This window comes from Macaca nemestrina, chromosome 6 (assembly GCF_043159975.1).
Source record: "Macaca nemestrina isolate mMacNem1 chromosome 6, mMacNem.hap1, whole genome shotgun sequence".
In the NCBI taxonomy this organism is placed as follows: domain Eukaryota; kingdom Metazoa; phylum Chordata; class Mammalia; order Primates; family Cercopithecidae; genus Macaca; species Macaca nemestrina.
In genome coordinates this window covers 60,592,685-60,708,587 of record NC_092130.1, presented here as the reverse complement: position 1 = coordinate 60,708,587, position 115,903 = coordinate 60,592,685, and the positions used below count along the sequence as shown (strand labels likewise).

Below are 115,903 nucleotides of genomic sequence, written 5' to 3'. Positions count from 1 at the left end.
ACATACAGTTCTTTCAAAAATGAAAGAAATGCCACTGAAGATGTTGGACTTGGGGTGACGGGGCACAAAGGGCGGGAAGTCAGTTAGGATAATAGCCCATTTCACACGTAGGATAACTTTCCTGTACTTTCTTCTTTTCTCCTCTTCATTTTCCTTCTTGTTGTGTTTTTCTTTCTTCTCACAGGAACAGATGAGTAGTCTGACAGTGTTATTAGCCAATGAAAAAAAAAGAGAACATTACCTTATTTATAGACTTTGGGCGTTAATATCCAGAGGTTTAAATGTGAAAGCTAAGGTGGGGCTTCATGAGTTTTACTTAATTTCCTCAGGAATAACAAAGTGGGAGCTACAATACGTCTTTGTTTAGCTGCTATGGTTTTCATTAAATTTAATTAAGTCTCTCAGAAGCTTTAAATTTAGGCAACTTCAAAATGCAGGTGGCTTCTGTTAAATGTAATTATATTCACTTTATAGCTGCCATGGTTTGGGAAAGCTGAGCTGTCAGACTTCAAATCTTTAATGAGTTCACCAGTGCTTTGGTTTCAGAATCCATTGCCAAGCAAAGCTCTGATTTCCCTCCCTCCCTCCCTTCCCTTCTTCTTCCTCTTCCTTCCTCCTCCCTCCTTTTCTTTCTTCCCCCTTTCCTCCCTCCCTTCCTTCTTTTCTCCCTCCTTCCTTCCTTTCCCTTTTGCAGAAGGCTGAGGCTAATATGAATGTAGCAAAACCTTACAACCTCACTAATGAATTGAGGTCAACACTTCAGAGGTTAGTTTTCCCAGAGGTATTCTAAGCCAGTCTGGTTGACCAGCAGGGCAGGTGTATGAGGCAGGCAGGGGTCCTTGAGTTCAGTAGATTATCTGTCCAAAAAACCAAGGGGCCACAAGTCTGGCAGGGATGAGAACAAATGTCTGGCACTACCTTAACGGCAACCACCACTGCCAGAGTGGACGGGGACTTACATGCACGGAGCTCCCCCTCACCTTCTGTTTAATCCCTTTTCCTTTGATCCAAGTACATCCTTTTTATTTTTAGATTGAGAAAGGAGTTAGTGCTAGTTTCTTGTGAAGTTAGTACAATAACATTGCAGAAAGCCTCTGATCAGTGTTTCCCAAATGACAAATTGAGTCACAAAAAGTAACTTGCTCAAGGTCACACAAAATAGAATCTCAGTTTTCTGAACCCCCATCGATGTGCAGTCCTGCAAACTGAGGTGGGCTTAGGGAGTAGGAGTAGGAGGAGGAGGAGTTATTAAAGAGCTAGAGTGTTCAAAACTTTTTTCAGGATCCAACATTTTCATATGACAACAGTTCCTCCTCAGAGATCCCAGAACAATTGTATTTTCTGTAATTGTGCTGGTTTCATCTCAGCATTTCTCTCACTTACCTAAGAGCATATTATATCATTATAAAGGCAATGAGAGAAGGTTGTCATAAGCTTGATGAAGTTCAAATATTTTTGTATTCTTGATATCAACTACATTTCCCTGTGTCTGAATGTAGATTATCTAAGTCAATGCAATTTATTTGCAGGTAAACAATTTTCTTTTAAAGTTGTAAGCAGATTTCTGTACTACTTTTGTACACTTTATTTAATTCCAACTATAATCTGGCACACATTTAATGACATGCATAATTGTTATTGTGAATTGCGGTCATTGGGGAAAAATGGCAAGGAGTTGAATAAACTGTTTAAATTGGTGGTATTTCTATACAGCTAAGCAAATCAAATGTTTGAGTTTTGTTTCTCTTTGATATTTGTTCAGTATCTATAATCAGCATTACTATAATTGATTTTTTCAATATTATCAATTTTTCTTTTATTCATACAAAATAAAAACATTTCTGTCCAATTCAGGATTGCATATGGACTAGGTATTGATGGTATCAAGGAATTTTATTAAGTATAGTAATACAATTCTATTTTATTTTGGTGTTCTAATTATGTAAAAAAATCCTTATATAAATGCACACTGAATTATATAGCATCGAAGTGATATGATAGTTGTTTATACTACTCTCTCTACTTTTGTGCATATTTGAACACTTTCATAATAAAAAGTTAGCCCCTCATATATGTGCATGCTGTAATGCAGAGCATGGATCGAATCCACGCATATATGAAGGTCCATTCATGGCCCCTGTATTCAAGATAGCAGGCAGTGCTGGCTCTCCCATAGCCCCTTCTTAGGGCTGTTCTGCTCAGGTTCTTTTTTTGTTTTTTTTTCTTTTATGCAGAATAATTCTTAGGTTCCCATCACCCAGGCTCTTGATATCTACAATTTAACACTCAGTTATCTTCCATAACACCGTGACTTCCAGGACATAGCATAGTTAGGTAAAAGGCCCTACTGTGGCCTTAGACCAAAGCTATGTTTTCCAATTCTGTTTACCAGAGCCCCTGATTTAGTGAAATCACTTGGGATTTGTGTCACCTAGCAAAGGCCATTGACAGAGTGACCTAGGGAAGCCTGAGAAATGCCAGTGCTACTTCCCAGTTTTTGTGACAACCAGAATGACCCCCAGATGTCCAAATTGGCCCAGGCCCCAGGCATGTGGGTAGCTAGTTCTGGGGTGGGTAGGGCCGAGAGGATGGGAAAGAAGGAGCAGTCTCTGCACTCAGACTGAGCCTCTGTGAAAGCTGGGATCCTCATGCTGGGGAAGGAAGGGTTCCAGTCCCTCAAGCTGTGTGTATGGCATGCCATTTTCCCCTGGCTCATGCCTTCCACCCACCGTTTCCCCCTCCATCTCCAGAAAATCATTAAGTGCTCCCTGCACATTTTCCCTTCATCTACTTGCTGGTGGGTAAAATGCCTGTAAGGAGAGAACACATTTTAATCTGCAATCATTGATGAACTATATAAAAGCAAACACTAGTTGAAACGAAGCATCGGAATTCCTTTGCCCTGAAGGCTAATCAGTCCTCAAGTATTTAGTGGTGATATCAGAGCTTCTCCTAAAGATAGGGAAAGAAGGTGGTGGGGATGGTTTGTGGATTTTCTTCTAGAAAGCAGAAGAGGCTGCTCTGACTCGCTCTCCTCTGTGGACTCAAAAAGATGGTTCTCACTTCTCTGGCCCTTTTTGCCTAAGGCAAGGAAGACCTGAGGGGAAGCCCGAGGTGTGCTTTTGAAGCACAGAGGATCCTTGCTATATTTGGCCTATGGAAATAAATGTTATTGCTTTGGAGTGTGATGTTTTCCTTTCTCCAAATGCGACTGGGGAGTGGGTCTCAGAGCTTCGGAGAAGGCAAGTGTAAATTAGGAAGGCCGGCACATGTTCTCTTTGTACTTAGGTGCTAGGATTGTCACCTCATTTTGATATTGTAACAATTGAGTTTTTCTCTCTGGTTGTGTTGTATAGAGACTGAGGTTGCATACATAAAACAGCTGAGCCATGATTCCTAATACGGGTGCTTGTGTTTTTAAATCCTTGCTCTTTGCCATAAATTAACTGTAATTGTTAATGTGCTTTGATATTGTCTTAAGCTGTGCTTGTTGTGAGAAGATAATTCAGAAAGAATTTTTAAAATTTTAAAATTTCGATAGCTTTGGGGATACAAGTGGTTTTTGGTTACATGGATGAATTCTATAGTGGTGAATTCTGAGATTTTAGTGCACCCATCACCCAAGCAATGTATGCTGTATCCAATATGTAGTCTTTTATCCCTCAGCGCCCTCCCCACATCCCCATGCTGAGTCCCCAAAGTCCATTATATTACTCTGTATGTCTTTGCTTCCTCACAGCTTAGCTCCCACTTAGAAGTGAGAACATAAGGTATTTGATTTTCCATTCCTGAGTTACTTCACTTAGACTAATGGCCTCCAACTCCATCCAAGTTGCTGCAAAAGACATTAATTCATTCCTTTTCATGGCTGAATAGTATTCCATGGTGTTATATACCACATTTTCTTTATCCACACGTTGGCTGCTGGACACTTAAGTTGTTTTCATATCTTTGCAATTGCAAATTGTGCTGCTATAAACATGAGTGTGAATGTGTCTTTTTATGTAATGACTTCTTTTCCTTTGGGTAGATACCCCCAGTAGTGGGATTGCTGGGTTGAATGGTAGATCTACTTTTAGTTCCAGAAAGGATTTTTTTTTTTTTTTTAATTAAGATTACCCATGACTACTAACTGAGTTATCTTACATACGGTATTAGACACAAGGTAATCAGCACATAATTTTCCTTCATGACCAAAATAATAGTGCCTTGTACAAAATATCCTTTGTGCCAAGGACTGTAACAGAGCCTAAGCTATATTTTAAGTGTACTTGTAAATGGCTTGAAATGAGAAGGGATAAATTAAGTTGGCTATAAAGGGGACATGAGTCTCAGCCACATTATGCTTACTCCTGTCCTTCTGCAGTCCCCATTTCAGACATGAATTCATTGAGGACATGTTGTACCCCTCTGAATTGTTCACAAGCTATTAAAGTATTTGCAGTGGTGAAAGGTAATATCAGACACTTCCCCTCCCTATGATTTTGGAGATGTTTTAAGATGTGCAGGGACTTACTGAATTGCTAATTAGTGTTGAACTCTTAAAAGGCTTGTGCTACAGAGGAATCATGACCCGGTGAGCAGTTTTATCTGCCTTTAGAAAGCATGATGATATTTTTCTTCACTAGGCTTTCATCTGAGTCAGAAATCATGCAACAATAATATTGTGATACTGAGACAAGGGCAGCAATAGTCCAGTAGGGAAGCAGGGGGAATCTGGAAAATTCTGCAAATCCAGGCAAGGGAGCAGGATCTGGAATCCAGAAGGCCAGGGAATCAGCAGCAGTGACTTTAACAAGTGATCATGAAATCTATGACCTCTAGATTTGGCACAGACTGCAAATGGGTTCTTGAAGGTTTTAGCTATTTAGAAGGACTTTGTGGACACAGAACCAGCAGCATCATTATCTAGGCACTAGTTATAAATGCAAGTTCCTTTGCCAAGATCAGAACTACTGAATTAGCAGTCTGTTTTATGTGTCCAGGTGATTCTGATGCTTGCCCACGTTTAGGAGATGCTAGTGTACATTCCTTCAGTGGATCCCAGCAAAAGGAATCTAGCCCTGGGATTTCCAGAACTCTTGGTGAGTGGTGAAGATTAGAGCTTGGTTTCTAAGCCCTAGGTAGTGAATGAGTGAATAGAAGGTTGAGTTTTGGTGGCTGAAGTTGGCCACAAATCCAACAACAAAATTTCTTTTTGTAAAAATCTGGGAGATATTTTTCCTCTTCAGTATGAAATATTCCTGAACCTAAGAAAGAAAGTACTGGCTTAAGAAGGAAAGGGGAAAGAGAGATTCTGGGAAACACCAAGACACAGACCTGACTAATGGTTATCAAGTTGACAATATGAAAAGGGAATTTATTCGATGAGAGTAAATACAATTTTGTATCAAAATGAAGCACATAAAATTAAATATGGATGGAAATTCAACAATCAAATTGTTGAATTTCAGTAGAGGTAGTTTCCATTAGTAGAAATCACATTTTTATCTCCATACCAGCTCATAGACAACATTAATGGTAGAAAAGAGTAATGGGATTTTTAGTCATTTACCCTTGAATCAGTTATATTACAGGTCCATGGCTGGGAATCTGATGGCACAAGGATTAAATATGAAACCCCTCTTGCATACCATTATACACGTAATGTTGTTCTTCACATTCAGGCTGATTCATTTGGTAATGTAAGGAATTCCAACTGGAGTATGGACTTTTACGAATGTTTTCCTTAATTGGTGAAACCAGCATTTATTAAGTGGCTGTGATGTGGGTAATGGGTAAGAATGTTCTCTCCCTTTCTCCAAGGAAAAATTCATGTGAACAATAGTAAGCTATTTGACTACAGGTTTATATAGGAATAAAAAGGATGCAAAAGTAAAGGCAAACAAACAAGAAAACCTGACCTCAAGACAAACTCTAAGCTTTTGAAAATGAGAGCTTTTTTTGTATGAAGGAGAAACCATATCTAAAACTAAAAATACCACTTTGTAGATGCTTTGCCTTTGGGATATGGGGCACTTAATTTTCTAAAATGACTTTTTTCCTTCTATGTATATTAAATGCTGGACTAATTATTCCTTCTGGAGCATGCTTTTAGGCTGAATTGATTCCCTATCATGACTGCTCTGAAATAGTGAACACACAAATTGCTTTTTAGAAGGCTGGATATAATATCAGACACGGACTAAGAAAGGATTCCTCAATTCTTCATATGTCCACTTTATGACTTATTCTTCTCATCATGTGCTTTAGAAATTAAACATAAATCAGATTTTCATGTCATTTTTATAAACAATAGTCTTTGAATCTTTTAAAATAAAATACATGCTTTCTGCTACTGGATATCTAGAAAAAAAATGGAGTAATGTTTCTTCCTTGGAGCTCTAGTAAAGATTCTTTTATGTTAATGTTCTTTTTAACAAATGAAGCTTCAGGGTAAAAGTCCATTCAGCAACACCAATAGGAAATAAATGACAAGCAACAAACCGTAATTAGAAATGTAGTCAGAAAACAAGGCTAGATCTTAACTGAGATCTGCTTTTTAACCTTGTAGAACATAAACACACACATATATATTTACCATGTGTAGTTATATCTATATCTATCCATCCATATCCATATTCCTCTCTCTACATATATATATACACACACATACATATATAGTTATATATACATACACACACACACACGCATACATATATAGTTATCCAACTAGGTAAAGTTACCTTTACCTTTTCCCATAGCAGGCCAAAATATTTGCGCTTTACAGTATGGGATCAAAACCTTCATTATATTTAAGCAATGAGAATATAAAAGATTTAGACACTGGAAGGCAGGAAGTGGGATAAAAATTAAAATGAAGGGAAGAGGGTCTAATATTTCAACAATAAACCAAGTGTTTCTATATATTATATGATCTTCAAGGCAATGCTTTAGGGATAATATCTTCATTTTATAGATGAAGTATAGAGGGATCAAGAATATCCTCAAGATCATAGACTAAAAATGGGGATTTATTGAAGAAATCTGTAGCAAAGGCAAGTCTTTGGCATTGGGACAACAAAATCCAGGGAATGCCAGAGCACTAACGGGGTGAATAGTTGATAAAAATATTTCAGCGCTGACCTGTGCCTTTGGTCATGTATTGCTCTGATTTCTGACCCTCCAGACTCGCAGGGCTGATGAATACGATCTCAGGAGATTGCCTCCTCCTGATGTGCTGTGCTTCTCTAAGAGTTTTCACATAACAATCTTGTCTGGAGGAGTTGTTCAGCTGTGCTTCTATGGGGCCTGGGATTCTTCTCTGGACCTCATCAAATTCCCTCTCTTTAAATTCATTGTTATCCAAATACAAAAGTGTGATAAAGGCATTTTCAGGCATACAAGTCCTCAGATGGTTTGCCATTGTGAACGTGTACATTGAAAACATTTGGGGAGGAAATATTCAAGTGAGAAGAAAAACACATTCAGCATATGGTGCAAGAGATCAAGAGGAAAGTAATAAAATAGCTTGGTGAAATGTATATGTCTTACAAAAGATATGGGAGGAAAAGAAAGAGAAAAAGTATATTTGTAACAATCCAGATTAAAATTCTAGGCAATAACAACATAATAAATGGTGGGCATTGGAAAACAAAAGGAGACGAGTACTTGTCTTGTGAAGGGAATGGTGTAGCTTTTGATAACTTTAATAAATTGGTAGGTTTAAATAATGTGTAAATGATGAATCTTAGGTTAAGTGCATTCACTATAAGAATAAAGGTAGGGCCAGGAGTGGTGGCTCATGCCTGTAATCCCAGCACTTTGGGAGGCCGAGGTGGGCGGATCGCCTGAGGTCAAGAGTTTGAGAACAGCCTGGCCAACGTGGCAAAACCCCATCTCTACTAAAAGTACAAAAATTAGCTGGCATGGTGGTGGGCACCTGTAATTCCAGCTACTCGGGAGGCTGAGGCCAGGAGAATTGCTTGAACCTGAGAGGCGGAGGTTGCAGTGAGCTGATATGGCACCACTGCACTCCAACCTGGGCAACAGTATGAGACTCCGGCTCAAAAAAAACAAAAAACTAAAGGTAGATGTTTAATTTTATGTCAGCAGAAAAAGCTTAATGCTTAAAAGACAGAAGGAAAAGAGAAATAAAGGAAGGTATGATAAAGAGTAACTGTTAGATTAGATGAAAGAAACATCATAATGTATAAATAATCAGAGTAAATGTAAATGGTTGAAGCCAACCATCTAAAAGACAATAGACTCAAATTTGATTAAAAAAAACTGTCACTTAAAAAAATACAAAGTTTGAAAATAAAAGAATGGAAAAAGATGTACAATGAAAGAGAGTCACAATGTTCATATTTGACAAAACAAGAACTAAAGGCATAGGGGGTTGTTATATTCTGGCAAACCAACGATGAGAAAAGACGCTGTAATGACCACAAACATATACACTCAATAACATAGCTATAAAAGCAAAAATGGACAGAATTTCAGGCAGAAATAATGAATCAGGACTTGTAGCTGTAGATTTTGACACACCTCTCTGGCAACAGGTTCTTTGATTTCATTTCAGCTATTTGTGCTAATAAGGATACAAGATCAGTATACAGAAGTTAATTGTATCTATACAGTAGGAATGAGCAAACCAAAAATGAAATTAAGAAAACAATCATTGCATATTATGTACGGATATCAAAATATATATGTCCTCAAAATACATCCCACTATTATATATCAGTTAAAAAATCAATAAAAATTCATTAAAAACCTGCCAACAAAAGAATAAAATACTTAGGAGTAAATTTAACCAAACAATTTCTAGCCTTGTACAGTGCAAACTAGTAAACATCATTCAAGTAAATTAAAGTGGACCTAAGTAAATGAAAAGACATTCTATGTTCATAGACTGAAAGATAATATTATTAAGACAGCAATATTTCTCAAACTGGTCTACAGATTCAATGCAACTCCTATCAAAATCTCAGCCACTGCTTTTGCAGAAATGGAGAACTGCTCCTTAAATTCATATGGAAATGCAAGAGAGCCAGAATAACCAAAACAAAAAAAGAATAAAGTTGTAGGGCTCATGCTTCCTGATTTCACAATTTACTACAAAACTACAAAATTCAAAACTGTGTGGCACTAGCATAAGGATTATATATATAGATCAATGGAATAGAATTGAGAGTCTAGAAATAAACCCATACATCTATAACTGATTTTACATAAACAGTTTTTATTTTTAGGTTTTGTGGAAACCAGTTGATTTTTGGCAAGGGTACTAAGTACAATCAATGGGGAAAGAATATACTCTTTCACAGATGATGCTGGGACAACTGTTTATCCATGTGTGAAAGAATGAAGTTGCACCCCTACTTCACACCATACACAAAAATTAAAAACAAGATGGATTAAAGACCTAAATGTAAGAGCTGAAACTATAAATCACTTAAAAGAAAACATAGGTGCCGGGTGCGGTGGCTCACCCCTGTAATCCCAGCACTTCGGGAGGCCGAAGCAGGTGGATCATGAGGTCAGGAGATCGAGACCATCCTGGCTAACATGGTGAAACCCCGTCTCTACTAAAAATACAAAAAATTAGCCGGGCATGCTGGCACGTGTCTGTAGTCCAGCTACTTCGGAGGCGGAGAAGGAGAATCGCTTGAACCTGAGAGGCAGAGGTTGCAGTGAGCCGAGATCCCAGCACTGCACTCCAGATTTTGTCTCCAAAAAAAAAAAAGAAAAGAAAAAGAAAGAAAACATAGGCATAAATCATTATATCCTGGGATAAGGCAATGATTTTTTAGATATGATACCTAAACACAGGCAGCAAAATAAAAAAATAGATAAATTGAACTTCATAATATTTTTAAAATTTTAAAAATTGTGCTTCAAAAGAAACTATTAAAAAAATAAAAAAAACTGAGAAAATGGGAGAAAATATTTGCAAATCCCATATTTGATAGAAGTCTGGTGTTCAGAATATATGAATAACTCTTATAACTCAACAATAAAAACACAAATGGACACAAGTTGGAATAGACATTTCTCCAGAGAAGATATACAAATGCCAATAAGCATGTACAAAGCTGCTCAACATCCTTAGTTATTAGAGAAATGCAAATCAAAGTCATAATGAGATGCCACTTCATATCCACTAGAATGTGGAAAAATTGGAACCCTTATTCATTTTACTGGTGGAAATGTAAAATGATGCAGTCACTGTGGAAAAGATTGATAGTTAAAAAACATAGATTTACCATATGATTCAGCCATTTGACTCCTAGGTATATATTTAAGAGAATTAAGAACATATTTCCACGTAAAATCTTGAACATGCATGATCAAAGAATACTATTCATAATAGCCACAAAGGGGAAACAACCCAAATGTTCATTGACAATAAATAGGTAAACAAAATATGGTGTATCCATGCAATGAAATATTTCTTTCTTTCTTTCTTTTTTTTTTTTTTTTTGGCGTGTTGTTAATTATTTATTTAAAGGTGATCTTATATAATAGAAAAGGTATTATTTGTAGTCTCCTAGAGAATGTTACTATGCAAATGCTGGCCAAAAGGCAGACAAGTATGTCAACAATAATTATCAAATAAACAATATGTCTACAAATACTTTTTTTTTTTTTTTTTTTGAGACGGAGTCTCGCTCTGTTGCCCAGGCTGGAGTTCAGTGGCCCGCTCTCGGCTCACTGCAAGCTCCGCCTCCCGGGTTCACGCCATTCTCCTGCCTCAGCCTCCCGAGTAGCTGGGACTACAGGCGCCCACCACCTCGCCCGGCTAGTTTTTTGTATTTTTTAGTAGAGACAGGGTTTCACCGTGTTAGCCAGGATGGTCTCGATCTCCTTGACCTCGTGATCCGCCCATCTCGGCCTCCCAAAGTGCTGGGATTACAGGCTTGAGCCACCGCGCCCGGCCTACAAACACTTTTAAACACTAACAATCAGCCAGATGATCTAGAACCTTAAGTAATTATGCAATTTGAAAGCTATGTTCAAAGAAAAATACAGAGTTTAAGAAAGTCTAGTTCATTATCAGAAATAACCTACTGAGGAGACAAGAGTAGTTTTAAACATTTCTGTTTCAGGTTTTGAGATAATCAATCATTAATATAGGGACTTCTCAGAGAGTTTTTGCTCCATGTGAGATTCCTATTTCTTTTTTCTTTTTTTTTCTTTTTTTAAAATTATACTTTAAGTTCTGGGGTACATGTGCACAACGTGCAGGTTTGTTACATATGTATACTTGTGCCATGTTGGTGTGCTGCACCCATCAACTCATCAGCACCCATCAACTCGTCATTTACATTAGGCATAACTCCCAATGCAATCCCTCCCCCCTCCCCCCTCCCCATAATAGGCCCCGGTGTGTGATATTCCCCTTCCCGAGTCCAAGTGATCTGCAATAAAAGATTTCATACCATAAAAAGGAAGAAGCACTGAAATAGCTACAATATGGATAAACCTTGAAAGCATTATGTGAGCAAAAGAAGCCAGACATAAAAGGCCACTTTTTGTATGACTCCATCTATGTGAACTATCCAGAAGAGGAAAATCCATAGAGCCAGAAAGTAGATTAGTGGTTGTCAGGGGCTGGTGGAAAGAAGGGAATGGGAATTGATGACCAATGCATATAGGATCTCTTTTTGGGGTGATGAAAATATTCTGGAATTGGACAGGGGTAATAGTTACACAATCTTGTGAATATACTAAAACCCACTGAATTGCACAGTTGAAATAGTGAGTTTTATGGTCTGTGAGGCTAGTTCTAAACATTTCACAATTACACATGACTGATTTTCTAGAACAAATATAGAGAACTAATAAAACCGTAAATATTAATACATTAAAATGGTATTTCAATTTATTTAAACAAATTGAACCCCAGTGGGGTTCCCCTCCTTGTAACCCCAGCATCGGATTGTTCTACAGTAAGTTCTACCAAATATTCAAGGAACAGTTCATTTCTAACTCAGATATGCCAAAAAATGAAAGATAATAAAAACTACCTAGCTCATTTTAGGGATCTAGAGTAATAAATATGATTCTCAATGTGTGTGGGTGTGCCCCTCTGCCAAGATGTGTGGCTCCGTCAGCGCCAGCTGGACCTTGGAGCCTTCATGATGCTGATGCTCACTGTGCCCAGAGATGGGTCACAAGGTGCCAGGTCCTTTCCTTCTCCCCTGTCACTCGCCATTGCCCAGCAGATGAGAGCTCTATATGTTCAGAATTGGAGATTTAAGTTTCTGGGATAGCATCTATGTCATACATGTATCTGAGTGTGGTTGAGTGTGGTGGATGGGGACTGAATATCACACTGGAGCCTCCTGATTAGAAGAAACTGAGGCACATAGAAGAGGAGTGCACCTTTGCATGTGAGGCTGGGAGATGAAAAGAGACACATAGAGCCTGGTTATTTACCAAATGTCTGAGTTGGAAGTGACTGCAGAGATCACCATGTCGGTTTCTGGGCCACTGCAGGTGTCACTTCTCTCTGACCAGACTGAGTGAATGTCCTCTTCCCTGGGGTGAGGTCACAACTACTTGGGAGCTACTCCCTCCCAAGATAGCTGGGTCAGAAAGTCCTTCCTTGGACTGAGTAAATCTACTTCCCTGGGGGTGTTCCCTGAGAACATGAACAGATTGAGCTACTATGGGAAGGGGAACATCAACTGGTTGGGAAGAAATAAGGACTTCAGAATTTAAGGGCGTAGGTTACCCACCAAGTGCCAAGAAGGTGCTGGCTGCTACACAACAGGTACTTGAAACAGATGGAGGACAACCAAGACAGTAAGGGGTCTTGACTGGAGGGGTCAAAGGGCAGCTGGGCTAGCTTTTTTCAGATACAGCTGCTGTTGCTGGGTAGCACATGATATTAATGTGCTGGGGAAAAAATCCACACAAACCAGAGGCTTGTCTGTTATACTGATGTCATTTCTATATCAGCCCATGTATGGGAAGTCCTCCAAGACAGATTTAATCTAGGAATTAATTTATCCAAGAATATACATGCTCTCTGTGAAGAAAAGTTTAAAATATAAATAAAGGACATAGTAGATAATCTGAATAAATAGACATTTCATGCTCTTGGATAAGATGATTTATGCAATAAGGGTTATTCTTCTATAATCTTTAATTCAACCCCAATAAAAATTCCAGTTGGACTTTTTTTGATGATCTTGATGGCATTTATCATAAAAATTTTACAGAATAATGAAAGTAAAAAATTAGTAAACCAATCTTTTTTTCTATTGTGGTGAACACGAGATCTACCTTCTTATCAAAATTGTAAGTGTCCAGTAGAATATTGCTAGCCTAAGTACAATGTTGTACAGAAGATCTCTAGAGTTATTTCATAGTAAGCCAGTTTTGAAAAAAGAAAAGTAAATAGGGTAACTTTCCCTTGAACATATTAAGACAGACTACAAAGCAGCCATAGTACACAATAAAAAGTGTGACATTGGTGCAAGGACAGCCAAATAGATCACTGAAACTGAATAGAGAGCTCAACAATGAATTCATATGGATTGGAAATTTATATAATAGGAAGGTGGCACCAAAGTGAACAGGGAGAGGAAGGATTTTGTAGTAAATGTTAGTAGAAAAACGGGCCCATTAAATGGAGTAAAAAAGATTGATCTTATCGTAACACCACATTATAAAAGTAGATTCTAGACGAATTAAAGATCTAAATGTAAAACTTAAAACTGTACAGTTAATTAAAGAAAAATGTAGGATAATATCTTTGTGACTTTAAGATGGGGAAAGATTTAGTAAATAAAAATTCAAATGTAAAATCCGTAAGAAAGAAAAGTTGATTTTGATTATATCTGGGCAATGTTATTACAAAGATTAGAATGTCAATAGTCTGTAAGTAAAGTTTCTAATGCCAGCGAGGGACTAATAACTAGAACACACAGATAACTAAAATAACAAGAAAAAGGTACAAATCCTGGTGGAAAATGGCAAAGTATATGAAAAGAAAATTTACATATTGCATACAAAATTTCTACAAGAACATATGCAAATAAAAGAATGCTAGGGTTTGGTTTGTTTGACCCCTCTAAATCTCATGTTGAAATCTGTTATCCAGTGTTGGAAGTGGGGCCTAGTGGGAGGTGTCTGGGTTATGAGGGCAGATCCTTCATAAATAGATTAATGCCCTCCAGGGGGCAGGGTGAGTGAGTTCTTACTGTTCTCCTGAGAGCTGGTTGTTAAAAAGAGCATGGCATCTCTTCTTGTTTACCATGTGATTTCTGCATGCACCAGCTCTCCTTTTCCACCACTAGTGGGAGCAGCCTGAAGCCCTCACCAAAAGCAGAAGCTGGCACCATGCTTCGTGTGTAGCCTGCAGAACTGTGAGCCAAATAAACCTCTTTTTAAAAAATAAGTTATCCAGTCTCATGTATTCCTCTATAGCAACACAGACTAATACAAATAATATACATTGTTATCCTTAAAGAGGAAAGAATATGCTAGTGGGGCATAGATATTTAACAAATATGCATGTGAAAAAACAAAGGAAGTAATGAATAAATAAGAAAGGGGTTCTGTGTGAACCAAAGAACTGAGTCCTATTAACTGAGGAGTATAATTGCCTTACCCTTCTCCAATGGAGACACAAAAAGAAGAAAAGAGATGAAGTTGTAGATGTCTCTTTTAAGCTTCAGGCCCACCCACCTCTTCCTAGTTTTATCTCTTTAGGCCATTTAAACATCTCCTTTTCGATAATTAGGTAACCCCAGAGGCTGTTCTTATGATTACCTAAATTAATGTATAAAAGACACCTGTCACTGAGTATATACTCAATACTGGCTTCCTCTTCCTCATTTTAATATTTTCTTTTTCATCTGCCTTTCATCTAATAGTTCTTTATTTGAAATCTTTCAAAACCCTTCACCACTGTGTTCATTCTCCTGTTTTTTATCCTTCTCTTTTGAAGTATGGTCACCTTAGTACCCTACTGAAGGTTTGTTTCTGGTGCATCCCTCTTCTGGAGATGGCGCATCTGTGAATGCAGGCTGGGAAAACATGGGCAGTTTCAGCAGCCACATCACCACCCACCCAGCCTCCATCCCTACCCTTGAACTCTATCATGTAACTCATGCTGCTAAAGTCCTTTCTCTCCCATCCTCTCTTGGTGCGGTTGTTTCTTAGTCCTAAGTAAAAGATAGGATGTAGGTATCTGTTAGATTTTCATTAAATTTGACCTCAGATTTGCCCTCAGACTGTTCATTGTGTTATCAAAAAATTTCCTCCAGGTTTGTATCATTTCCAGATTTGATCAATATATCATGTAGATTTCTTGGGCAGAGCTAGGAAAAAAATTGGCGAAAGTTACAGAAAAGCAGGTTTAGCCACAACGTAAGGAAAGCCTTAATAATGAGAATGATTTTAGAATGGTCTTTAACAGGAACTAATTTTTACAAAGGTAGTCAATTCCTTGTCACCAGAAGTGCCCCTGATGTAGCTGCTGGATCAAGTCAGGCATTGGAGTCCAGTGGATCTTATCCCTCCCTCCCCTATATTGCTAGTTTTTAAAAAACTTCCCAGGACTTGCCCCTTAACCTCAGATATTTTTATTTCATTGATCTGGCATGGAACCAGACATCAGATTTCTTTTTTAAAGCTCCCAGGTGAACACAATATGGCTCCATAGATGAGAACATCTATTGTAAAAAAAACCATTGACGCCCAGGTTGGGAAAGTTGGGTCTGACAACCTGAAGTTTTTCCTTTTGCCTATGAGATTATGTATTTTAACTTCCTGTCTGGTACAAAGACAGGTGCTTAGTGCCTTTTTATGCTGAACTTTCCTCCCTGTATTTTCCCCTATGTCCACACCGGAGTTGTCTTTGTGAAAGGTGGTGTATGCTTTTACTTTGGGGTACTGAAATATTGTACTCCCTTTGAGATCAATGGCCTTAAAGTATTCTCTTACCCCCTCAAACTGGAAATCGCAGCACTTTCTTCAAAGGGACAATTTTCTGTAGAAGAAGCTATTTAAATTAGCAGCACAAGATTGAAGACAACACATTTAACTGTGACAAGGCCATCCACAGTAGTCTTAAGTATAAGGTTTTATTTTATTTTATTTTATTTTATTTTATTTTATTTTATTTTATTTTTTGGTCCATATGTTGAACTGGTTTAGAAAACCCCAGATTCTTGTTAACTTTGACAATTGGAAAAGCCATTAAGGGATGATTACAAGAGCTTCTGTCTATAGGCGCTTGTTAATTATCTGCATCCTGCAGGGAAGAGAATGAGGTTGCGAGGAAAAGGGGAGCAAGAACAGAGAGAAATCAGCTGCAGAACTCCAGCCTGAAGTCCTCTCATCAGCGCTGGCTTCTTGTTTTTCTGAAGAGTGAACTTTTCATGAAATTTGAGTCCTCAGGTGCCTCTTTGTCCTTTCAGACTCACTATCTGCTCTTTCTGCCTTTTTAACTTCCCCGAGGGTAGATGGGCAGGCTGCTCTCCTGTGACACGGTGCCATTTTTTAGAGTTAATTCTTATGTCTTTTGCTTCCTTTCAGGAAAATGTTCAGTGCTTGACATTATAACAGGCTCCTTAAATACCTGTGAGAGGGTAAAGTTCACTAAAACAGAATCCATTCCTTCTGGTTGAATAGCAATAATTCTTGATCCAGAATCTTAACCTTCCAACTATTAAAATGTTAAATGTAAACAGACTCTTATGTTGCCTTAAATAAATGCCTTCCTTAAAAAAAAAAACAAGAACAAAAACAACTCTTTCTCAAATTAATTTTCCCAGATAGTTTCATGGATTTCTCTCCTTAACCTGCCAATTGGCCAAACAGTATTTACTCCTAAATACTGTTTCTAAATTCTTGTTTCAGTGCAATGGGATGCATGAGGGTATATTTTTTAAGGCACAAAGACAATTTATTTGCCTATGATCTCACAAATGGGTGTTTATTTATTACCCCCCTGGAGCCACAGTTGCTGTGTCATCCCAAGGCTGGAATTCTGGATGAAGAGGAGGAGCCTTTTTGGGGTAGAACCTGAAGGATGGGGACAGGGCATTCATTTATTCATAAAATTATATGCTTTCCTTGGACACATAGAAAAAAAAATCAAAAGTTCATGTTTATGCAGATAATTTTTAATTCATATGCTTTTTTGGGAACATAAAAAATGATGCATATATAAAACAAAAGAAGTACCATGCCTCAACTGCATGCTTTCAGAATGTTGACTGATGTGTAGTGTCAAGCAGGCTTCTCGAGAAAAAAACCACAACGATGAACAGAATCGGTGAGGAATTTTAGTTTTGGCTTAGCTCATCTTGACACCCAAAGATTTCACTTTAGAAGTCTGGCCCCCAAAAGGGATAGGTAAGTGCTTACTGCTCCAGGAAGTTCTTCTAACTCTTCCGTGACCCTTTTGAGTCGTTTGCATGATTGTAGGAACCAGGCTTAAAGAATTTCCCAACCAAGAATCAGTGCTCTGTGGCCTGGTGGAGGTTGACAATGTTGACATGACCAGGTCTGACCACCTTCCTTGAATTTCCTGGAAGCCTTCCCTTAGTGTATGGTCCAGGCACCATTACTTAGCCTGGAGGAATGGAGACCATTGCAACTAGAAGGAATCTTGGTGTCTTGGCCAGTAAGAGGCTGTCACACCAGCACAGCCACCTGATCTTTGGGTCCTGGCACCTGAAAATTTTGGTTCAATTAAAAAATGACCAAACAAGAGCGTGCATGTAAACTAGCTCCTGTTGTATAGCTGGCTGCTGCCAGGATTCATGTTACAGATGGGATGGAAATGAGTTTTGTTAATTACATAATTTTGAACTATTTAATTCAGCTAAAATTATTCTAGACCCATTTGATGAATAGATTGTGAATATGAATAAGCTTTGGTATGCATTTGCCTTATATTTGAGTAAAATTCCATATTTATATGCCAATCATCGATCTTCTCTAATTATGATTATCATCAGTTCGAGCAGCCCTCCTACTTGTGTTTATATTTTCATATGACCTGCTACTTACAAAAATGTCAATGCCTCTGATCTAGACTGTGGTTGTCTAGGTCTTGCTTGTCCTCAGATACTTTTCTTGTTTTCTCCCTGCTGTGTTTTTTCACAAAGGGGCTGAGCCATGAAGGCTGTTGTTTATCAAATTCCTGTGTTAGCTGGCTTCTCACTTAGTGTAGCCAGAAGGAGGCACTGGTTAAAGATTGGAGGGAGGTTGGCATACAGCAGAGGGGAGAAGCCAGGGTATTTCTCCTTCTTCCTTTCTGCCTTGGGCTGATTCCCTGGCAGCAGGCACATTAATCCCATGGCTCCAACTCCCATTGTACTGGCCCAGCATGAGTCGACCCTTCGTTGGATGATTGAATCACCTGAACTCCAGCAATACCACCTTCCCTCTTTGTTCTCCAGCCTAGTGGTTGTATTGGCTTCCTTTTATTGGTAATGTCTGAGTTACTGCATCATCCCATTCGGCTCTCAGCTTTTCTGTAACCTGTGTAACTCATTCAGTGCATTAAATTCCCTGTTATAAATACTTTTAGTGGTACATAATCCAACCTCCTCATTTTATAAAGAAAAAATATGAAGTCCAGAGTGATTAAAGTATGCCTCCTAAAACTATCTGGAAGTCAAATTTCCAGCATTTCAATCACTGGCAACACATTTAAACACCCAGGAGTAAGAAAACTGTCATGTCTTTAATGGGAGTAGCTATCAAAAATTCTTGCACTAATAATAATAATTCATCAACCTCTCTAAGCCGACCTTCATTCGGCCTGTTATTTCTGTTTTTGCAAGCAATTATTTAAGTTGCTGTCATAACTACGTTCTCCTGGGAAACTGATGTTTGTATTTGCCTTGTTGCAGCATTACTCCCATGCTATTATTCACTGAATAGAGCCTTCATAGCCCGGAATGATGGATGCATCTCCCCAGACACCTAATTTACCATTAACTAGAGACTCAGTGGAAAGAATCTGGGTCAATAATTCGTAGAAGCACAGAGAACTGAAACCCCAATACCTAGAACTAAACAAATTAGGGGTTTATTTTTTCTTGCACAATAGGAAGCCAGAGATGGGGGTTGCTGGCAGTAATTTCAGCTCAAGGATGGAAATCAGCTCTGGGCTGAGACCTTCATTGTGGTGGTAGCCCTGGCCACGGAGGTGTGCTGCTTGGATCTTCCTTCGAGGAAGAATTTGTCATCTTGAGACCCCCCAAATTCAGTGCCTTCAGAATCTGCCTCAGCTTTTGATCCAAGGTCACACTTTTTTTCAGGTAGTTCCCAAGCAATGACAGAGCATGCAGGGGACACTTGGGCATGGCCATGGCCATTTCTGCCCAATGCAGACCTCCTCTAATGGGAAGCCTTTGCTCTGGAGGTTCCTATTGGGCTTGCTGAAATTTTGTTAGATGTGCATCATAGTTCAAGTCTCCTCCTGCCTAATATTGCCTCCTTCTGCTTTTCATAAATGTGTATGGCAGATGAACCGGACAGCAATAACTGAAGTGTATCCTCAGAATGACACTGTATGGCAGATGAACCTGGCAGCAATAACTTAAGCATACCCTGAGAATGACCATATGGTCTAAGAAGAATGCACGTTCAGAGTTGGGAGCTACAGAATCTGGGTGTGGCCAACCTAGAGATTCATTCCTTGTCTATGAGGGACATCTGAGCCTTCAGCCCATCCTGTGGAATGCAGGCCATAGAGGAGATCGAGGCCCATTGTTTTAGATTCAATGAAGATTTCCAAGCATGTATAAATTGCATGCTTTTAATAAGTGGTTGCAGTTCTCCTCTCCAGCCCATTGCCACTGGATCACCCTGTATATAAGTTCCCTCAACAAACCCTATGTTTTCTTCACTGGCTCTAGGTCTCTTCTTGGGCCTCTTAAACATGGTGCCATTTCTGCTGAATTCACAGGGGTCCAGCATGTCAAAGTGTCAAATCAGCATTGTAATCTAAAGACTTTTCTTGCCCAATCCTATTCCACATCCCTACTCCCACCTTGCTTTTTGCCTCTACCCTCACAATGAAGCTCTCCCAGTCTTACCTCTGACTTAGTGTTTGCTTCCTGGGGGTTCCCACTGGCAGTTCTTCTCTTGGCCCTTTCTTACTCATCTACTTGAGGTTGCAAATGGCTGTCCCACCTCTAGCATCTCAGCATTGTACCCATGTTTCCAGCAAAAAAAGTGGTACTATCAGCTAATTCTGCTCTTCTTGTAGGGATTCTTCCTGCTTTCATTTCTTAGGCCAGAGCTGTGTTGCCTAACTCCATCATCCACAAGTGGGACTGGAAAATATTTTTTGTTGGGTTGTTTTAGCTGAACATATTGTGGTCCCTATGCCATGGAATTCTGTTACTAAGAGAGAAGAAAAGAATAAGTAGTCAGTGGGCAATTGACAGTTTCTGCCTGCTTTATTTTCATTTATGGAAAATCTTGAGTTTATGTGCTTGTTGATAATACAGACAGTAACCAGGTGTGAAGAGACAGCTGACTATCTGCCTTTTGTTATAATTTGGGGAGGGATTTCTGCCTCTGGAAAGGGGAAGAGAGAAAAAAAAAGATGAGGCATATCATTAAGCACATCCGTATGGTTGGAATCTCTAGTCCAAGTTAGTATTTGCATTTAACAGATAAGGAAACTATTATCAAATAACAGATAAGGGAGAGTAAGCATTCTTTTACAAGTACACCTACAAAGTATACATTCTAAATGCTTGGGATTAATAGTAAACACAACAGTTAACAATTTCCAACCCAAGGGGCTTACGGCCTCACCCACAGAGGCAGGACTGAAATGAAACCAGGTGTCTTAAATGCCATTGCTATATTGTTGGGGTCAAAAGGACTGTAACTTTAAGGTTACTTGGAATTCAAATAAGGTAAACATTATGATTGAAAGACATTAATGTTTTGTCTGCTTTCGGAGGTATTGGGAGATTCTGAAACAATCTTCGTCTTAAGAATCTGGCCAACCTCTACATCAAATGACAGTTCGATAATACCTCCTGGTTACCTCCCTTTTCCCCAACCTTATCTTCTCTTCAACAATTCTTGGGTTTTTCTTTCTTTTTTTTTAAATTTTACTTTTAGTTCTGGGATACATGTTCAGAATGTGCAGGTTTGTTACATAGGTATACATGTGCCATGGAGGTTTGCTGCACCTATCAACCGTCATGTAGGTTTTAAGCCCTGCTTGCATTAGGTATTTGTCTTAATGCTCTCCCTCCCCTTCCCCGCCACCCCTCCGACAGGCCCTGGTGTGTGATGTTCCCCTCCCTGTGTCCATGTGTTCTCATTGTTCAACTCCCACTTATGAGTGAGAACATATGGTTTTTGGTTTTCTGTTCCTGTATTAGTTTTCAGCTAGAATGATGGCTTCTAGCTTCATCCATGTCCCTGCAAAGGACATGAACTCATTCTTTTTATGGCTGCATAATATTCCATGGCGTATAGGGTTTTTCTTTGCTGTGTAAATAGAAGAGAGTCAGAGAAGACAGAGTAAGTCCTCATCTCTCCTCCCAAATAATACTGGCATAGAAAATAATCCATTTGGATGAAAATAGGTAGGTAGCCAGTTGTTTAGAAGAATGCCTTAAATTGCCATTGACAGGTTACTGGCATTGACAAGTTATTTTTGAACAAAATGCAAAAAAATAATAATAATAATAATGAGAACGGTTTTGAACAACCAGATTTAAATGTTCATAACAAAAAAGTTTTATCGTTCACATTCATTTTGGAAAAAGATGTATCTTTTCTTATGATGCTGCCATTAATTAAAACACTTTGGAATTCCTTCTTTCCTACTGATTTCAAAGCGGTTTATAAGACACATATGAAATTTGGTGCCTTTACTTTATAGGGAAACCACAGTTGATCAAAATACCATTTCTTGGAAAGATCGTTTACCTTATTTGCCAGATCTGGCTCTGAATGTCTTTGTCTATTTTCCAAATAAAATCAAACTATTAATGATGAAAATTTCTCACCACTTAGAAGATTGAAAAGTCTATGTCAGAAACTAAAGGTGATTTTTTTAAAAGGTGTTCAAAATATTTTGAGTAATGTCAGGATTGTTAGAGTAAGGTCACAGATTGATCTTTTGGCATATATTGATCTGCTTATTCCATGAATAGTTGAAATACATATTCAGGCATCTTTCTTTATCCAAATCTAAGCAAATACTTTGGATATAAAATTTTTGAATAGTGGGAGCCTATATCTCATTATTTTAAATGGGGAAAATTATAAAGTATTTCTAACTCACCCAAAACCACATAAACAGTGACTAAATCATTCTGTGTACATATAAAACACACCAACACTTTCTGGAACCAACCACAATTGCAAATATCTTTTAAAATGTTTCATACTTACAAAAAATCATAGATTTTGCAGATGAAAACAAATGTATGCCAAGCATATGTCTTTTACACGTTTATGTTCCATGTGCCTCATTATTCACCTCTTCTTATATATGGGTTTTTCCACATCTCTTAGACTTACCTGCTTTATTCAAAGACTTTTATACTTTTCTATTCTTTCAACAAACTTTTTCTTTTAGTGATGTAGGGGAGGTGACAGTGATAATGCACAAAACTTTTAATCAAAAAATGCGTATGTCCCAAACCTGTCTGGAGAACAGTTGAGACTAAGGCTTTTCACTTTTCACTAAGGTTTTTTCGAGACACTAAAATGTTTTTTCTGGCATGCATATGCAGATTCATTGAAGTAATTTTTCACTTGGATAGTAAATTTGGAGTGAACACTTTTTTAAGTTGTTACAGTAGATATTCCAATGGTAAGTGTTCAACAAATGAAGAAACCTATATAAAGTGGCTGTCTTTCTTTGAAACTAATGAGTAAATATTCTTTTTTGGCATCTTGAAAGAATTACCTATAGTGATGTTTGCTACATGATCCATACAATCCTTTTTTAAAATTGCTATTTGTTTGTTTTTTGGCTAAGTATGCTCTTGTTGGATGAAGGAAAAATTTCCATGGAGCTCAGTTAAACTCCTAAAGCTGACTTGTGGAACTATCTTTAAGCTGGAGTAATTCATTAGCTAAGTGTTTCTCAGAATGGTATTTCCTGAAACAACATTCTGGGTATTAATAGGTGTAGCTAAGAAATGTTTCATTGTAAAATAAGTATGGAGACATATGTCCTTTCTCTGGAGAGTCACAACTTATGAGAACACATTAAAGAACATATAAACTTATGAGAAGTCTTGTAGATAAAATGAAAACTTGTTTATTAACTTTGGTCAATTTACATTTCCCATTTCTTAATGAAACACCTATTAATATCCTGCAAATGCCAGTTTGGGAGACATTCTATTAAACCAATTCTTTATTTCTGTCACAGATTGAAGAGATTGCTCTAGAGTTTGAGGAAGTCAAGAAATATAATACAGTTAAACATTTTCATTTTCCAGCTCTTAAAAATATTCTGAGGAAGTTAATTCTAACGCTAGACATCAGAATTTGGCAAGGATGAAATAACAAAGAAGTTGGCAAGATGTAATGCTATAAATATTAAATGAGTTTTTTCAATATACAAGTGGAAAAAATAATTTTCCCTTCCATCCTTCTTAATTCTTGACTGGGACCCCTGTAACAAAAAGACAGATTAACCAGTGTTAAATCAAACTAAAATTTGGCCTTAGAAAGCCTCCATACTCTTATATGAGTTCTGCTGAAATTCTATCTTAGGAGAATGCTTCTGTAACAGCAGTTGAGTCTCAGCCAATCACAGCAGCCATACCTTAATTACTCAAAGGTGGCCAACTGTTCAAACTGTTTCAAATAAGGCAACCATCAAACTGTAACCAAAGCTGTTTTTGTACCTCACTCTTGTTTTAAGTATGTCACTTTTCTTTTTCTGTCCATAAATCTTATCACACCATGTTGCAGCCCGAGTCTCTTTGAATCTCTTCTGATTCTGAGGGCTACCCAGTTTGCAAATCATTTTGTCTTTTTTCTTGCTCAATTAAACTCTGTTAAATTTAATTTGTTTAAAGCCCTTCTTTTAACGGATTTGATGTCAGAAGTGAGGATGTGAAGTAAAACACCAGTGACCCCTAGGAACACTAGGCAACCAGGCAAAATATCCATGAAGCCAGCTGTGTTCACTATTCTCTTGTTTGTAACTGGAGATCATGAGTGAATTTTCTTTTGAATTCTGAGCTCCACTAATTTGTGCTTTGAGCTCTCTGAATTTATTTGAACAATATTTAGCCTGGACCGGGTGCATGATTGACTTAAATTAAATCTTTAACAAGATTGGATTCAGTGAGAGGCCTAAGAGTTTGGGTAGATACCTTTTGGATAATGAATTTATCTCAATCCAAGGAGTGTAAGACTCTGCCTTCTGGGACCGCGGCTAATTTTTTCTATAAAACTTATGGGCCCAGAATGTGTGCATTTTCAGAAAAATGAGTTAATTTTACAAGAGACAACTTAGAATTATGATGACACCAGTAACATTTCAAGTTGGATAAAATCGTTTATTGTGAGGCATATTAGAAAGAAGATCAAAAACCCACAGAAAACAATGGGATGCAGAAGCATCTAAGAGGCTAAACAAATCAAAAATAGCTTCCTTCAAAGATTCTTTGCAAAAGCAAATGAAAAGCTTAAGCAACAGCCTAAGGACATGATAAAAGAGGACTGTTGTCTTACTGAACTAACTTTAACTGTTCCTTCCCATTTTCCATCTCTACCTCAATACTCTGAATCCGCTAACCTTTTTGCTACATTATCCTTTCATCCTGAAGGTGATGAAAAAAGAGGAGTTAGTAAAACCTTCTGATCAGCCAGATTTTCCTGCTGTAACCATTTTTACTTCATGGTCTAAAACTCATCTTAGAGACATTGTAAAGGACTTCCCTAACCCAAGGGAAAAATCCTCAATCATTTACTGAAGAATTTAGAATCCTCACAGGAGTCTATAATCCATGACTCCCTTACCTTTACTAATATATTCATGTAATATTGATGTTTGGTGAAGCTTAAAAATGAATGGCAGGAGTGGGATGAGACAAATCTGAGAAGTGTATTAGACTTCTCCAAAACTTCCTCACAAGAAACGACAAATGGAGCTAGAAACATTGTTGAAAACCATTTATATTTAATTCCTAAGATTTTCCCACCAAAGGTTGATTGGTTCATCATACAGTCTTGCAGACAAAAAAAGGATGAATCATTTTTTGATTACAGAACTTACTTAGAAATACTGTTTGTAAAATATTCTGGACTCAAAATACAGCAAGAAGTATTTCCTGCAGGGACTGAAATGATATTAACTCTTCTATTTATAAATGGACTTCATCCTGAATGTACCTGTTTAATTAAGAAACAAACCTGGATGGAGAGTTACAGATATGAACTGGTAGCTTCAGCTGAACATTTTGAGAGGACTCTGGAGCAAAAAAAAAATATCCAAAATGCTAACAATTATGACTCTTCAATTACAACAGTTACAGGGGCTGAGGCTAAAGGGACCTTCTCATTTTTATTTTAAATCACAACCAAGAGGTCCTAGAACAAGAAATTCTTTATCCTGAGATGTTTGCCTTCACTGCAAACAACAAGGACATGTGAAAAGAGATTTCTTCATTTTATATCAGTCTACAGTAAGCCTCCTTTCTTTAGTCTAGATCGTTTTACCCCTAGAATGAGCCCAAGAGATTTTAACATTAATAATGATAATCAACATTTATTAGGCTCCAAGGATTCTCTGTTAAATTGCCCCTGACATAATACGCTTACATAAACATGGAGAAACAAGTTAAAATAAATAAGGAATCTTGTATATCCTGGTGGATACTGTAGCCACCAGGATAAACTCCACTTTATTAAGCCATCAGATCCCTTGAAGCAAAAAAGTCATTTCTGTGGTGGGGGTTTCAAATCAAATTCATGAGATTTTCATGTATCAACTCATTCAACCTACTTTGGGGGCCATTTTCAGAAAATTATACCTTTTCACCATATGATACTACTCCAATAAACTTGCTAGGGTGAGATTCACTTTCATAACTAAAAGAGCATATATGATTGTACTCAGAGGGATACATAGTTTCCAGACTTTCCTGAACCAGGAGAGTTACGCTCTTTACAGGCAGAAATTGATAAGATTGAAACTCAGGTCTATTACATACCTAACCTTTCTAAAACACCTGAATGTCATGAGCTCCTTCCTCAACTGATACAGGATGGATTAAAAGTATAGAACCTATACAAATTCAGGCAGATCATTCTAAACCTTTGCCTACATTATTGTAATAACCACTAAAACTTGAAGCAATCCAGGGGCCCTCACCAACTGTAAAAGATTTACTTTTAAAAAGGCATAATTCTGTGTACCAGTTCTTGTAATGCTCCAATTCTACCAGTTAAAAAGCCAAATGAGGCCAGGTGCAGTGGCTTACGCCTGTAATCCCAGCACTCTGGGAGGCTGAGGCGGGTGGATCACCTGAGGCCAGGAGTTCAAGACCAGCCTGGCCATAGTGAAACCCCATCTCTACTAAAAATACAAAAAAACTAGCCAGGTGTGGTGGTGTGAGCCTGTAATCCCAGTTACTCAGGAGGCTGAGGCAGGAGAATTGCTTGAACCTGGGAGGTGGAGGTTGCAGTGGGCCAAGATTGTGCCATTGCTCCAGCCTGGGCAACATGAGTGAAACTCTGTCAAAAAAAAAAAAAAAAAAAAAAAAAAAAGAAGCCAAATGAATGAGGCTGAAGATTTGTTCAAGATTTATGGTTAATTAATACAATTGTAATACCAAGGTTTGCTGTAATTGCAAATTCCAATACTTTATTGCTTAATGTTCCTGCTTATTTGAAGCAGTTCACTGTAGTAGACCTCTACTCAGGAAGAGTGATGTCACAAAAGTAATGGAGTAGAAGCATTCTGGCACCACTCTTCCCATCAAAGAACTAAATATCCAGCATCCAGATTATCACCAGCAATATCCCAGAACTCAACTCTGAGGCTGAGATGATCCCCAGGGCCACAAAGAAGTACAAAACTCCGAGCAGAGAGTAAGAGAAAGTGACGTCTGTATCCATGACGTCCCTCTCCCAATCTGCCAGGGATTACACGTGGAAAATTCTTCTCAGACTTATGGTTTCTACTCTGGAAAAATGAGATTGAGGCAGACAGCCAGCTTCCCCACCATCTTGGGTACCCTTACAAGAAAACTGTTCCTGCCTCAACCCACAGGAAGCATTGCAAGTACCTATAGGTAGAAAAATCCCAAAGAGCAGCTAGAGACAAAGTAGGGAGGTGAGTCTAGCAATCTCAGCCTGTGAATTCTGCTCTTTATCTCAGCCAAAGGAGATTTCAACTCAGAGTAACTGTTCTGCAGCACCATGCTGTAGGAGGCACACTCCATAGGTCTCATGGGCACAAACCTCCAGTCAACCTTCTTACATAGAACAGGTGTATCACATTTGGGATCCTCTTACCATATGGGACAGGCAGTGCTCTGAACGTTTGGGAGAGCTGAGGCAAACATAGGCTTAAGGTGCCATGTAGTCCCATAAAGGAAGCAGTGGTCTAGGATTAAGGAGACTCAATAAGAAACTGCAAAGAACCTCTAAGTAAACATACTCTAGTAAACATTCCCTAAGTAAACATACCCTCTAAGAGAGAAACAAACTGTACAGTGAAAACTGGAAAAAATAACTAATCCTGCAATGTGCCGCTATAGCTATATGTCCACAAGAAACAACAGCAAACAGGGAGGGAACAATGACCTCCCAAACAGACAAAGCAAGGAGCCAGTGACTGTTCCTAATGAGATGGTGATGTGTGAGCTATCAGATCAATAATTCAAAATAGCAATTCTAAGGGAACTCAGGGAACTTCAAGAAAACACAGAAAAGCAATTCAGAAATTTATCAAAGAAATTTAAGAAAGAGATCAAAATAGTAATAAAAAATCAAACAGAAATCCTGGAACCAAGAAATACATTTGTTGAACTGCAAAATACATTAGAGATTCTCAAAAACAGAACGAATCAAGCAGAATGAAGAATCAGTAACCTCAAAGACAGGCTATTTGAAAATACACAGAGGAGAAAAAACAAAAATAATGAAAAGTAATTAAGAATACCTACAAGATATAGAGAATAACCTCAAACAAAACAAAACAAAAACCAATCTAAGTGTCATTGGAATTCAATACAGTTGTGAAAAAGGAAGAAATAGAAAGCTTATTCAAAAAAATAATAATAGAAACCTTTTAAGGCCTAGCGGAACATATAAATATTCAGGTACAGGAATGTCAGAGACCTCTGCTCAGTCTTCCTTAGCACTTCAATCCATAAATAGTCAATACGTGTTTGCTTTTACTTACAAAAACCAGCAGTACATCTGGACTGTAGTGTCACAAGGGTTTACTGAGGGCCCTTTGTATTTTTCCCCAGTATTGCATCAGGACTTAATAACCCTACAGTTTCTTCAAAATTCTGCTGTTACTTAGTATATAGATGATCTGTTTTTAGGCTCTCCCATTAAGAGTGCTATAAAATGGACTAAATTTACCTTTTACAGCAACTCACACATAAGGGTCACAAGGATTCGATGAAAAAAACTTCAGTTTTCAAAAGAGCAAGTCCATTATGACTTGACTGCTAAAGGGATTTCCCTCTTGCCTGAAGGAATAAAACTATTCAAAGTTTTCCTCAGCGTGTAACCAGAAGACAATTAAGAAGTTTTCTTGGCCTTGCAGGATATTGCCAATTCTGAGTCTTGCATTTTTTCTGAATGGCCTCACCATTGTAAGAGCTCACTAGAAACACAGTACCAGAGCCTTTACCTTGGGAAGACAGTCATGAGCAGGCTTTTAACCAAATGAATTTTGCCTTACAACAGCCTCCAGCTTTGGAACTTCCAAATCACACTAAACCTTTTACCTTGTTTGTCCATGAATGTAACCATCAGGCATTAGGAGTTCTTATCCAAGAACACAGAGGAAAACATAGGCCCATTGCATATTATAGCCCTCAGTTAGACCTAGTAGTGAAGGTACATGCTAATTGTTTAAAAGCATTGGCAGCCAAGTTGACAGAAGCTTCATCTGAGCTGATTTTAGGGAATAACTTAATTTGCAACTCCCACATACTGTGGGAAGTCCTTTACATGCTAACCAAACGCAGTATTTTTCAGAAAGTAGACCACCATCTTGTTAAATTAATCTCCTTCTAATCTCCATTTAAAATTCTGCAACATACTTAACTCTGCTATTCTATTACTCCTGTCTGATGATGGTGAAGACTATAATTTTGTAGCATAGTATCAGAAATAGTTGTCTCTTGTGTTGATTTATGAGATACACCATTGGATAATCCTGAGTATTTGTTGATGAGCCCTGTGCCAAGAATTCAGAAGGAAAATATTGGTCAGGGTATGCCATTGCCACCCAAAATAAGTTGAGAGAGAAGGGAGCTCTTCCTCAATTTAAGTCAGCTCAGGCCATGGAGCTTTTTGCTGCCACCTGAGCTTGTCATATAGCTTAGGGCAAGTCAGTAAATATTTATGCAGATAGCTGATATACCTTTGGCACAGCACATAATTTTGGTATGTTATGGAAACACCAAAGGTTTCTCATTTCTAGTGGGACCTCCATCAAAAATAGACTCCACGTGGATGAACTCCTTTCTACTATCCTGTTACCATCACAGATTGTCATTATTAAGGTTGATGCTCATGCATATAAAAACTGAACCTGAACATAAAGAGAATTCTCTAGTAGGTTTTTATGCTCAGTCGTTTAGTGCTGGAACAGTTAGGATATGCTTTCTGAATCAATCTCCTAAGATCGATCCAAGTCAACTTCCTTATGATGACCTATTTAGAAAACAGTATAATGCACTTGATTTGGAAAAACAAAAGTGATATCTAAAAGGACACAAATTCATTGTTTAAAAAGGATACAAATTCATTGTTAAGCATGGACTCACAGAGGGCCCAGATGGCCACCTGGTCCTTCCAGAGTCTTTGAAGCTTCCGTTGTTAAAAGCTATGCACTCCACAACTCATCATGGAACAGACAAAATGATCCAAGTTATGGAAAAATATTGTTGGGGTTACTGTGCTAACATTTCTAAAATGGTTCATAATCGCTATTTTGGTTTGTCAAACTCATAATTCTGGGAAAACAATCAAAACTTCAGATAGCATATTTCTACCATAAGATGGGCCATTTGAATATTTAAAGATACATTTTATTCAGTTGCCACTCTCAGTGGGGTACTAGTATGTTCTTGTAATAGTCTGTGTGTTTCCTGGTTGGTAGAGGCTTTCCTGTGTAGGAAAGCTGGTGCTGTAACAGTAGCTAAGAAATTATTGGAAAATGTTTCCTTAAGGGGCATTCCTAGAGAAATCTCTAGCAATAGGGGAACTCATTTTACTGGGCAATTTATAAAGCAATTAAAGAATGTATTGTGAACACAATGGCATTATCATTGTTTCTATCATCCTCAGCCTTCTGGAAAGGTTGAAAGAACAAATGGCATATTAGAACTGAAATTGTCAATGCTAACTGAGTCAACTGCGTTGTCTTGGCCTAAGACACTGCTATTGGCTTTAATGGCAATCAGATCCACTCTGACTAGAAATCGTAAGTTGAGCCCTTAGGAAATAGTCACTGGAAAACCTATATCCCTAATAATAAAAGCTCACACATTCCTTGCTCTCTTAAACTCTGATATGATTAAATGCTGCAAGGCTTTAAGGATTATGCCAAAGTGTATTTTCACTGGGTAAAAAAAAACTTTACATGACCCACCATCTGAGGACAATCAAATACTTCGTGGTCTAGAACTTGGAGATTGGGTGTTTTGGAAATAAGATCAGAGTAAGACTGCCCCTGACCCCTGTTGGAAGGGACCATATCAAGTTTTTCTCACCACCCACACTGTAATGAAGGCCTTGAATCCTAGGTCCACATGTTACAATTCAAAAGAGCCCTTTCAGATTCTTGGAGCAGTACTCCTGTTGGAGACTTTAAGGTAAAGCTGACCATGGAAATTTCTCCCTAGAAGTAGATGGCATCTTCAATGTTAACAGCTTTCTCAAGTTCACAGATCAAGACTTCTGTACCATCATGAAAATGTTATGTTTTTGTCTTTTTCCCTCATTTACTGCTGTCCCAGTGCTTTTTTTTTCCCTACAGGAAAATTCATGAGGCCATAATCAGTGGATGGCTTTATCTCAAGCTTATGTTCTAGCATAAAACTAGAGCAATTGTTGGGTTTGTGGGATAATGCCAAAAAATCAGGAAACAGTCCCGCTGATGCCAATGCCTCTCTGCATTCTCAATGACAATCACTGTGAGATGCCAAAAGAAGACTGGAAAGCTATCTTTGGTGTTCTAAATATCACTGCTACTTGCTTTCCAGTACTTACTAGAAACAACATTCTATCTTTTATAGTTGATAACCTAATCATTACCAAATATAGAAAACCTATCCAAGTAATGTCTGCAAAATGTATTTTGTGCTACCTGGCATCACACACTCAAGACCTGGGTATTATCCATGTGGGTACAAGTGCTCACAGAAGGCCACTAGATTAAATCCAGTAGGTCTCCCTGCCCCATCCCCCTGTTTTTTTTTTTTTAACTAAATGTGGTTATACATCTTTACAACATTTTAAGAAAGGGCCACAAAAAAGTAAATTTTCCACTGGACTTTGTTCAGGAGATAGGCAGAACAAGGGTGAAAAATTAAGCCCTGCTCAAATACAACTAGATGGCCCTCTTTTCCAACCCCTTAAGTACTATATTTGGTCTGCACAGAATTTTGTTCTGTCTCCTTCCTGGTTTGGATCTTGCTATTTGGTCTGGCTCACTCCTGCCTTTTAAGTAGCTTCCCCTGAGAGTTCCTGTAATAGCTCCTATGATCAGAAACCAAAGCAGTCAAAAACTGAAATTAGCACCACTCTTGAAATAGATGAAAGATAAATTAGGTTCCATTGAAGACAGATTCCATCGTGGTTCCTGGGGACTCACTCTTGGTGGTAGTGGGGTACTAGTTGTATGGAATTTAAAGCTAATTCATAAACTGAGAGAAATCTTGAAGTTTATAGCCAGTCAGACCTCCCACAGTTTGAGATGGGTAGGAGCCACTCTCTGAAAGGTAAATGATAACATATGTGTTCAACAAAAACACATCATGCAGCTTTATATTTCCTTTCAGCTCAACTTGGGGCCTTATGTTTGGTTTTGAAACAAAACTGAATGTTGGACCTATCTTCCTCTGATTTTATTACTACAGAAGCCTTAATTAAAAATATGGTAGATACTATTCTTTCCTTATCCACTGCCACCAAATTAAGGACATCTTTAAAGAGAAAGGAACATAAAATGTGTTTATGGGAACAACTAACAGTTGGTTTGCAGATATCCTAAATGGTGGATAGCAAGCTTGGGTTTTCCAAAGTTTTCTTATCTTTATATTTCTCCTGGTAGGTCTCCAGGTTATTATAACTTGTGTGACCAGTATAACAACAAAAATGGATACCTCTTTAAATCAGAACATTTTACAGTGAATGATGGTCCTTAATTACCATGACACCCTGAGCAAAGACTATGACCAATTAGACTCAAATATTGTTGAACTGCCTGTATTGCTGAACTTTGACTTGTTTGATTTGACTTGGTTCATTTCATAAGAAATCTTGTTAAGAAGTACACTTTGGTTTTTTGATATTAAACTCTTGATAGTAATTTTAATAGTCCCCCTGGTAACACTGTATCCTCTCAAGTCTTAAATGTTTTGTATTTAGCCATTGAGCATTGAATGATCTTATGATTTTACTTTGACTAGATCAGCAAGAACATAAAGAATTATTCAACTGGTATGACACTGTGACGTGTGAATTCCATACTGAGACCAAAGAAGATGTGTGAATTTCATACCGAGACCAAATAAGTTATTTATGATGGTGACAGAGAGTGGCAACAATGCCTGAAGTTTTGGTTGATATCTCAAAGTTGAGAGGCTGACCAAAAGGAGGGAAATTGTTCAATCAAACCAAAGTCTGCCTTGAGAAAGCCTCCATATTTGCATATTTGAGTTCTTATGTATGAATCACAACCTAACCTAGCACATATACAAACTGAAAACCTCACTTAGGAGAATGTGTCTGTAATAGAGGCTGACTTTCAGCCAATCACAGCAGTCATACTTCAACCACTCACAGTCAGTCAATGATTTAAACGGTGTTCAAATAAGGCAAACACCAAGCTGTAACCAATCCAGCTGTTTCTGAACCTCACTTCTGTTTTCAGGATGTCACTTTCCTTTTTCTCTTCATAAATCTTATCCCACCATGTGGCAGCCCCGCTGCCGCCTGATTCACAAGTCATTTTTGTATTTTTTCTTGCTCACTTAAACTCTGTTAAATTTAATTTGTCTAAAGTTTTTCTTTTAACACAAGAGAAAAACAAACAGAGGTTTACTAACATGTATATTTCATATATATCTGAGAGAAAACTCAGGGAAAGACTAACTCTCAAAGAGGTAGCTTAGAATGGTGGCTTATGTGGTGTCTTCAACAAAGAACAAAACATTTTTAGAGAACTGGCAACATAAAGCGGAAGGACCATGAGTCTCTAGGGGCAGAAAATTGTGAGATGGCAAATCTGTGGGAAACTTATGGTAGATAGAGGCTAGTCCGTAATTTTTTGTTTGTTTGTTTTTTGAGTTGGAGTTTTGCTCTTGTTGCCCAGGCTAGAGTGCAGTGGCGCAATCTTGGCTCACTGCAACCTCCACCTCTTGGGTTCAAGCGATTCTCCTGCCTTAGCCTCCAGAGTAGCTGAGATTACAGGCACCCGCCACCACGACGGACTAATTTTGTATTTTTAATGGAGATGGAGTTTCTCCATGTTGGTCAGGCTGGTCTCGAACATCCTCCCACTTTGGCCTCCCAAAGTGCTGGGATTACAGACGTGAGCCACCATGACTGGCCCCTCATCAGTAAATTTTTTAATGTGGATTCCTTTGGTGTCATCTCCAGGCTGATAAGGATCATCTCTGGTGATCAAACTTTGTTATTCCTGGTAGAAATGGGGAGGAAGGGACACTTTTGTTTACTTAATGCCCTGCTTTCAGGCAATTAGGAAGAGGGCAGATATTTTGTTTTCGTATCTGCTTCTTCTCAATTGCTCTCCACTCAAAATGATTCTTACATCAAAGTGGTGTATTTTGGGGAGGCAGACTCTGTTGTCATTTACCAAGTTAGGCACAGATCATTTTTGGAAAAGGCCAAGAAGTATATGTTCTGAATTCTAATAAAAATGGAAGAAAATACAATTATTAAAAATCACCTAGAATGTATTTCACATTTTTAATACTTTCTCAGGGATATTATAAAAATGCAGTTGTTCCATTTTTGAAAAATAATATTTGTTGCTATTGCTAAAAGGGAGCGATATTGGCAATAATCATATCAGTGTTATTTTTCATGAAATGTGAGTACTCTCAGACTAGTTATTAGCAAAGTCAAGCTGATATTCCAGGAACAGATGAAGTAGATACTTCTGGAAATTCAGACTAAAGATAGCTGGAGGAGTTCATCTTCTGCCTTTCTGGAATACCCAGTCCTCTAACCCTACCATACTGCCCTCCCTAACTGTGTGGCTTGCAATATTGCTCAAAGCTTAACTTTTATTACAGATACCTCCTCCTCCATGATGCCTTTTCTGATCTTCGCCAGCTGGCTGTTACTTCTCTGTCTCTAGATTCATAGCACTAGAGAGTTATCTATTTGTCTTATGGCATTTACATTCTGCCTTGGTTATGGTATTTGTGTTCTTGTCAAGACTCCCTCTTGCGACCTACATCCCACCCTGAAATCCTTATTTGTCCTGTTGTACTTAGCTGACACGCAGTTGGCATCTAATATTTGTGGTATTGAATTGAATAGGGGGAAAAACCCCAAACCCAATTGGTTTCTTTAAATACTGTCACATAGAGGACAATTTGTAAAAACAAAATGGGCATCCGAGGACAGTCCCCTGAGTGTTTTGTGTTGTGCTGGTGTTAGCATTAATGGGCTCTCCAGGACGCCACTTTATACCCAAGGAAGAATTTAAAGTATGTCATTTCATCACTGTGTTTTTACGAGGCAATGCTAATTTAACTAGCAAAATACTTTGCACTATTTTGATTGCATGAACTGCTTTTTTAGTGTGTTATTTTGGGGTGTGTAAATTTTTGGCAACTGGATTAAACAAACAAAAACGAAGAACGCGATGAAATAAGACCACTTATAAGGCTCATTACCTTTTGACTTTGAGCAACTATCTAATTACCTTAAGTTCAAAGCTAATTATGGAATTCCATGTAATAATGCTTTACATTTGTCTACCCTTCAGAGGTTTACAAAGTGCATTCATCTGCAGAATTCGTTAAACCAATCAACTAGTCAATTAGCAAATGAATCCTTTGACCGAAATTCCTTTAAAACCATTACTAACAAACATGACAAGCTTGATTTGGGGATTCCTAAAATAAATAAGGGAAAGGTCTTATTCTCCAAAGTCTTTCAGTTGAGTGAGGGGAGACAGAAATATAAACAAGTAAGTGGACTAAAATGTTGTGATTGACATCTGTACACACCACAGTGGGGTCACAAGGCAGGCAGTAGGGGCTGTTCTTACTAGAAATGTCTAGAGTGAAGTCCTATTCGATTCTTACTAGTGTTACTGTTGTCCGCAGTTGGCAGTTGAGGGATCCAACTCAGAGAAGTAAAGCATTTTTTTCTGAGGTGACCCTACTCTTAAGATTGCTAAAGTGAATTGTCCCACCCTGGAGCATTTCTTGTCTACTCACACAGTTGCTAGGATATAAATCCTCATGTTCTAGCTGATATGAGAAAGAGAAGAAGGTAATACCAGTGAGCCTGAAATGGGGTATTATGTTTATTCAGAAAGAGCCTGGTTCCCAGAGTAACAAGAAAACAACTTGATTGAAAATGTTACTCATCCAGAAAAGAAGAGAGAAAGGCAGACCCAAAGGCAGGGTTTTGAGCTGGAAACAGTGGCTTTGCTAAGATTTACAGGCCTGTGGGATTTCACAGTTGCATAAAGTATTAAGGAAAGTTATTTGAAAATATTCAAATTACTTTGACATCATTTCCCCCCTAGGTAATATGGAAACTCATATTTTGGAGATTGGGCTTCTATTAACACGAACTTTTGAAAGGAATGGGGTTTATAAGCATGACCCACTTCTCCTGGTATCACCACCCCCAGACTCCAATTTAATTTTGTTTTTATTCTGCCCACTAAAAGCCATTCGTTTTTTCATGGGAAAGATGCTTCTTTTTAGTCATACATTTACTGTGTGCTGCCACATTTCACTAGGTTGGTGGCATATTGATTTGCAAAATGCCTTAAGAAGACATCCATGTGCATCTAGGATAACAATGGCAAAAGCAACTTAGTATTGGTACGTATTTTCTTTGTTCTCCAAAAGAACGCCTAGTATTGGGTGTTAGAATGCAGCATTGCTCAAAGATGTATAATATGAACTAAAATTGCCCAGCAACTGTGATGGGAGGGGATTGGTCTTCATTTTTTTTTCCTTCTGAATTTCATGTAATTACATGAGAATTGTGAGCTGGAGTGCTAAATTTTATAAATTACTAAATTTTAATACCAACAGTTAGGGAAGCAGGTATCTTAACTCACCTGAAAACAAGTTTCTATTTCTCCAATGGACTAAGCAGCTCCTTAGTTTTCATAACCCCTTATAGGTTAAAAAGCTTTCAGATGATCTCCTCTGACTCTCAAGAACTCCTAGGGGAAGCATAGGAGATATTATCTGCAAAAAAATGTGTTTACACTCATGAAGAAACTGAAGCCCAGGCTAAGGCTCTAGATAACAATAAGAATTAGATTTTTTGTTATCCTTTGAACGAGTGCTGCTTAATTCTCCATATTATATTGCTTCTTTATAGAGAAATGCTCTCATGGTCATAGATGGTCCCTAACCCTGACCTACTCTTTTTCAAACACATGTGATTAGTTTCAAGGGAACCTGAATGAGAAAATGGATAATTCAGTACCAGCCCATCGTGCTTACAAGTAACAGAAATCATGTACCCCAGTGGTACAATAGTTTGAATTACTTTAATATATAAAGAGCAGCACCTAATTAAATTCTAAGCATCAAAAATCATATTTCTTTGACAGGGAACACCTGCATCAGAAGAGTTCCTTTGTATGAGCACAGCTCAGTAGGCATCCTCATTATAACGCTGTATGCAGTTTAAATTGTAGGAAAAGGAAAGGAAGTGCTATTACTAATATAAGCTCATTTTCTCAAGCTGCATGAACTTGGAGTTTTAAAAGGGGTCATATAAATGGCAATAACCCATATTTTTTGGCTTTTGATCCTTCTGGCTATTATAAACTTCCATGTCCTTTCTACCCACCCTGAGTGGAGTCCCCAGGGGTGGTCTGTCTGTGCTGGCTAGTTCTATCAACCACCTGTGAATTTCTGATGTTATTTCCCCCCTGCCCTGCTTCTGCCCTCATGTTGATAGGCTGGCTGCCTTCGGAGGGGTGATAGCCTTTGCTCTCAGTCAGTAGCCTCTCCTGGTACCATTTTTGCCTATGCCTCTGATTTCTTTCTTGGAGTTCTTGATGTAAGCTGGGTGGAAGTGGGATAATGCCTTCTTCTCCCTTTGGGGATACACGAGGATCTCAAAGCAAGGTTTTTAGCACATATATATTTTTATTTTTAGATGTACAGCCTTCTCTCTTTTTGGTACTGAGATCTGAGGCCATGAAGGCAGGTATGGTATGGACAAAGCTGGAAAAAAGCTTAAATGCTGTATTAAGACCATCACCTCATCCTCTGTTTGGCTCCTGATGAAAACAGATTTTAGCCTTACTCATTCCATTAGTTAGCCAGAGCGGCGCAGAATCTCAGCACTAAATAGAACCTAGACTCAAGCTTGGGCAACCAAAAATGTCATTTTTTTGTGCTCAACCCAGGGCTGACTTTTCCCCCTTCTCTTTTCTGTTCTCTTTCTTGTATTCTTGACTTCTGATTCTTTGATTAATTGAATTTCTTTTATCCTTGGTTCACGAAGTGAAAGCTGCTTTGAAAGCCAAAACTCCTTAGGTCAGATCCATCTCACTGACAGAAGGGAAGGAATGAAGGAAAACCTCCTGAAGCAGTTATCTATTTCCAATTAGAAGAGGGACATTCTACTTCCTTCTAGTGGTGAGTGACATCAAATCAGCTAAAAAAGGATCTCATTACCTACGGATAAGAAATAAGAACTCTGAAACTCAATGATGTTGTACATATACAACAAAACAAATCTAAACTTGGATTAAAAAGCAGTGTTTAAAATTAACCCAGGGAGGCAGAGCTTGCTGAATTTGCATTTGTGGGTGGCAAGTATCTAGAAGCCCTGTTCTTGTTTTACTGTCTGGAGAGAGGTGAATGTCCCCTTTCTGAATTGGAACTCCTAAGAAAATTGCTGAGGAGCCACCCTCTCCCTTTATATTCCGAGCATCTCTTCAAACTACCTCAAGCTCACGAAAATTGCAGAGGATCAGATGCCATCTGACAGTTTGCAAATTATTTGTTGGAAGGTGTTTCTCAACCAAATAATACTTTTATTTTTACTTTTGTTTTGTTTTCAGGTCAGACAGGTAATGTGCCAATGTCGTAACAAGGTTCAAGGGTGGCACATCTCCCACACGTGCTTGAACACCCAGTCATCATGCTCATGAGCTACAAAAGGATCACTCAACCAAGTAACACTTTTAGAAGGCAGAATAATGCAGTAATCTGGGTGCAGGAGACCTGGAATTTCTCTTTTTTATTGACTATGCCACCATCCTTTCAGCGTTAATTCCCTTCTCTACCTCCCTTGGTCTTTTCTTTTGTAAACAGGCTTCATCTACATGATCCCTCGTTCTCTAAAATGCACAGTCTACAATTGTGGAATAGGCCTTCCTACCCAGTGAGTTTCTTCAGACCCCAGTGGAAAGTTTCTAGTTGTGATGGGAGATGTTTTCTCTTACATTTATAGAGCACCTCCTAGGTATCAGGTATTGTGCAAGGCACACTTTACATGTGTCACTTAGTAGTGATGGCGATGATGATGATGATGACAAAAACATTGCCCAGATTCTGTGCTAGACACTGTTCTAATCAGTTTACATATATTCACTTGTCTAAATCCTCATCACAAACTCTATGGAGTTGGCACTATTATGATCTTCATTTTGCAAATGAAGAAATAAACAGATAAACAAAAGAGAGCCCAAGGTCCTAGAACTGTCCTCCATATTCACAAACAACAGAACAGTTGTCCTGTGTTTATAGATGAGGAAGTTGGGGTTCTAACTAACTGTAGAAAACTGCCTGTGGTCACAGAGCAAGTAAGTAGCACACCTGGAAATCAAACTCACATCAAAATCATTTCAGATCCCAACCTCTTTCCACTTTGCTGCTTTGTCTTCCCAGAGGCATTTTTGCTTTGTTTTAAACCACACAGCATGGCACTTTTAATGAAATAAAAGTTTGCCAAATGAAAAGCAGATTAATGAGATATTTGGGATGTTTTGCAGTAAATAAATCTCTTTCAGAATTCTCATCTTCTCCCACTCAAACTGCTAAAGTCATAACAGTAACAATTACCTCAGCCTAGTTAAGGCAGTGTGGGAGTGAACCTCTTAATTTTATTGCTCAGGGTAGACACTGGAGACCAACAACATTTTCCTTTAGCTTGCTGAGGCACAGGTCAGAAATGGGATATATCAAATGTTGGCTTTCCCCATCAACCACTTCTTGTTCCTCCTGCTTTAGCCATGTCTTGGAACACCATTAATTTAGGAGAGAAGTTGAGCTTAAAATTGGCTCAACATTAAAAATATAATAAATGTCAATGCCAACCTGTTTGTCAAATAGATTGAACCTAGAGCATCACTTCAACACGACTGCCTGGGACTTGAGGAGGGCAATTTTCTTTTCTTTTATAAAGTTGATCTTAGATAATCCCTGAAAATCTTCAAACATCCCCTGTGAAAATGAGAGACCAGAACAGAAATGTGATTATTTCTAGATGATATACAACTGAACTTGAAGCCAGATGCTCACATTTATATTCAAGAAGAAAGTGGGTGTCTACTTATGCTAGGTGTCGGGAATATGAGGGATATAAAGAAAAGCAAGTCTCAGTCCCTTCTCTATGAGAGAGTAATCTATTTAAGGGACATGAGATGTAAGCTGTAATAATCTGTGCTGTGAGGGAAGCATGCCATTTACTGCCTATTTACAAGTATTATGTCAAGCACTTTATACAGGAACATGGCAAGGTAAAGGGTATTATCCCCATTTCCAGGGAGGAGGGAAACTGAGGCTCAGAATGCGTTGTCCTGGGCTGATGGCTTGTTTATTAGTGCAGCTGAAATTCAAACCCAGGTGGTTCTAATGCCAGACTTGTGCTCTTTCTCCTACATTTTACTATTAACCAAACAGAATATCATTTGGCAATTAATGGTTTAACTTATTAGGCATGCCTTCACGGGAGTTAAAGGTTTATGTAGATAGCTCACCAAGTTGCATGACATTTTGAGACAATTATTTTTGACCTGAGGCGATCTGGAAGAATCTTGAGCGAATCAAATCATATAGAAATCAAAGCAAATATGTAATAAACATTTAACAAATATTAGGTATTATTGTTGTTGTCAATGTTGCATTAAGATTAAGCTGGCATAAAACATTAGAATCTGTTCAGTGCATGGAGCAATTACATTAAACACAAGGGTATACTCTATCACCTACCCAACAGTAGGGTAAAGAAATAACCATGAAACCAGGTGGTAAGAGTTTCTACAGCACTGATTGCAAATATTTATCTCTGTGGCCCCAGTAATTTTGAGAGCTGTACATAGTGGGTCCTCAATAAATGTTGAATAAATGAATGTTTTATTTTGCTGATTTTTAAAAGATTTTTCTACTTATGAAAAATAAAAGGAAAGTACACAACAAAACCTTTCACCCATTGCTTGTGCTTTTATGTTTCTGGGGTAAGGCTTATGGATGGTCTTCAGGTGGGGGATAGAAGAGGCCTAGTTATCATTTGGCTAGATTACTTGGGAATAAATAATGGTTTTGAATTTTGACTTGGCTACTTCAAAATACCTGGATCAGGTCAGCAAGAGTTAATGTTGTGATGTGGATACCAAAGAACTAGTGTTAGATGAAGTATTTATGATGGAGAAAGTAAGAACACAACTCTATTTTGTTTTGGTCAGGGCTTAGTTGGAATATTGTATACAGTTGTGGGAAATGTGCATTAAGACAAATATAAAGCAACTAGGACACATTTAGGGGAAACTTGGATGGCAACAGGGAAATAAACTCTGAATGTGTGGAGGATGGGACTGTGCAGCTTATGAAAAGACTGAAAGGGCTGAGATAATAGTCTTGAGATATTAGCAGGGCTGTCTAATGGAAGCGGAATGTAGACTTGTTCTCTGTGGCCCCAAAGGAAGCAACTAGAAACAACAGACTCTGGGAAGTAGATTTGGCCTTACAAGGAAGAGTTTTCTATTATACTTGCCCAGAGATATAGTTTTCTTTAGAAAGTGGAGAATTACCGCCCCTGAACGTGTGTGAATATTTTCCAGGTAACTACTTGGTGGAGCCATTGTAGAGGAAATTCAAGGGTAGCATGGGGAACGGATTTCACAAACATCAGAGTCCTTCCCAGTCCTGAGCATCTCAGCAACTGCTGGATTATCTTTCCAGGCTTTGCCTCCACCTCAAGGAGGTGGGACTGGTCACCAGAATTGGGATATACTTTTGGGGGTGGAATGATGGATGGCAGGAGATGGAAAGAATCCACAGTGACAGAGCAGTTGCTTCGTCCATTCTAATTCTGGTCTGCCATTTTTTTATTTTGACTTTTCTATACACTGCACACACCTGCTTTAGACTGTGGGAACTAGGAGGCCCAGAGACTACAACAATGTAATTTGTGATCTTCAAGTTAGAACTTCAATATCTCATGCAATTGGGTTCTTAGAAATGTTATTTGACAATCATGTTATCAGCTATTAAATATTGTCAGGCTCCAATGGTATGACAGTCTAACTTGACTACTCTAATTTTAGGTTTATAAAACTTGTGGCTGCTTCCTTTCTCTGGAGGAAGACAGAACTTGAGTTGTTTCCAAAATTGCAATGAGATAGAAATTTTGGGACACCTGAAAGACAGAGAACCAATGAAAAGATTCCACACATCCAAGTAGTCTTAAAAATTACCCACATGGTAGATGCACGGCTCCCAGCTCTGTGTCAGGTTGGAATCTTCAACCGTTCAGATGCTCTTAAGCCTCTCTGACCCCTTTCTACCCACTAAAGAACTGAACGTGAATGACAGAAGGTTTTTGCTTATAGGTTACAGCTAAACTCCTTTGGTGACAAACAGCAAGTATTCCAGCAAAAGGAGTAGGAGGTTGACCACTTTATTGTTTTTCTCGGGGCAGATATTGTGAGCTCATGCAGCATGTAATCTTCAGTGACCTCAGTTGTTACATCTAGGAACAAGTTTCTCTCTAACCCTTTATAGAAGTATAAACAGCAGGAAGGCATGATTTATAGACCAAGAGGCATTGTAAGCATGGGAGCTGCTAGCTATTCATAGTCCCCCTCTCATTGTGGATACGCTGCCCATCTCTTGGAAGGGACACTGAAACCTTGGCCAGAGCCTGTTAATCCCACTTACTTTCATGGATTGATGTCAAGGGTATCAGGTCCATAGAGATTTCAAAATTCTACAAAACGGGTTCAGTGGAAGATGTTGCTCAGTTCAGAGTAATCCTTTTGGACCAGGAGTTTTCCTAGGCACCAGCAATCATCTGAGCTCACTTTGTAAGGATTGCTTCTCTTGCTTCTCATTTATATACTGCAACAAAGTGTCTGATGGTAAGGTTTCTTTCACAATTGTGGGTTTTATCTAAATCTCTGGGCTCTTCTATAATTAAATTTTGATTGCTGTGTAGTTATTTGAACTTCTGTGAATCTCTGTTCTACTCAGCAGTAATAAGGTCTGTTAACATTATTAATTTGGCTATGGGTGTATATATATATATATATATAGTGTTTTTTATGTTCTTAATACATTGTTTCATACAGGCACACCATCTCAGGAAGATCTAGTCTGTTGCAAATTTATGCAGAAGTTGAATATTTTTGTTGTTTTCTCACCACCACCCTCATCTACCTGCTAACCAGATACTATTCCTTCTCTTTGCTGTGTCCATATCTTTTATTCCTTTAAGACATGACTTAATTCCTGACTTGTTTTCCTCTAATCATTGCTAAAACATTGGTTGATAATGCTTTAAATTAAGGTATCACTTCTCACAAAAGTACTTATATTTTAATTAGAAACTTTGAAAGTTAAATATTCAAAGTGCTGACTCTCCATGGTTAAATTTTAGGCAGTGGAAAAAATAGTTTTTGGTAAAGATAAAGGGAGTTGGGTTTATTACACAAGACAAGCAGCATTCTCACTTTGCTTCAGATACGTGGGTATGGTGACAGGCCTGACAAATCCCTCCTTTTACAGATAAATGCAGAGATTGCACTTCTGGGCTTGTGTGAAGAAAAGTAAGAGAGAAACCGGTTGGGACATTGTTTGGGCCAGGGAGAAACAAGATCCAGTACTTTGGCAATTTTTTAGGCTTTTGTTTTTATTTTGAGGGGCAGGTGGCGGGGTAGGGGAGCTTAAACCAAGTTCAAGGAGTTGTGGAGAATCCAGAGATGAGAAATTATAGCCTCTACTTTCCAAGGATTTATATCCTGTGTCATGAGGAAATCAGGTATGTTCATTAATAGACCGACCTGAAGGCAGGATATGAAAAGGGCTATCATAGAAGAACAACTAACATGCTATAGAAATGTGTAGTCCAGGCTGGGCGTGGTGGCTCACACCTGTAATCACAGAACTTTGGGAGGCTAAGGCGGGCCTGAGGTCAGGAGTTCAGGACCAACCTGGCCAACATGGTGAAACTTTGTCTCTACTAAAAATACAAAAATTAGCTGGGTGTGGTGGCTGGTGCCTGTAATCCCAGCTACTCGGGAGGCTGAGGCAGGAGAATTGCTTGAACCTGGGAGGTGGGAGTTGCAGTGAGCTGAGATTGTGCCACTGTACTCTAGTCTGGGTGACAGAGCAAGACTCCGTCTCAAAACAAAACAAAACAAAACAAAAACAAACAAAAAACCCCAGAAATGTGTAGTCCATTCCCAATGGGATATCTGAAAAGGCTTCTTATAGAAAGTGGAACTTTAAAACAAATTGTACTTTGAACATTTGTTCTATTGAAAGAAATAACTTGAGCAAGGACCTGCACTCTATTTCAAGAGGGAAACTTGGCTTACTTGAATAGAAGCTAAAGGGGAGTGTTGTGCTGTAGGCTAGAAAATTCCATAAGGATTCCACCCCTGCAGGGCTTTGAATGTTTGGTTGGGTATTTTAGACTTAATTCTCCTCATATTAGGAAGGCATTTAAGATTTGAGCAGGAGAGTAATATTCTTTAAAAAAGTGTCTCCAGCCAGGGTGGATTAAAGGGATGGAATGATATACTCATTTGTCCACCATTTGGGGAAGGTTGGAAGACCACCTCTAATTCATAAGATGTGCATGGATCTATAGAAGCAAAATAAGCAGCATATCTTAATGCATAATCTTTATCCCATATATGTGCTCTTTTCTCATCTTGGAGCAAATATTTGGCAGCCAAGTCTTTAAAGTAATAAGAGCAAAAGATATTTGGAATAATTCTTTCAGAACCATTTGTTATTTTGCACAGACCTGTGAGCAAATAGGATCGAGCCAAGGCATTTATTATATTGTGTGGTTCTGCAGAGGCTGCCATGCTATTATATATACTTTTATCTCGGGTAAAACTCTGTGGCTGCTGCTACCACAATTACTCAAATACCCGAAGTGTCAAAAAATAATAATAATAATAATTGAAATAGCAAAGTCAGAGTCAAGAGTTTTTCCATTGTTTCTTGAAGTCTTAGAAAGATTGTTTCCTTTGTATTCCCTGTATTCAGAATATAAAAGAGTCTCAGAAATCCAATCTTTACTAGGTTAAACATTTCAAAAGGGAGTAAAATTATTTTGCAGTTGCTTTTCAGTTTAAGGCATGTGCTTTAGGAACTTCCAAACCTTCCTCTTGAAGCTATTTATGAATAAGAAAAACAAAACAAAAAACTAAGTAAATACCATTTAATCCCAGCTACATTGTCCTCATGTAAACATCCTAATGCAGCATGATGGAAAAAGTTCCAAATTGTGACCTCTGAGATCTGAGTTCCAGCCCTAGTTTTGTGAAAATATAGCTTGATGGGTTTGTCGAGTTTTGTATTTAATGATAAGGAATCAGGATTTTTTATACAGTCTCTGTGCTATTCAGTAGTACTGTCCACAAGCATTAAAAAAAAAAAAAAATAGAGACAGGGTCTTGCTCTGTTGCCCAGGTTTCTGTACAGTGGTGCAATCATAGCTTAGCTCACTGCAGCCTTGAACTCTGGGGTTCAACTGATTTTCCTGCTGCCTTTCAACTAAAGGATTCAACAGGTGTGCACCACCACATCTGGCTAATTTTTTATTTTATTTTTTGTAGAGACAGGGTCTTGCTATGTTGCCCAGGCTGATCTTGAACTCCTGGTTTCAAGTGACTTCCCACCTCTGCCTCCAAAGTGCTGGGATTCTAGTCATGAGCTTCTGTGCCTGTTCACAAGTATTTTTGACTCAGGACTCTAGAATATGGGGTGGCCCATGATAAGATTGTATTTCCTGGTCAACGATTTTGAGTGAAAGTGATCTGTGTGACTTCTAGGTCAGAACATTTAATGCCCAAGTGACACTTCCCAGAATTCTCTTTCCTTCTGTAATACCTGAAAATTTTCCAGAAAGTGGTGGTTTTATAAGCCTGGGTGCAAGAATGAGGACAATGAGGAGCAAACTCCCAGCTGACCCACAGAGAGTATGCACTAGGATCAGGAAACCTTGGTTGTTTTAAGCCACTGAGATTTTTGTGGGTTATTTGTTAACAATAGAATAAGCAAGCTTATTCTTGATTGACATAGTCTCTAAAGAGTGTAATGGTGATGAATGAGGGAAAGTTTCATACTTACAAAAGGTCTTCTTTTTTCTTAAATTAAAAATTTACAGAGCTTTCTATAGATAGATGTTTAAACTGCTTTTAGGGGAAGCAAGTTTCCTATCACTGGCAATAGTGAAATGTGGACTGGGCAACCTCTTGATGGAGGTTGCTATAGAAATTGAAGAATAAAAGGTGGTTAGAGAATTTCAAAGTTCATTCTAGTTTAAAGGTATTCAGATTTGCAATTCCTGAGGGTAACTCTTGCACCTTACATTTTTGCAGCAGGTATGGTTTATAAAGTGCTTTCTCCAGTGTCAACTTATTTGCTGTCCTGTGAATAGCAAGAAATTTAATCTACTGTGCCTTCCATGGAGACTTGCACAGGCATTAAGAAAAATGTATTTTGTAGGAGAAGCAAGATAATTACTAACCTGAATCCCACAGCGACCAACCTCGATCTTTAAAATTTTTTTTTAAAAAATTTTTGTAGGTATATAGTAGGTGTGTATATTTATGGAGTATATAGGTGTATATATTTAATATATTTTATATATTAAAACCTGAGATGTTTTGATACAGGCATACAACGTGGAATAATCACATCATGGAAAATGAAATATCCATCCCCTCAAGCATTATCCCTGTGTTACAAACAATCCAATTACACTCTGTTAGTTATTTTAAAATGTGCAAATAAATTATTATTGACTATAGTCAACCTGTTGTGCTATCAAGTACTAGGTCTTATTCGTTCTTCCTAGCAATTTTTTTTTTTGTACACGTTAACTATCTCCACCTCCCCCTCAACCCCCCACAACCCCTCCCAGCCTCTGGTAATTATCCTCCTACTCTCTCTTTCTGTGAGTTCAATTGTTTTGATTTTAAGATCCCCCAAATAAGTGAGAATATGTGATATTTGTCTTTCCCTGCCTGGCTTATTTCAATTAGCATAATTACCTCTAGTTCCATCATGTTGTTGCAAATAACAGGATCATTCTTTTTTAATGGCCAAATAGTACTCCATTGTGTATATGTGCCACATTTTGTTTATCTATTCATCTGTTGATGGACACTGAGGTTGCCTCCAAATTATGGCTATTGTGAGCAGTGCTGCAACAAACATGGGAGTGCAGATATCTCTTCGATGTACTGATTTCCTTTCTTTTGGGTATATATGCAGTAGTGGGATTGCTGGATCATGTGGTAGCTTTATTTTTAGTTTTTTGAGGAACGGCCAAACTGTTCTCTATAGTGGTTGTACTAATTTACCTTCCTACCAACAGTGTACAAAGGTCCCCTTTGCTTTACATCCTCACTAGCATTTGTTATTGTCCATCTTTCAGATTTAAGCCATTATAACTAGGGAGAGATAATATCTCATTATAGTTTTGATTTGTATTTCTCTGATGATCAACGATGTGATGTTGACCACCTTTTCCTATGCCTGTTCGTCATTTGTATGTTTCTTTTCATAAATGTCTATTCAAATATTTGGCCCGTTGTAAAATCAGATTATTAGATTTTTTTACCCATAGAGTTTTTGAGTTCCCTATATATTCTGGTTATTAATCCCTTGTCAGATTGGTAGTTTGCAAATATTTTCCCACATTCTGTGGGTTGCCTCTTTACTTTGTTGATTGTCTCCTTTGCTGTACAGAAGCTTTTTAACTTGATGTAATCCCATTTGTCCATTTTTGCTTTGATTGACTGTGCTTGCCTCAAGAAATTTTTGTCCAGACTAATGGCCTCAAGAGTTTCCCCTATCTTTTCTTCTAGTAGTTTTATAGTTTGAGGTCTTAAATTTAAGCCTTAAATCAATTTTGATTTGATTTTTGTATATGGTGAGAGACAGGAGTCTAGTTTCATTCTTCTGAATTTGGATATCCAGTTTCTCCAGCACTACTTACTGAGGGATCATCTTTTCCCCAGTGTAAGCTCTTAGCACTGTTGTCAAAAATGAGCTCACTGTGGTTGTGTGGATTTGTTTCTGGGTTCTTTATTCTGTTTCATTGGTCAATGTGCCTGTTTTTATGTTAGTACCATGCTGTTTTGGTTACTGAATCTCCATAGTATAATTTGAAATCAGGTTATGTGATTCCTCTAGTTTTGTTCTTTTTGCTCAGGAAAGCTTTGGCTATTCTGTGTCTTTTGTGGTTCCATATAAATTTTAGGATTGTTTTTTCTATTTCTTTGAAGAATGTCATTAGTAGAATAGCACTGAATCAATAGACTGCTCTGTGTAGTATTGACATTTTAATAATACTGATTTTACAATCCATTAGCATGGAATACCTTTCCATTTTTTTGTATCCTCTTCAAATTCTTTTTTTTTTAAATTTTTTAAATTTTTATTTTTTAAATTATACTTTAAGTTCTAGGGTACACGTGCACAACGTGAAGGTTTGTTACATATGTATACATGTGCCATGTTGGTGTGCTCCACCCATTAACTCGTCATTTACATTAGGTGTATCCCCTAATGCTATCCCTCCCCCTCCCCCCCAACCACACTACAGGCCCCCGTGTGATGTTCCCCTTCCTGTGTCCAAGTGATCTCATTGTTCAATTCCCACCTGTGAGTGAGAACATGTGGTGTTTGGTTTTCTGTTCTTGTGATAGTTTGCTGAGAATGATGGTTTCCAGCTTCATCCATGTCCCTACAAAGGACATGAACTCATCCTTTTTTATGGCTGCATAGTATTCTGTGGTGTATATGTGCCACATTTTCTTAATCCAGTCTATCATTGATGGACATTTGGGTTGGTTCCAAGTCTTTGCTATTGCGAATAGTGCTGCAGTAAACATACGTGTGCATGTGTCTTTATAGCAGCATGATTTATAATCCTTTGGGTATATACCCAGTCATGGGATGGCTGGGTCAAATGGTATTTCTAGTTCTAGATCCTTGAGGAATCGCCATACTCTCTTCCACAATGGTTGAACTAGTTTACAGTCCCACCAACAGTGTAAAAGTGTTCCTATTTCTCCACATCCTCTCCAGCACCTGTTGTTTCCTGACTTTTTAATGAACGCCATTCTAACTGGTGTGAGATGGTATCTCATTGTGGTTTTGATTTGCATTTCTCTGATGGCGAGTTATGATGAGCATTTTTTCATGTGTCTGTTGGCTGCATAAATGTCTGCTTTTGAGAAGTGTCTGTCTGTTCATATCCTTTGCCCACTTTTTGATGGGGTTGTTTTTTTCTTGTAAATTTGTTCTAGTCCTTTGTAGGTTCTGGATATTAGCCCTTTGTCAGATTAGTAGATTGCAAAATTTTTCTCCCATTCTGTAGGTTGCCTGTTCACTCTGATGGTAGTTTCTTTTGCTGTGCAGAAACTCTTTAGTTTAATTATATCCCATTTGTCAATTTTGACTTTCGTTGCCATTGCTTTTGGTGTTTTAGACATGAAGTCCTTGCCCATACTTATGTCCTGAATGGTATTGCCTAGGTTTTCTTCTAGGGTTTTTATGGTTTTAGGTCTAACATTTAAGTCTCTAATCCATCTTGAATTAATTTTTGTATAAGGTGTAAGGGAGGGATCCAATTTCAGTTTTCTATATATGGCTAGCTAGTTTTCCCAGCACCATTTATTAAATAGGAAATCCTTTCCCCATTTCTTGTTTTTGTCAGGTTTGTCAAAGATCAGATGGCTGTAGATGTGTGGCATTATATCTGAGGGCTCTGTTCTGTTCCATTGGTTTATATCTCTGTTTTGGTACCAGTACCATGCTATTTTGGTTACTGTAGCCTTGTTGTATAGTTTGAAGTCAGGTAGCATGATGCCTCCAGTTTTGTTCTTTTGGCTTAGGATTGTCTTGGCAATGCAGGCTCCTTTTTGGTTCCATATGAACTTTAAAGTAGTTTTTTCCAACTCTGTGAAGAAAGTCATTGGTAGCTTGATGGGGATGGCATTGAATCTATAAATTACCTTGGGTAGTATGGCCATTTTTGCAATATTGATTCTTCCTATCCATGAGAATGGAATGTTCTTCCATTTGTTTGTGTCCTCTTTTATTTCATTGAGCAGTGGTTTGTAGTTCTCCTTTGAAGAGGTCCTTCACATTCCTTGTAAGTTGGATTCCTAGTTATTTTATTCTCTTTGAAGCAATTGTGAATGGGAGTTCACTCATGATTTGGCTCTCTGTTTGTCTGTTATTGGTATATAAGAATGCTTGTGATTTTTGCACATTGATTTTGTATCCTGAGACTTCGCTGAAGTTGCTTATCAGCTTAAGGAGATTTTGGACTGAGACGATGGGGTTTTCTAAATATACAATCATGTTACCTACAAATAGGGACAATTTGACTTCCTCTTTTCCTAATTGAATACCCTTTATTTCTTTCTCTTGCCTGATTGCCCTGGCCAGAACTCCCAACACTATGTTGAATAGGAGTGATGAGAGAGGGCATCACTGTCTTGTGCCAGTTTTCAAAGGCAATGCTTCCAGTTTTTGCCCATTCAGTATGATATTGGCTGTGGGTTTGTCATTAATAGCTCTTATTATTTTGAGATACGTTCCATCAATACTGAATTTATTGAGAGTTATTAGCATGAACAGCCGTTGAATTTTGTCAGAGGCCTTTTTTGCATCTATTGAGATAATCATGTGGTTTTTGTCTTTGGTTCTGTTTATATGCTGGATTCCGTTTGTTGATTTGTGTATGTTGAACCAGTCTTGCATCCCAGGGATGAAGCCCACTTGATCATGGTGGATAAGCTTTTTGATGTGCTGCTGGATTCGGTTTGCCAGTATTGTATTGAGGATTTTGCAGGATATTATCCAGGAGAACTTCCCCAACCTACCAAGGCAGGCCAACATTCAAATTCAGGAAATAGAGAGAATGCCACAAAGATACTCCTTGAGAAGAGCAACTCTAAGACACATAATTGTCAGATTCACCAAAGTTGAAATGAAGGAAAAAATGAGGACATTCATCAGGGATATTGGTTAAATTTCTCTTTTTCTGTTGTGTCCCTGCCAAGCTTTGGTATCAGGATGATTTTGGCCTCATAAAATGAGTTAGGGAGGATTCCCTCTTTTTCTATTGATTGGAATAGTTTCAGAAGGAATGGTACCAGCTCCTTCTTGTACCTCTAGTAGAATTCGACTGTGAATCCGTCTGGTCCTGGACATTTTTTGGTTGGTACACTATTAATTATTGCCTCAATTTCAGAGCCTGCTATTGGTCTATTCAGGGATTCAACTTCTTCCTAGTTTAGTCTTGGGAGAGTGTAAGTGTCCAGGAACTTATCCATTTCTTCTAGGTTTTCTAGTTTATTTGCATAGAGGTGTTTATAGTATTCTCTGATGGTAGTTTGTATTTCTGTGGGATCGGTGGTGATATCCCCTTTATCATTTTTTATTGCGTCTATTTGATTCTTCTCTCTTTTCTTCTTTATTAGTCTTGCTAGTGGTCTATCAATTTTGTTGATCTTTTCAAAAACCAGCTCCTGGATTCATTGATTTTTTGAAGGGTTTTTTGTGTCTCTATCTCCTTCAGTTCTGCTCTGATCTTAGTTATTTCTTGCCTTCTACTAGCTTTTGAATGTGCTTGCTCTTGCTTCTCTAGTTCTTTTAATTGTAATGTTAGGGTGTCAATTTTAGATCTTTCCTGCTTTCTGTTGTGGGCGTTTAGTGCTATAAATTTCCCTCTATACATTGCTTTAAATGTGTTCCAGAGATTCTGGTATGTTGTATCTTTGTTCTCATTGGTTTCAAAGAACATCTTGATTTCTGCCTTCATGTCATTATGTACCCAGTAGCCATTCAGGAACAGGTTGTTCAGTTTCCATGTAGTTGAGCAGTTTTGAGTAAATTTCTTAATCCTGAGTTCTACTTTGATTGCACTGTGATCTGAGAGACAGTTTGTTATAATTTCTGTTCTTTTACATTTGCTGAGGAGTGCTTTACTTCCAACTATGTGGTCAATTTTGGAATAAGTGTGATGTAGTGCTGAGAAGAATGTATATTCTGTTGATTTGGGGTGGAGATTTTTGTAGATATCTATTAGGTCTGCTTGGTGCAGAGCTGAGTTCAATTCCTGGATATCCTTGTTAACTTTCTGTCTCGTTGATCTGTCTAATGTTAACAGTGGAGTGTTAAAGTCTTATATTATTATTGTGTGGGAGTCTAAGTCTCTTTGTAAGTCTCTGAGGACTTGCTTTATGAATCTGGGTGCTCCTGTATTGGGTGCATATATATTTAGGATAGTTAACTCTTCTTGTTGAATTGATCCCTTTACCATTATGTAATGGCCTTCTTTGTCTCTTTTGATCTTTGTCGGTTTAAAGTCTGTTTTATCAGAGACTAGGATTGCAACCCCTGCCTTTTTTGTCTTCCATTTGCTTGGTAGATCTTCCTCCATCCCTTTATTTTGAGCCTATGTGTGTCTCTGCATGTGAGATGGGTCTCCTGAATACAGCACACTGATGGGTCTTGACTCTTTACCCAATTTGCCAGTCTGTGTCTTTTAATTAGAGCATTTAGCCTATTTACATTTAAGGTTAATATTGTTTTGTGTGAATTTTATCCTGTCATTTTGATGTTAGCTGGTTATTTTGCTTGTTATTTGATGCAGTTTCTTCCTAGTATCAATGGTCTTTACATTTTGGCATATTTTTTCAATGACTGGTACTAGTTCTTCCTTTCCATGTTTAGTGCTTCCTTCAGGAGCTCTCATAGAGCAGGCCTGGTAGTGACAAAATCTCTAAGCATTTGCTTGTCTGTAAAGGATTTTATTTCTCCTTCATTTATGAAACTTAGTTTGGCTGGATATGAGATTCTGGGTTGAGAATTCTTTTCTTTAAGAATGTTGAATATTGGTCCTCACTCTTTTCTGGCTTGGAGAGTTTCTGCTGAAAGATCCGCTGTTAGTCTGATGGGCTTCCCTTTCTGGGTAACCCGACCTTTCTCTCAGGCTGCCCTTAACATTTTTTCCTTTATTTCAACTTTGGTGAATCTGACAGTTATGTGTCTTGGAGTTGCTCTTCTCGAGGAGTCTTTGTGGCATTCTCTGTATTTCCTGAATTTGAATGTTGGCCTGCCTTGGTAGGTTGGGAAGTTCTCCTGGATAATATCCTGCAGAGTGTTTTCCAACTTGGTTCCATTCTCCCTGTCGCTTTCAGGTACACCAATTAGACATAGATTTGGTCTTTTCACATAGTGCCATATTTCTTGGAGGCTTTGTTCGTTTCTTTTTACTCTTTTTTTCTCTAAACGTCTCTTCTCACTTCATTTCATTCATTTGATCTTCAATCACTGATACCCTTTCTTCCAGTTAATCAAATCAGTTACTGAAGCTTGTGCGTTTGTCACGTAGTTCTCATGCCATAGTTTTGAGCTCTATCAGGCCATTTAAGGACTTCTCTACATTGGTTATTCTAGTTAGCCATTCGTCTAATCTTTTTTCAAGGTTTTTAGCTTCTTTGCGATGGGTTTGAACTTCCTTCTTTAGCTCGGAGAAGTTTGATCATCTGAAGCCTTCTTCTCTCAACTCGTCAAAGTCATTCTCCATACAGCTTTGTTCCCTTGCTGGCGAGGAGCTGTGTTCCTTTGGAGGGGGGAGAGGCACTCTGATTTTTAGAATTTTTAGCTTTTCTGCTCTGTTTTTTCCCCATCTTTGTGGTTTTATCTACCTTTGGTCTTTGATGATGGTGACTTACAGATGGAGTTTTGGTGTCGATGTCCTTTCTGTTTGTTAGTTTTCCTTCTAAAAGTCAGGACGCTCAGCTGCAGGTCTGTTGGAGTTTGCTGGAGGTCCACTCCAGACCCTGTTTGCCTGGGTTTCAGCAGTGAAGCCTGTAGAAGAGTGAATATTGCTGAACAGCAAATGTTGCTGCTGATCATTCCTTTGGAAGCTTCGTCTTAGATGGGCACCCGGTTGTGTGAGGTTTCAGTCTGCCCCTACTGGGGGGTGCCTTCCAGTTAGGCTACTCGGGGGTCAGGGACCCACTTGAGGAGGCAGTCTGTCCATTCTCAGATCTCAAACTCCATGCTGGGAGAACCACTACTCTCTTCAAAGCTGTCAGACAGGGATATTTAAATCTGCAGAAGTTTCTGCTGCCTTTTGTTTGGCTATGCCCTGCCCCCAGAGGTGGAGTTTACAGAGGCAGGCAGGCCTCCTTGAGCTGCAGTGGGCTCCACCCAGTTTGAGCTTCCCAGCCACTTTGTTTACCTACTCAAGCCTCAGCAATGGTGGGTGCCCCTCCCCAAGCCTCACTGCTGCCTTGCAGTTTGATCTCAGACTGCTGTGCTAGCAATGAGGGAGGCCCTGTGTGCGTGGGACCCTCTGAACGAGGCGCAGGATATAATCTCCTGGTGTGCTGTTTGCTAAGACCCTTGGAAAAGCGCAGTATTAAGATTGGAGTGACCCAATTTTCCAGGTGCTGTGTGTCACGGTTTCCCTTGGCTAGGAAAGGGAATTCCCTTACCCCTTTCACCCCCTGGGTGAGGCCATGCCTTGCTGTGCTTTGGCTCTCACTCGGTGGGCTGCACCCACTGTCCTGCACCCACTGTCTGACATGCCCCAGTGAGATGAACCCAGTACCTCAGTTGGAAATGCAGAAATCACCCATCTTGTGTGTTGCTCATGCTGGGAGCTATAGCCTGGAGCTGTACCTATTGGGCCATCTTGGAACTGATACCCCTCTCCAAATTCTTTAATCCATGTTTTATAGTTTTCATTATAGAGATATTTCACTTCTTTGGTTAATTCCTAGGTATTTAATTTCATTTGTGGTTGTTGTAAATGAGATTACTTAATTTTTTTTTTTCAGATTGTTCACTATTGGTATATAGAAATGCTGCTGATTTTTGTATGTTGAGTTTGTATCCTGCAACTTTACTGAATTTGTTTATCAGTTGTAATAGTTTTTTGGTAGAGTTTTTAGGTTTCTTCCGAATATAAGAGCATATCCTCTGCAAATAAGGATAATTTGACTTCTTCCTCTCTGATTTGGATGCCCATTATTTTTTCTCTTGTCTCATTGCTCTAGCTAGTACTTCTTGTACTATGTTGAACCACAGTGTTGAAAGTGGGCATCCTTATATTCCAAATCTTAGAGGAAAGGCTTTCAGTTTTTCCCCATTCAGTATGATATGAGCAGTGGGTCTATTGCATATGGCTTTTATTATGTTGAGGTATGTTCCTTCTATACCTAGTTTTTCTAGGGTTTTTTTTCATGAAGGGATGTTGAAATTTATCAAATGCTTTCCTAATGTCAATTAAAATGATCATATGGTTTTTGTCCTTCATTCTGTTGATATGATGTATCGCATTGATTTATTTGCATATGTTGAACCATGCTTGCATCCCTGGGATAAATCCCACTTGGTCATGATGAATGATCTTTTTAACACATTATCGAATTTGGTTTGCTAGTATTTTGTTGAGGATTTTTGCATCAATATTCATCAGAGATATTGGCCTGCAGTTTTCTTTTTTAATGTGTCTTTGTCAGGTTTTGGTACCGGGGTAATACTGGCCTCATAGAATGAGTTTGAAAGTAGTCCCTTCTCTATTTTTTGGAATAGCTCGAGTAGGATTGGTATTAGTTTTTCTTTAAATGTTTGGTAGAATTCAGCAGTGAAGTCATTGAGTCCTGGCCTTTTCTTTACTGGGAGACATTTTATTATGGTTTCATCTTGTTTCTTGTTATTGGTCTGTTCAGGCTTTGGACTTCTTCATGGTTCAATCTTATAGGTTGTATGTATCTAGGGATTTGTCTATTTCTTCTAGGTTTTTCAGTTTATTGGCATATAGTTGTTCATACTAGCCACTGATGATCATCTGACTTTCTGTGGTATAAATTGTAATGTCTCCTTTTTCATCTCTGATTTATTTGGATCTTTTCTCTTATTTTCTTAGTCTGGCTAAAGGTTTGTCAATTTTGTTTAACTTTTCAAAAATCCAACTTTTTGTTTCATTGATATTTTGTATTGTCTTCTTTCAATTTCACTTAGTTCTGCTCTGATTTTTATTATTTATTTGATTAATTTTGCATTTGGTGTGGTCTTGCTTTTCTAGTTCTTTAAGGTGCATTGTTAGTTTGTTTGAAGTTTTTCTTCCTTTTTGATGTTGTAGGTACTTGTAGGTATAACATTTGCTCTCAGAGCTGCTTTTGCTGTGCCTCATAGGTTTTGGTATGTTGTGTTTCCATTATCATTTGCTTCAAAAATTTTTTCAGTTTCCTTCTTAATTTCTTCATTGACCCACTGGTCATTCAGGAGCATATGTTTAATTTCCATGTATTTGTATAGCTTCCAAAATTCCTCTTGTTATTGATTTCTAGTTTTATTTCATTGTGATAAGAGAAGATGCTTGACATGATTTCATCTTTTTGAATGTTTTTAGACATGCTTGGTGACTTAACATATGATCTGTCCTTGGGAATAACCCATATTCTGAGGAAAAAAATTTGTATTCTGTAGCTACTGGATGAAATGTTCTGTAAATATCTATTAGGTCAATTTGGTCTATAGTGCAGACTAAGTGTGATGTTTCTTTGTTTATTCATCTGCAAGATCTTTCCAATGCTGAATGTGGTGTGTCGAAGTCGTCAGCTATTATTACATTGATGTCTGTCTCTCTCTTCAGCTCTAATAATATTTCCTTTATCTATCTATGTGCTCCAGTGTTGGGTGCATATATAAGATTGTTATATCCTCTTGCTGGATTGACCCTTTTATTATCATATAGTGGTCTTCTTTGTCTCCTTGTATAGTTTTTGTCTTAAAATCTATTTTGTCTGATATAAGTATAGGTACTCCTGCTCCTTTTCAGTTTCTATTGGCATGGATTATCTTTTTTCCTCCCCTTTCTTTTATTTCTATGTGTGTCTTCATAGGTGAACTGTATTTCCTGTATGCAACAGATCACTAGGTCCTGTTTTTTTTTAAATCCATGCAGCCATTTCATGTCTTTTGATAGAATAATTTAGTCCATTTATATTCGTTGTTAATATTGATAAGTAAGGACTTACTCCTACCATTTTCTTATTTGTTTTCTGGTCTTCTCTCCCTTCTTTCTTCTCTTTCTGTTTTCCTTTTAGTGAAGGTACTTTTCTTTGGTGATATGATTTAGTTTCTTGCTTTTCGTTTTTTCTGTATTCATTATATGTTTTTTGGTTTGAGGTTACCATGTGGCTTGCAAATAGTATCTTATAACCCATTATTTTAAGTTGATAACAACTGTTTGCATAAACAAGCAAGCCAAAGGAAAGCTAATAAAGATGTTATGCCTTAATTTTGTCTCCTGATTTTTAACTTTTTGTTATTTCTATTTGTATGTTATTGTACTATCTATGTCTTGAAAAGTCATTGTAGTAATTATGTTTGATTGGTCCATCATTCAGTCTTTCTACTTAAGATGGTTTATACACTGCAGCTACAGGTTTTTAATATTCTGTGTACTTACTATTACCAGTGAGTTTTTTGTTTTTGTTTTTGTTTTTGTTTTTTTACCTTCAGATGATTTGTTATTGCTCATTAGCATCCTTTCTTTCTGACTGAAGCACTTCCTTTAGCATTTCTTGTAGGATAGGTGTGGTGTTGATTAAATCCCTCAGTTTTTGTTTGTCTGAAAAAGTCTTTGTTTTTCCTTCATGTTTGAAGGATATTTTCATGGATATATTACTTCTAGGGTAAACTTTTTTCCTTCAGCACTTTAAATATGTCATGCCACTCTCTCCTGGTTTGTAAGGTTTCCACTGAAAAGTCTGGTGCCAGATGTATTGGAGCTCCATTGTATGTTATTTGTGTTTTTTTTTTTTTTTTCTCTTGCTGCTTTTAGCATCCTCTTTTAATTCTTGACCTTTGGGAGTTTGACGACAAAATGCCTTGAGGTTGTGTTCTTTGGGTTAAATCTGCTTGGTGTTCTATAACATTCTTATACTTGGATATTGATATCTTTCTCTAGGTTTGGAAAGCTTTCTGTTATTATTAATTTGAATAAACTTTTTGCTCCTATCTCATTCTCCACCTCCTCTTTAAAGTCAACAACTCTTAGTTTTGCCCTTTTGAGACTATTTTCTAGATCCTGCAGATGTGCTTCATTGTTTTTTTTTTAAATCTTTTTTTCTTTTGTCTCCTCTGACTGTATATTTTCAAACAGCCTGTCTTTAAGCTCAATGAATTCTTTCTTCTTCTTGATCAGTTCTTCTATTAAAAGACTCTGGTGTATTCTTCAATATGTCAGTTGTGTTTTTCTGGTCCTCAATTTCTGCTTAATTTTTAAAAATTATTTCAATCTCTTTGTTAAATTTGACATATAGAACTCTGAGTTCCTTCTGTGCGTTATCTTGAATTTATTTGAATTTCCTCAAAACAGCTACTTTGAATTCCTTTTCTGAAAGATTTCATATTTCTATTTCTCCAGGATTGATTCGTAGTGCCTTATTTCATTCATTTGATGAGGTTATGTTTTCTTGGATGGTCTTGATACTGGTGGATGTTTGTCTGTGTGGGCATTGAAGAGATAGGTATTTACTGTTGTCTTCTCAGTCAGGACTTAGCACTTGTCCTTGAGAATACTTTTTTTGAAAGGACTTGGGTATTGTGATCTAAGCTGTATCTGCTTCAGGGTGCACCCCAAGCCCAGTAACACTGTGGTCCTTGCAGACTCCTAGAGGTACCACCTTGATGGTCTTGGACAAGATCTGGAAAAATTCTCTGTATTACCAGGCAGAGACTTTTGTTCTCTTCCCTTACTTTCTCCCAAACAAACACAGTCTCTCTGTTCTGAGCCACCCGGAGCTGGGGATGAAGTGATGCAAACTCCCATGAGGCCACCACCACTATGATTGTACTGGGTCAGACCTGAAGGCAGCACAGCACCAGGTCTCACTGAAAGCCTACTATAACCACTCCCTGGCTACCACTTATGTTCACTTCAGGCCCTGTGACTCTACTGTCAGCAGGTGGTAAAGCCAGAGAGGCTTGTGTCCTTCCCTTCAGAGTGGTGAGTTCCCTGAGGCCCTAGGCATTTTCAGAGGTGCCATCCAGAAGTCAGGGACTAGAGTCAAAAACCTTAGAAGTTTACCTGGTGTCCTATTGTACTGCAGCTGAGTTGGCACTCAAACCAGAAGATGCAGTCTTTCCCACTCTTCCCTCCCCTTTCCAAAGGAAGAGGAGCCACACCCCATGGTGTGAGTGGCAGTGGGATGCTCTTTTATAGCCACACTCTCTTTTCTCTCACTCTCACCCCCTCCTTCACCACTGGCAACCATTAATTGATTTTTCATTTTTATACTTTCCTTATTCCAGGAACGTTTTATAAGTGGAATTACACAGTATATAACATTTTGGCATTGACTTTTTTTTTCCCCTCTCTGCCTAATTCTCTGAAGATTCATCCAAGTTTGATCATTTTATTGCTAAGTAGTATTCAAAGTAAGAAAGTACCACAGTTTGTTTAATAACTTACCTATTGAAGGATATCTGAGTTGTTTCTTGTTTTTGGCTATTATGAATGAGCTGTTATGTAGGTTTTTGTATGTAGGTTTTTCATTTCTTTGGGATAAATGCCCAATAATATAATTGCGGGGTAATAAGGTAGTTATATGTTTCAGCTGCCATACTTTTGGCTATAACATTTTACATTTCTAGTAGCAGTGTATGAATGATTCAACATCCTCATCAATATTTGATGTTGTCACTATTTTTTATTGTAATCATTCTGATAGGTGTGTAGTGATACACTGTGGTTTTACTTTGCATTTTCCTAATGGCTAATGATATTGAATATCATTTCATGTGCTTAGGCTTCCGAGTAGCTAGGACCAGAGCCATATGCTACCACCCCCAGCTAATTTTTAAAAATTTCTTTTTGTAGAGATGGGTTCTTGCTATGTTGCGCAGGTTGGTCTGGAACTCCTGGGCTCAAGGGATTCTCTCACCTCCACCTCTCAAAGTTCTGGAATTACAGGCATGAGCCACTGTGCTTGGCCAGTGATATTGTTTTAATTTTGGTGTTCTTGTGTCTGTTGCTAATATATAGAAATACAATTGATGTAATTTTATCTTCTGCCCTGTAACTTTGCTGAATTCATTTATAGAAGTTTTCTCTTTCTTTTTTCCTTTTCTTCCTTCTTTACCTTTTTTCCTCCTCTTCCTCCTCCTCCTGCTTTTTCTCCTCCTCCTCTTCTTTCTGTAGATTTTCTGAGATTTTCTACACAATCATGTCACCTGGAAATAGGAAATTTTATTTCTTTCGTTCTCACTTGTGTGACTTTTGTTTCCCTTTTGTGCCCTTTGCACTGGCTTGAACATCTAGTTGTATGATAAGAGCATTATGATTAAGAACATTGAGAGTAGATGGCTTTGCCATGTTCCTGATCTAACACTCAGTTTTACCATCAATGTTAGCTGTAGGCTTTATGTAGATTCTCTCTACTGCATTGTGAAAGTTCCTCTCTATTCCTACTTTTATAAGAACAACTTTTTTAAAAAAACATATGGGGTCTTTCTATGTTGTCAGGATGGCCTCAAACTCCTGGGCTCAAGTAACCTTCTCACCTCAGCCTCCCCAGTAGCTGGGACTATAGGAGTACCACACCAACCCAACTAGAATGAATATTTTTAAATGCTTTAAAAATTTTCTCATCAGTTGATTTTCTTTTCTTCAGCCTATGTGATTTTTCTTTTTTAGCCTATAAATAGAGTGGATTATACCGATTGAATTTTGAATGTTGAATCAGTCTTGCATCCTTGGAATAGACCCCACTTGGTCATGGTGTGTAATTCTTTATACATATTGCTGAATTCTGTTTTCTAATATTTTGTTAATAATTTTTGCATCTATATTTATTAGGAATATTGGTATGTAGTTTTCTTTTTTGTACTATCTTTGTCTGATTTGGTATCAGGGTTTTACTAACTTCATAAAATGAATTGAGAAATCATCTCTCTTCCTCTTTTCCTGGAAGAGATTGTGTAGAATTAATGTTAATTCTTCTTTAAACATTTGACAGAATTGCCCAGTGAAACTATGTAGTCATGGAGATTTCTTTTTTGGGAGTTTAACAATTACAAATTCAATTTCCTTTATAGTTATAGGGCATGCAATGTACTTATTTAATATTGGGTGAGTTTTAGCAGTTTGTGTTTTTTGAGAAATTTGTCCATTTCATCTAAGTTGTCAAATTCATGTCCATAGCATTGTTTGTGGGGTTCCCTTGCTATTTTTTCGACGTCTGCAGGGTCTGTAATTATATCTTCTGCTTCATTCTCAATATTCTCAATTTTCTAGGAGTGGCAGGCTCCCTGGTTTGTTCTTAATATGTGTATATTTTTAGTTACACAAGTTATATGTTGGTACATTTTTGTTATAGAATTCTAACCATCCAGAGTATGAAATATAAGGAGTAGAGCTCTCTTTCATTATCTTCTGCACCTGTTCCTCTCATCCTCCTTCTTGACTCAGAGGTAAGGAAAGTGAACAGTTTGGGGTGTGTCTTCCGGGACTGTGACTCCTACCCCTAAGTAATATTTGGTCACCTGGTGGACATTTTTTCTCCGACTCTTCAAGGATCAGAAGGAGCTTTGATGATGAAACTGGTGGTGGGGAAAGTCAAGGAGGAAAAGAGGAAAGCCAGAGGGGGAGGTCAGAGGGAGCAACAAACAGCCATCTTTCTCTGCTATAAGAGGAGGCTCCTTCTATCTAGTGTCCCCCCATGTTCCCCACATGAAGGCTATGACTTCAGGGGCAGATGTAGAATCGGCTTGTTTGGTGGTGTACCAGATGAAGGAAAATATCTGATCTTTCAGCAAATTCTGTTGTCTCTTCCTTCAAAATACATCCAGAAGATGACCATTATCCATTATTTTCACAACTAACTTTGTGATCCAAACCAGTCTCATCTCTCTCCTGGATCATTGCAAAAGGCCCACTGTTCTCTCTGATTCTGCCTTTGCCTTCTAAAAGTCTATTCTCAACACAGTTACCAGAGTGATCTTTTCAAATGTAATTTCTCATGCAAAACTCTCCAAGCTTCCCATGTCACTGAATCTAAAACTAATCAATTAGCTAGACCTAACTACCTGTTTACAAGGCAATGCAGCTAATAGGGGAACATCTTAGATAACATCACAAGGACACAATCAACCATTTCCAAACTGTGGAAAATTCTGGAAGATAAATTAGTTTTTTCCAACAGGTAAATGCCTTTAAAAAGGAGGGGGAACTGTTGTAGATTAAAAGATGTGATGTTGACCAATCGCAATGTGTGGACTTTGTTTGGATCTTGATCTCAACAACACAGTTATACAAAGGTATTTTAGCATATTTGGAGGAAATTGAGTATGGCTTGGTTATTAAATTATATAAAATAATTATGGTTAAATTCATTTGGTGAGATGATGATATTTCTGTTATCCTTTTTAAAAGTTCATATCTTTGGAGGTACATACTGCTGCCTTCAAGGAGAAATGACATAATGTCTGGAATTTGCTTTAAAATACAGCAAATCCCCCACTCCTCTATCTCAAATACCTAAATAAAAAGAAATGAACAAAAGATTAAAAGTGTGTGTATGCAGTGGATGGAACAAGAATGGCAGAATACTGATAACTGTTGAAACTGGATTATGTGTACATGAAGCTGCATTCCTATTACACAATTCTCTCTACTTTAGTCTGAAAATTTTTACCACACAAAAAATGCTCCTTGGCCCCTCTTTTTTAGGGATTCTTTAAGAAACTGGAGATTTAATCTCATCAGCAATTTTTCACAAGGCTACATTTGCCCTATCTTCATTCTCCCTCTGCCTGGGGACAGTCTGCAGTGCCCTTTCAAATTTGGGCCTACCTTGGTCCTCTGGGTATTTCTACTGCTTTTTTAATGCAGTGACTTCTGGGAATCCCCCTCATGCTTGTCAACTAATAGTCCCACTGGATTGGGGTCACTGCCCCAAATGAGGTATCTCTAATTTTAGATTGGAATCAGGAAAATCCAGATGAGTTGCCACTTATAACTGGTATACATTTCAGCCTATGAGCAGAGATGTGCAGGAGATAGTATGCAATTTTCTTATATAACTCCATTTAATTTGTAATTTAAGCCTTGGTTCTGTTGATGTCCTGTTTGGATTTCCACCTCTCCCTATTTGGAAATCATACAGGGCTGAGGTTTTGAGGGTGGGGTGAGAGCATAGTCTCTGGTTATTGGAGCATACAGCTGAAGTTTAGATGCCCATCAGCTCAGTTGCCAGGGCATCTTTAGGTGGTGTGGCTCCTATGCCATGTGTGAGATAGGTTGCCATGATTCTGCTTGTATGCATAATACAGCCAGCCCTTCTTGAAGTTTTTGCCGCCTGTACCTCTTCAGCCACATTTCAGAGGGCTCCTCACCTCCATAGTTTGAAGATCTCTCTCTCTCCCTGACCTAATCAGTACCTCTCAACACTGTAGTAGAGTAAGAAGGGGGCATGCCTAATTAAAAAAATCCTGCTTCCATTCTGTTTCTGCTAACTTTCCTCTTTCCTATGGAGTTTCAGATTTTAGAAATAAAAGTCAGGTAGGGTGTGGTGGGTGTGGTGGCTCATGCCTGTAATCCTAGCACTTTGGGAGCTTGAGGCTAGGAGTTCAAGACCAATCTGGGCAACATACTGAGACCCTGTTTCTAAAAAAAAAAAAAAAAAAAAAAAAAAATTAGCGAGGTGTGGTGGTTCATGCCTGGTGCCAGTTGTTCCAGCTACTTGGGAGGCTGAAGTGTGAGGATCACTTGAGCCCAGGGGCTGAAGTGACCTATGATCACACCACTGCACTCCAGCCTGGGTGACAGAGGGAGACCCTGTCTCTCACAAAACAAAACAAAACAAAACAAAATAAAAACAACAACAGCAACAAATAAAAAACAAAGAAAGAAAAGTCAAGATGATTAACATGCTACTGCTGCTTTCAGCCCTGCCATACCCTTCCTCTGAGCAATGAACACAAAGCCTGCTACCTGCTTGAGTCCAGAAGGGAAAGGGTGAAAAAAAAGGAGAAAAGAAAAAAATTAAACAGAAACATGTTAACATCTCAAAATATTCTGCCACATTTGAAATACGGGAGAGTTGAATTCATTAGAGGACTTCTACTGGAAAAAAGGAATTGTTCTTGAAAAGGAGGCCTCTGCAGTTGCACAGACTGTGTTGGACCTAGGTCCGCAGAACGCTGTGATGTCATCATTGAGGTCAGAGAATCTGCTGTGGGCCTGGTGACCTTTGAACCTTAACAGCCCTGCAATGTAGTGAGCACTGGGCAGTGCTGCTGGTTCACTAAGCCGTCTTGAGTTCTTCAGCTATTTAGGAGATTCAACTACGTTTATTCATACTGAATCTTTTTAATGAATTTCCTGAGAGCCAAGAAGGGCCAATCTACAGAAAAAAGCGGGAGGTGGACCTTAAGCATCTTCTAGAAACTCTTCTAGCTGATACCATGAAACGACGACAAAAGAGGAAACATTTGGAAAATGAAGAGTCCCAGGAAACCGCTGAGAAGGGAGGAGGTATGTGCTGGGCAAACTCTCTGGGTCACAAGCTCACTGGCCAGCCTGAGCCTTTTTCTTTAATTTTATTTTTGAGACGGAGCCTCGCTCTGTCGCCCAGGCTGGAGTGCAGTGGTGCGATCTCGGCTCACTGCAAGCTCCGCCTCCCGGGTTCACGCCATTCTCCTGCCTCAGCCTCCCGAGTAGCTGGTACTACAGGCGCCCGCCACCTCGCCCGGCTAATTTTTTGTATTTTTAGTAGAGATGGGGTTTCACCGTGTTAGCCAGGATGGTCTCGATCTCCTGATCTCCTGATCCGCCTGCCTCGGCCTCCTTTTCTTTTTCTTTTTCTTTTGAAATGGAGTCTTGCTCTGTCGCCCAGGCTGGAGTGCAGTGGCGTGATTTCGGTTCACTGCAAGCTCCACCTCCTGGGTTCTCGCCATTCTCCTGCCTCAGCCTCCCGAGTAGCTGGGGCTACAGGCGCTCACCACAATGCCCAGCTAATTTTTTTTTTTTAATTTTTTTATTTTTAGTAGAGATGGGGTTTCATCGTGGTAGCCAGGATGGTTTCGATCTCCTGACCTCGTGATCCACCCGCCTCGGCCTCCCAAAGTGCTGGGATTAAAGGCGTGAGTCACCGCACCCGGCCAGCCTGAGCCTTCTTTAGGGAGGAGGAACTGAGGAGAATGTACTACCTATGCGGTAGTGAGGGGGAGATCTGGCTGTTGGCTGATGCCGGCACATCCATCTTGAGGGTACCCGGATGTGAGATGGACAGGAAGTCCAGATGCCACTGGCGCATGATACAGAAAGCCAGCCCTGCTGGGCTGAGAACTTTTGTTCTGGGGCTGCTGGTACCTGGAACTATGTCAGTCTCCAGGCAGGTCGGGGACCCACTTACAGAGACCCAGTGATGCAGCCTGAGTCTCGTCTTTCTCTCATTCTCTTTATTTGCTCTTTCCCTGGGGTGACTGAGGTGGAAGGTGTGAAGGGTGCTGGTAGAAATCTATGAGTTGCACTGCCCCTTTTAGCAGAAACGAAAGAGTAGCCCAGTGAATTAAAGGCCTTGTTGAAAAATATCTTGAGAAGCGAAATGCTTGTTAGAAAGTAGATTAAACACTTGTTTGGGGATGGCATCATACTGAAACCACGGAGGTTTGATTTTTCAGCAGGAAGAATTAACCAATTAATCCAACAGAATTTGTGAATCCACAGTGTGGGACATCCCAGAGGAAATGACACCAGGGTAAGGGTCTTCGATTGCTGTCAGTTTACTTCCCAGGCTGCATGATAATGGCAGGTATTAAATGTAAAGAAGCCGCTTATCCTGAAAGGGGGATGGTCACATGCAGGAGACAGGGCAGAAAGGAGCCTGCCCCAGAGATGGCCCTCGAGGCTTCTGCCCCAGTTAGAGCTCAGCAGCGCCTATGAGGCCCAAGGTCATAAAGACCTGTAGGTTGAGCCCTGGGAATGGAGGCATGGAGAATAGGCATGGAGAGCAGGGGGCTGGGACAGGAAGGGGAAGGCAATGGTTTTCCTCTCCTTCATCTACCCTTACATTTCAGAATTTGTCTGTCTGTGTGTGTGTGTGTGCGCGCGCACGTGTGTGTTGGGAGGGGGAGGACTGGAGATAATGGGAGCACAGTGGTGGGTTCTGCAGGGTGAGCTTTCTGTCACCATGCCTCGGCCTGGGCAACACTCAATACACATAACAGTGTGTACCGAATTTTTGTTAAGGGTATTCCAGGAGACAGTCACTCATATGCCCATATGTACTCTGATACAGAAAAAGAGTCACACACGTCCACACACAGTACATACAGTTAGATACACATACCGTTCCTCTATTACATACTCACACAACCCATGTGTGTGACAGTCTTTTCTTCCTACAGAGATTTCACGTGTGTGTGTGTGGGGGGTGTGTGTGTGTCTCCTCAACTCTCACACAAACACAGCTACCTTAAACTATCTCTAAATACCTCTTTAAGAGCCAGTCACACATCATACATGCCATATCTGTAACACATTGTGTAGCAGAGCCAGGCCTGCTTTGCATAGACCACGATGAAACAAAGATTCACCACCATCCCCTTATTAGGGTTGCCAGATAAAATACAGGATGTCCAGTTAAACTTGAATGTCAGATAAACCACCAATGATTTTTTAGTATGAGTGTGTCCCAAATATGGTATGGAACATACTGACACTAAAGATAAGTATGACAAATATTGCATGGGACATACTTACAGTAAAAAATTATTTGTAATTTATCTAAAATTCAAATTTAATTTGGCATCAGCTGTATTTTTGCTAGATCTGGTGACCCTTATATATTCATAATGAGCTAACCTATGATATACTTATATTTCTGCTTAGTGTCTGTCTTCCTTGTCTAGAATGGAAAGTGCACTTAGAAGAAGGACTGTTTTGTTCAGTATTCCTAGAGCCTGGAAGAGTGGACTGGTGTCTGATCATGGTAGCTGTTCATGAAATATTGCCAGATGAATGAATTAATGTACATTATAAATACAAGCCACACCATATAATCAGGGAAAGTTACATATTGCATAATTCCAGGGTTGTAAACACAAACTATGCACACAAACTCCATAGACACAGACACATGTTTCTATAATATACCCACACAAACCTACACATATCAAAGGCTATCTGATATGTATCACTCTTACACTTCAGACCTATTCATAGTCACCACACAGGCCTACGTTCCTAACGATACACTATCAAAATACCTGTTGACTGTAATTAAATATTGGAGTATCCACCAGAAGGCTGTCTCACAAACCAAGTGTGTTCACCACACCTGACATGTCAGCCACTCAGTAAATATTTGTTGGATGGGTAAATGATGCACAAACATTCCCCATCCACCATATCTCTGTGCCCTTCATACCTTTCTCAGGAATGTCAAAGTCCCAAGAGGATGCCCTGCAGCCTGGATCCACTAGAGTGGCCAAAGGCTGGAGCCAAGGGGTGGGAGAAGTTACTTCTACCTCCGAATACTTCTCCTGTGTTTCTTCTTCACGCAAGCTCATCCACGGTGGTAAGGGTGCAGGGCTCCTTGGGCATGTGGCTTCTTGGCTGTGGGGTTCATTGGGCATGAAAATCTTTGAGTGTGGGGCTGTTTGGGACTGGGACTGTTTGGGTACAGGGCTCTTTGAGCATGAGACTTTTTGGTTGCAGTGCTGCTTGAGTGTAAGGCTCTTTGGGAGTGGGACATTTTGGGTTTGGGGCTCCTTTGGTGTGACACTCTTTGGGTGTGGGGCTCCTTGGATGTGAGATTCTCTGAGTGTGAGGTTCCTTGAGCACGACACTCTGGATACAGGGCACTGTGGGTATGAGACTCTTTGGGTGCTGGGCTCCTTAGGTCTGGGACATTTTGGGTGCAGGGCTCCTTGGGTAGGGGACAGGAGGCCCATAGAGCCAAGGATGAGGCTAAGAGGAAACCCAGGGCAGTTGGATATGATCAGAGCTCTGCAGAGGTGTCTGGGCAAGATACAGAGCTGTTAGAGGAGTATGGATATGAGCTCAGTGTAGGAGAGCATGAGCCCTGGTGTGCAGTCAGGCAGTCAGGGTGCAGAGGCCAGGAAAGTCTGCTCTTGGGGTGTAGGGCCACAGGACCAGATTAAGCACCTTCAGCGGAACTACTTGGGCTCTGACTTTGCCTTCCAGAGAAAAACAGAGTTCCTCAGCCCAGGCCTCCAGCACTGCAGCAAGACTCTAGCTCAGGCCTACACACCTCACACATACAACCACACGCTCCACAGGTACACTCTTTGCACACATCCCAGACAAATGCGTGACCTGCAGTGCCATTCTCCCACACTACCTCCCACGTTCCACAAATAACACATCAGTGATGGCACCAACTCACATCCTCATAGCACACACATGCTGCCGACATTCCACATAAGCTGCAGTCCTCACCACCATACTCCACACCCCTGTATACAGACATCCCAGAAACATCCCTACACACAAATGACACTAGAATCACTATCCCACAATATGAACAACAAACACCAAGCTCACCACACAGCTGCATCACACCACAGTCTCCTGCACCACACATATTCAGCGTATGTTCCCCCAGTTCCTGGCATGGCCCATGCATCTGCTCATGTTTCTAATTTCCTTTTCCAGGAATCCAGAGACTACATCGAGACAGCCCCCAGCTTCAGTCACCCCTGGCCCAGGTTCAGGAACGAGGAGAGACTCCTCCCTGCTCACAACATGTCTCCTTGTCATCCCATTCGTCCTATAAGACTTGTGTGTCCTCTCTGTGTGTAAACAAAGAGGAAAGGGGCATGAAAATATACTACATGCAGGTACAAATGAAAAAAGGTGTGGCTGTCTCCTGGGAGACAGAGGAAACTTCGGAGTCCTTAGAAAAGCAGCCAAGGATGGAAGAAGTGACCCTTCCTGAGGTTGTGAGGGTAGGTACTCCCCCCTCTGATGTGTCCACCAGAAACCTCCTGTCTGACAGTGAGCCCGGCGGGGAGGAGAAAGAGCATGAGGAAAGGACAGAATCAGACAGCCTGCCAGGCTCACCCACTGTTGAGGAGACACCCAGGGCCAAGACTCCTGATTGGCTGGTGACCATGGAGAACGGCTTCAGGTGCATGGCCTGCTGCCGGGTTTTTGCCACCGTAGAAATCCTCCAGGAGCATGTGCAATATGGGATCAGAGAGGGCTTCAGCTGCCACGTCTTTCATCTCACCATGGCTCAGCTGACAGGCAACATGGAATCAGGGAGCACCCAAGAAGAGCAGGAGGAGGAAAATGGAAATGAGGAGGAGGAGGAAGAGAAACCAGCAGCAAAGAAGGAGGAGGAGGGGCAGCCCACAGGGGAAGACCTTGGCCTGAGGAGATCCTGGAGCCAATGTCCAGGCTGTGTGTTTCATTCTCCAAAGGACCTTCCAAAGGACAGGAAGTGAGCAAGGGCTGGGTCGTGGGACCGTTGAGGGAGCAATGGCTTCCCTGAGCCAGTACTCTCTCCCCAGTTCAGGCTCCCTCTGTAAGGGAGATTTGGGGGCTTTATTGGCTCAGGGAACAATGGAAGGGGACATAACTGGGATCCCTGCTTCTTGCCTAGGCATCTAATAAAGTCTTGATTGTAAGTCAGGACTTGTCTTGACCTTTCCAGCTCCTGCAGGAAATTCTGAGAATTTCTAAGGTTGCATTAACTAAGAAGTGTCTTTCTTTGGTTTTATTTTCACACAGCAGCTGAGACTTATGGGCCAGAAGATACTGGAAGATGGTGTGGCCTTCTCTTGCAAGAGGTAAGGAGTGAGATTTGCAGTTTTCTGAGGCTGTGTCATGAGGGCCCAGAGGAATCCAAGGGAAGGAGCTGCAGGGATGCACTGGGTCACCTGGCGGCTCTGCAGCTGCATCAACTTGTGGTGCACCTGGTGCTTCTGGGGGAATTGTCCTCCATTTGCTTAGACGATAAGGTGAAGAGCATTGACTGGGAACTTTCTCAATGTCTCCATGATTGTCCTCAATTCTAAGAGGAAGTACTGCAGCTCTTCAAGGCAGAGAAAACTCAGTTTAACCTCAAGGGCCAGGATTGGCCTGAAAGGACAGGCTGCCAGCAAGATCAGAGGTGTGGAGTCTGAGAGCCTTTGGCCTGAGCTGGGACCTCACCTCAGCCCATGAATATAGCCCTTGAGGAAAAGGGGAATTTGGAGAGGTAACATCATCCTCATGAGATACCAAGAGACCTGGAAATGTTTCAGAACCTTCATTTTGCTGCATTTGATCTGGAAACGAACTCACTGTGGGGGTGCATGACTCTGAGCTTTAAAACAAAGGTGAAGGGTAACTGACTAGTGATGCTTATATTGTTTCTTGCCTCTTCCTGTTCTGCCTCAATTGTTTTCTTCACTTTCAGGGAGAAGAAAGAGCCATGGAGATAGTAGCAGACAGACTGCCCAAGGTATGAAGGAGATGAGGGACCAGCACTCAGTCTAACATGTAAACATCATATGTAATAAAGGTTATGTTTCAAACCTTCCCTGGATATATTATTTAATTAACAAATTAATCTAACTATCTATTCATCATTTTCTTTTTTTTTTTTTTTCTTTTTCTTTTTCTTCTTCTTCTTCTTTTTTTTTTTTTTGAGATGGAGTTTCACTTTTGTTGCCCAGGCTGGAGTGCAATGGCATGATCTCGGCTCACTGCAACCTCTGCCTCCTGAGTTCAAGTGATTCTCCTGCCTCAGCATCCCAAGTAGCTGGGATTACAGGCACGTGCCAACACACACAGCTAATTTTGTATTTTTTTTAGTAGAGATGAAGTTTCACCATGTTGGTCAGACTCGTCTCGAACTCCTGGGCTCAAGCGATCCACCCGCCTGGGCCTCCCAAAGTGCTGGGATTGTAGGCGTGAGCCACGGCGCCCAGCCCTATTCATTATTTTCGTCTATCTATCTAGTGGTTTGTGAACGAAGTTTTACACCAGCACTAAAGATATCTACCAGCCTTTTCCAGAGGCAGCAATACCCAAACTCCTGGGATTGATTAGGCTTCTGTGTGACAGTTTTTTCAAGGCTGGATGCCACATTTCACATGAGACCATGACAAACTCCACTACACACCTATGTTTCCATCATCCTGCTTTATTAAGCTTAGCACTTTTCTACATTTACTTCAGATGGCTTTGAAGTAAAAATGATTACAAATACAGCCGTAGTCCCCTGTTCCATTGCCTTTCATATGGATTTGGAGTATTTTTTAATACTTCTGTGCATGTTTTATACTATTATATAAATATATAAAATGTTTTGAATATCTTGAAAGTTTCACATACCATTGTACTTCGTTATTACTTTGCAACTTGTTTTTATTAAAAAGCAGGTTTTTAAGATTATCCATTGTCATACACATATCTATAGTTAACTAATTTTTACTACTGTATTATAGTTCATTCTATCAATATGCCAACTTTTAATTTATTTTCTTTTTGATGAAATTTTAGTTGCATCCAAATTTCCTCTATTACCATAGAGTGTGAGTCTCTCTCTAGGATGTATACCCAGACATCCATTGCTGTGCTGAAGTATATAGATATTTCAGTTTAGTAGTAATTGTCATTGTGTATTTCTTCCTTTGTTCAAGTACTTTCTTTCTTTCTTTGTTCTTCAATAATGATTAATGCTCTTCTCCACAAATGTTATATACAATTTTTATTCGATGCGGTCCAAGGTATCTTTTCTTTTCAGTCTCCTTAGATGGCATATTTTTTCTATTATAGTTTAGAATTGGTTATTACTGATGCATATTTTAAATTTTCATTTCACATCTAGCCACCTTTTTGAAATTGTTTAGGTGTATTTCTGTATAGTATTCCGTATTTTTCTATATTCAATCATATTAAATACAAATAAAAAGAATTAGTTTTTTCCTTTTTATTTCTAGACAGCACTTTTATTTTTCTTCTGTTACTGAACAGGCTAGGACCTCTGATATAATATAAAAGAATAGTGACCATAAAAATAACCTAATTTTTTTAAAAAGGTGAGAATGATTGTTGAATTTTATGTGGGTTTGATGCATCTATTCAGATGATTTCGTTCCTTTAGTTGTTAATTTTGTGTAATGCATCATAGGGTTTTGGATGAGGAACGATCCTGGCCTCTCTGAAATAAACCTCATTTTACCATTATTGTTTGATTTTACTGAATTGTTGAATTCACTTTGCTATTAAGAAATTTAGGATTTTTATGACAAAAATAAAATCAGAGTATAATTTTTTTTCTTACATTATCCTCGTCCATTAAAAAAAAAAACACAAAATTAGCTATCTCCTATGCCATGATTTTTTTCCTCTCATCCCTGAAAGAGCTTCTGTGGAATGGGGGTTCACTTAATCCTTTTTTTTAAATTTAATTTTAAGTTCCAGGATACATGTGCAGGATGTGCAGATTTGTTACATAGGTAAACGTGTGCCATGGTGGTTTGCTGCACCTATCAACCTATCACCTAGGTATGAAGCCCTGCATGCATTATCCTAGTTCAACTGATTAGTGTTGCCAGAGATTTGTTATTTTAATAATTGAAAATGAAATCTTTTAGTAGTGTTGATATTTTGTATTATTTTCTTTTTTAGATTTTCTAATCATGCCTTTGTTATTTCTTTCCTTCTTTTATAGGTTTACTCAATGTTTTCTTTTTCCAGCATCTATTGAACAATTAACTTACTGATTTTTAATCATTCTTCTTTTTAAATAAATGCATATGAAGCTATGCAAATTTTCTGAAATACCATTTTAGTAGTATTCTGCAAGTTTTGTTTTATACTTTCATTGTTTATTTCTAAATGTTTTATAATTTCTATTCTGATATTGTCTTTAATCTGTGAATCACATAGGAATACATCTTAAAGTTGCTAAAGTTTTATTGTAACATGGTACATAATCGATTTAAAAAGTGTTTCATATGTACTTGAAAATAATGTGTATTCTCTATTGGATTCAAGTTCATATGCATATCTGTTAACCAGTCTCCTTTATTTTATTCAAATATTTTTTATCCTTTCTATTTTCAAGTCCGATCTTCCAGTGTCTGGTATAGCCTGAAATATTTTACAATGATTGTGAACTTGTCAATTTCTCCTTATATTTGTACAGAGTTAGCTCATATATTTTGAAACTATATTACAAGTCGCGTGAAAATTAATGTTTTGTACTTTTTTTGGTGGATTTTCTTATTGTCAAATATTTCCCCGCACTTTTTCTCTATTAATTCCTTTCTTGCTTTAAATTCCATTTAGTCTGCTTTAATATGCTTTTTGTCTAAGAACTGTTTTGCTGTATTTACAATATTCAATCTGCTTTTTAGTAAGTGAGTTTATTTCAAAGACTGAGAGGTTCGGAATGATTTCTACCTCTTCATTTGTGTTTTTCATTTACCATCTTTGGTAGATCATGTTCTAATATCACTCTTTGCTTCCTGCTAGCTGAACTCTGATTTTGTTCAGGTTTTGAGCTTTACTGGGCACAGCCCCAGGAGATGAATCTTGATTTATTGAAGCTGGTCATATTGGTTCATTCCACTTTTCTAGTGATTGATTTTTACCAAATAAGTAGTAAGGGGAAGTTTGCTGGGGACCATTTGGCAGAGGTTTTCCTCTTTGATAAAAAGGGAGTGACTCACGGTGAAAAACCCTGACCCCTTCCTTCTTGTCTTTGAAGGTAGATGTTGGAAGGTGTAATGCCTACAGGTATGACAACTGTCTTTCAAACATGAGGGGATAGCCAAAAGAATTACAGCAAGTCCTACTCAGGGACCTGTAGTCATCGAGTCAGCTACCTCTGAAATGTGAACTTTATGAAACGGTGATGTCATGATTGTTGAAGATGCTTTTAGTTGGGCACACCATACTGATGTGCCATCTGGGACTGTCGCACTGTGGTATGCCCATAAAATCTGTATTTGTTTTCCTCCTGAGCATTTACATAAAGTATATTTCCTATTCTCTTTTACAGTTAGGTGGGGCCATGCGGCAGAACTTTCTGATAGAATATGGTAGAAGAGATAAATGCCACACTTCCAGGCATGTCCCCTGCCACCCAAATCTTCCACATAATCTTCCAAGTCTTCTCTCTTCTCCTTTTTGCTGGAGTACAAGGAGCATTTCGGTTTCTGAAAGGTGGAGAGTTCACAGGGAGGATCTAATATAGTTCTTGCTTCTTCTGCAGGCATAAAATGCTTAATGGAATGGGTTCCAAACCAGCTGCAGGCAGAGTTCTCTAAGTTTCTCCAAGTGTCTGTGATTGGGAGTGGTGGCTGGAGTGCAGGTCAAGTGCAGGCTGGCTAGTCTGTAGATATTGATTGTCTTCCTGGACATATAGTCTTTAAAGTAGTTTTTCTTGTCCCTGGCCATGCTAACCTTTCTCCCTCAACACTTTTCTCCCTTTCTCTGACCTTCCAGTACAGGGAAATCTTTCTATAATTGAGGTGAGATTTATTGTTTGTTCACAGGAGTCTTTACTGTTCTCCTGTGGTTTCTGCTTTTGACATTCCATAGCCAATAATTTTCCTTTTTTTCTCCTTTGTTTCTGCTGGGTCTTTATCTTCCTAACGCAATGAACTTGAAGTGCTTAGCTGACTGAATGGGGAAAAATCCAGCAGCAAAGAGAAGTGATAAAAAACTTTTCAGTTAATTTTTCAAAGTATCATCCAGCTATATATTTTTAAATTTTAGGAGCAATATGGAAATATTATCATCATAAAATACAAATGATATTAAAGTAATCAATGTATAAAAATAAAATTAAAGTCCCCTTCAAATTATCCCTACTGTCTTCCCAAGCCTACTTCTTTTTGCAGAGATTTTGATTATTAGTTGTTTGGTTTCAAGATCTTAGGTCCATGTATTTACATATATAACCGTTTTATATGATATATGTAGCTTTACAAAGAGTTTTGATTCATAGATTCTATCATACTATGTGTAATCTAAATCAACATTTTTGTTGAAGATCTTTTAATGCCTTTAATGTAGACATTTAACATGAAATCTTTAATATAGACTCATCCCATTTTTTAAGCAAGTGTAATTTATTTACTTCCAGTGACAAATCATAATATAATTAACTATCCTGTCATTGATGGACATTTTGAGAAAGGTGTTCCTTTCTCCTGCAGTTGGCTCTCGACTTTGTTAACCAGATTGCATTTCTCCTAAGTATTCAATGGTTATCACTACTGTGTAACAAAATACTTTAAATGGTCTGCAGTTTCCCTATGGATTAGTAAAATTTTAAACTCTGCACTTCAATTCTCTCTCAGTATCTGGAATTTTGTTAGCTATTTCTTCACTTAAGGTTGAGTAATTACATAATTTATATAATTACCTTCTCCCTCCAAGGTAATAATTTTGACTGTTTCTTGTGAATTACTGGAAAATGCTAGTCTTGCAGTCAGGACATTGGGCCCTTGATCAAGGAACTTAACTTCTCTGGCCTTGGCTTTGTGTGTTATCAAAAGGTTTGGGCTAGCTTACATTTAGAATGCTGTGTGTCTTTGAATCCCCCTCGCTTAATTGTCTGCTATTTGAGAAAAGAGTGTTTTCTCATAAAGCCTGAGCATCATAATAGTTAACATTTATTGTTGTTTTTAACCTTGAATTGGGCAGAATTTAAACATACATAGTTTTTTAGTTATATGTTATGTTACATATATTTTTAGCTCTAAATACTTTATGTAGCCCTTGGTACTATTTTAAATAGCATTGTATTTTCCCTTACATTTTCTGATTTGCTATTTCTATTGTAGAGGGACTTGATTGGTTTTTAAATTTTTGATCTTGTAACCCTCTGCCTTGGTGAACTATATTATTAGTTTTTACTATTTTACCTGTGGATTATTTTGGATTTCCTAGATGAATGATGATATCAAATGTAAATAATGTATTCCATGAAGAACTTTAGTTCATTATAATGCATCTTATATACTTTTAAAACTCATAATAACTGTTTTTCATAAATTTTATGACTGCCCCCCCTGCACAGAGGTAACTAATATCAAAGATCTGCATATATCCAGTCCATGTTTTAATTATTTTCTTGCATGTATATATCCATAGCAATATTTATAATTCATGTGAATATTTATTTACATGATTGTTATAACATTATAAAATGTATTTTGTTTCAATCAACATGTTTTCAAGATTTATCTGGTTCCATCATATGGATCAAGATCCATTTAACAATTTGATACTATTCCATCAAATGCATGTAAACTAATTTATTTTCCATTCAAATATTACTGAACAATTGAATTGTTTCCATTACTTCTCTGGAACAAACAGGATTTAATAGAACATTGTGTAGACTTCTCCTGAGACTCAGAAAGCATCAGGCTGTTTGAAGGATTGCTGCTTGCCTTTAGCCCCCTTCCACAGGCCTCCTCCAGTAAGACACTTGAAGCATGGACAACATTTGTCAGGAATTTGAAGCACAGATGAAAGGAAAATTCTCTCACATTGGGAGATCTAAGCCACTGCCCAGAAGGTAACAGGTTAATTTTAGGCAACCTGTTGCACTCTAGGGAGAATCTGTGCTGGCCTGCACCTCCGTCCTTCTGCCTCTCCTCAAAACAAATGTGGAGAAAAGGAGAATCCAAATACCATGAGCAGACAAAGGGAGTGATCTTGGGGGCTGAAGCTGTTACTGAGATCTCTGAATGGAGTATGAGGGCAATGTGCAACCAGATGGCCCGGCCCTGCCTACTGAGAACTTCTTTCCAAGGAATGCTAGTGATTAAGGTGGTGCCTGACACATGCAGCTGACATGGCCCACATTGTCACAGAAATCTGCTGCTTTATGAGTATCTCTTCTTGTTCATACACTCTTGTTTCCCATTATTTGGTCACTGCCTTTTGTACTTCACTAATGTGAATCATGATAGCTAGAGGACCGGGCACATGAATGACCCTTCTTACTAGGCAGCATTAGTCCATAGCTTGACGGTGAGGGAGGAGGTCAAACTAAACTCAAGAAGGAAAGATGGTGTTGAAGAGATGATCTCAGAGCTGGGTATATTTTCTCAAAAGCTGATGAATGAATCGATAGCTCCTGGGCTGCAAGTGTTTCCTGGAGACCTTCTGGCCATGGGGCTGGGTTCACTCAGTGAAGGAACCAGGTACCCCCTTTATTTCATTCCTTGCTCCTGCTTGTCCTTCTGCCAGCTTCTCTGCTTTTGATACACACTCTGCAAGACTGAATTTCTCCTGAAACCACTTTCTACTTGTTATTCTAGTCTTATGAGCATTTATTGTCCCTTTCCAGTCTTCCCCTAAAATGCCACTGCAGGGAATTTATAATTTGATGATCATACTTCTTACCATATTCTCAGCAATTTCTGATAAATTTTATCTACTTTATGCCATAGTATTTGCACATCAAGAATACTTATACCAACTCTGCAGCTGTAGGTTAACCCATGAGGAATCTTGTCTTTTTCTCTCTTTTGACAAACCCTTTCCATCTTTCAAGGTCCTTTGCTTGACTGTCTCCTACCCTGACTCTTTTTTTTTAAAGTTTATTTTTTGCTATTTCAGTAAACTTTCAATCTCCTTCTCTAATTTCCTCACAAGCATGTAGAATTTATTTCTTGCAAATTAAAGGATGTTTGGTTGTTGAAAAGGGATAACCTCTCGGGTGTTCTTGCAAGTATGGAAGCTTCCCTGTCTGGCAATCCTTTGAAGCAGGCCCCATGGAGACTTGCAGTTGAGTTCCAAACCTTCTAAGAACAAAACTCACACCAAGAATATGTCTCAGAAAATTAGAGTCCCTGGACGACTTCCTAAGCTCAGCTTTGAATTTACATCCAATTAAGATAATTTAGGTAAAAATCATGGGGCTATATGTGTCCTGAAATCCGCTTAAATAGAATAAGAACAACAAAAATATCCCAAAATTGGAAGAAAATTGCACTTAAAATAAAATTAGGGAATAGTCCCATTTCACAAATTATGAAGAATATCTGCTATACATGATAAAGTTTCCCTATTTTTAATCTGGCCAAGGAGTGTGTGTGTGTGTGTGTGTGTGTGTGTGTGTGGTTGTGGTTGTGGTACAGTGAGGGTGGAGGTGAAGCTGAAAGGGCCCTTTGATCTCTAGTTACTTATCCAGATAGGTACAGGGGAGATCCCCATTGCCTACAAGGCTACATCAGACCTAAAGATTCCTGCTGTTCCCGGTAGGCTTTTTGGAGCAAGATGGAATGCAGAGGCCTGGGGTTCCCTTCCTGTCTCTCAGTTAACATGCCACTCTGGGATTTCCCGGCCTTATCATGGTGCTGCCAAGAATCTGATCTGAGTACCCTGCTGCTCTGGGTCCCCAGATCCTTCTCTTCTCATTCCTGGGGAATATTTATACAAGTCTCTTGGCCATGCCCTTCCTCTCCGAGGCATTCTACTTATTCTTCAAAACTGTAAAGCTTCCTATTTTTCAACAGTTGTTTTGATGGCTCATTAAACCTAGGGCTAAAATCACTGTCAATAGGTAAACTAGTTTATCCTTTTTTAGAGGTCATGGGAGTTTGTCTTCAAACCTCTCTAATAAGGAGGGACATATATAATAAAATTAGCTAGATATTACTGAGAACTGATTATGAACCAAGCGCTCTTCTAAGCATTTGTTTGACTCATGCAATCAGTCTGAAGAATGACTCTAGGAGGCAGATGCTATTTTCTCTTAGGATGAGCACCTTAGTGGTTTAAGGAAATGTGGGCACAACTCCTGGAACCATCTGAGAACTTTGTTCTTTTTCTGCAGCCTTGAATTCATCTGAGACCAGACCACACTAGTCTGAAGCATATGAAAGGGTGGATGAAGAATTTGTTCACGCCTGAAGTTACCGTACACTGTAGTCACATCAGCTACTAAGAAAAAATTCTAAGATCAGTGAAGTGCACCTGGTCCAGATAAGGCACATGATTTCAGACAGAAATTATGTGCAGAAAACCTCTGGCCTGGGGGAGTTCTGAGTTTGTTCTGTTTCTTGCCATGAAGTTTAGGTTCAGGGGATCCCCCTTCATACCATTATCACCCCATAGGTGTTGGAGCCATCCACAACTCAGGGCTCATAAGTGTCCTGGCATAGTGGATGCAGAATAAGTTGGATGGGACACCCCTGAGTGTCATTCTTGCTGGGGAGTCACGGGTGAAGTGCTGGCTGCTGGAGATGCATGCTTGCGTGGGGGCAAGCAGAGTGTCTCAGGATGCTGCTCTGCACTCATTTGTGTGTCCTTTTCTGCCCGGCTCCCTTGTTCAGCCACCTCTGACCTTCCTCCTCCATCCTCAGCCCAGGGAGTCCCTATCTTCACAAGAGTAGGATATTTGCCTCATCTTCCCTTATCATATCCTTTCTCCAAAATGTTGTCATTGTGAGTTTTTCCCATATCCTAGACTCCTTTCTCGCCATTCATTTTTGTTCTGTCATCTCTTTCCTGCAGCCTGCTAACTCAATGGGGTGTTTCTTTCTATCCAAAGATGAAAGAAATATCAGCCATTAAAAACAAACAACAACAACAAAAACAACGAAAAACCAAAAAACAAATAAACAAAAAACACAGACATACCAGGAAAATTTCAAAACATTTATCCTGTCACATTTTAAAAAATCACACAACCAATATATAGAGAGTCTCAGTGTAAAAACTCAAATGATTTAAAAATTGATTAAAGCTTAATTTTTTTCCATACTCCTTCCCCAATTTATTTTAGTCCTCTATGTTAACCTCATTAACCATTTACTATGCTAACTTTCAGACATTTTCCTATGCATACATATAATTTTCTTTCTTCACATAGAGTGTGAACTAGGTCACCTCCAAAATGCTGTGATTCTGTGATTTACTCTCTCTCACTGAGCCATCCACTGATAAAATAGTCCTTTTCATGAAGAAGTAATTCCAATAGCTAATAGTTAATATCTGCCAAGTGCTTGCTGTGTGTCAGGCACTCTTCTAGCTACTTTATATATACTGTATATATTATATATACTTTATATTTGATAATATTACATATTATCACATGTAATTTTCACAACATCCTTATAAAATAGGTATAATTATTGACCCCATGTAACAGATAAGTGCAGATAAGTACAGACAATACACAGAGGTCAAGTGACTCCTCCAAGACGTAAGAGCAAGTCAAAATCCATGACTTTAATTATTTTGCTCTATTGCCGCCATCTGGGAGATGATGGTTTTGCCACAAAAACTGTTAAAAATCATGTTAGATTTTTACATCTCTTAAGACAATCATGGTACTGTTATATGGAAGAGGTTAACTAAACTGACCCTTTATTTTATAAAACTCCATGTAGCTGGATGAAGGAAAACAGCTACAGATTCAGGGTTCCCACTACCCCCCTCCCCTTTTTATAGAAAATAGCTTCTTGTATGCAGTTCATATAATGTCAAGTCTAGGATGTAGTCCAAATACACAGGGAAAAATGGAGATACATAGAAAAGTACTTAAAGTTGGCAAGTACTAGGAGTATAGTATTATCGGGGCCCAGGTGGAAATGCACGGAAAAAGCTTGCCTGGTTCCATTTCAGGCCTTTGGATATGCTCCACCAACTGCCATGGTCCCTGGGTCAGCTACTTGGCCCATTTGTTGATACAGTAGTATCCACAATTTGATAGAATCATAAGGACACCTTAAATTTAGTTAGCGGTTCTACATTCTTGATGCAATAATAGTTTCAGGGTGTGGGAGGACATCAAACTGTGGAAATATCACTGCAGAGATTTGCTTATTAAGTTAGTTTTCTTCCGTCTTCCTGGTACTTTTTGTTTTTTTTTGCTAAACACCAGGGGTTTTGCCTTCATTTTTCAGATACATGTTTTTCCTTTGTCTAATGAACTTTTGAATACTTTTCGATAAGATATTAAGGTTGGAAAAAATAACCATGTCTTTCAAATAAGAAAGATAGTGATAATGATAAGTATATAAAGCCCTAAAACTGAAGATATTCATTATAGTCTGTTAACTGGAATGAAAAGCTCATGCTTACTAATTCAGAGTCTATAAATAAAAGCCAAGGATTATTTGGGGCATCTTTGGGGTCCTTATTCCTGATCCTGGTGAGCCTCCACCATTTCCAATGAGTAGGGTTGACACATAAAATACAGGCTGCTTAGTTAAATTTGAGTGCCAGAAAAATAATGAGTCCGTTTTTAGTCTAATTATGCCTAAGTATTATGTAGGATATACTTATATTAAAATAATTATCTGTTGCTTACCTGAAATTCAAATTTAACTGGGTGTCATATAAATCTGGCAGCCTACTGATGGACCACAGTAGAGGCAGCTAAGGGAAGGTACAAATAGTCACAAGTTGCTTGAGTTCTGGCAACAATGTGAAATCTTGGCTGCAAGTACTTCCTTGGGCTTCCCTGAGTTAAGGTGACCTTCCTGACCTTCCTCTTAAGAGCTTTCTAGTAAGTCTGGAAGCCCGTATCTAAGGGGGAGCCCCAAAGTGACTCTCACCCTCATGACTTTGTTTCCAGTTCAAAATGGAATCTTCCTAAATATAGCTGCATGTGGCCAAGAAAAGATGATGAGGTTTGTGAAACAGGGATGAACACAGCTTTGACACCTATGTGGTTTTTCCGTCTTAGGAGATTTAATGGGATTGATATGAAAGATTCTAGGTCCCTAGATAGACAGAAAAAGTCCTATTATACATCTAGATGCATGATCAGGCTCTAGTGGGTCAAAGCACACAGACGGATGCAAGCTTAGATGTTTGTAGGGAAAAGGTACAGACCTGAGTTTCAAGATGGGAACAGGTACAGACCTGAGTTTCAAGATCACCTTTTATGGCCTATGGAAACAACAATGAACTACACAGTTTCCAGAAGGGAAATCACAGAGGAGATCTTGGCTTCCTCACATGTAGACTCTTATATTTTGTTCTGTCTAGATGGTGTTTCAAAGACGGAGTTTGTTTACAACTTTGGAGGTCCAGGAAATTCTCTGATATACTCTTTGGATTCTCACTTTCTGAGAAAAAGCAGGGCTGAGGCTATAGAAAAGACATGAATTGTCTGGGCTGACAATGGCACTGCCCAGACCCTGAAAATGTTATGCTGCTCCTGGTACAATGCAAAGGGATTTTCATCTGTTTTGTTCCCTTTCATGGAACAAATATCTGATATTTATGTAACATTGGTATTACAGGAGCCAAGGACAGCAAATTATTAGGGATAATTTGGACCATAGTAGAGGCAGCTAAGGGAAGGTACAAACTGGTTTTTGAATAGTCACAAGTTGCTTGAGGAGTTCTGGGCACAATGTGAATAGGGATGTGTGGAATGGGAAGAATGTTGCTGGAAATTCACAAATGGCGCACGAAGAGGGATGGTACTGGGCTGTGATTTGGGTTGCAGGTTAGGGAGTGAGGAATAGCATTAGGGATTGGCCAGCTTGTCATTCATTCATCTGTTCCTAGGTATTTATTGAGTTACTGTCATGTGTTAGGTAGTATTCTGGGTTTTGAGATACAACAGTGAAGAAAACGAATTATCAGGCTTTAAGGAGCTTATAGTTCAGTCAGAGAGTCTGATAAATAAATAGGCAATGACGATGTAGGAGATAGAAGAGGTAAGTGCAAACTGTGGAGGCAAACAGGAGCATCAGCTAATTAAGTCTAGTTGTTGGGGTAGGGAATGGGGGACCCAGGAAAGACTCTCAGCAGAAGTGACATTGGAGTTCTGCAGGGTGACTAAGAATTTTCCAGGACTTTCCCAGGCAAAGATGGAGAAACGGAAAAGTTTTGGGCAGAAGGAAAGTCTGTACAGAATCTCTAAGATGAAGAGAATGTGCACTTTCTTCAGTATGGTTGGGCATAAAATTCAAGGGAGAGAGTGACTGGGAAGGGAGACAGAGCTCTGTTGACTGTGTTAACAAGTTTGGACTTGTTCTATGGGCTAATAAGCAGAAAAGTGACTTCATCAGATGTGTTTTAGAGAAATCACTAAAGTACCTGGGTATGGAGTGGATTTAACTGAGCATCAGCCAACATGGAGTAAGCTCAAATTCTTCTGTGTGTGGACCAATGTCCCATACGGGACTAGGTAGGTCACTGGGGCTAAGGTGGAGGGTAGGGGACAGTGAGTTTCGTTTTTTTGTTTTTCTGTTTCTTACATGAGGCTGCACCACCACATTGATTCCACTAAGAGTAACATGCTCAGTAAATTTCCTAATTCTGCAAGGCAGATGTTTCTTTGCATTATTCTAAATTACCTTAGGATCCAAAAGGGCGATCACTATAAAAAAAGGATCTGGTGGCTGGGCGCAGTGGCTCATGCCTGTAATCCCAGCATTTTGGGAGACCGAAGCAGGTGGATCAGGAGGTCAGGAGTTCAAGACCAGCCTGGCCAACATGGTGAAACCCTGTCTCTACTAAAAATACAAAAATTAGCCAGGTGTGGTGGCAGGCACCTGTAATTCCAGCTACTTGGGAGGCTGAGGCAGGAGAATCGCTTGAACCTGGGAGGCAGAGGTTGCAGTGAGCTGAGAGTGCAGTGCAGTGAGCACTCCAGCCTGGGTGACAGAGTGAGACTCCGTCTCAAAAAAAAAAAAGGAAAAAGAAAAAGGGTCTTGTACATGTAGTAGCCTGTTGGGGTGATCAGGTCCCAACACCAGGTCGTGGGGGTGACGAAGTCTGGCGGAGTCAAAGGAATGAGCAAAGAGAGTTTGAGAGAGAAAGTGGGTCCAGGCAGCCAACGCGAGTATGAAGGCTGTGAAGTCCCCGAGCTCTGGAAGCCCAGACTATTTATTGGTGATCAAACAAAGAAACAGGTGGTGAGAATGTGGTAGTCAAAAGGGCAAGCGCATGATCTACAGCTGTGATGGTTTAGCATTTCTTTTGAAGCACATGGAACATATTCTGCTACTGGAGATAATGGGGAGCATGTTCTTCTAGTTTAAGTTAGAAACAAGGAACCAGCAAGTCTGGACTCATTCCAGGTACCACGAGGGGTTTTATGCCCTGAGCCCTGGGCATTATGTCAGACATGCAAGACCTGCCTCAACTTTTTTCCCAACACTCAGCTTTTTCCCAACAGTAGCCAAGTGAAAATAACAACTGATGGAAAAAAATGAAATTTAAGGAATTCTGGGGCAGGGACCTAGAAGTTGTAGCAGTAAGGGCCAAGACACTTGCAGAATTTCTAGCTTTATGACTCCTGGTCCTCTTTACCTTCTTTCTATCCCCACATGCTTGTGCGGATGAAAGGGTAATGACCTTTGATCATATTCCTTTTTATGGGCCCTTCCTACACATTCAGTAGCTTCTTTCTTTGTCATGAGAAAAAGATTTAATTAATGATCGTGATGATAAAATGAGTTGCACCGGCTGAGGCAATGTATGCCACATGTTGTAAGCAGTGGCAAATGTGGAGTAGTTGTAAATTTCTTCAAAAAAATTTCTCTAGTCCAAATCTGCACCAGCTCAGCATGCAGTGCTGCTCCCCTAGAACAGAGCAGGACAGGCCTGGTGGGCTCACCTCAAAGGAGGCAATGGAGTTTTGATTGGACCTCGCCACAGGTAACCAGTTTTTGCTTCAGAAGAAGTTATCAAAAAGCCAGAAAGCATCTCTCCTCTTCAAACTAGTTGCTGAATACATCACTTATTTAACACCCTCTCTTCTCCACCAAAGGCTGTGTGTGTGTGTGTGTGTGAGAGATCCAGATCTAGTCAAACATTTCAGAAGTAATGTTAAAATAAGAAATGAATTCTCCATATGAATGAATTTCAATACATTTTCGTGTATAGACTGGTCTAAGTCTCTTGGCTTTCTAAAATATTTACCTTGTTTTTATTTTAAGAGAAGACTTAGGCCTACCTCGGGGGAGGGAGCCACTCCTGGAAGACTCTTTAGCTTCACTTTTGAGGAAGGTTAAATATTCCTGTGGAATGAATTCCAGGATGTGAAGGAAGCCTCCAGTCACATTGATAAAAGATCTTCAGTTCTGTCAAGCACAGACTTAGGAAAGGTTTCCTTTTCTCCATATGTGTGCGTGTGTGTGTGTGTACGTGTGTATGTGCCCACACACCTATGCATGCACACCTATGTCTACATTTAGATTAACGCTGCATTGTGTTTCACAACCAAGGTGCAAGAAGGAAGACTAATCACGGCAGACACCCCCACTACCTCCCTGCCACCCTGCGTGGTTTGAAAGTAACAAAATTCCCTTAAAGGTAATGTGCTACTTATCTTCCTGTCAGTCATCCAGTACCATTTATAAATTCTAGAGGGTTAGTGTTAGTAAAACCCTCTTGCTTTCTATTCCTGAGCATGTTTCATCATTATACATTCTGATCTTGGAAATGTAATCTTTAACAAGGTACCAATGTCTGTGAAATGTCACTCCAACAAAGGATATCAGTATTCTCCATGGCTTTTGTTGTATTAGGATTTGACCTTCATTGCTAATTGTTGGTCTGTCTTCCTCACTTACAGCTTATTTGAATGTACATTTCTTCTATCTGTTACCACTTCAAAGCTTTTGTCTAGAAATTAGACTGGTAAAATAGCACAGAAGGGTTTTCCCCTATGATATCCTTTTCCTTTGATACAAGTAATTGAAAATTGGGTATGATAGCATAAGAGGACTTAAAGTTTGAAAGTTTTAAGAAAGATTTGGAAATCAGGAGTAAGAGAGAACAAATGCACGTGAGTATAAAATATTATTTTGCCCAAAATGCTACTTAAAATGGATTTGAATTTAGGTTTATTATAGAAGATGGTTACACATTAGGTCTTTGAGGTTCTAACATCCAGATGTTCTTTAAAAATCTATTTTAAAGTTCTAACTGGAGATTTAGAATAAAATTGCCAGAATGTGAAGAGGTAAAAGAAAAGTCAGATTGGAAGGATGCTACAAAAAATAAACTTCCCCATCAATGACTAGGCAGTGTGAATGGAAGTCAGATGGGAAAGGAAACAGATGTAGAGATGGTCTTGTAATTAATGGAGCTTGCAGCTCTTTAAAAATGTTAAACTTGGCTGGGTGTGGTGGCTCACGCCTGTAATCCCAACACTTTGGGAGGCTGACGTGGGCAGATCACTTGAGGTTGGGAGTTCAAGACCAGCCTGGCCAACATGGTGAAACCCCATCTCTACTAACAATACAATAAAAATCAGCTGGGCGCAGTGGCACAAGCCTGTTATCCCAGCTACTTGGGAGGCTGAGGCAGGAGAATCACTTGAACTCGGGAGGTGGAGGTTGTAGTGAGCTGAGATCACACCAGTGCACTCCAGCCTGGGTGACAGAGTGAGACTCTATCTCAAAAAAAAAAAAAAAAAAAAAAAAAAAAAAAAAAAAAAAGAAGAAGAAGAAAAAGAAACAGAGAAAGAAAAGTGCTAACTTGAAAGAGGCAGGTACAGAGCATGAAATGAGAGCTTCTCATAAAAGGTTTTATGAGAAATTTGGCCCATTTGGCAGGGCCACCAGGTGGGAAATTTCTTCATTTTTGGTACACAGGCTGTCGTTTCAAAGATATGAAGACACAGGTCTTTCTCTGAAGGTTGTGGATGGTCATATTCTTTAGATACAATTTCTAGAGCTTAGTGTATACTCATTCTAAGGAAAAGATTTCTCTCAATCTAAGGACCTAAGAAAGCAATGGGAGGCAGAAAGAGAACTTACTCTGGTTTGTTACTTCAGGAAATTTCTTAATCCCTCTAACCCTAACTTCCCCATCTGTAAATTGGTGATGATCATAATAGGGTTGCTGTGAACTTTAAATGAGATCATGGATATTGGTTGCTCAAAGAAATACCTGGCACATAGGAGCTGCGTAATAAATGGTAACCAGCAATTATTATTAAAATCATAGAGAGTAATTCATCTTAGGCTTTTGTCAAAAGAGACTTACTATCTTTGCTCAATTGCTTAGATGACTTGTGAACCCCTCTGAATTTGCACTTGGCATTTGTCTTCTATTGGCAACTCTTTCAGTGCCCCTCCAGTATCTCTTAGATCTTACCTCTTTGGTGCACTCTGGCAGACTTCCACCTGGCACATGGTATCTGCCATCTTCCGGCCCAAGAGCTTCCATAAGCTATTGATGCCTGCTCTGTCTGTGTAGACAGCAGGGAGGGAGGGATGGGAGCTAAGAACTCTCCAGGAACAGCTCTTAACCAGGGACTGATGGGAGGGGTACACAAATGCCCTAGCTCCCTTCTCCTTCAAGTGGAATTTTCTGATTCCCAGAGTTTCTCTGTGGATTAACTCCAGTTGCCTATAATATTACCCAGTTAATAACAGACCCTTTAATGCTTTTTTTTCTCTTCTCTTTCTCACCATCTTACTCCCCTGTTGGATGTCCCCTACCCCATTTCTCACATTTAACTACTTGAACTAAGATGTTTATTACTGAGTTTGAGTCTGGGAGAAACCATATGAAGACATTTTCTTGAGGAAACAAAGTTGTCAAGTTGCTTTCTATTCATCTATTAATATCTATTAAATAATCTTTTAATAGATTGTTTTTTGTTTTTCTGTTTCTTATATGAGGCTAGACCATGCATTGATTTCACTAAGAGTAACATGCTTAGTGAGGTTTTTTTTTGACAGTTAAAATGGAATTATTACTTTTATTGATAATTTAGGGGCATAATGGACATTTTCACAGAACAAAAATGAGACAGTCCCAAGACAATGGAGTATAAAAGTAGAGCATACAGGTTAATACTCTTCACCCTCATCCTCTCCCTCAGCACTATCTGTTCCAACCTTCTCATAATCCTTTTCAAGGGCAGCCATGTCCTCACGGGCTTCAGAAAACTCTTCTTCCTCCATCCCCTCACCCACGTACCAGTGAACAAAGGCATGCTTTGCATACATCAGGTCAAACTTGTGGTCCAGGTGAGCCTAGGCCTCAGCGACAACTGTGGTGTTGTTCAAAATGCACACAACTTTCTGTACTTTGGCTAGGTCCCCACTAGGCACCACAGTGGGAGGCTGGTAGTTAATACCAACCCTGAAGCCAGTGGGGCAAAATTCCACAAACTGGATAGTACACTTGGTCTTGATGGTGGCAATGGCAGCAATGACGTCTTTGGGAACCATGTCACCATAGTACAACAGACAGCAAGCCATGTATTTACCATGGCAAAGGTCACATTTCATCAGCTGAATGGTTGGCTCAAAGCAAGCACTGGTGATCTTGCTAAAGTTATCTTTATGGTTAACTTACATTTCCCTATACACATTACTTACTTACAGTATTTTAAAAATAATTATACAGTGTAAAAGTGGTATAAAAAGCATAATGACTCTATTAATTTTATAATTAAATGCGTTCACTTTAAGCATGTAAGAGTAGGGATATGGTTTGGCTCTGTGTCCCCACCCAGATCTCATCTCAAAATTATAATCCTCACATGTCAAGGGAGAGATCTGGTGGGAAGTGATGGGATCCTAGGGATAGTTTCCCCCATGCTGTCCTATGATAGTGAGTTCTCATGAGATCTGATGGTTTTAAAAGTGGCCATTTCCCCTGCTCCTTCTGTGTCCTGCCACCGTGAGAAGATGTGCCTTGCTTCCCCTTTCCCCCACCAAGATGGTGTAAGTTTCCTGAGGCCTCCCCAGCCACATGGAACTGTGAGTCAATTAAACCTCCTTCCTTTATAAATTACCAGTCTTGGGCAGTTCTTTACAGCAGTGTGAAAACGGACTAACACAGTAGGTATCACTTATGTGAAATGGTAAGGGGTAAATAATCTAAGATAAACAGTTCCAATGTCATTTAATTCCAATGTCATGTACAGTCATGGAATCTTGCTGAATTCAATTGTCTGCAAACAGTAGTGATTGGTGACATATGAATACTAGATTAAATTGATAGCTATTAACCAAGTTGAGAAGAATGGATATGAGAGGGCAATTGGCTGTCAGTTCATATTCTTTTACTACTTTATTATTTAAAAGGCAAAGTAAAAAGTGCAACTCTCTACCTTTCTCACTTTGTTCTCTTATTTGAGGAATAAAAGGAGTGAAAATGGAAGCAACGTATAAGTTCTTTCTTAGTAAAAAGCAGATTATCTTCTCAATACAACTTTAATTAGAAGGCTATACCTGCATAACTTAATAGGAGTAGCTTGATTTTGAATTTGGAGCCCATCTCTAGAAAGCAAATGAATAGAGACCAATAGGAAGGGACTGAAGGGGACAGGAAGGTTAAGGGCTCACCTGGAAACCATATATAATCACAGCTTAATATCTTACAACTGCTTCTTTATCATAAATATAAAAGCAAGGTCAGAAGCACCCCACATTTATAGTAAATGTTGATAACATTTTATCATCATGACACCTATTTTTCATTCTTTCTGAGGTAGGCAAAGTCCAAATTTCATGTCTTCCCAGGTTTACTTTTCTAGTTTCATGCATTGACTGCACATTTGATTTTGGGGAACTGTTCCCTCTGTGTGTCAGGTTGGCAAGAGGTAAGAAGTCTCTCACTAGTGATGCCCACTCATAGGATGGTTCTGCCTTCCAAATACACCTGGGACCATACATTCAGTGTTTTGTGTTTGCCTATCAGGATGGTTTGCAAATGATATCAGTGGTTGTATCTTCAAAATAGCAGTTGTCAAACTCTTATTTTCCCAGCAATTGAATAATTTTTTCAGATATAATATTCTGTAGAATTCCAAAACATAATTATATATGAAAACACTGATTCAACAGACAGGTAGCTGAAAATGGTAACAGCCTGCGGTATACTCTCACTGCACTCATTATTTATCCAGAAACATGAAAGAGACGGTAAGAAATTTTCATTTCAAAATTTAATCACCAACAATATCTAACTGCTGCGTGTATTTCTCATAAACATCAAAGTCAGACAGGTAAGTACTAAAATTTATAATTCAACAAAATGAAGACATGACCTGCTAGAAATTAAATTCTTATTGGAAAATCGACTATTACATGATAAGACTATGTTCCAAGCAGATTAGTCTGAATCTTACCTGGCGTAAATGTGGGAGGGTCATGTTATTGCATGACTGGGTTACTGATATGGGAAAAATGAGTTATATAAATCTTATAGAAGATACAGTTTACTGTGATAAGCTCAAAGGATGTGCACTTAGCAAATTATACCAAGAGATATCAGGCTGAGGGATATTCAAGGATCATGGATTCTCTATTCTCCTTGGTTCTCCCTATACAAAATTCTATCTGGTTGCAAGAAACCCAGATTAAGTCCTCTTCTAACCCTTTATAATTCAAATTTGTCACCCTGAAACTCCAGGATGATTTCATAACATGATTGCAAAATCCCATTAACCAACCCTGTAGTAACTTAGTCGCAGTGTTTTTTTTTTCACTTCACCACTAGCATCCTCTTGCTACACTGCCACAGATTATGTAATAATGACCAGGTGTTGTGCATGCTCACTATGGGCTGGCTTAGCAGATAGGCCTCAATAAAGCCATCCACATATGGGGGGACTTGCTTATACATCTGAAGAATGAGAGTAAATCAGGCACTGACTTTAAAAAAGAAAAAGACCAGGGCTAATATATATTTTCACTAAGAAATACTTAACAGATGGTCATTTATACACACAGATTTTTATAGAAGCTTTTTTTTTTTTTTTTTTGAGATGGATTTTCTTCCTGTCATCCAGGCTAGAGTACAGTGGCATGATCTAGGCTCACTACTACCTCTGCCTCTTGGGTTCAAGCGATTCTTGTGTACCAGCCTCCTGAGTAGCTGGGACTACAGGCGCCCGCTACCATGCCTGGCTAATTTTTGTATTTTTAGTAGAGACGGGGTTTCACCATGTTGGTCAGGCAGGTCTTGAACTCCTGAGCTCAAGCAATCTGCCCTCTTCAGCCTCCCAAAGTGTTGGAATTACAGGCGTGAGCCACCATGCCTGGCCTATAGAAGCTTTATACTGAGATTTGCACACAAGAATGGTTTAATAAGGCAATACCTTGAAAGGATGTTCACCAAAATGTGTTAAAATCATGTCTATAATACATGTGAGTTAGTAATTTCTAGTATACTCCCAAAGTGTTAAAATATATTATTTTTTTTTTTATTTTATTTATTTTTTTTTTGAGACGGAGTCTCGCTCTGTCGCCCAGGCTGGAGTGCAGTGGCCGGATCTCAGCTCACTGCAAGCTCCGCCTCCCGGGTTTACGCCATTCTCCTGCCTCAGCCTCCTGAGTAGCTGGGACCACAGGCGCCCGCCACCTCGCCCGGCTAGTTTTTTTTTTTTGTATTTTTTAGTAGAGACGGGGTTTCACCGTGTTTGCCAGGATGGTCTCGATCTCCTGACCTCGTGATCCGCCCGTCTCGGCCTCCCAAAGTGCTGGGATTACAGGCTTGAGCCACCGCGCCCGGCCTAAAATATATTAAAATAAAAAATTTGGGTGAAATTATTTGTATGCAACATACTCAACTATGCAGAATTTTAGAGCTTCTAGAAACAGCTTGAAAATAAATCCTAAACTGAGGTCTCTGACTTTGGGGGGCTGTTTGCAAATTAAATTTGGATTATTGCCATTTTACAAATGAAGAAAGAAAAAACAAACCTCTCCCTCTAAAAAAAAAAAAAAAAAAAAAGGTCAAAGGAATTTCATTTGACCCAGTCATGATTACTCAGGAACTCAGTGGCAGAAATGAGAAGTGGAGCTGAGGTCTTCTGTGCTGAAGTCTAGGAATCGAATGAACTAAACTTCCAGTAAGTAGAGCCTAGCACTGAAGTTACAGATTAGAGCTGAATTATTGTAATTTGGTGTAAAACAAAATTCATTTCACTGAATTGGGAACAATTAATTGTTTAAAAATAATACTAAGATATAATTTCCTGTTACTTTGACTTTGTTCCTAATCCATGTCTGATGGCTTGGGAATGATAAATAATTGAAATGTAAAGCTATGTGTAGAAATAATCATTAGGCTTTGAAGACAGAACCAGTATTGGTAGAAATTGTAAGCCACTGTATTTGGCTATAAAATCATCCATAATAATCTTCTTAATAGATTTTGAGCCATCAGATAGATTATAAAGGGTTTGTAAAAAACCAAGTGTCATTTGCTTTTCCTGAAGAAATGCTAAATGCTAAAGCACATTCCCAGTAGATGATCATTTTACATGACCATCATTTAAAGAAATCCTTTTCCTCAAAGTAAAATTTAGAACAATCTAGTCTAGACTGAAGGTTTGGGTGGTTATTTGCCTCTAATCTCATTCTCATGGAAAATTCTGAGCCACCCCCTCTCCCTATCATGGGGATTTAAGGGGTGGCTCAGGCAAGGTGCTCACGTTGGAAATGCATGACAAGGTTTCAGTAGTGGAGGAAGGCATGGGGTGAGTATTCATTAAAGCCATTTAGTTTGCTCACTCAAAAGATAAGTTGAAAGGATGGAAAAGGATCTAGAAATGGAAGACAAAGTCAATAGTAGAATTGAGACAATGTGAAAACAGGTGGACATGGAGCATAAAAGGGTCTCTTACCTTTATTGATTTTCCAGCATGTGATTTTATTAGTTTTGGAAGGTACGTATAAACATATGTTTATATATATGCAATCATTCTTTTCCTTTTACTGAAGATCCTTGATATCACTGATTAGGATCAGTGATAGTGGATATAAATCAACAAAGGAACAGATCTCATAAACCAGTTCAATTAAAGAACATAAGTAACTAATAATCACATGAGAAGATAGGGCAGGTTTAGGCCATTGCATACAAACAGAGGTTACATTTTTAAAAATGTTAAGTTCCAGAATACATGTGCAGGATATGCAGGCTTGTTACATAAGTAAATGTGTGCCATGGTGGTTTGCTGCACCTGTTAACCCATCACCTAGGTATTAAGCCCTGCATGCATTAGCTATTTATCCTGATGCTCTCCCTTCCCCCACCCTCCCAACAGGCCTCAGTGTGTGTTGTTCCCATCCCTGTGTCCATGTATTCTCGCTGTTCAGCTCCCACTTATAAGTGTGAACATGTGGTGTTTGGTTTTCTGTACCTGTGTTAGTTTGCTGAGGATAATGGCTTCCAGCTCCATCCATGCCCCTGCAAAGGACATGATCTTGTTCCTTTTTATGGCTGCATAGTATTCTATGGTATATATGTACCACATTTTCCTTATCCAGCCTATCATTGATGGGCATTTGGGCTGTTTCCATGTCTTTGCTATTGTGAATAGTGCTGCAGTGAACACAGGCATGCATGTATCTTTCTAATAGAACAATTTATTTTCCAAAGGAAACATTTTATATGAAAAATATACTATCCCTATAATATGTATTTGTACCCAGTGGGATAATTCTGGGAGTAAGACAGTGTAATGCAGTTTGTTGGGTTGTTGCAAGGCTTCTAATGTTCTGCTCCCAAACATGACTTTCTTTCTTCATTCTTTTTGACAGGAATACTTACAAACTTGGCAGAGTAGAAACAATGACAGAATATATATTCTTAGTAGATAAACAGGTTATTAAAGTGCCTTTTGATGGGACAGGGCCAAAAAGTATCATGAATAACCAAGTGTTCATTTTATTCCAAGGAGGGTGTTTGGTAAATGACTCTGATTTGGGGCCAGGAGTTAACAACCTGAGCTAGTGGCAAAGGAGACTTGCTGTGTCACTTTGGAAAGCATGTGTTGACGAACATTGTTGCTCTTTCTGATGGCAGTCTTTCTCATCATTTGCCACAGCTGAGAAGGCAGGCATCTCCCACAAAGTGGTTTAGATGACAGATGCTTCTTGCATGGACACTCTGAGTTAACTACTTTTCTAGAGATTCCTTTCCAGCTCAAGCTGGGATTACAGAAACCATTCAGCAAATGAACATTGACTGGACCAGCTGCTCCATATATAACATATTGAGGCTTGTTTGAAGCCTGGTACAATTTATCTGCACAGGTGCTGCAGGTGGAAAGCTATTAAATTTTCATTTATGTTGGCATTTCACAGGCATTCAAGCTTTCCAGAGCTGGAGCAGGCTGCCATCTTAAATGACTGGATTTATAGGAAGTTCAAATCTTGCGGAGAGAAAAGGGAACATGTAGGCATTGACCTTGTTGGCTCATAATGTCTCCTTGGTTTCTGAACTTATTCAGTGTTTTGTCCTCCCTTCCTCCCAGATGTTGTTGTGCCAGATTCATTAACTGACTAACCCTACTTTTCATTTTAATGACAAACATTTCTTTTTTTTTTTTTTTTTTTTTTTGAGACGGAGTCTCGCTCTGTAGCCCAGGCTGGAGTGCAGTGGCCGGATCTCAAGCTCACTGCAAGCTCCGCCTAATGACAAACATTTCTAATGTCCAAATAATAAACTCTGGTCTCAATAGTGACTGCTGACTTTAATCACTGGTTATCTGCTAGTCAGCTCTAGCTTAGTCTTAAAGACTTGCCTGAAGTTATCATTCTGTAATGCTATATGAAAAAAAACTGATTAAAAATGGTACAAAAGACTAGATTAACATATGAATGGATTATTATTTTCACCTAAACACAGATGAAAGAGACACAAATACGATAAATACATCCTATTCTGGAGCGGGGCATGTCTGCTATATGTATATATACACACACACACTATATATATTATATATAGTGTGTATATATACTGTGTGTATATATTATATATAGTGTATATATACACACTATACATATAGTGGCTCACGCCATTCTCCTGCCTCAGCCTCTCAGAGTAGCTGGGACTACAGGTGCCCACCACCACCCCCGGCTAATTTTTTGTGTTTTTAGTAGAGACAGGTTTCACCGTGTTAGCCAGGATGGTCTTGATCTCCGGACCTCGTGATCTGCCCGCCTCGGCCTCCCAAAGTGCTGGGATTACAATATAATATATATAGTGTGTATATATATTGTATTATATATATAGTATATTATATATATAGTGTGTATATATATTTTATTTTATTTTTGAGACAGGATCTTGCTCTGTTTTCCAAGCTTGGAGTCCAGTTGTGTAATCACAGCTCCCTGCAACCTTGAACTCCTGACCTCAAGTAATCTTCCGACCCTGGCCTCCCAAACTGCTGAGATTACAGGCATGACACACCATCCTAGCCTCAGATATATATTTTCTTCCTTTCCATGGGTTATCTTCTCACTCTACTGATAGTGTCCTTGGTATATAAAAGTTTTAGATTTTGACGTAATTCAATTTTTGTATTTCCCTTTGCTGCCTTTTCAGTCTTTATTATTTCTTTAATGTTGACTCTCTTCATAGTATTTTTATCACGATGGAAAAATTTTGGTTACTTTGCTGTTTTCTTAAGCTTTATGTTACAGACCTTTAATTAACCTCGCTAATTAACCTCGCTGCCTGAGATGCTTTTCATTCCTGTAGATTTTGACGTCCAGCCTGAATTGTAGCTCCTTATGGAGTGCCAGCAAGCAGGCAATAGGGCCAAGGGACCTTACACGCCAAGTTGACTTCTATTTATGTTCTCTTCAAAATTGGAGTTCTACTCTAAACAGTAACACTTTATTTGGTTGGCTTGGTAGCCTCAGAATTCCACCATCTTTTTAATCTATTTATTCAACATTCACTGGTGCTTATAATTTCAATTTGTGCAGTTTGTTTAATCCCTATTTGTGTCATCTGAAAAATTAATGAGTATATCTGATACCCTCATCTAGGTCAGGTTTGGTTTTTTTTTGAATATTTTATTATTTAAACTTTTTCCACATCTTTCTCCCCTACTTAATGATTTCTTACCACGTTGTTTCATAATAACATTTTCAAATCTGTAATTTGAACTAACTCTTAGATAACTTCTGAATTAGACAAAATTATTCTTTTTTTCTCACTTATAACCCTTTCTGGCACATTTTGTATACAGAATTATGTGTTAACTAAAATTATACCCTTAGTAACCTAAAACTTTAGTGGAACCCTAAAAAGCAAGAAATCCTGAATAATAGTGGGCATTTACCGGTAAGAACAATTCACAGTTTTAGAAACATATTTCCTCATATTACAACAATTCTTAATTGGAAATGACCCAGATATTAAATGAGCATTAAAAGTAACTTTAGGATTTTAATTTACACAAAAAGTTTACCTAAGACATTTATCCCATTCACTGTACTTATTACTTTTAACAAAGGAGACATGAGACATCAACTAACGTATGTAAAACAAGCATTGGTTTGGTCTGGAAAGGCGGGACCACCAAGGTGAGGAGTCTTGGGGGCTTTCAGATCACAGGTTGGAGACAAATTGTTGCATTCTTTTGAGTTTCCAATTAGCCTTTCCAAAGGAAGCAATCAGATATGAATTCATCTCAGTGAGACTGAATAGAATGGGAGGCAGACTTGCCCTAAGCAGCTCCTAGCTTGAATTAACACTGACATTTTAAAATATTTAGCAAAGACAAACATAAAATTCAGACAAAATGTATGCTGACAATTCTGAAGGCATTTCTATTTTTATTCCACCAATAATTTTAAGGAGAGCTTGTTTAGTAAAATTGTACTTTAAATCACATGAACTTGAAAATTGCTAACACTTATTTACTTAATTTATAAGCGGTCTTTTACTTACAAGCCAATTTGGTAGACACAACATATAACAATAAGTGTGCATACAAATAAACACATCTAGACATGTATACACACATAAACAAAGATCCCACAGCTTGAAACCTTAGCCATGAGATAGCAATACAAGCTTGCTGGTTTTACTTTGCCCCAATAGATAATCCAAGGAAGGCTGTGAACCAAAATTTTGGGTAAAGCAGTCTCCATGGCCGTTTGATTTTTTGTTTGTTTGTTTGTTTTTTGAGACGGAAGTCTCGCTTTGTTGCCCAGGCTGGAGTGCAGTGGCGTGATCTCGACTCACTACAAGTTCCGCCTCCCGGGTTCACGCCATTCTCCTGCCTCAGCCTCTCAGAGTAGCTGGGACTACAGGTGCCCGCCACCACCCCCGGCTAATTTTTTTGTATTTTTAGTAGAGACGGGGTTTCACCGTGTTAGCCAGGATGGTCTCGATCTCCTGACCTCGTGATCCGCCCGCCTCGGCCTCCCAAAGTGCTGGGATTACAAGCGTGAGCCACTCTGCCTGGCTGGCCATTTGATTTTTAAAGGCTAAACCTCCCCAGACTACAGGAGCACTGGGGTCAAACAGTACAAAAGGAGAGCATCACACATAAACCAGGCTCCCTACTTACAACAGGAACACAAAAGCCTGGATACATGCAATGCCATCCCACTTTCCCATTAGACAGTAAACTTCAGATTTTAAACAAATTTGGGACCAAGCAGCATTGCAACTGTGAGAGAAAATTCTAAGGAGGGTTTAATACTAGGCCTCAGAACCTCTGCCAAGAGCCTCTTCTTTTGAGTGTGAGGTCCACAGAACCCACGGAGCATCCTCCTGTGGGGTCCAGTCTTAGAGTTCCAGATGTCTCTGACCTTAGGTGGTCGCCACCTGCAGGTTTCCCCTCCAAAGCATACTATGAGGTTTATAAGAATAGGAAACAGCCGCTGTAAGACTCTCCAGGCTGGCTTGCCAAAATATGTTAAGGGTGTCCAGGTTCTTGGCATCTTGAACAAAGAATTGGACAAAATGCACAAATAAAACGCAAGGAAGGAATGAAGGGATTTATTGAAAATGAAAGTACACTTCACAGTGTGGGAGCAGGCCCGAGCATAGCGGCTCTAAGGGCAGGTTTTTTTTTTTTTTTTTAAATATATATTTTTTAAAGCAGCTAAACCCCTTTTTCAAACAGAAGCCTAAGCGAAAACTCAGTGCAGCTGATAAGAGCAGCAGCTGCTCTGTTTGGGGCAAGGGATAAAGAAGTTCAGGCTCCTGCTTTCCTTCCTCCAGTTCCTAAAGCTTTTCTTCTGAACTTGGATAGAGGCTTTACTCAGAAGAGAAAGACCTGCTAATCAGGTAGGAAATGGAACACAGTCATTCACTCCTTCTTCCCCAGCCTACTTACATCAAAGCAATTCTGCTTTCATATGTTAAACATATTTAGAAGTCCATGTAACATTCAACTTAAACAACAGGGTTCTCTGTGTGAAATAGCTGTTCAAAGACCTCCAATCTAGTTCACAGGGCAAAACCTCAACCCATATAGAGCTGAGGACTTGTAAACATGATACAGCTCTATGACACCCCAATGTGGATACTAACCCAGGTGAGTAGCTCACATAGGGAAGATTAAAACCCAGAGGGGGGTCACCTGGCAAAGAGACCAGTTACTGAGACACACAACTCTTAGTTTTGATTCTAGAAATTGTAAACTGGAAGGAACTCAGAGATCACCTAGCCCAGCAACTGCAAATGATGTGTTGGTGTGTATAACATTTTAAAAATCCGTCACTAGCAATTAAAAAAATAAGAAATGAGACATAGGGCTTTTTGGAACTTACAAACAGGGTTGGTCCAGTGAGAGGGGGCTGGACAGAACTGCCACAGCTTGCAGAAAGCATGCAGGTTATATAGCATTTTCACTTATCACCCTTCCCTCAACTACCTCCACCTGACAATCTTCATTTAATCCAAACAAAGGGCCTTGATCACCTGTACAGCCTGTGTTTCATGGGATGGGCAAGGGCCTCAGATGTTTCTTACAGATAAGGAATTAATCTCCAGGTTGGTCATGCTCAAAAGTCTGAATTCACAGTGCCCATGTATACATCTGTCATATGTGGGCATTCTCAGGGTATGCTTAAGTTATCACTGTCAGGTTCATCTATCATCTGCCATAAACTTTGTGCTTAACATAATACCCTTGAGATTCATCCATGTTGTAGCGTGTGATCAGATTTCTGTCTTTTTAAAAATGATGTAATATTTGCAATATAAACATCATAAAAGTATATAGTCACTAGCCTATCCAAGGTCAATGCTAAAGAAAAAATCTTAAAAGCAGCTAGAGAAAAAAGTCAGATCATGTACAATGGGAAGCCCATCAGGCCAACAGCAGATTTCTCAGCAGAAATATTACAAGCCAGGGGAGATTAGAGGCCTACTTTCAACATTATTAAAGAAAAGAAGTTTCAAGCAATAATTTTATGTCTTGCCAAACTAAGCTTCATCAGTGAAGGAGAAATAAAATCTTTTCCAGGCAAGCAAATGTTAAGGGAATTTGTTACCACTGCACCAGCATTATGAGAGATCTTTAAGGGAGTTCCAAACATGGAATCAAAAGTATAATACCTGCTACCACAAAGTTGCACTTAAGTAAATAGCCCATAGATCCTATAAATCAACCACCTAACAACTTTGCAATAGGATCAAACCTTAATATCAACATAAACCTTGAATGTAAATGGTCTAAATGTTCTACTTAAAAGGCTCAAAGTGACAATTTGGATTAAAAACCAGGACCCATCTGTCTGCTGTCTTTAAAAGACCTATCTCACTGACAACATTCATAGACTCAAAGTAAAGTTGGAGAAAGATCTATCGCTGAAACCAAAAACAAAAAAAAGAGATGAGATTGCTATTCTTGTATCAGATAGAACATACTTTAACAACAGTAAAAAAGACAAAGAAGGAGATTACATAATGATGCAGGGTTCAATTCAACAAGAAGACAACTATCTTACATATATACACAACCAACATTGGAGCACCCAGATTAATAAAACAAGTACTTCTAGATCTACAAAAGACTTACACTGCCACTCAATAGGAGACTTCAACACCTCACTGACAGTATTGAACAGAAAACTAGCAAGTAAATTCTAGACTTAAATTTGACATTTGACCAATTGGACCTAAAAGATCTAATAGAATATTCTGCTCATCAACCACAGAGTATACATTCTTTTTATCTGTATGTGGTACATATTCCAAGATTAGAACACTTTTTTTGCTGGCCAAAAGCAAGTCTCAATAAATTAAAAAAAAAAAAAAAGGAAAAGAAATCATTCCAACCATACTCTCCAATCACAATGGAATAAAAATAGAAATAAATACCAAGAAGATCCCTCAAAACCACACTATTGCATGGAAATTAAACAACTTGCTCCTGAGTTAATTTTGGGTAAGCAATGAAATTAAGGCAGAAATTTAAAAAATTCTTTGAAATAAATGAAAATAAAGACCCAACATACCAAAATCTCTGGGATGCTGTGAAGGAAGTGTTAAAAGTTTACTGCACCAAATGCTTAACTCAAAAACTTACAAAGATCTCAAATTAAGAATCTAACATCACACCTAATAGAAATAGAAAAAAGGACAAACCACCAAGCTAGCAGAAGAAAAACAACTAAAATCAGAGAACTGAATGAAATTGAGACCCAAAAATCTACACACAGAATCAATAAACCAAAAGTTGGTTTTTGAGAGGATAAACAAGGTTGATAGACTGCTAGCTATGTTAACAAAGAAAAAAAGAGAGAAGATCCAAATAGGCATAATCAGAAATGTCAAAGGTAGTATTACAACTGATCCCACAGAAATAGAAAATTCCTAGAAACATACAACTTCCTAAGACTAAACCAGGAAGAAACAAGAATCCTGAACATGTCAATAATGAGTAATGAAATTAAATCAGTAATAAAAATTATACCAACCAAATAAAGCCCTGGACAAGATGGATTCACAGCCCAATTCTACCAAACATACAAAGAGGAGATGATATGAATCCTACTTACTATTCCCAAAAATCAAGGAAGAAGGACTCCTCCCTAACTCATTCTATAAACCAGTATCATTCTGATATCAAAATCTGGCAAACACACAACAAAAAAAGAAAATTTCAAGCCAACATTCCTGATGAACGTATGATATGGTTTAGATCTGTGTCCCCACCAAATCTCATGTTGAATTATAGGCTCCACTATTGGAAGTGGGGTCTGGTGGGAGGTGGTTGGATCATGGGGGTGGATTTCACAGAATAGTTTAGCACCATCCCCTTGATGCTGTTCTCATGATACTGAGTTCTCATGAGATCTGGTTCTATAAAACTATGCAGCAACTCCCTCCTCACTCTCTCTTCCTTCTGCTCCAGCCATGTGAAATGTGAAATGTCTGCTCCATTCTCCCTTCCACCATGATAGTAAGTTTCCTGAGGCCTCCCTAGAAGGCAAGCAAACGCCAGCATCATGCTTCCTGTACAGGCTGCATAATTGGGAGCCAATTAAACCTATTTTCTTTATAAATTACCCAATCTCAGGAAGCAATGTGAACACAGACTAATACAGAAAAATTTTATAGGAATTTTTATAGCAACCTGAGGTCAGACTAATACAGAAAATTGGTACTCAGAAGTGGGGCATTGCTGTAGATATACCTGAAAATGTGAAAGTGACTTTGGAACTGGGTAACGGGCAGAGGTTGGAAGAATTTGGGGACTCAGAAGAAGATAGATGAGGGAAAGTTTGAAACTTTCTAGGGACTAGCTGAATGTTCATAACCAAAATGCTGATAATCAAATGTACGATGAAGTCCAGGCTGATGAAGTCTCAGATGGAAATGAGGAACTTGTTGGGAACTAGAATAAGATTACTTTTGTTATGCTTAGCAAAAACTTGGCTGCATTTTGCCTCTGTCCTAGGGATCTGTGGAACTTTGAACTTGATAGTGATGATTTAGGTTATCTGGTGGAAGGAATTTCTAAGCAACAAAGCATTCCAGAAATAGCCTGGCTGCTTCCAAAAGCCTGTTCTTATATGTGTTAGCAAATAAATGACCTGAAGTTGGAACTGATACTTAAAAGGGACACAGAATGTAAAAGTGTAAAAAATTTGCAGCCTGGCCCTGTGGTAGAAAAACCCATTTTCATGGGAGGCATTCAAGCAAAAATTTGCATGAGTAAAAAGGAGTCAAGTAGTTAAGACAATGGGGGAAAGGCCTCAAAGGCATTTCAGATAATATATAAAGAACTTAAGCAATTGAGCAAGCAAAAAACCAAATAACCCCATTAAAAAAATGGAAAAAAGACATGAATGGACACTTCTCAAAAGAAGATGTACATGTGGCCAACAAACATGTAAAATGCTCAACATCACTAATCATCAGAGAAATGTACATCAAAGCCACAATGAGATACCATCTCACACCAGTCAGTATGGCTATTATTAAAAAGTCATAAAATAACAGATGCTGGTGAGGTTGTGGAGAAAAGGAATGCTTATATACTGTTGGTGGGAAGGTAAATTAGTTCAACCACTGTGGAAAGCAGTTTGGAGATTTTTCAAAGCACTTAAAACAGAACAACCATTGAACACAGAAATCCCATTACTGGGTATATACCAAAGGAATATAAATTATTCTACCAAAAAGACACATGCACTTGTATGTTCCTGAAGCACAATTTGTAGTAGCAAAGACAAAAAATTAGCCCAGATGTGCATCAGTGGTGGACTGGATAAAGAAAAATTGGCACAAATACACCATTGAACACTACGAAGCCACTAAAAAGAATGAAATCATGTCTTTGCATCAATATGGATGCAGCTGGAGGCCATTATCCTAAGTGAATTAACTCAGGAACAGAAAACCAAATACTACATTTGGTTTTCTCACTTATAAGTGGAGCAAAACATTGGGTACTCATGGACATAAAGATGGCCACAATAGACACTGGGAACTATTAGAGGAGAGAGGGGGAAAGAGTCAAAAAACAATTTTGTACTATGCTCACTACCTGAGTGATGGAATTATTCATACCTCAAATCTCAGCATCACACAATATACTCATGTAACAAACCTGCACATACACACCCTGAACCTAAAAGTTGAAATTATTAAAAATGGCATAATAGTTCATTTTATGTGTATATATACCACATTATCTTGATCCAGTCATCTTTTAATGGACATTTGGATTGCTTCTACCTCTTAGCTATTGTAAATAATGCTGCTATGAACATAAGTGTGCAGAGATCTCTTTGAGATCCTGCATTGATTTCTTTTGGATATATACCCAAATGTGGGATTGCTGTATTATAAATTATTTTTAATTTTTTGAGGAACCTTCATACTTCTTGCCACAGTGGCTGCATTGTTTTATAATCCTACTCAAATTGCAAAGGTGTTCCATTTCTCCACATCCTCACAAACCCTTTTTTTTTTTCATTCTTTTGATAATACCCACCTAATCGCGGGTGAGCGTATTTCACTGTGGTTTTAATGTGCATTTCTCTTGCGATTATTGATCTTTTCATATTCTAGTTGGCCATTTGGAGAATTGTCTATTCAAGTTATTTACCAATTTTTAAATCAGGTTATTTGGTTTTTTGGTTGTTGAGTTGTAGAAGTTGTTTATATATTCTGGTTATTAACCCCTTTTCAGAAATACAATTCGTGAATATTTTCTCCTATTCCATATCTTTCCTTTTCTATCTGTTGATTATTGTTTTGATGAGAAGTTGTTTTAAATTGTGACATAGTCCTGTTTGTCTATTTTGCTTTTTTGTCTGTGCTTTGCTGTCATATCTAAGAAATCGTTGCCAAATTCAATATCCTGTAGCATTTACCCTATGTTATCTTTTGGGAGTTTTACAGTGTTAGGTCTTATGTTTAGGTCTTTAATTCATTTTGAGTTAATTTTTATATATGCTGTAAGGTAAGGGTCCAACTTCATTCATTTGCATGTCACTATCCTATTGTTTCAATACCATTTGTTGCAGAGATTATCCTTTTTCCATTGTATATTCTAGGCACCCTTGTCAAAGACCACTGGATCATTTACATGTGGGTTTATTCTGGACTCTGTTCTGTTTCATTGGTTTATATGCCTTTCTTATGGCCATAACATACTGTTTTGATTACTGTTGCTTTGTAATAATTTTGAAATCAGGAAGTGTGATGCCTCCAATCTTGTTTCCTTTCTCAGGATTGTTTTGGCTATTTGGGTTCCCTTGAGATTCCACATGAATTTCAGATTTTTTTGTCTGTAATACGTCTGTAAAATATGCCATGGCAATTTTGATAGGAATTGCATTAAATTCGTAGATCACTTTGGGTAATATGGACATTTTAACAATATTAAGTCTTCCAATCTATGAGCATGAGATATCTTTCTATTTGTGTGTATTTTCTTTAAGCAATATTTTGTAGTTTTTGGTGTCTGTTTTAAACCTCCTTGGTTAAACTTATTCTTATGTATTTTATCCTTTTGGGTGCTATAGTAAATGGGATTTTCTTAATTTTATTTTCAATGTATTCATTATTAATACATAGAAATGCAAGTGATTTTTATAAGTTGATTTTGTATGCTACAAATTTGCTGAAAGCATTTGTTAGTTTTAACTTTTTTTGTTTGTGGAATCTTTATAGAGTTTTCTCCATAAAAGATCATCAGTGAACAGAGATAATTTTACTTCTTTCTTTCCAATTTGTATGCATTTTATTTTATTTCTTTTTTATTTTATATTTTTTCCCAATTGCTCTGGCTGGGACTTTTAGTACTATGTTGAACAGCAGTAATAAGAATGGACATTCTTGCTTTCTTCCTGATCTTAGAGGAAAAGTTTCAGTCTTTCACCACTGACTATGACCTTAGCTGTGGGCTTTTCAAAATTTATTTTTATTATGTTAAGGTAGTTTCCTTTTATCCCTACTTTGTTGAGTGTTTTTGTCATGAAAGATTGTTGAACTTTGTCAAATGCTTTTAAAACAATTTTAATTTTATTTTAAATTGACATAAAGTTGTATGTATTTATTATGTACAACATGGTGTTCTGAGATGTATACATTGTGGAATTGCTAAATCTAGCTAATTAACATATGAATTACCTCACAAAGTTACCATTTTTTGTGGTAACAGCACTTATAATCTAGTATCAGAATTTTTCAAGAATACAATACATTGTTATTAACTAGTCACCATGTGTTACAATAGAGCTCTTAAAATTATTCATCATAGCTAACTGAAATTTTGTATCTTTTGACCAACACTTCCCATACACCACACCTCCACCATTGCAACAGCATCTAGTAACCACCAATCTACCCTCTACTTTATTAGATCAACTCGTTTAGATTCCACGTATAAGTGAGATCATGCAGTATTTCTTTTCTGTGCCTGGCTTATTTCACTTAACATAATGTCCTCTAGGCTCATTCATGTTGCTGCAAATGACAAGATTTCCTTTTTTTTTTTAATCACTGACTAGTGTATATATATACTATATTTTCTTTATTCATTTATCTGTTGATGGACACTTAGATTGATTTCATATCTTAGCTGTCAGGTTGGTGCAAAAATAATTGTGTTTTTTGCCACTGAAAGTAATATTTTGGATAATGCTGTAATAAACATGAGAGTGCAGCTATCCCTTTGACAAACTGACTTCCTCTTTTTGGATATATATCCAGTAGTTGAATTGCTTGATCATATGGTGATTCTATTTTTGTTTTTTTAAGGAAACTCCATACTGTTTTCTATAATGGCTACACAAATTTACATTCCTACCAATAGTTTGCAAGCGTTCCCTTTATCCACATGTTCATCAGCACTTGTTATCTTTTGTCTGTTAATAGCCATTCTAACAGGTGTAAGGTAATATCTCATTGTAGTTTTCATTTGCATTTTCTTGATGATAAGTGTTGAGGATTTTTTAATATATCTGTCAGCCATTTGTATATCTTCTTTTGATAATTGTCTATTCTGTTTCTTTGTTCATTTTGTATTTTTAAGACAGGGTTTCAGTATTTTTTGTTTGTTTGTTTTTGTTTTTGTTTTTTTTTTGCTGTGGCTGAGATGCAGTGGTGCAAGCACGGCTCACTGATGCCTTGCTCTGAGCTGAAGTGATCCTCCCACCTTAGCCTCCTGAGTAGCTGGGACTACAGGCACACACCACCACACCTAGCTAATTTTTTAATTTTGTAGAGATAAGATCTTACTCTTTTGCCCTGACTAGTCTTGAAAATCTAGACTCAAGTGATCCTCCCTCCTTGGCCCAAAAAGCTGGAATTATAGACTTGAGTCACTCTACACAGCCTCTTTGCCCATTTTTTTTTTTTTTTTTTTTTTTTTTTTTTTTTTGAGACGGAGTCTCGCTCTGTCGCCCAGGCTGGAGTGCAGTGGCGCGATCTCGGCTCACTGCAAGCTCCGCCTCCTGGGTTTACGCCATTCTCCTGCCTCAGCCTCCTGAGTAGCTGGGACTACAGGCGCCCGCCACCGCGCCCGGCTAATTTTTTGTATTTTTAGTAGAGACGGGGTTTCACTGTGGTCTCGATCTCCTGACCTTGTGATCCGCCCGCCTCGGCCTCCCAAAGTGCTGGGATTACAGGCGTGAGCCACCGCGCCCGGCCTCTTTGCCCATTTTTAATTCAGATTATTTGTTCTCTTCGTATTAAGTTTTTATGTTTCTTATACATTTTTAATATCAATCCTTTATTAGATGTGTACTTTGTGAATATTTTCTCCCTTTCCATAGGTTGTTTCTATATTCTGTTGATTGTTTCCTTTGCTGAGTAAAAGCCTTTTAGGTTAATATAGTCTCATTTTTCTTTTTTTTGTTTTCGTTTGCTGTGCTTTTGAGGTCTTAGCCAAAAGATCTTTGCCTATATTAATGTCCTGGAGTGTTTCTCATATGTTTTCTTCTAGAAGTTTTACCATTTTAGATCTTATGTTTAAGTCTTTAATCCATTTTGAGTTGGTTTTTGTATATGCTGAGAGATAGGGATCTAGTTTCATTCTTCTGTATAGGGATCTTCACTTTTCCAGCACCATCTATTAAAGAGGATATTCTTTTCACAGTATATGTTCTTGGAGTCTTTGATGAAAATCAGTTGGCTGTAAATCTATATTTATGTTTTGGTTCTCTATTCTCTTCCATTGGTCTATGTGGTTGTTTTTATAGCAGTACTGTGCTGTTTCGGTTAGTATAGCCTTGTAATTCAGGTAGTTGAGACTCCCAGCTTTGTTCTTTTGCTCACAATAACTTTGACTATTCAGATTCTTTTTTGGTTCCATATAAATTTTAGAATTGTTTTTTCAATTACTCTGAAAAATGTCATTGGTGAGCCTGGCGTGGTGGCTCACACCTGTAATCCCAGCACTTTGGGAAGCTGAGGTGGGTGAATCACCTGAGGTCAGAAGTTCAAAACCAGCCTGACTAAATGGTGAAACCCCATCTCTACTAAAAATACAAAAATTAGCCAGGTGTGGTGGCATGTGCCTGTAATCCCAGCTATTTGGGAGGCTGATACAAGAGAATCACTTGAATCCAGGAGGTGGAGGTTGCAGTGAGCTGAGATTGTGCTACTGCACTCCAGCCTGGGCGACAGAAAGAGACTCCAAATCAAAAAAAAAAGATAAGAAGAAGAAAAATGTCATTGGTATTTTTGATAGGAATTGCATTGAATCTGTAAATTGCTTTAGGTAGTATGGCTATTTTAACAATATTAATTCTGCCTGTTTATTAGCAGTGATATCTTTCAATTTGTTAGCATCCCTTTCAATACCTCTTATCAACATTTGTAATTTTCCTTGTAGAGACCATTTATGTCCTTTGTTAAATCCATTCTTAGGTGTTTTTTTTTTTTTTTTTTTTTTTTTTTTTTTTTTTTTTTTGTAAATGTTATAAATGTGATGTTTTCCTTATTTTTTTCAGATAGTTTGCTGTTATGGTTTTAAAATGCTGCTGATTTTTGTATGTTGCTTTTGTATCCTGCAAGTTGTTTATTAGTTCTCACAGTTTTTGGTGGCATCTCTGGGGTTTTCTACATATTAGATCATATCATCTGCCCATAGGGACAATTTAACCACTTTTTTCCAAATTGTAGGCCTTTTCTTAATTTCTCTTACCTAACACTTCCGGTCAGGACTTCTGGTATGTTGAATAGAAGAGGCAAGAATTAGCATCCTTCTCTTTTCTAGATATTAGAAAAAGTTTCAACTTTTTCTCATGAAGTGCTATATAAATTGGATGTTTGTCATGTATAGTGTCCATTTGGTTGAGGTATACCCCTTCTATACTTATTTTTTTGAGAATTTTCATTATAAAAATGTTGAATTATGTCAAATCCTTTTCTGCAGCTATTGAAATAATCATATGGCTTTTGTCCTTTATTCTGTTAATGGCATATATCATATTTATAGATTTGTTTATGATGAACTATACTTGAAACCCTGGGATGAACCACATTTTATCAGGGTAAATGTTCTTTTCATTGTGCTGTTGGATTTGGTTTGAGTGTTTTTTTGAGGATTTTTGCATCTATGTTCATCAAAGATATAGTCCTATAATTTTGTTTCCTTATAGCGTCCTTGTCCGGCCTTGGTATCAGGGTAAAAGTGACATTTTAAAATGAGTTTGAAAGAATTCTCTTCCTTCCAATTTTTTGGAATAATTTGAGAATTAGCATTAGTTCTTTAAAAAATATATGGTAGAATTCAGCAGCAGAGAAGCCATCCAGTCGTGGTCTTTGTTGGAAGACTTCATTACTGCTTTAACCTCATTACTTGTTATTGATCTGTTCAGGAGTCTCGTTCTTTCTTATTTGATTTTGATGTATTGCATGTGTCCAGGAATTTATTAATTTTCTCTAGATTTTCCAATTTTTGATGTATAGTTGTTCATAATAGTCTCTAAAAATCCTTTGTATTATTGTGTCATCAGTTGTAATGTCTTTTTTGTTTCTGATTTTATTTATTTGGTTCTTGTCTTGTTTTTTAGTCTAGAGAATGATTTGTCAATATTGCTTAATTTTTCAAAAAATTAAAAAAATCAATTTTGAAATGTCCATGTAATGTAGTACCATGCAGGTATTCAAGATAATTAGGTATATATTTTTGTGATGCTATGTTGCAACGTTCATTGAGTGAAGAAAGGAAGTTACAGAATAACATATTCAGTATAATATCATTTGTTTACAAAAAATGAAGACAAGAAAGGAAATATTGCTTATGTATGCTTGTATATGTATTCTTTATGGAGGGATACAAAATAAATTGTTAATAATGATTTTAAAAACAAAACTGACTTTACATTTCCTATTTAGTATTTTTTAGTCTCTATTTTAATTTTGCTTATCTTTTCAAAAAACTAATTTTAATTTTGTTGATCTTTTGTATTATATATTTAATTTCAATTTTATTTATTTCTCCTCTTATCTTTATTATTTTTATCCTTCTAGTAGTTTTGGATTTGTTTTGTTCTTGCTTTTCTAATTCCTTGAGATACATTATTAAGATGTTTTTAAAAAGTTTTCTACTTTTTTGATACAGAAATTTAGTATTATAAACTTCCCTCTTATCTGCGTTTCCTATATCCCATAGGAATGTTGTATTTATATTTTTATTTGTTTCAAAAAGTTTAAATGGCACATTGGCTATACAGGAGCATGTTGTTTAATTTCCATGTATTTGTGGTTTCTAAAGGTCTTCTTGTTATTGATTTTTAGTTTTATTCCCTTGAGGCCAGAAAAACTGCTTAACATGATTTAATTTTTGTAAACTTGTTGAGACTTTTGGCCTTACATATAGTCTATCCTGGAGAATGTTTTATGTGCTGATGAGAGGAGTGTGTATTCTGCCCGAAGTGAATGAAATGTTCTATAAATGTCTGTTAGGTCCATTTGTTCTATAGAGGAGTTCAAAGCTAGGGTTTCTTTGTTGATTTTCTGTCCAGATGGCCTTTCGAATAATGAGAGTGCAATGTTGAAGTCCCTTTCTATTATTATATTAAGGCCTATCTCCCCCTTTAGATCTATCAATATTTGCTTCATGTGTCTGGGTGCTTCATCGTTGGGGGCATATATATTTATAATTGTTATAGTGTCTTGATGAATTCATCCTTTTATCATTATATAATGATCTTTGTCTCTTTTCTACAGTTTCTGACTTAGACTCTATTTTATCTCATATAAATATAGCTACTTCTCTTTGATTTTGGTATACATTTGCATAGAATATCTTTTCCCATCCCTTTAAGTCTGTGTGTGACATTCCAGGTGTATGTTTTTTGCAGGCAGTGTTTCTTTAGTTTTTTTTTTTTTTTTTTTCTGGTTGTTTTGAATATTCTTTGTTACTTTATTCTTCTTTTTGTTGTTTATTTTTGTGGTTTGGTGTGTTTCTGTATTGATAAAGTTTGATTCTTTTCTTTTTCTCATTTGTGTATCTACTATAGCAGTGAGTTTTACACCTTCAGTTGTTTTCCTTATGGTAATTATCATCCTTTTTTCCCTAGATACAAGATTTCTTCTAGCTAGCTCAAAGGCCTTTTGAAACAAAAGACCAGAGATTCTCTCACACAAGAGTAAGAAAGTGGAGTTTATTTTAAGACTATGTATTATAAGAACTAGAAATATATTTGAGTTCTGAAGCATCTTTAAAGTCCAGTTAGTCTTTTATAGCCAAGTTGGCAGGGCTAATTTTTTCACTAAGATAAAAGGGAGAGGTATTGCGGATAAGCTGTAGAATGCTTCAAGATTTATCCAGTACAGATTTATATGGAAGCTAGCCAGGTGTCTTTAGCACTTTTACAAGATTGTGTCAAACAGTTTCTTATTTATTTTAGGGTAGCTTAAAACTTGTTTCAGCTTCTATTTTTTGCATTATTGAAACATTCTATCATCAGTGCACTTCACAACAGACTCTCTTTTACAGTCCCTTAATATGTTTTGTAACTAAATGAAATATAGAATTAACTGGACATGAGGGAGATAGTTTATGATTAAGAAGAAGTGCCATTACCAAAATTTGTAATTTTATTTAGTGTAATTATTTATAGAAAATGGACTATTATCTTGGGATTTGGTGTTAACTATTCAAATTATGATATGCACAGAGACTTAAAATTATTGTAAATACAACAAGTTATCTAATTTAGTAGAGTTAATCAGCTATTGCACAAAGTCCTTAGTCATTTTTGTAAAAATCATAGCTGAGTATAATAATCAAAGATAGAAATTATTTTCATGGTATCCATCCACATTCATTCTGTAACGATGCTGTGGGTTGTAAAAATCCTGACAAAAGGGCTGTATTTTGTGTACTTTCAAGTGACTTTTTGTGGCAAAGTGTTTACTTGTATAATTTAAAAGCAAGTTCAGGTTTAAAAACAAGTACATTTGGATATGTATATGTGAAAATCAATTTTTCACCTTAGGATTTTAGAACTAGGTTCAATGACTATGTATTCTTTCAATGCTCAATGGCTTCTATTTTGTATGTATATTTACCTTTACATGCCTGCCTAACAAATCTTAAAAATCAAGGCTATTACAGTGTGTTAGGTTTTAATATTCTGTATAGTCATATGAATTGCTTTCAACTAGTTTTAGCAACAAAAATAGCATTTTACGTTTTCATTCGGTGCCTTCACATCCTCCCAATAATACACTTTTTTTCCTTCTCTACCTCTTCTGAAATGGGTCTACTTTTTGCCAACTAAACAATAAAGAACATGTTTTAAGTATTGTTTTCCTTCACCTCAACTTTGGCCCAGACTGTTTTCTCAACTCTGATTATTATTCATGAATTTGTTCATGGGTTTGTTCTTACTTTTGAATTTTCCTCAGCTTTCTTTTGCTATTCTCTTTAATATGTGCCATTAACACATATATGTAAATACTTAAATTCTTCAGAAAAAATAAAATTGTGTTTTCTGCCTACTTTGTTAACAGTCTCTTAATATTCCCTGCCAGACACTGTGGCCATGGTAGGTTTTTAAAAACCTGTGGGAATGAATGACACCTGGTAAGCAGGTGTTCTCTGAGCTGATTTTCCACTGTGCCCATTGTTGATACCCTTGCTTTATGACCTGGTTTCTGACCTCAGATATTGGCTACTTTCTAAGACTCTGCTTAACTTTGGTGCCAGTGTGTCCCTTGATCTGACTTTCTTCTTAAATTTTTGCTATCTTGAACGGGGTTTTGTGGATAACCCCTTTCTTGTTTTTGAACTCTAATAAATTAAACTCCCCATAGCTAAATGATGACATATCCCTAACCTGGAGCTTTTACCAAGCAGCAGTTCTTTTTGGATCTCTCCTATTGAGGACTCTCTTTTTTCCCCAGGGCAGTCATTATGATTAATTCACAGGATCACAGGAGAGGACCTTTTAAGTCCATTTAGGTACATTCTGGAATGTAAGACTATACTGTGGAATAGTGGGATAAAATGTGTAAAATGCTCTCACAGGCATGCTTTATCTGTGAGGACCTGAGAGCAGAAAAGCTTTGGTAATTAATTTGATAGGTTCTGGGATGGGTATTGGACTTTGGTGGTGATAAGTGAAGAGATTGTTATTTGAATGTGAAGAGAGCTGTATGTGCTTTTCCATCTCTGAGCAGGGAGTGTAAAATCTATTTAGAGATGTAGCCATCAGCCAAAAGTGAGAAGTCTCTTAAAACAAGCAAAAAAGGCACTGCTAATAATTTTGATTCCTGCACCAAGTGCTCTATAAAAGTCATGCTAAAAATGCCACTCTTAGCAAATTGTATTTCACTATAATTTAGAGCATGTTACAACTTCTTCAAGTGATAAAGCTAGAGAACAAAGTGTTTGAGAATGTTTAATACGGGGATTTACATTTGAGTTAACTAAGCTAAAAAAAAATCCCCATAGAATTGAAATTATTGATAACTTATGTGATTACCATGGAGGCTTATTGGGATTCAGCATGAGAATACTACTTCCTAAGATGCAAAGAAATGTACATTATTGACATTAGATAAATCCATATAGAAGATATGTGGATCCTACTGGCCCTTAAATATTTACTTTTTAAAAAGTTACTGTTCTGTCCATTCTTGAGGTGGAGACGGCTGCGGCTATGGTGGTGATGCTGCGAGGGGGTCTCCTGTCCCAGGCGGGCCAGCTGCCTGCCCTCCAGACTGTCTGCTATGGCTCCAAGGCTGTTACCTGTCACCATCGTGTGATGCATTTTCGGCAACAGAAGCTGATTGCTGTGACTGAATATATCCCCCAGACACCAGCCGTCAACCCAACACATCTGCCATCTCCTCCCGGCCCCCAACAGGAGGCATCACTGGTAGCCCTAGAACTTACCACAGAGGGAGAAAGGTTGCCAGGAGAAGTGACAGCTGATGTACCCTTGGTTATTGCTTTCCAATTTCAGGAGACGGGCCTCATCAGGCTTCTCCACCGGGAGGTAGCAGCAGTTTCCCAGGACAACCAAATGATAACTGTTTGCCAGAAGGTGGCTCCGAGCGCAGAGGACAAGCTTCTTATGCGACACCAGCTGTGGAAACGCAAGATCCTGATGAAGGTCTTCCCCAACCAGGTACCGAAGCCCTTCCTGGAGGATTCCAAGTGCCAAAATCTGCTGCCCCTTTCTGTGGGGCACAACGTGCTGCTGGTCAGTGAAGAACCCAGGGTCAAGGAGATGGTCCGGATCTTAAGGACTGTGTCATTCCTGCCGCTGCTAGGTCGCTGCATCAGTGACACCATCCTCAGCAGGCAGGGCATTATCAACTACTCCAATCTCCCCAGCCTGCCCCTGGCACGGGGGGAGCTTGTAGTAGGCCTCATCCGCCTCACCGCCCAGACCCACTCCCTGCTCCAGCACCAGCCCCTGCAGCTGACCACCCTGTTGAACCAGTACCTCAGACAGCAACGCAAGAAGGATTCTGTTTTGTCAGTCAATGGGAAGCCAGATCATCCTGACCCTGTTCCGGACTCTTACCCAGCCTGTTTAGCCAGCCCTGCCCATAAATACACTGTCTGATTGGCTGTGCTGTCCACCATGGGAGATGCGGAAGAACTTGGGGTGGGGGAGTGCGTTTGTCACTGGGCTTTACTAACACTGGACAATATCACTCCCACACTGGGGGAGTCATATTATCAGGTATAGGGTCACTTGGAGATGCAGAGGATTCCATTTCAAATGGAGGCTGTCAGTCACTGGTTTTGTCCTTAGTTTTCCTAACTCGGGACCCAATAGGAGCAAAGGTCCAAGGCAGAGAGGCTGAAAAGATAAAGGCTATTACCCCCTGCCTCCTTGGTCACTGCCCCTTGCTGCAAGGGCTTCTGAGCCCACTCCCTTGGGGCACAAACTGCCACTGCCACTGCCACAGTAGCTCAACCAAGCAGTCGTGCTGAGGATAGTACCTGGTGAGAGCCTGCTGTGTGCCAGGCTTTGTGCTGAGCGCTGTACCTGCGTTAGTTCCTTTATTCCTGACCACGTTGTACCCATTTCACAGAGAAGAAGCAGAGAAGTAGCTTGCACAAGGTCATGCAGTTAGTAAGTGGCAGAACAGGGACTTAAACCAGGCCCTCTCTGCTCTGAAGACCGCATCCTGAATGTCTACACTAGAGCTTCCTCATCAGGTTACCCAGAAGTGGGTCCCATCCACCATCCAGGTGTGCTCAGATGTTAGTTCTCCACCCTCGGGGTGTGCCATGCTATGGAAAGTTTGGGAGCACTGCTTTATGATAAAACAAAATGCATTCTACTTTCTCTATTTTGTGGTTTACATGGTTGTCCTTCCTGTATATTTATTCTCAGGGACTTCTCTGTCTTCTGACTTTCCTCACTCTCACTTCCCATCCTAGGAAAATCCTCTTCCCCTATACCTGTTCCCACAAATGGCATCCCTTGCATGCTTGCCCTGTGAAAGGCAGCTGACAGCTGTGCCCACTAGCTAACATTTCTCTGGTGGTTCTGAACCAAAGGGCTGGGGGGAAACTAGGATTCTCAGTTAATGGGGGATTCTGAGGGCTCTAGAGTAGGAGGCCTCATACAAGTCTCCTGAACCAGAAATTCCTAACAAAGGAGATTGGATGCTTAACTCAGAAAACAAACAAACAAACAAACAAAAAACCAAACAACAACAACAACAACAACAACAAAGTTACTTGTTTGACACTTGAAACAAGTTATGTCTAAAAGAGCAAATAAGGTATAAACTCTTAATTGGGGGTTATATTTCAGTGTAAGATGTGTATATTAAAGTTTCTTGTTGTGTAGACTAACTTTTTATTAATTGACCACTGTCCACAAATCATAGCAAACAGCTGCTTGCCACAGAAATGGAACTACTGCAAATTCTGGAAATGTCGCCACCTTGAGAAGATTGTTCATTGGAGGATATTAAATTGTAGGTTTACTTACAACACCTGGGAATGTTTCATCATTAGAAAATACCTAACTTAAAGTAAATTAAATTAATTCATACTCTGTTTAGTTCCAAAGAGTGTAAAGTCAGCATTGATGTAACTTTTCTGTAACTTCAAGGTTGCCTAAGGAGACAAGTGCATCCATCGTGGAGCCATCTCTGTGCCATCTGCTGACGTTTACGAGTAATCACCAGAATCATTCACATTTCTGTAAGCAATATTCTTCTACACTGGGAAAGAAGTCCAGGCTGCACTTAGCCAACTTCTTGGCAGTTGTGAAAAACGTAGTAATCAGAGTAGTTGTCAGGCACCTTGATTGAACGTCTCCTTGTGACTATTTTGCATATGCACATTATGCTCAGTGATTATCATTTGGGAGGAAAGGTTAAGGCGAATAAGTTAGCATTTAGACTATTGATTAAAAAGAAAGAGAAGATTATTGCGGGAAGTCAGGGACCCCGAATGGAGGGACTGGCTGAAGCCATGGCAGAAGAACATAAATTGTGAAGATTTCATGGCTTCTGTCAGGGTGGATTTCCCTGATAGAAGATCTTGCCAATGAATCAAAGAAAGAGTTTATCTAATTAACTTGCTGTTTTGCCCTGTACCTCAGACTGTAGTCAGCACACACACTGCCACAAAGACAGAACAGCATGGAGGAGGTCTTTTTTTTTGGTCCCT

At 38.6% G+C, this 115,903-nt stretch overlaps 3 protein-coding genes and 1 non-coding gene across 10 annotated transcripts; 2 read left to right on the top strand and 2 right to left on the bottom strand.

Moving 5' to 3' along the window:
• Positions 1–38,691: 38,691 nt before the first annotated feature.
• Positions 38,692–38,795, bottom strand: LOC112423384 (small nucleolar RNA U13). The gene has a single exon (XR_003013857.1). It is a non-coding gene; the product is annotated as a small nucleolar RNA U13 (small nucleolar RNA).
• A 25,237-nt stretch (positions 38,796–64,032) lies between these two features.
• On the top strand, positions 64,033–81,366 carry LOC105500033 (family with sequence similarity 170 member A). Of its 6 annotated transcripts, none has more exons than XM_024787131.2 (6): positions 64,033–64,674; positions 67,580–67,720; positions 68,821–69,113; positions 69,901–69,959; positions 70,571–70,615; positions 78,968–81,366. In XM_024787131.2, exons 1-5 carry the CDS (start codon positions 64,605–64,607, stop codon positions 70,593–70,595), a joined length of 588 nt encoding a protein of 195 aa, XP_024642899.2. In that variant the 5' UTR covers positions 64,033–64,604; the 3' UTR covers positions 70,596–70,615; positions 78,968–81,366. The 6 variants fall into 6 exon arrangements, with proteins under 6 accessions (XP_024642899.2, XP_024642900.2, XP_024642898.2 ...); XM_024787132.2 differs by lacking the exon at positions 78,968–81,366 and adding an exon at positions 72,833–72,922; XM_024787130.2 differs by lacking the exon at positions 78,968–81,366 and having other exon boundaries at positions 64,035–64,674; positions 70,571–70,692.
• Positions 70,803–115,219, top strand: LOC105500034 (large ribosomal subunit protein uL10m-like). 2 transcript variants are annotated; one of them, XM_071098559.1, is made up of 3 exons: positions 70,803–70,927; positions 74,422–74,426; positions 112,962–115,219. In XM_071098559.1, exons 1-3 carry the CDS (start codon positions 70,846–70,848, stop codon positions 113,829–113,831), a joined length of 957 nt encoding a protein of 318 aa, XP_070954660.1. In that variant the 5' UTR covers positions 70,803–70,845; the 3' UTR covers positions 113,832–115,219. The 2 variants fall into 2 exon arrangements, with proteins under 2 accessions (XP_070954660.1, XP_070954659.1); XM_071098558.1 differs by lacking the exons at positions 70,803–70,927; positions 74,422–74,426 and adding an exon at positions 110,263–112,216 and having other exon boundaries at positions 112,899–115,219.
• LOC105463196 (tubulin alpha chain-like) lies at positions 87,909–98,663 on the bottom strand. The gene is given in 3 exon segments (XM_071097912.1): positions 87,909–88,402; positions 97,589–97,769; positions 98,604–98,663. Coding segments are annotated over 3 exon segments (735 nt in total).
• Positions 115,220–115,903: the final 684 nt, after the last annotated feature.

What these genes read in the sequence shown, in the direction of transcription:
- LOC105500033 (XM_011772933.3), top strand. Translation starts at nt 64,605, where the DNA reads ATGAAACGACGACAAAAGAGGAAACATTTGGAAAATGAAGAGTCCCAG. An exon ending in AACCGCTGAGAAGGGAGGAG is followed by an intron (nt 64,675 to 67,579) that starts GTATGTGCTGGG and finishes TACCTTTCTCAG; the next exon opens with GAATGTCAAAGTCCCAAGAG. An exon ending in ACGCAAGCTCATCCACGGTG is followed by an intron (nt 67,721 to 68,820) that starts GTAAGGGTGCAG and finishes TTCCTTTTCCAG; the next exon opens with GAATCCAGAGACTACATCGA.
- LOC105500034 (XM_071098559.1), top strand. Translation starts at nt 70,846, where the DNA reads ATGATCTCGGCTCACTGCAACCTCTGCCTCCTGAGTTCAAGTGATTCT.